The sequence below is a fragment of the Triplophysa rosa genome, linkage group LG1 (assembly GCF_024868665.1).
Source record: "Triplophysa rosa linkage group LG1, Trosa_1v2, whole genome shotgun sequence".
Lineage (NCBI taxonomy): Eukaryota > Metazoa > Chordata > Actinopteri > Cypriniformes > Nemacheilidae > Triplophysa > Triplophysa rosa.
In genome coordinates, this window is record NC_079890.1 from 26784952 (window position 1) to 26924059 (window position 139108).

The window sequence follows — 139108 nt, forward strand, 5'->3', positions numbered from 1 at the left end:
AGAAAATGGCTGATTATCACCCATGCCTAAATCGCATATGCATCATAAAAGCATGAACGTGGTAAGCGTGTAACATCAAGCTTGACTAGGAATCATAAACTACAAATGATTTGGGTCTGTAATCTAGTTAGTTAAAGGGATAGTTTACCCAAAAATGAAAATTCTATCATCATTTACTCACCATCAAGTTGTTCCAATCCTGTATAAATTTCTTTGTTCGGTTGAACACAAAGAATGATAATTGGAAGAACGTTAGTAATTTTCAGTTCTGGGACATCATTGACTACACTGTAAACCCGGATTTTTTGTTAATTAAACAATTTAAGTGGTCATTGCTTATTCATTATAGTTTTTTCAAAAGACGTGTTCATTATTAAGACAAATTAGCTGTTTGCACTATTCAGAAAAAAATGTGAGTCTAATGATCATGTTAAGATGATACAACTCGTTATGTTATGTTTTTGAAAGGGAGGGGAGGGGCCTATTGAAACAGGTTGACGGTGAGCATGCGGTGTATTTGGGAAGAGTGAACCTGTCTGATTGCGCGTGCTTAACGTGGGTTTTCAAAAAAAGCAAATCGGTAAGTGTACAAAGTTTTTCTGTAGATATATTTCTGACAAATGTGATAACCCAAAATCCGGACTGATGTTCAGCTTTAAAAATTTAGAGTGTTAATGTGCCTGTCGATGCTATTTTGTTTGCCTTTTAACAGTGTAGTTATAACGTTAAATTTTGCTATTTCTGTCAGGTCACCGTTTATAACGTTATCCAGACTGTTTCAGTATGTTCATATTTTAGCTACAACGTGTGTATTTGGTTGGCAAACGTTTTTCTTTTGGTTCTTATCTGCACATGTCCATGAACGTTAAGTTACACGTGTTTGTTGCTAACGTAATGTTATCTCTGATGTATTAAGGTAATACGTTACTAAAAATTCTACTTAAAGTTATAAATAAAGTGATTTTTCTCTCTTTATCTATAACGTTAGTGGTAACTTAAACTGTTTAGAAGGCGAGGTCATTAGCAGATGCTAATTGATGTTAACAATGGCATTGTATCGACTCATTTTCTATGACTTTCTAAAAGTTCTTATACTCTGTTTTCACAGGTTTTTGCAAAGATGCAGTGGAAATGTAGGTTTTGTGAATATATATGTGACAAACGGGGTTACCTATTAAAACATTATAGGTTAAAACATGGAAGCTACAGCAGAACTGTTCCATTTCCTTGCCTACATCGAGCTTGTTTGTGCACATTTAACTCCATTAATGCACTTAAGGTCCAATTGTCTAAGATTCATACGAAAGCCCACGATGCTCAACTATGTGAATCTCAACAAGTAACTGTTCATTGTTGTCAACAATAAAAAAACTGTTTTTGTGAAACATTGTTATTGTTTTATTTTACATTTTAGTATACAAAACGTATAGTAAAATTAATAAGTAAAATAAATAATAAAAAACTAGTAAAATTAAATAATGTGAATTAATGATTTTTAGCGAAGAGAGCTGATGCAAAATTGATTTGTCTACTGCACCCACCAAAGGTTTTATGTTAATTCAATTTATTATGTTTAGTTTCATCCCGTGCAAAAACTAAAAAAGTTTAGTGCAACGGGTTTCCACGCAAATTTCTAGTAAAGTCAACTAATTCGGGTTAAGAGTGTACCATAGTAGAAAAAATGTAAATGATAGTCAAAGGTGCCCCAGAACTGTTTGTTTTCCTAAATTCTTCAAAATATCTCACTTTGTGTTCAACAGAACAAAAAAATATACGATAATGTTTCCTACTATGATGTCCCAGAACTATCAGTTGCTTACATTCTTCCAAATATCTATCCTTGTGCTCAACACAACAAAGACATTTCTACAAGTTTTGAAAACAAGGCAACAAATAGTCTTGAAATTGAAGCAGATTAATTTATGAATCAAACTGAAAGCTTACCTTTGAGGGCAAAAATAGAGAAAGCAATAGCATGCATTGACAATAGCATCTAAACAGTAATTGCTCAGACATTTCACAGAACTCTTTGCAATTATCAGGTCATTTTGAAGGAAGGAATCTTTCCGGTTATGGCAACGTAACATTGGGATGATTCCTATACAGCGCTACAAAATGACAGGACAATGTGCATCATTAAAATTCAAGCATGGGCATGTCTATTTATACTAATCATTTACTAAACGGAGTTGAAAAATCCCTAATGTGGTCATTAGAGTGGGTCATTTGCATTAAACTAAATGTAACAGCTTATTGCTATCCGTAGCTTGACATAAAAGAGGCAGTGGCCCTGTAATGAAGTCAAGTCAAAACCTGCAGTCCAAGGAACCATAAAGAAGCGATCATGCCACATTATCTCATAAATTATATCTTGCAGCATTCATCAGGCGCTCTGGGCCACCATAGCACCACACATATCTCAGGGGTTGCTAATTAAAGTGACCTGTATTGTGCATGAGGTAATTACGCAGTTCACCAATCCATTACTCTCTCTGGGTGAATGATCGCCTGATGTGAAGCACGTCACCAACTGAAATAGAGAATTTGGAATGATCTGTCTAAACCACAGACTAGGTGCTCAGGGTATAACCGATAGAGGCACTGAAAAAGAGGTCAGGGAGAGAAAACATTTTCTTTAGAAACTCAAAGATTTAAATTGTTCAATTTTAGCATTGCCTTTCCGATCAGTTTCCCTCACAGCTCTTAGTGAACTCTTTTAAAATTGTACATTGAGTAGAAACGCAGATCGCGCTTGTTTTTATTTACAAAATCAAATTCATGAGAAGGCCATTATGTAGGTGCTCTGGTTGCGAAGTAGTGAGTAGATCACCTCTGACGACAATTGGGCATGACTTCTCACTTCAAGTGAGTCAATGTGTACCATAAATGCACCATAGGGTACATCAATTTAATCCTGCTCTTCATATCCAGGCTGATACTATGTACTCAACAACTGAGAGGCCATCCACATGGAGACGTGTTTAGCTGTATACGTATAAAGATTTTGTATCATATATATTTCTTGAGACGACACCATGAAAAGGGAAAAAAAGATTGGATAGGGAAACTGCCGTGGCAGTCCTATCTGGCTTCATGTGGAGTCTATAGCTACACACCTGCCCCCTCCATCCAAAAACTTAAAGAGATAGTTCACCCAAAAATATAAATTCTGTCATCATTTATTCACCCTCATCTTGTTCAAAACTTGTACATGATTCTTTCTTCTGTGGAAAACAAAATATGCTATTTCGAGAAATGTCTGGTTTTGTGTCGAAGTCAATGGAGTCCAGTGTTTGGTTGCCAACGTTCTTCAAAATGTCTTCTTTTGCATTCTGCAGAAGAAAGAAAGTCATACAAGTCATACAGTGTTGAAGGTGAGAGAATGATGAATTTTTTTCATTTTTGGGTGAACCATCCATTTAATTCTCAGCAGGATGAATTGCATGTATTGCATCAGCTTGGTTATCTCATACTCATTACTGCAGTACAGATGCGGCTAAACTAAAACCAATGCACATGAACAGCACGATGGAATGTCTACATGTGCTTTTAAACCTCTTGTACTCTATCTACTCTCTACTTAGCATCCCAGACTCTACACTCCAGTGGAGGAGAGACTGATGAGGCAGTCCAGAGAATGGCTGTAAACATATGGTGGTAGGATGTTCACGCGGGCTTTATAAACGTTTGAATAATAAGACCTAGCCTGAATTAAAATCTTCATTTGAAGAAAAAAACATTTTTCTAACACGAAAAGGATGACAAATAACATTGTTTTATACACTAGATTCATCTATTATTTTGGCTCTATATATGTCTACAATTACCCACAACCCATCTGGATTGGTATTGCATGCTTTGCAAGTTCACATAACCTCAGACATACAGAAAAAATCGGCTAAGCCTGATAAAAATATAAAGTGTGCCTTTGAGTTCAGCAAGGGTAGACATGGGGTTTATGGGAAGCAGGGCTCTTAATCATGAAAGGTAATTCTTTAAGTCAAGACTGCTATTTCAAGGCATTCAAATTATTACACCTCATGCTGCTTCCCTCAGCAAATGGGTCACCGATGCACATTAAAGTGCACACTTGGAACAACAAACTCCAAAATTTGGGGAGCCTCTAAGTTTCATTTCAATATGTAAGCACTATGCAGAAAAAGATCATTAATAACAGTAAGCAACGGTGGGGGAAAAGGCAAGCAGGTGAGGAAGAAAATGTAACTTTAGTAAAACTGATGAAATGTAAGAGCGCAGAGAAGCTCTGGGTCTTTTAAATTAACTTTGGAAGCAAATGATTTATATTAACCAGGGAATTATATTTATATTAACAAGGGAACTTTGTCCAGTGTAATCCTATTGATGAACTTGTGTAATGCCTGCCTTTGAAAAAGTGCTTTATAATTGGCTTAAAAGTGATTCACCTCTTCTGAGAATAGGCGGTTGGGGGTAATGTGCTAACATGTGTAGTAATGAGCTGTCAAAAATAATTGAGTTAATTCTGACAAGCAGTCATTTGCATTGGAAGCAAGTTATCATTGGTGAGTGATGAAATATGGAGGTGTGGCAAGGCTTTGGCCCAGAAACAATGTCATGATGCCACGGTTGATGAGATCAGGCATTAGGGCATAAGTGTGTTTCAAATGGCTAAGCACATTTCAGATTCACATTACTGATAGAAACTGCCCTCTTCCTCATCTGACGCCAACTTTTCTTACAATGGTAAAACAGGCAGAGGAAGCTATATACTGTAGTAGCTTTATGTTCATCACATAAAGCTACTGTATGGCTCCAGAATGGTTTGTAATATATTATGAATCGCTTATGGAATTTTATCATGCTGATATTTATCAAGCTTTTGCATCATTTTGACTCGAGGCTTGACAGCTTCAGTTTCCATAAACGTAGATAGAGTTATTCAGAACATCATTCAGGATTTCATCTTTTGTGTACAAAAGGGTTTGGAACAACGTGAGGGTAACATGAGGGTAAACAAATGACAGAATGTTCACTTGGCAAAATTCTCAAAACACTGAATCTTCAAACTGAGAGAGGCAAATACAAAATGCCTGCCATGTAGGTACAATGGATTCTCACAATATATACTGTACATACATTTTTATGAACGTTAATTGATTATATTTCATTTTTATTTCCTAAAATGTTCAGTCTCAGAAATTTCAGTCTAGAATATATCCAAGGCTGTGCCAAATTAAGATCCACATTTATGGATTCAGATTAACTGCCTCTTCTTTTTCATTATCTAAATGGACAGCTCGGAATTTATTGCAAAGCAGACAATATTTTTATGGTGAATGTTTTAAAGTCAATAAACATAGTTCATTGAAACCAAACTCTGTAAAAGCTCACCAGACAGCCTTCTTAATAAGACAATGAAAGTTAATAAACCCTTTGGACATTATTTTTTCCTCTTGCCTTGTCACTTTTAATTAGATGGAAACATTTATAATTCTTTAGAGGAGAAACCCGTCTCTAACAAGCACACGTGCCACTATAGTCTCCACGCAAACGATTCCGCTTGTGAAAGCATTTAAAAAGTGCATCATACATTATGAGTCAAGTACATACATGCGAAATGGAAAAAACACTTGCTTGATGAAGTCAAGGTGAATAGCGCATTAAGATTCAGTCCTAATTAGCCAAAAGCAATCGGCGTTATAAAAATAATCATTGTGACATTTAAACCGTTCATAAAGAAGGAACCTCAGAAGATAATGATGTCCTTGACAGCAATGTGAAGTGAATAACCATCACGATGTCCTCACACCAGGCTTTTTTCTCTGCACAGACACCTGAGCTCTTTAGTTAGAGCGCTTCGCTATCATTTCTCTCTGTAAGACCCTGCTGAATGAATGACAGGAGATGAGAGCGGGTGGGATGTCGGTAAAGCTTAATCCATTTCCTTGCTCCAGGGTCATACACGTTATCACTGGGTGACAACTTAATGGGCCCTCATTATAAAAACAGCAGTGTAGCAATTAAAGGAAATCTGATGGATTAACTCAACCCATCACGCTGTTCGCTGCTGTAGGTTAGCAATTTCTGATTACTCACACCTCACACGCTCCACAAACTTTTTACCTCTTTTGCCTCACCTGCTGTCACTTAAAGCAACATAGTGCCGGAAAAATGGATTTCCTGTGTTTATCTCACTCAGCAGTTTAATTTGGTTGAACAAATGTTCATATTAGAAAAGAGAAACCTAAGAAAACAAAAAGCATATTCAACTTCATTTGGTTTTAAAAGATCACATGAAAAATTCAAAGTTCTACAGCGTCTCTTAGAACAAAATAAAAAAAATTTCCTTTGTGCAAAATTAAATTTAGCTTGAAAAATCACAACAAATTAAATTTTGCAATGAGGCCATTATAGAGAGCATCACCAAATGCTTCTCACAGAAACTGTACATTGTAACCTAGACAGAGATAAGTATATGCCAGCGCTTTTTCCCTCCTAAAATTTTACGCTGCCAATAAACGGCGCCAACGTTTTTATGATCGCTTGTCAAAGTTTTCATATCTTTTATCTGCTGGCTTGTAATTGGAGATGTCTAAATGGATTTGTGGATGGAAATCGGTGCATTAGACTAAGCAGCTGTTCAGTACATAAACTATTTTACAGCCAACACCAAAACAAAAGGGTATAATTGAAACATGTCTGTGGCATTTGCTGATGCAATCCGACAGACAATGTATTATTCAACAGTTCTCTGTTTCCTGCTTAAATTACATATAAGCCATAACATGTGATGCATGTTGACCTAGAGAACTTCGTATAATAGCTGAGAAAAATAAGTGTGCAGATATGTCCCGCCTGTATTGATTAGATGTTGGCGTTCTAAACGGCGGAGGATTCTACTTGCAGTATGCAAAGGTGACCTTGTCACTTTGTAATTTAAAAAATGAATGCAAAATAATAAGTGGTCTCTTGGATGGCCGGTCAGTGATTCAATTCTTTGGAGAGCGACTCAAATTCATTTCTTCCTCTGACAGTGAAAGGAGAGCAAGCCCATTATTCATTTAGCCAATTAAGCCATGTTGAAAGCAATATCCCCCATGTTGCAGAACCTGTCCCCTGCGTGGCTCCGTTCATTTAATTTCAAACTCTTGTATGCACCCGAGAAAGACGAAAGGTTATATCTGAGGATTGACCTATACAGTACCAGACACTCCTGTACTCTTCTAATTGCAATTATGCAATCTGTTTGTAAATGTAAGTGCTTTGTCCCCGTCTAGCCAGACTGCATTTCTAGTGTTATAAGAAAAAATATGAAAGTATTTCTTATTTTAATGTATATGTTTAAAGGTGCAGTGAACTAGGACCACAATTTTAACCCGAGGTTTTGTTATATAAGAGGCAATCGTATTCAAGCGAACATCCTGTAAGTGTCAGACCTGAAAATGCCCTTGTTACTGAAATAACAAAAGTTATTGACACGAGTCTCAGCCAACAGCAGGTCCTGGAGTGCACCTATCTATGACATAGACAGGTTGAACACCGCCTCCACAGAAGAATATCAACGCCTACTTCTCGAGCCCTGCCCACTGTTTCGCACATGACAGTACTGAACACAAGCTGCACGGAACCAGATAGAGCGAGTGTAACCATCATTTGTAATAATTGTAATCGGCATCTCTGTGATTTGGCGGGCTCATATATCATTTTTCAAGGTTTTATCCACCGTTTGCGAATAATGGAGGCTGCTTTGAAGTGTTTTGATATTATTTCTGGTGCTGGGTCATTTTGGCCGGGAGTCTACCGTTTGTTTATTTATCATGAAAACTATAACATTTCAGACCCGCGATCGCGGTGATCTTCTGTCCGGTTCACGGGTCTTAAATGCTGACATGTACGGTCATATATCACTAAACACCATACAACTATAGGCTATACAAACTATACGCAAAGCCTTGCCATCACATCCGGGAAATAAGTCCGTAAATTTGAGTAAAATCACGTTACGTAACGTTACGTGTCTAACCAAATCCACAGAAGGCTCCAACTAAGTCAACTACGCAAGCTGCTATCCAATCATAGCAGTGGGCGTTTACTTCCAAGTCTTCTATGCGGCCCGCCCTTAAAAACCGAGCGTTTCTCCAGCCGGCCTCAAAACCAGGGTAGAAAACAGCCTATTACTTATTGATTTTGATGTTTTCGAATGTAAAAACCACGCGAACGTCATAAGTAGACATCAGACAATAGTATAAAGCAATAAAAACGGCCAGTTCACTGCACATTTAAAGAGCATCCAACAATATAGAAACATGTTTACCGTGCGCTGGACATGCACACCAGCCCTCAACTAGACCAAGTGAGACTTTGGCACTTCAATAAATTATGTCTTTAGTTTAGATTTTTTGTAAGCTTCACATAACTTACAAATAATATAAATAATATATTTTTAAAAATTATTAACCTGCAAATTCTCATTGTTGGCCTTGATAAGTTTATTTGTGGTGATGTCTATCAGACATCTCAATCTTTTACGGCAGTAGCTGTTTTTCTTCCTTTTATGCTGATCTTTTGTGATGATCTTGGTATTCTTTTTGAAGATCTCTTCATCTTTAGTGGAAACAGTGGAAACGTAAAGTCATGTGTAAAGTACATTTTGTGCGCTTGTTCACCCATCACGCTTTCATCATGTTGGTTGATTTTGTGTAACCGAGTTTGTGTAACTTTCTTCTTGAGTCAGGCCTCGAAGCTGTTTCTTGTTTTTCTTTTTTGTGTGTATTTCTCTGTTTGTTGTGCTTGCTGTTGGAGGTCCATTTGTTTCTGCTCTGTAGCATGGAAGCTGTGGATCACTGTGGTTTGTTTTATAGATCCAGCAGAGACTGCATGTTTGTTTGAACATTATTTTTACCAGGACACTCATTCTGTTTGGATTGATGGCATGTTTATGCATAATACTTTTGTTTTTATACCCCAACAACACGTGTAAATATGGAATGTGAATTCAGTATGATAGACAGTCTGTTCGAAAGTTTAGGGTCAAGTTACGTCAAATGTTTCTCTTTTGGATTTGTTGGTGTATGCTTAAATATCTCAAATTAGTTTTATAGACAAAAATATGAATTGTGTAAATGTGTCGGCTATTAATTTGTCAGGAAACTGAAATTGTGTTTTAATAAAAAATATGACCCAGTCTATGAAAGTCAGGCTAAAGTCTCAATCTAATTATGAGATAATGAGCATCAAAGTTTGATTTTAATCATTAATTGCACAATTATTTCAGTCTTTGACATGACATTACTCAATCAATATTAAATATTTCAATAAGATATTTTCACATAATGTTCTTTAGGTTATGTAGAATTATTATATGTAGAAATTTGCTTTATTGACCATTTTTTAGTCACCACAAAATTCCATTTGTGTTATTCAATAGTTGTATCACTTCACTAAAGTATTCCAAAACTATTAATCAGTAAGTAAGTGACCCTTAACTTTTGAGTGGTAGTGCATACAAAGTATAAATTTATAACAGGTCATGATTTCACAGGTAACTATTTGTGTACGGATCTTTAATTAGACAGGTTTAAAATGAATTAATAAACAGGAGGCAGAGCATGACTGGAGTCCAGTGGGACTGGCAAATATGTGTGAGCAATAAGGAGGCAGAGCAAGAAATCAGAATCACAGCACAAGGTGCAGGCCGCAGATACAGACAGGAGAAGAAGGCAGAAATGAGGACACTGAAGACTTAATTACAAGCCTGTTTAAGCAGGGCATTATGCCTCAACAAACAGAGCTGTGGTGTCCCGAGAGAGAGAATGTGACATAATTCAGAGAAAGCTGAGAGCCACTTTGATAAGCATGAACCAACACCGAGGCTTCCACTTATGGAATTCATGTTTTCTTATCTTTTGTTTTGAATTAATTATGACTGTCAATTGTCAATTATTAAAATGAAATGATATACCAAATAATGAACCAACGTTGGCCTCAAAGTCTTAAATAGGTTCCAGTGTACTTCTTGTGACTATACTGTACATAGGATAAGCGGTATATAGAATGGATGATTATGATTGCATGTATCAACTGAACAAATCCCACCGAAATCAGAGGTTTATAAGTCAATACATTGTTTATTTCCACATCAGTAAACATAAGCCTATCGCTGGCCTGCAGTCCCGAGCGATCCAATTTCCAACTTAGTTTGTCAGTCTGAGGTAAGGACCATTTCAACAAGAAGTGTTTTTGTAATATGTCACATTAACTGTGCTTTTTAAATCACTTTTTTTCAAATAATCACACCAAATACATTTGTTAAAATTACATCCTTAATCCATTTTTGTCTTAACAGTGGTTAATAAAAAGTTAATAAAAATCAACCAAGATCTGATTTGTCGAACAAGACACACTTTACACACTATGTTATTGTGTGAAGAATGATTACAAAAAAGATTAAAAAATGGGGTATGTGATTGCACGTATATGTTTAATTCATGGCACACAGTCGCAAAGTGACACAGTCTCATCTGCAAGACTTTGATGCTCTGACAGCCCCAATACATCTTCTGGATATTCTTAAATTATTCTTGACATGGTTGTCAACCTTAGCAGCCAGTGTCATTTCTTAAATAGTGGTCATGTTTTGTATGCCTTATGTCAAACTCAAAAAGCGATTTTGCAACATTCCATTAATCTTTCTCTCAACATTGACGTTGAGATTTCTGCGAGTCTGAGTATCGTATGGCACTGTAAATGTGGACCACTACTGTAGTGATGCTAACTGCAAGTCCATCAAAAGCCATTATAATGCTGTTTTGGTTGTAGATCTAAAAGAGACATTTTAGACACTTTTTGTTCAATAAGATGATTGAATAGATGATACAGACAGTCATGCAGGTGCTGTGTAAGCTGCTATTGGACAATAATTGTATTCCTTAGATAGATCATTGTTACCAGTTAAGTTTAAAAAAAAATCAAACAGACACAGACCAATGGAGAATCAGTATTTATTGACCTACAACTGGCTGACAGCTTTTACATTTGGCAAATGCTTTTGCCTAAAGCATCTAACAGACCTTTCAAGCATTATGTATATGTATAAAAGCATGCATTCCCTGGAAATCAAGCCCATCACCTTGATATATAGTATCATGAAAAACAATTGCATTACAGAATTTGCAAATATCTCCCAAATATTTGCTATCAATTTTAATAATTGCATTTTTAATAAGCATTAACGAAACAATGCAGACCATCTATCAAGGATAAACCCTGCTTGTGTATAGGCACCAGGTAGGTTTAGGGAATGGATGGAACCAGTGCGGGATTTCTTAAATGGCCCAAAGTATATCCATACATACACGGTGAACAATATCACCCAGAACAGAACAGCCCCAGATGTGGTGGAAAAACATGTTCCATAAAAAATTTATTGCAACACCGTCACCCTATTCTATATTACACAGGACCTTCGGCACCCCCTCCCTCTTGTTGTACAGACTAACATGTTGAGCTTAAGGGCCAGATAGGCCTTGGCAGGTGAATTAATTGCTGCCACTTTCCTGCCCTCTGTGCTGACTCTTGCCCACCCCTCTGCCATCACATTAGAGATAACACATGATTTCATCACCCCGCCGGTGCTCCCTTTACCTCAAGCTATCAGCTCCTAAACATTTAACCAGAGCCACATCGACATCTGGCCTCTGCTCCACAGCCATCACCTGCCTGCTGGAAGAGAATCACAGTGTCAAACAGAGAGCTCATTAAACTCACAGACATTGTTTCCTTAGCACTGTTCTGTATTTCACCTTTAGTCTTCTGATTTGTTAATACATTCAGCTCTTCAGCAGCTATGCGTGTATATACTGTATATACACTATCATTCAATATTCAGTAGAATATTGTAAGCTGAAAGCATACTGTGTGCTTAAATGTTGTAAATTAGTTTTAATATTAGTTTTATAAATTTTATATTTAATAATTAGTTACAACTGTCAACACAGGTTTCCTTACATTGAATTCCCCATTGTTGTTTCTACAGTAGCCCTAAACGGACAAACTGCTCTACAGAATGTGTTTCGTAAATACTTTATCTCCTTCGGCAAAGAAGTGAAAACGTGACGACATCTTAGTCCTGTGTCAGCCACCGTAGTGCTTCGAAAGGGTGGGATGGAGTGAGCCGTTGGTTGCAATTCGCAAGCCCATAGATGCCGCTAAATTCCATACACTGGACCTTTAACAAAACATTAACAAAAATATTAACAACATTATGAAACAAATATAGTTTTAAAGGAGACCAAGTAATGATGAAAAGACAGCTAATAAGAGCCCAGCATAGATGGAAATTCCTTCAGTACTGTTTCAAAAAGTTTAGGGTGAAACCTCGAAAATTTTGCTGATAAAATGGCAAAATTCTGAAAAATAAATACTAGGCTAAGAGAAAGTAGAAGATGCTAAGTGCTATATATTTAAATTAATTTCTATAAAATCATTTACATTTATTTTACTTTTTTATTATTACATCATACAGTAATTCCCATAGTTCCATTTGTGTTTTCCAAAGTTTTGATGAGTTTACTATTATTCTAACATTCTAAAATGGCCTAAGTAGAATTATTACATATAACTCTGTATAGATACTGTAAAGGTCAATTAATATGTCTTTAACAAACAAAAGTCAATGTGTGACGCTGTGTGCGCTCAGATTACTGCAAAAACAAATGTTCTTTTTATACGATGACTTTTTATATGATGTCTCTCTTAGATCAGAGGCCTGTTAAGCACACTCTATACTCATTTAATTCACACTCAATGCTGATGGCTAGAGACAGAGAGAGATCCTGGTCACTAATGGCCGAAAGCAGAAGAAAGCGTCTGCTGAAGTAGTGACATTGTGAGAGCGCAAATGCTCCGAGGTGCATTGATCTCTCCTTCAGGGCACATTACTGTCAGTTGGCCAGATGCTGATACGTAGAGCCAGGGTTGTTTAGACTCAATGGCCACGAAAGCTCCCAAAGAGCCCTGTGAGCTGCCTCTCGCCTTTCTCTCTGAGCTACAGAACAATGAGAGCAGCCAGGGAATCGCCTCATTCAACTTCCTTCAGTTATCAGCACGTCGCTTTTGATATTGAGATCTGTCTTTAGATCTCTCCTCTTATTCTCCAAAGACACATCCTCAAACATCCCTATTAGAATAAAGCACATCCTACGGCATAAAAGTTATTGATCGATGTCTGTCAGCAAAAGACACGATGCATATGAGGAAAAGTTATAGTAAACTTAAAGCACTCTCACCTGATCTAGTTGACGCAGAAATAAATATCATATACTCGCAGTCGTGTTGTTCCTGTACGACTTTCTTCTGTGGAGCACAAAAGGTGAATAAAAGGTAAAAGTACAGACATGCCTGAAGCTTTCAAATGAATAATGAAATTGTGAATAATCCAATAATTTTGCATACACACAATACAAAGATAGACAATAGTATTCATGAATTTCTAAAACAAAGCTTTTCGGCAAAAAAAAAGAAAGTCATTTGCAGATTCAGACCTAATGCCGTGTGTTGCCTAAACATGTGACATGAGCCTTTTTGGGGGGGGGGGTTGTGTGTACAGTACAGTACAGTAGGCTATGTGTGTGTAAGTGTATCTGTACACAAATACACCCTGAACATTATGTCTCAGTAATGTGTTTCAACATCAACCCACACTCCTGGGTAATCAAACCCAAGCAATGCCGAGACTAAATGGCTGTAGCATAGTTCTCAACCACTTACTCCAAAGCGGCAAGCTGTGAAATTCCTCTGTTTAGCTGCCCTAAACAAATAGGTCATTGCTCCTCACAATCTGTGCTAGGACTGAAAGCCATTTCTGAAAGCCATTTCCTGAGCTGCTGATAAACACTTATGATTAGAATCTGGATGGAAAAAAGAAAGAGTTCAGAATGATAAAATCACTCTACTTTAGCCATTGAGCTGGAAAAAGTTTTAGAGAATAATGCAACTGTAACAGTTTTCTCTTGTATTTTCAACATTACCATAGTCTTTAGTTAAATTACATGAAACTATGAAACGTTTTCTGTTCTTTTTCAAAATTACAGGATACATTTTAGACATTTTTAAATATTTTTAGGAAAGCTCGCATGAGAATTGTTGCTTTATATGAAAGAGAGAAAATCTATCAAAAATAATGATTTTATTTCCTTATAGACTCGTTTGTAAAACAACAAAAAACATTGTCTGTTTAATATGCAGCGGAGATCAGAAAAACAGAGATACAGCACATTAAGAACAGCATGAGAACAGAGGCATCCAACTGTTCGACTGAAATATACTCGCTGAAAACCGGATTCACCTTGAGGTCTGCAAGATGCAGAAGACATTAGGCTCATTTCAAAAGCAATGGAAACATGTGCATTAGGGATGGACCATGTAATAATGCCTTATATCTGTAAATGTAAGTGTTCGATTTGGACGAATGTGCATTTGACATCTAACGTTATTTTTTCATGGGATGCGAAATACATCAGAAAATGAACAAGAATAAAATGTTGTTTGGCCAGATTTGATGAAATGGCATCATATTTATAGTGACATTGTTTTGAGCATGAATTTAGTCAGAGCCTGATGAGCAAATAATGCATGGATAACCGATGCACTGACAGACTCAAACCAAAGACTTCAAAACAAACGCTGCTGCATGATGAATTGCTCAGATGTATCGGCTGTTACGTTTTTCTTGCATAATTGGCAATGAGTTAAACTGGTGTTTGGTTTTCTGGGACAGTGTGTTCCTTTTTGTGTTGATAAGACAAGCATCATTAATGCTGTTGCTTATTCTTCAGGTTAGTTTTTTAAACAATTGTGCTACAAACAAGAATGATACCATACTTGCTGTGAGTTTTAAATCTCATTTTATGGATCAGATTTTAGATTTGTCACAAAATCAAGCTATTCATTCTGACGTCTCAAAATAATTGCATCAGTGTCAAATTACTTCTAAAAATATCTCATTTTATTATTTTGCCAATTTTAATATATTGGCGCAGTGATAAAAACTATAATAAATCATTTGGGCATCGTTTTATTGGAACTCACTCTGTCTAATGAGAAAGCTGAAGGTGTGTGTTATGCTGCAGCTTGTCAAAGGGGCTGTCTAATTTCAACCAGAATATAAAGAAAAGCTTTATGGTTTTGAAAAATTTGCATATAACAGCAGAGTGCACTATGAACTATAATCGCAAACGCTGGTTAAACATCTAATTATTTCAACATTGCGCTAATTAAAAATAAAAGAGATAAATGGCAAAGGGACACACAGACTTTGTTGTCCAAGCCCACATTTCATCAATCCCCACGTTCCAGCGAGATCATGTGAGCGACCGTCAGAGTTGAGCCCCTGCAGTGACACTATCTTCCTGTAGGCAGAAACCAATTTCTGTTCAGGGCTCAGCAAACCCAGATGCAATTTGATGATGGGAGAGCGGGCACGACCAAATACTTTCCATCTCTCAAATTACTTGTTTGACATTTGAGAGATTTACTAACACCGTGTGTTCTATCAGATTTCCTCACCTTTTTTATCTGACACTTTTTTGACATGCTTAATGGATGCCGGCAATTCCCAACAAGAGAAAAAACAGTACTCGTCAAAATATCCTAACCTCTGGCTTTTCCTACTCAGCCATTCGCCCTCTGAGGACATGCATTCAGAAATCTAATGTGTGAAAACATCTCTGAAGGTGATCAATGTGAATACATAAGCTGGCGGTATCAAAAAGAGGCGTTAGGTTCTCATATAGGCAAAAAATGGGCTGGCTCTTCATGATGCAGTGGCATTTTAAAAAACACATTGAAATATGCCCGGCCAAAGGCTCCTTTTTCAACTTTTGATGTATGATAAATGGATTCCACTCAGGAATGCTTGTCTGTTTTCACATTACAGCCCATCCTCTCTCCAAGAGTCTCATTTCATCGTCTTTGCAGCCACTAGTGTAAAATACAGTTGGAAACCACAGAGGACAGAACGTTTGTCTCATTCCCATATGCAGAGGGCAGAACATGGTTTGCCCTGAACTCTTATGTTCTGCATGTACAGCATGACCCCATGTGACTACAAATGTAGAGAACTGGCGCTGGCAGATCAGTGACTTTATGTGGTTGCTGTCCTATTGTACTGTAATCTACAGTATTATTGTCCAGCTGTTTAAAATACTAATACTAACTTTATTGTTTGTTTTGTCTTTCTTCCTGTAAAGATGCTTTGAAAGAACGCATTGTAAAAAGCACTATATAGATCAAATTGAATTGAATCGAATTAAACTGTGCAGAGGAGCTTTATAAAACCCAGAGTTCTCAGGTGACCACCAACAATGACCAATACCCTTTTTCTTTATCATTACTGCACACCCCAATGCTGAACCAAGACGCAAGGTTTTGTTGATGGGAGAAAAGAAGAACAAAAGGTAAAACGCAGCACAATAAATTATCGTGATACCACTCAATCCTATTGAAATCGAGCTCGCTGCGATATGCAGTGTGTCGATATTTTTTTAATGCGTAGCTTGTCCCTTAAGCACGGCTCTGGGATCAGTAGGAAATGCTGCTCGATCTAAAAGCAGTGCGAGTTTGAGTCGCTTATAATGTGCATTTGAAAAAGCAACACCCGTCAAACATGATCATTATAAATATACTTTATTATCATAAAAATACCTGACGAGGCTTGAGTAACAGTGATAAAAAGACGTCCATATGCATTTCCTAGATCAGGGATGGGCAACTTTCATAATGATGAGGGCCAGCATTTTTTCTCCTTCATACCAGGGGGCCAGATTACTGTATTAATCTAGAGACACGTTTTACAATTTACTTTTTATTGAGGGAACTCAATATACAATTAATGCCACGAGTTTAAATATAAAACTTGTGCAATTATGCTCATTCAAACAGCCAACTTTTTAAATAAAAACAAATGTATGCATTTCAACCAAGGTACAAAAACACTGTTTTTGATTAGTAGCCAAGAGAACATTTTTAAACTACCCTCTGAGAACAGTTAAAAGTGCTATATAAAACAGTTATTAACTGGGAAAAAATTAGTTATTAAATCCCTATAAAAATAAATTAAAATAGTAATAAAATACTGAATATAAAAACAATTCAGTGCATACATTTCTCCAAACACATTAATTTATAGATCATTTCATGACAACATTCCTAATGCCAAATAGTCTTAATGAGATACCTGTGGCTTCTCCTGCTGGTGCACAATTGAATCAATGTCAATCTGAAAGTTTGTACAGCCAACCTGCAGTAGCTGAAAGAGATGGTCATCTGTCAGTCTGTTTCTGTCTTTTGATTTAATGTGCTTCATTGTTGAGAAACTACTTTCACAGATGTAAGTGCTGCCAAACATACTGAGCATAAACAGTGCAAAATCTCTGAGGAGGGGGAAACGGGACTCAGGTAGCAGTTTCCAAAATTCAAGTCCTCTTTCATTGCGCCTTGCCTGGAAGAAGGGGTCGGACTGAAGTTCGCAGAGTTCTAGCTGCATCTCACCAGGCTGCTCACTGACAGCTGCGTTCAGAGGGTCTGCGAAGAGGTCTATGCGATGCTGCATGGCGTGAAAGTCCTGGAAGCGAATTCTGAATTGCTCTTGTAGACTTTCGATGTCTTTTTTGTACTTTGCAAAAAACATCTCGCATTCGGGAGTATCTTTGCGCATCTCCTCGCAGGCAGAAAAGTGTGTCAAATTTACCGGATCAGACGAAAATCCGTCGTGAAAAAGGATGAGTTTACGCTTGAAAGCAGTCAAATGACCGTAGAGATCTGAAACAGCCTGAGACCGTCCTTGTAACTGTGTGTTCAGATTATTCAGATGCGCAGTCATATCTGTGAGGAACGCGAGATCGCAAAGAAATTCTGGATCCCGTAGATTGCTGCAGTAAGCGCTAGTGTCCGATTTGATACTGTCCTCCAGAAACACAGGGACTTCGGTCCGCAGCGCAAAGAATCTTTCCAGACACTTTCCACGACTCATCCATCTGATGTCTGTGTGCATCAGTAAATCCCCATAAGTAGCACTGACTTCATCCAAAAAGGCCGTAAACTTCCTGTGATTGAGTGCCCTGTTTCCACCTCGAATAAGATTAGTGACTTTTGTCACTACATTCATGACGTGACTGAAGTCAAGAATCTTCGCACACAGGGCCTCCTATAAAAGAAAATTAGTTACTGACCATGACACAACGTTTCATTTTATTTAATGTACTATGAAAGAAAACTCTACTAACCTGGTGTATTATGCAGTGCAGTACAGGACAGTTAACACCATTTTTCTTAAGTAACCCAGCGAATCCGGACTTTTTTCCTTGCATTGCTGGTGCTCCATCAGTAACAACAGCAGATAGTTTAGCAAAGCCTCCATGCTCATTCACCGCAATTTCAACAGATTTAAAAATATCCTCTCCCTTTGTAGTGCCATGTAATGATACCAACTTTAACAGCTCCTCGTGTACATCAAATTTTTCGGTGATCGTTCTTGCAAAGATTAGGAGCTGACTGACATCCGTCACATCCGTGCTTTCATCCAGCGCGAGGGAAAAGTATTTGCAATTTTCTATTTCCTGTTTTAGCTTTTCTTGGATTTGACACTGTATGTCAGAAATTCGTCGTGTTACCGTTCGGCGGGACAAAGACACCGATTCAAAGTTCTTGGCCATTTTCTCGTCTCCAAATGCTTTGGCCATCTCAATCGCGCACTGTTTTACAGTTTCGCACTCTGATAACGGCTTTTTCGCTTTCGCAAGCACGAGTGAAACCGCATAAGATGCCTTCAATGATGATTCTTGAACCGTCATGCATTTAGTGAAAAGGTTTTGCTGACGATGTATTTTACCTTTTAAATCTGAAATGAGAGCAGTTCTTGCATCACCGGTGTATCTTTCGTATTTTTCTTTGTGAGCAGTTGCGTAATGCCGATTTAAATTGAAATCCTTCATAACCGATTTCGTTTCCAAGCACACCAAACACATGGGTGCCCCCTTAAACTCGGTAAAAAGATAATCTGTTTCCCATCTTGCCTGGAAAACACGGTTTTCACTGTCAATTTTTCTTTTCTTTTTACTCATTTTGGTGAACGTTCTCAATAGCGCACATCTCCTACTACGGTTAATTAGTGACCGGCAGAAACAAGCGCCCTCTCCTGGTTGGAGAATTAACAGCAGTCTTTTCATTTTTCAGCGATCATACTGATATGGTCCTGCGGGCCGTATTTAAAGATAATGCGGGCCGTGTGCGGCCCGCGGGCCGCCAGTTGCCCACCCCTGTCCTAGATTCTAGACCGCGTGGTCTTCTTCTGCAGCGCGTATTTGGAGTTTCCGCACGAGAGCGCCCTCTGGCTTTCGGATGCATTAACCATTTTCCCGTACTTCGCTCAAAAACTGTGCTTAAATCACGTGTTATTTGTCGTCGGTTTATCGCGACAGCCCTAGAACACACACAGTAAAGACCATTTTAAAAGCTAGATTTTTGCTGTAGGGCAAACCTACTGATGACAACATTGTTAATGACAGCTGAATTAGAATTTTGCTGCTTATTTACAATTAGATAAGAAAAAGATATTTGCATATTTTTTGGGAAGAACAGCATACTCAAAAAATAATGTTTCCTGGTCTGCAGTAGTATCTAACGTACAGTGGTTTAATGAATTTGGCAGCCATTTTCATAAGTGATTACTGCTTAATTTTGTGAGTTCTAACAATTTACATACCCAGATGAGCAAGGATTTACATAAAATATAAAATGCAAAGTCTGCTGCTTATCCCTTTCTAATAATTGAACGTTTAATTGAACAAGATTACATTTTTCATTCTTCCAAATGGAAAGAGACACTGTTTTTGTATTATCAGACTGTTTAATAACCCTTGCATTGTGCCCTATGTAATGGTGGAAATAATGATTGCATAATTAAATTTTTATTATTCGAAGAAGGTTCTTTAGGAGCAAAGGATGAGATACTGGGGTTCATTAAACGTTAAAGTAATTTGTGACCCTGGACAACAAATCCATTTCACTAAATGTTTGATAAAGCTTTCAATTGATATATGGTTGTTAGGATATGACAATATTTGGCCGAGATAAAACTATTTAAACTCTGGAATCTGAGGGTGCAAAAATCAAAATATTGAGAAAATCGCCTTTGAAGTTGTTAATCAGAAGCGCTGTAGCTAAGAAGAAACATGTTTGTTTTAACGCTCTCTATTGGCCTATTGCTGTAATGTCGTTGTGGAGAGTAGATGAACCCGAAAGCAGAAATTCTAAGCTTTACAAAGATAACAAACTTAAGTGGGTAATTCCCAAAGGGCGGGCAGCAGTGAGTGACGTTTGTAGCCGTGTTTCCAGCCATTTTTAGTTAGCGATTTTGCAGCATCCACTTACAAAAATAAAGTTTTTAGGTAACACTTTACAATAAGGTGCTATTTGTTAACAATTAGTTTATGCATTAGCTAATAAACTAACACCGAACAATACCTCTAAAGCATTTATTAATATTAATTCATGTTAATTTCAACATTTACTAATACATTATTAAAATCAAATGTTGTCACTAACATTAACAAGGATTAATAAATGCTGAAAAACTAAATTGTTCATTGTTAGCTAATGTTAGCAAATGCATTTAATAATGTTAATTAATATCACCTTATTGTAAAGTGTTACCAGTTTGAATATATGTATAGTAGGAAATTTACAAAATATCTTCATGATCTTTACTTAATATCCTAATGATTTTTGGCATGAAAGAAAAATCGATAATTTTGACCCATACAATGTATTTTTGGCTATTACTACAAACGTTCTCGTGGTTTTGTGATCCAGGGTCACATATTATATGTTCCACTACGAAGATATTTACGTTTTAACCCTTAAATTGTTTTGTTTCCCCAATTGTTATTACATATTCGGGTCTTAATCACCCGGGTTGTTTATCTAAAACATTTGGATCTCTAAACTGCCCAAATAGTACAAAACTGTCCTAATACAATTAAACAATGATAAATGTAAGCGTTCTTTGTTCTACCCTGAATTTTGGTTGTCATCAAAAGATGTTAGGGTTTTCACATACTGTACAGTTCCCTTTCTGTCGGTCTCTCGACGTTGTGTCGAGCCGACAGATGGGTTCGCTCTTGAGAACCTATCAACTTCTGACTAGTTTAGAAAAGGCCAATGAAATTGTCGAATGAAATTTGCATGCTGGACTCCGCCCCCGGATATCCGGGTATAAAAGGGAGACGGCGTGCTGCATTCATTCACCTTTTGTTCTTCGGAGCCTTCACACTGATCGACCTCGAGACTTCAAACTCTACGCCGAATTACTGCTGGAATCTTACGACGTGGTGCAGCGGACGGTCCCTTCCTGCAGCGACTTCCCCTGGGCGTCTCGGCAGTGCCAGAAGTGTTCGATGTTTTTTTCTCTAAAAGAGCAAATTTCTCCAGCGTGGCATGTCCCGCTGTTCTCATGGGTGCAACACACTCATCGAGGAGGGGGACGGACAAGATGTCTGCTTCCAGTATGCTGGGGCAGAAGTTGTGGATACGTCCTGCCCGCACTGCGGGCGGTTGACGATACAGACGTTACATCATGGGTGGCTGTGTTCCCACGGGACTCAGCCACCACCTCGTCTGCTCCCTGTTCCGTGACGGCAGGACTACGGCCCTGCTGTCCGCTACGGCAAGCAGCGAGGGTGATATGAGGGTTACTGTGAGCGTTAATCCACCTGCCACTGGCTCATGGACCATTCGCACCTCGTCTCGCTCGTCTGACCGTTCCCCAGGAGACGGTCCCACCGTCTTGTTCCTCAACCACGTATTCGGACACGATGCGTGATGATGAGATGTCTCTTGCAGCATCAGGGGGGTGACGTACTGCCATCCGACTCCGACGATTCCTCGGGCTCCCTCCCTCTGGGGGTCGAGCCCAGGAAGAAGCAGACGTCGAAATGTCAGCCATGCTTTCCCGGGCCGCCGTGAGCGTTGGGTTGCAGTGCCCGCACTGCCTCTCCCAGCGCTCGCGGCTGGCTACATGGCGCCTCGGGTTTGGGTTTGAGTAAGACCTGGAACGCCCCCTTTCCGGCACGTTTCACGTCAAACAAAGTTCTGTCACCCTCTCTTCCCTCGAGGGTGAGACAGCTAGAGGATACGTTGATGTCCCCCAGGTGGAGTATGAAACACTTCAGGCAGTCAGCAGCCCCCCTGAAACTTTCAGAGGCTCCTGGGCACATGGTATCCTCGGTGGGGGTGGTCCCCCTCGGATCGATTCACATGCAACCGCTCCAACACTGGCTACAGAGTCGGGTTCCCTGGAGAGCGTGGCACACCGGCAGCAGGCGTATGGCCATCATGCCTTCCTGCCATCGCACCTTGACCCCCTGGTCTTCCATGACCTTTTTGCGGACAGGAGTCCCCCTAGGGCAGGTGTCAAGGCACGTCGTGGTAATGACGGATGCCTCCCTTCAGGGTTGGGGTGCCGTGTGCAACGGGCACGCAGTGTCGGGGCGGTGGACGGGCCCCTGCCTGCCCTGGCATATCAACTGCCTAAAGTTGTTGGCTGTGCTACCTGCACTGAAGAGGTTGCAACCTCTCGTGCAGGGCAAGCACGTGCTGGTCCGGTCAGGACAGCACAGCTGCCGTGGCGTATATCAATCGTCAGGTTGGCATTCGCTCACGGCAGCTAACACGACTCGCCCGACGCCTCCTCCTCTGGAGTCAGCAGGTGATCAGCTCCCTGCGAGCCACACATATCCCAGGCGACCTGAACCAGACAGCCAATGCGCTCTCTCGTCAGTCGACGCCTCGCGGAGAGTGGCGACTCCATCGCCACGCAGTCCAGCTCATATGGGAGCAGTTCGGCCAGGCGCAGGTGGACCTGTTTGCCTCCCCGGACTCCTCCCATTGCCCGCTTTGGTGCTCCCTGACCGAAGGACCACTCGGCATGGATACCCTAGCGCACAGCTGGCCGCGGGGTAAGCGGAAGTACGCCTTCCCCCCAGTGAGCCTCATTGCACACGTCTTGTGCAAGGCCAGGGAAGAGGAGCATCAAGTGATACTAGTTGCGCCCTATTGACCCAACCGGACTTGGTTCTCGGAGCTAAGGCTCTTGACAACAACTCCCCTCTGGCCGATCCCCCTGGTGAAGGATCTGCTTTCCCAGGGGAAGGGGCACGTTAAGGCATCCCAGGCAGACCCCTGGAACTTCCATGTCTGGACGGGACAAGGAGATCTTGAGTGGCCCACCCCCGGTGGTTGGGACATCACTCAGGCTAGGGCCGCGGCCACTAGGTGGCTATACGCCCATAAGTGTTGCCTCTTCTCGTCCTGGTGATCTTCTCGAAGAGAAGACCCGTGGAGTTGCTCGATTGGGAACGTGCTGTCCCTTCCTCAAGAGAGACTGGAGAGTAACCTCTCCCCCCTCCACACTGGGAGTGTATGTAGCCGCTACGGCCGCTCATCACGACCCAGTTGCTTTGAAGCCTCTGGGACAGCCCGACCTGGTCTTTAGGTTCCTAAGGGAAGCGAGAAGGCTACCGCCTCATCCGCGCTCCATACCCTCTTGTGACCTAGGTGGCGGGCCTCAAGAGGCCCCCCCCTTCGAGCCCCTCAGAGCTGCCGCTCTTTCTCACCTCACGATAAAGACGGCTCTCCTAATGGCGCTCACCTCCAAGAGGGTAGGGGACCTACAAGCACCATCCATGTCCACAGATTGCCTAGAACTCGGGCCCGGTGATTCTCACGCTATCCTGAGACCCCGGCCCGACTACGTGCCCAAAGTTCCCACCACTCCCCCTAGAGACTAGGTGGTGAACCTGCAGGCGCTCCCCACCGGGGAGGAAGACCCAACCCCATCTGTGTTGTGTCCAGTACGCGCACTGCGCCTCTACTTGGACCGCACGCAGAGCTTCAGAAGCTCTGAGCAGCTCTTTGTCTGTTTTGGAGGTCAGCAGAAGTGGAGGGCTGTCTCCAAACAGAGGCTGGCGCACTGGATCGTGGATGCCGTCGCTACGGCATACCGATCTCAAGATCGCCCCTGCCCGTTAGGAGTGAGGCACACTCCTCATGGGCACTGGCTCAGGGCGCCTCTCTGGCAGACATCTGCAGAGCTGCGGGTTGGGCTACGCCAAACCCCCACCTTTTCTTCAAAAGCTCTGGGACCCCCTACGTCTCCACTGGACGGTTACAATTTTGCGCTAGCAATCACGTCTGACTTGCCCAGGCCAGTCAGCGTCGCTCCGCTAGAGATTGTGACGCGGCACAGCACTGTGGCGTTTTCCATAGGAACCCCATCTGTCGGCTCGACACAACGTCGAGAGACCGACAGAAAGGGAACGTCTTGGTTACGGATGTAACCTCAGTTTCCTGATGGAGGGAACGAGAAGTTGTGTCCTTCTTGCCACAACGCTGGCCGCCCGCCGCAGCGGTCGAGGGATGCTTAGGCTCCTCAGACCAAAAGGTGAATGAATGCAGCACGCCGTCTCCCTTTTATACCCGGATATCCGGGGGTGGAGTCCGGCATGCAAATTTCATTCGCCAATTTCATTGGCCTTTTCTAAACTAGTCAGAAGTTGATAGGTTCTCAAGAGCGAACCCCATCTGTCGGCTCGACACAACGTCTCATTCCCTCCATCAGGAAACTGAGGTTACATCCGGTAACCAAGACGTTATACATGCTGTAATGAAAATGACTTTGTTTTCCAATGCTGCATTGCAAACCGTCACATTATGAAACACAATTGCCCTTCTCTTATCGAAATGAGTATATGCATTTTATTGTACAAAGCATTTGCAAGTATTTTTTAAATCACTTGCAGAACTGAACTGTACTTACATATACATATACAAAAAACATTAACAAGGCTTTATAGACCTGTTTGTGCCCATTTTAAAGAGTTTATAAAGTGAAATGTTTTTCATTTTGTTTGTATACAAAAGTTTTTTTCAAGCGCTTAGGAGTAAAAGGTTACATTTTATCATTATTACAAACATTGTCACAAAGCAGTTTCTGTAAATACATCCAAAACTCATTTTTTATTAAATTAAGCAAGTGTTCAGAACAAAAATGCATAAAGTTAATTGTTTCTGTCTATAGTCCTGTTGATAGATTATTGGTAAATGGTGAGTACAATTGTGTACAACAAGGCCATTAGGTCACAAATAATTGAGAACACCATGAAATCCATTTGACATAGGCAAAGAATAACACAACCAGACAGTTTTTAGTTCTATGATGATTAGAGCAGACATCTGCTTGAGGGACCTAAAACAAGAAAACAAAGACACACTTTATTTTCTTCGATTCTCTTCTAGAGGTTTACAGTACCTTCTGCTCATGGACTAGAGGTGATCTGCGAATTACAGTTTTTATCTGTCATAAAGCAGCTTACGGTTTAATGCTATACATATCTCATCGTGCTCTCCTCTAGCAGACAGCAAAGAAAAAGCTATCCCCAGCAATTGCCTATGAAGTCTCAAGGTTGTGTCAAAGTTATTCAATCTTAGCATTTGACCGTGGAGACTGTGATACTGCTGGCAGGTTGATTCAATCAACCAGGGAATAACAGAAACTCAATTTGCTGTGGTGCTATTAAACTGCTGATGTGAGACAGGGGATACGTTCTATCTGCTTTTTACAGAATAAGTTGTTTAACAGTAGGTTCAGGTTCTCCAACTTTCTCCAGTAAACATGACTGAGCAAAACAAGTGATAAAGTATAAAAACCATCCGGGTGTTGTTAAACAATAGGGTAAAATGAATGATTCTTGTTCTCTTGAAGGAAACACACATACGTTCTCTCACAGAGTGAGTATGAAGCAAAAATTGATGATAATAAAAGGTGCACAAATATGAATATATTTGTTTACGTTAGCCTGGTTGTTATTTTGTTGCACTGAAGTACGGTTACAGCTCACAATTACACCTGCCAACGTACCACATTAGTGTCTGTGTCTCTGCGTCAGTCTTTATCAATGCCATCCATCCTGAATAAACAACAACAATTAGTGTGTCTCTCTTTGTCACAGATAAATCAAGAGAAGCAGCATGCACCAAGGATTCATCTCACTTGTTTCGTAAAATGTACAGTAAGTTGCAAGACACATCAGGTCATGTGAACTCATACATGTGAGATTTCGGGTTAATAGCACAGTTTTTAAAAGTAAAAGTTGCCAAAACACTTAATTCATCTTACATATATTTTTATTTTAATATTTTCAAATCTGGTATTCAAACAGGTAAGTCTACTTCTACACCGTACTCCACAAGCAATTTCTATATGGATCGTGATTGTTTCGAGATGTCTTAAAATGCTTTTTTGTAAGTATGTTCTTAGAAATTCAAATTTAACTAAGGCCTGGTCCTGGCTTAAGCTAAACCCTGTATGGGAAACCATACAACAAAGTGAAAGCCTGAGAAAAAAGCAAGGACACATTAAAGTTGTGAAAAAATCTGGTTTAGTCCATCATATATTCATTTGAACTGATCTTAATATACTAACATTAGTATTGTGCTGGTCAAACATGAATCAGTATTCAAGATCTGCAAACTCCAGTTTGTCCAGTTTCAATTTCTGCTAATAAATACATATAGGCCCGGATTCACAGACATAGTTTAGCTTAAGCCAGGACCATGCCTTAGTTGAATTAAGATATTTATGTCGCTTTAATAAAAATGCCTTAGAAGAATGCATTACTGGTGTGCATCTTGAGACAAAACAATGGCACTGATATATTTTAAGATATTTCTGGGCAAGTCATATTCAGTTAAGACAGGTCACACATTCATTTTAGTCTGGGACTAGCCTTAAGCCTTGTCTGTGAAACCGGGCCATAAATGTGCAAATCAATTTTGATTTGGAATTTGGGAGAAATTTTGTGAAGCAAAACAATCATTTTACATTTTAACACTTAAATAGTAAATTCAGAAAAATGAAAATAATTTTGGAGTGATATCTTAATTTTTGAAATGGCTATGTTGAAGCATGAATGCCATTGTATTAAGATTTTCCCACAAAAATCACTAGAGTAGACAAAATCTGTTACAGTACAAAGAAGGGAAGGTCTACATTCATTTGCAAATACGTATTTAGATGTGTAGCTGTATTTTTCCCTCAATAATTTAATTAGGCAACAACTAGCTTCTTTGCCTCATCGCATGCTTGTCCTAGTTAAAATAATTTTATATGGAGCCAAATGACCTGATAATGGCAATACGAATTTATACTGTATATCTGCTCTTCTGTGGATCCTGATTGTCAGGGCTTTCCATTGCTAATAACATTCCTGCCATCAGTCTGATTACAGATACTTTCTGTGTTACAGAGCAATTTTGAAAACATTTTATGGTGGATTTTGTGAATTTTTGTCATTTGCTTCAAGTTTAACTGTATTATGTATGAATTTCCTGCTAGGTGGAAATGTTTTTCTTGCCAAATAAAAAATAAGAGCTATAAACAGTGCTGATTTATTGACGTAGTAAAGAAATCTGATATCACATTTAGAATGGTTGTTTGTATAATAACACTTTATTGTCAAAAAAGTTTGTACAAAAAATTTAGATATGACCTTTATGCTACAGTATGGGCTGAGTGTCAGAATTTCTGACTGTAAATGAAACTAGAGAAATGGAAGCATGGGCACTAGCAGTATCCAAAGAGTTTCGGCCTGGACTTGGAGTTCACGCTGGACATGAGAGAACAAAGATTACAGCTGTTATTAGAACCTCCTCTTTTATCTCATCAGGAACGTGGCAGGGGGACGCTCATCTCTCAGTGTCCAGGCTGTGACTCCTATGTAGTGTGCACAGTAGTGTTAAATGTGTTAAACTCACTATGTCAATGTAATCCTATAACCACAGCGGTTCTCGTTTTTGTCAGGCCTCCCTTTGAAACTAGAAAAAATTGTGGTCTGTAAAATCCAATTGCCTAGAACTAATAATATTTATTTCCAATTGTTGGCCTGCTTTACGCAATAATGCATAATTTTCACAGAATTTTAGGGCCAGTGTTAGAACCACTGTTCACCTGTGGTTATTAAATCATTAGTTTTGTATGTATAGCCATCACATTTTCTTTTGTTTCCATGTTACATGGTTTAGTGGTTTTTGTGGTGTGCAATTAATTGATAGATAAAAACCTTTCGGTATCTCTTGTATCTCAAAAGCATCTGGATGGGTATTTACACGTTATCTTCATGAATGGAAAGCTATTTGGTCAATAAAAATTAGGTGACCATGTGTAAATACAGTACCTCCACGGAAAAAAAACTTGAGGTCATGTAGATGGCAAGGTAAAGAAAAAGGAAGTCAAAGTTACCGACTGAACAAATCAGTCTGTCAAGAAAGCTTTCTTTTCTCAGATAGCATTTTCTACTGAAGGATTTGGCAAAATCTGCAGGAACATCAAAATCCTAAAGATTTTAATCCCTTTGGATTTTCCAACAATGGTTATGCAGAATTAGAATATCCTGTCTATCCTGCTCCTGTCCTGATGGAATCCTGCAGGCACATCTGGGATTTCTGCAGCAGTGTTGACTCAAATCTAAAGGATTTATTTGCTACACCTGTAGCATTTTATGTTAGACTATATATACTGCACATTTTCCATTATGGTGCACATATGTTATTTAATAAAACAGTTTCTAATGCTGATTCTAATGCTATCAAGTATAGCATCAGATAAAGGTAACATGTCACTCCTAGTCCTGCTTGACCTTAGTGCTGCGTTCGATACTGTAGACCATAAAATACTTATAGATCGCTTACACAATTATATCGGTATTCAGGGACAGGCACTACAATGGTTCAGATCTTACTTATCAGACAGACATCAATTTGTCCACTTAAATGGGAATCATCAAATCTAACGCAGGTAAATTATGGATTGCCTCAGGGATCGGTTTTAGGACCCTTGCTATTCTCCATAGACATGCTGCCCCTTGGAAACATTATTAGAAAACATGGAATTAGCTTCCACTGTTATGCAGATGATACTCAGCTATATATCTCATCTAGACCAGATGATACCTTCCAGCTATCCAAATTGGCAGATTGCATCGAAGATATAAAACATTGGATGACTTGTAATTTCCTTCTATTAAATTCTAATAAAACAGAAATATTACTTATCGGACCAAAGACACGTGAGCAGAATATTTCGGATTATAACCTGCAAATTGAAGGCTGCACTGTTACTCCAACAAATACAGTTAAAGACCTAGGTGTTATATTAGACAGCAACCTGTCATTTAAAAATCACATCTCAAATGTCACAAAAACAGCCTTCTTCCACCTTAGAAATGTTGCCAAATTACAAAATATTTTACGTGTTGCTGACGCAGAGAAGCTTATTCATGCATTTGTGACCTCAAGACTTGACTACTGTAATGCACTACTTGGTGGTTGTCCTGCATCATCAATAAACAAACTACGGTTAGTTCAGAATACAGCTACCAGAGTTCTAACCAGGTCCAGAAAATACGATCACATAACCCCAATGTTATCATCCCTTCACTGGTTACCCATTAAGTATCGTATTGACTTTAAAGTTCTTTTAATCACTTATAAAGCCTTAAACGGTTTAGCCCCTACCTACATAACAGAGCTTCTATCACATTACAACCCATCACGCTCTCTACGATCACAAAACTCCAGACTTTTGATAACACCTAGAATAACTAAATGGGGGTAGAGTTTTCTCATACGTAGCACCTAAACTCTGGAATAGCCTTCCCGATACTATTCGAGGGTCAGACACACTCCCAATTTAAATCTAGATTAAAGACACATCTTTTCAGACAAGCATTCACTTAATGCAAAATATGCTAAATAAACCACCGGGTGACTGCATTTATTAGATATTATTTACTAGAATCATCTTGCTTGTTCTATAAACACCATGCACTGTGCTGTTTTTTACCTTTTTTGTGTTTTTCAGTTTTTCTTATTTTCTCCTGTAAAGCTGCTTTGGGCTGCTTTTTTGATTGTGAAAAGCGCTATATAAATAAAATTGAATTGAATTGAATTGATCCAAACAACTTGTTTAAAATGTTTCTGTCGTGTTTCATTTGAGAATATTAATGATCTGTCATAGGTCTGATGTATGATCAAACATGCAAACACGCAGCCAGTGTATCGATGTATACCCAGAAATAATGTTTTCTAACACCCCCTCCCCTTTTATATTCCATATTTTCCAATTGTACATACAACTCCGTAAATGTGAACAGACACAAACCATTTTAGTTATTCATTGACTTTGTAAAAAATAGTTCAACTGTCACCATTATTACAGGAATTACAAAAAAAATCTGCTGCTGGAATTCAGCATTTCAGGAGAATTGTTTGGGCTAGCAAGCCTAATCCAGAATCACTGAACGCTCTAACCATCAATCGTTTATTTAAAATATCATTGGTTTCAATGGTTTTCATCAGTTTATTGCCTTTTAAGTCTTGGCTCTGCATGTCTTAACAGTTTCTATACTGTCTAAATTTTTTCAAATTTAGAAAGAAGTTTATCATCCCTGTATTGATTAGTTTCCTGGTTTTATAAACACAAGGGCGTAGTTAATTCAAGCTCGCTGAAAATGAAAAGTTGCGATTTCTAGGCCGATATGATTAGGAACTATACTCCCATTCCGGCGTAATAATCATGGAAGTTTACTGCCGTAACATGGCCGCAGCAGGCGCAGTGATATCACGCAGCGCATTTCCACATGCTTCAAACTTTCATTTTCCGCTGGTCTTAGCACATGATATAACTAGTCCAGTTTTAAATAGGAAAAATATCGAAACTCTTTGGTCATTTTTGAACGCGATGCTACTGGTCTAATTGGATTCAATGATCTATGCTAAGCTATGCTAAAAGTGCTATCGCCAGACACGGAGATCGGTTGAATAGATTCCAAAATGGTAAAACTCAACTTATTAACTCTATGGGAATTGGAGAATGAGCCTATTTCCAAAAAAAGTGGAGTGTTCCTTTAACTTCTCCCGCACCTCGTCTTCCATCTTCACTTTTATTTCTCCGTTTGTTTTGTTGTGGCTGGCGGCGGGAGCTGCTTGGCGCTATCGTGACGTATTCGGTTTGGGGACATCACGCAAGTTACGTTGCTACGTAGGCCTACGTATTGTAACCTTGTCAAAGAACCTAATAAAATATGAAAATATATATTCCCAAATATTTAATATAGGCTATAAGGAATTGCACGCAACATATACGTTTTTTATTGAGAGACTATCTTTCCCATTTTCTTTTTATCTGTATGGTGGGTAAGCTCTTCATTACTTCCCAGACCATGGAGACAGAGTGCTCACTTTTTAACAAGCCCCTGTAAATGTCAAGCTTCAGTTTGAGAGGAACACTCTTCTGAGGGTGTGAATCTGCAAGGCCCTGGCAAGATCTGTCCTTTAATGCTGTCAAATTTGAGATGAAAAAAGCCCATGAGCATTTCAAATTATAACGCCGTTCATTTGATCATATCTGATGGTGGTAGAAACCCTATCAATTGACCTTCTGCAGTGACTGCTCTTCAAAGAGAACATTGATCCAGAGGGAGCGTGTTATACATGTCCACAGTGAGCCATTGGAGATGCTGAATGATTGAAACAGCTGCCGCAGATGTGTGACACTTGTTAATGTAGCTCAGAGAGATTTCCAGAGGAGATTAGCATGCCTTTTATAGATAAACTGCTTTTTAGATCAATAGAAGGCAATACAGATCATATGTGCCATTTTTGTGTTCAACATTAGAGGACATACTGACCGTGTCTACCCCCAAGTTTTGTTAATGCACTTGGCTCATGTCATCACTTCTCAAAACACACAATGGCAACGATACGATTGGCTCTTAAATAGTCACTTTTATTTACATACGTCACATCTCATAGCACACATCTCAAGAAGGTGTGTGTTTCTGCATATATATAAACAGTATGTATATGTTTGGAATGACTTGACAGTTGAGTAGTGTGTGATCTTCAGTTAGTTAGTGTATTACTCATATTTTATCCATGTATAAAAAGTGTCTGATGCATAGTGTCCTAAAATATGTTCACCACTATGACTGTGTACAGTATTTAGTGTTGGTTACGATGGATGAAATAAGGAGACGGTTGCCTCAGCAACTGCCAAATGCTAGCTGCAGGATATTCAAAAGATTGTCAAATTTAATCCAACCCATTTAACCTTTACCTTCTGACTCTGCTATCAAGCCTCACAGGATGAATACTGAAGATGGAAATGCTAAACTATTTCGCTTGCGCACCCCTCCAACTATCACATCAAGAGACATAAAAAATAATGTGTGTAATAATTCATCCATGCTGAATTGGTGTGTGGACAATGAGATGTAGCTTCATAATTTAACTAGTTATGGAGAGAATAAGAGAAAGCATGTATATAAATGTACATAAATTATAAAGTTAAAGTCACTATAACTGCAACTGTAAAACACCCCATTGTTTATTCCCTGTTGGCAGATCCAGATGGGCCTTTCACACACTTCTGGGTCAATTATCCTCTCATGTCCAGGCCAGCTCTCACTCCTCTTCACTACAGTGTATGTAAAATGATAGCCTTTAATTATAAATCGGCATGCTTGAGAAGTGCAACAAAAAAGAGGTTTAGTCATACAGTATGTCTATCTGCGGTGTTAACATAACATGTGTTCTGATCATATTTTGTATTTTAATATTTTCCTTGTGTGTGTACAAATTACAAAGTGTTTTCAAAAAGACTTGAGGTTCTCATTTATAGAAAAGTAAATGTCATATAATCGTATATCATAATCGTTTACAAATAAAATCCAAAATTACATTGCTAATTTTATACTTTTTAAGCAATACTAATTTAACTAGATAAAGGAGAGATGTTCTTTTTTTGGACAGATCTATAGCTAGGTATATAATTGAAAAGTTAGGCAATATGTGTGGTGCCCCTCAGTTCTAATACTGTACATCAATCTATAAATAATCCATAGCTGTATATTTAGGCTGTACAAGTGCTTGACAAAAAATCCCCAAAACGTAATTGGGCAGAGAGGCACTATTGGTTTTCCAGTAGCAACACAACAGTATCAGTACACTGCTGACTAGCCGAAAGTAACTGTAATGTATGTAAACAAATGAGATGGAAGTAAACAATTACACTATCGTGGTAAAATTCCTATCAAAATGACAAGATAAACTAGATGGCTGCAGTCATGCAAAATAAGCAGATCTCAACCGAAATACCTTCAAAATCATTGGTTTTCATATACATTGTGCACTTGAATAACCTGATGACTTGAATAGTTGAAATCTGTACATTAACAGAAAAAGACTGACACGGAAAGGAACAGATTCGCCCAAAATATAAAGCAGAAGGGTTTGCTTAGTCAAAAAATAGAGCCACACATTTTAAGGTGTGTGGTAGTGATTATTTCTCATCACCTAATCCAGTAATACCCGTTTTAAGATTTCTGCACTTCAAATTATTTATAATAAAAGTCAAACGGGTTATAGTTATTTATAAGTAGAACATTAATCAGTAGTCAACCCTTTTATACTTTACACACTCTGGTTAATTTCTATAGTGCCATGCCAGGAGAATTTAACGGGTGTGATAAATCACTAAACATGGTCATTTCTTCTGTTTGGCAGTTGAAGAGTAATTTAGTCATATAATGAAATGTCTTTTAATTGGAGGCCTTTTGAGAGTTGGAGGACATCATTCTCTACCATGCTGATTTAGGATTTAGGTGTCTTTGAAATTATATATGAAACTGATAAGAGAATTAGGAATTTGCATGCTTTGTTTTAACAATTTACTTGTTGTGATGTATTAAATCACTTTGCAAGAATACAATACTGTAACTACAATATCAATGTACACCTTTATATGTTCCTTAAACCTGTGTTTAATTGCATCATAAATTAACTTTCTAAATCTCACAACTGATCTGGGGTGCGTGTCCCTAACAACGACATAACTCCCTGGTTGACCACCATAGTACGATGGATCATTGGGGAAATTAACGATGTAGTTACGACTGTTTCCCGAAACCGTCCCGAAAGTAACTCTGTCGGAGATCAATCGTTTGAACCAAGGTGGTTCAGCAATCTAACAGTTGATGACGCCATACAGGTGGTGGAGTAATGACGTCTACTAATAAATACGTTCAGATCGAATTAATGTCAAATTCTTGCTGCTGTAGATAACACACATTGCATTTAACGGCGACTTTAGTTATCCTATTTTGTTATCTGTTGTTTCATTTCACGATATTTCATTAATTAATAAGTTTCCTCCTACGGCACTCCGCCCAGGAATTCCCCAGGGTCCTAGTGCACGTAAATTTGTGCGCATGAGCACTTTTATAAAAACAGCGCTTATATTTTCTTAACAAACTAAAAGATGTCAAATTAAATATGTTTGTATTTCGAATTATGGATATAGAATGCACTGCATGTTGCTTGCTTAGTTTGCTCAAAGGCATGATGCATGTAAGTCTACATGTCATAATAAAAAGGAACTTCTAACCACAGCTCTAGACCTGTAGTTCCAACCACGCAACTTTGCGATGGTGCTTGCGATTGATCGTTGGAACGATGGTTTCGGGAAACACTTAAATCGTTGAACTATGCTGGAACGACGGAACTTGCGACCATAGTTGGCTAACGATGCTTTTGGGAAACGCACCCCTGCCTGCTGTTTTAACGCTGATCCACCAAACTCCATTAAACACCATCATTCTAATTCTCTGTTACACTAAACCTAAACTACAACAAATGTTTTGCAAAACAAATTCAGGTAACATTCGGGTAACACAGTTTCTGACGTCGGTCACAGTGCCAGCATCATGCTTTGGGCATTTATTTCAGAAAGAGGATCTGAAAAGTTTGTTGCTATGATGAAAACCACAAACAAGAAAGGGTGTTATACAATATCAAACATTAAACAAAGTTATACTTTTTGATACAAGCTTGAGCATCGAAATTCTACGTACATTATATACACTCTAAAAAATAATTCATGTGGTGTAGTAAATATCACAAAAATAGTTATATTAACTTAATAAAATCTTTTAAAATCAATTAACTGATTTTTTCAGCTGGAAATATTAAAACTTTGATTAAAAATAATTAAGTTAAGACAGTTCATTTCTCGCAAATTTACATATAGGCATATTATTTAAGTTTATTTAATGAAAAAAATAGTATTTAATTAGCAAATTATATATATATATATTTTTTTTTTTATATAATATATTTTAATATATACTTAATATTTTTGGTGAATTCTAATAGAAATATTTGAGTTACTCAGATTTACTACATTTTTTTACTTACATTTACACAACTTAAACGGTACAAACTTTTTTGAGTATAAATTATTTCACGTAAAATAACTTCAGTTTTTTAGCTGGACACTAAACAAGCGCATGTTTACTTTAAAAAACAATGGAAAGTGCCGCAGTGCAATGGGAATAATGCATTCTTGGTGTGTGTCCTTTTAAAGTCTCTCTTTTTCATTCACACACATGCCCGCCTCGTTATTTCTCACTAATAACTTCACTGAAGCAGAAAATGGCAAATTTAAAAGACGTGACTGTTTGGAATTAGTAGCAAAGGTTTGTTTAACTGTCATGCTGGGCTGGAATTTGTGGCGGAAGAAGGTAGTCCCATTTCCTTTTAAAAGACACTCCGATGTTGTTTCTGATTTATCTACACACTTGTTCCATCGTGCCTCTGGCCCAATAACAGCCATGCTGATATAGAGCCCTATAACACAACTACGAGAGCGATATTACATTAATAATGGCTTGTTGAAGGGCCTTTGTCTTTAAACTCACATCTGTAGTGTTAAAAGAAAGAATGAGAAGTGGTAACAATCAGGTTTTTATGTTTCAAAAAGGTTTTATCTTTATTATCCAAAAGGTTAATTTAAGTATTTTCCACCTCTAACCAAAGCCTACAGCCACATTCTTAAGCAGACTCTTGTCAGTATACGCCGAGCTGTTGTTTACAGAAAAGATTTCATTTGGTTTTGTTATCTGTTGTTTATCTTGTTTATCTCTATACCTTTCCCTGTTTGTTTTTAGGCATGAATGTGGCTATGAATTACCTTGAGCAGCAACAGGGAGAAATGAAGAGCATTTTTATGTTATGACATGAAATGTATTATGTGCGCGCTAGAAACACTGGCGCCACTCCAAATCCTCACACACCGCCAAACGCGTACACAAATCATCCTCCCTTGAGGATATTCTGGGTGCTGTTTTTGTGTTGAGACAAAGCAAAATATTGGCTCGCAGGCCGCACAGCTGCACTGCAGTTACATGTGTAAGGCATACGGTAATAAAATGTGGGTATCTTGTGCATGCATAAGCTGTGCCCTTCGACTGGCACGTATATTATAATTCCCAGAATGGTTCTGAGGTTATTTTTAAGATTGATGCGATTGGTAAAATGATTCAACTGGAGTTGTAAACCACACACCATCTGTTGGGCCATATTCAAAAGCAAGATTGACATCTGTCAATCACTTTTTCAAATTTCAGTCTTATAAATTGCTTTGTTTATGTTTAATGTATTACCTAACCCAGCTGTCCTTGTTAGCAAAGCTTTTTTGAGGACGAGTCGGTCAAATGTTCAGTTTTGAGGGCCGTTCCCGCTGTCATATTTCAGTAAGGATTTAAGTATTCTGATTTGTCTGGAACGCACTATTGGATGTTTTACCCTTTTTGGAAAATGTACCTTAGAGAGATAGTTCACCCAAAAATAAACATTCTGAAAAATATTCACATGACTTGACTTCCATTCAAAACTTGACTTTTTTTTCAGAACACACAAGATATTTTGAGAAATGCCTCAGTGGTTTTGTGTCCATACAATAAAAGTAAATTGGGGTCAGTGTTGTTTGGTTACCAGTGTTCTTCAAAATATCTTCTTTCGTGTTCTGCAGAAGAAAGAAAGTCATACAGGTTTGGAATGACATGAGGGTTAGTAAATGATGCAAAGATTTTCATTTTTGGGGGAAGCGTGGTCGAGAGCAGCATCGTACAGCATCATGTTAGTTTTAATCTCTGCAATGGCTCTTTAAGAGCAGGGTGCTAAAGCCTCCTTTCAAAGGAACACGCCTCCTCATATACTTTCCCACAAATACAGATGTGATTACAGTCTTCTGTGTCTTCCTCAGTCATATGCCTCCCCTTGAAGGCAGTAGTTGTGGGATACAGTATATCACCCTCTGAACCCCTGCCTACATCATGCAATGACATTTTAATGAATATCTTTGCATCCCTTCACCAATATAGAGAACAGTGTAGCGTCATGTCACTGCACCCCACTCAACCCCACACAGAGATGGCAAAAGTACACACATCCTTTACTTAAGTAGAAGTACAGATACTCATGTTTAAAAGTACTCAAGTAAAAGTTGAAGTACTGACTAAACTTGTTTACTCAAGTAAAAGTATAAAGTATGGGCTCTAAAATGTACTTAAGTAAAAAGTAGCCAATACTACTACCTGTTTTAGAGTCACGCTCGTACCTCACAACTGAACTACCATTATGTAGAACACGAGCATAAAAAAGACTGATGGAAAAAATCTATTTGCCACTACCTAGGTAGTGGAAAAAAACACAAATATATAATACAATAATGATGTAAGATAAGAGTGTAAAGGACAAGCGTATTGATAATAATTGTGACAGAATTCCCTTTGTCTCAAGTTCTCAACTCAAGCTATTCTTTGTGTGGCCTTCCGCCTTGGTCCGTGGCAGCTTCTTAGACTACTAGCCTATGTCTGTGATGCGTAATAGCCAGGAAATGACTGTTTGGTACTGTGATTGTCAAAACATTTTATAACAGAATTTCACAGCTTTCAATTTTAGATTAACTGTCCCTTTAAATTTTAAGCACAGACCATTCATGGACATATCATTATACAAAGGTTGTAGACACTTGGGAGATCTTGTCAAAAAGAGAAAACTGAGAAATAAAGAGATAATTAATTAGGCAAGTCAATTTACTTGGTAACCATTACTGTTTTTCTCGATTGGTTAAACACATTTCTTGAAATTATGCCTCGCTTTAAAATATTATATGTTTAGCCTCTTACATTGTACGTTACACTCGTTCAACATTAAAACTGATGTCAGTGTTGCTAGATTAGGTGGATGATTTCCAGCCCAAAGGCTCACTAAAACCTACTCACTCCAACAAAAACCAGCCCAAAATTTTAACTTCCAAAATAATGTGATATTTTATATTTATTATTTTATTGCAATGTAAATCAACGTTGATAAGGATCGTTTTTTATTTCCTTATAATTTTAATCATGACAAGATGAAAAAATATAATAAAAATCAGGAAAATAGATCAAACAGATCAAACAAGGCAAATGCATTAAGAAAATTAGAAAATAAGACTAATAGGATATGTCAAGAAACCACTTCAAATAGCAATCAGGAAATTAGCGCATTTTTGTGCAAAAGTGCCCACTATAATTAGTTCATGGAAAGCAACGCAATGAGCAGGTATTTTTCACTCGTTCATGAACTTAACGCACACACCACGATAGCAAAAAACATGCAATTCATACATACTAATAAACAACAGCAACAATAATGCGCTTAACTTAACGAGCTGCCTTAACTTCTGAAAGAACTACAGTACATCTTTTGTGAAGTATATGTTTGTAGAACATGCGAATAGCTAAATAGCTAAATTACATATTTAAAATCTGGTCCTTTCGCGCTAAAAAACCCTACCATTCACGAGTCACCACATGATGCAGAATATCACGCTCGAGATCTGAGAACAGTTACTCTGTCTTCTTTGATTTGAATTGGTCACCGCTTTGCTCTGTAAACAGTAACTCCCGCCTTCTTACATTTGATTGGCTAGTGGCCACCTCACACAGTGCTTCGGCTTTTAGGCAGACCTATCATTAGGTTGAAAAAGTCACGCAATGACAAGAAATAATATTGATTGTGCATCAAATACAGATTAAAACTAAAGTAACGAGCCTGGTTTGAAAATGTAAGAAGTAGAAAGTACAGGTATTTGCGTAAAAATGTAAGAAGTGAAAGTAAAAAGTCGTCAGAAAAATAAATAGTGGAATAAAGTACTGATACCAGAAAAATCTAACAGTAACAAAGTATTTGTACTTCGTTACTTCCCATCTCTGACCCCACAACAGTGAATTTTCACTTCAAGCGTTGTAAACAAGGTATAACATTAAGCAATACACACACCTGTCTGATATTTGGTTCTGACGCCTGCTAATAATAACTGTTCTTTGTGTTCTGGCTGTGATAAGAAGTGTGAGAAGCTAAATGTCCATGAGGGCAATATATTGAGGTCTTGGCAGTAGAATTTTCCACTGTCAGTGAAGCAGACACCTCTGGAGTATGCTGTCTGTGTCACCTCTCGGGTCAATGGCCCGGGGCACATTTACACAGACAGAAACACTCGAAGAAAGGTCATCGATTTCCAGGTGATGTTTCAGGACATTGATCCAGGCAGAGTGGACTGCACTATGGGTCCCTGCAGGTGGAGGGGGTGGTGGGGTGTGAAGACAAAAATACCAGCTGTTGAAGTTATGATAAGATGATTAAATGTCTTATTTAATAAAGAACCAAAAAACCTAGACACTATTCAAATAAATTCCTCACAGCCATGTCTTAGAAGAACCAGTTTGGGTTCCCCAAAGAACCAAAAGTTTTTATAAGAATCAATTTTTGATAGTCTAAAAAAACCTTTTTTATACCATATAGGAAAAATGACAATTAGGGATGTAACGATTCACCGTGAGCCGGTTGAAAATCGGACGATTCAAATCGGTTGAGGCTTGAACTGAATCGCAATACATTTTTTGAACAGCAGGGGCCGCTATTTTCACTGCAAACCTAAACGTGGACATGCTGATATTTCTTAAATGCAAAAAAATCCAAGAAAAGCACAGACAGTATTAGTTTGTTTATATTAAAGAGACTTTTTCTATTATTAATTTGTTATAAAATTGCAGTTTAGTTTTGTTATTTGAAATAAAACATTATTTTATCATACAAAGAAACGTGAAGCATTTAAGAAATAATGCAAGGGACGTTGTTCATTTCTAATTTGTTTCAACTCATTTTTTCAAAATAAATCGTGAGTAAATCGTGAATAAATCGCATCGTGAGATCAGAATCGTGAACCGCATCGCATCGTGAGCTAAGTGAATCGTTACATCCCTAATGACAATGGTAGTCAAAAGAGCCCCAGAACGGTTAGCTTTCCTACATTCTTCAAAATATCTTCTTTTGTGTTCATCGTGAACATAGAAATTTATACAGATTTAGAACAACTTGAAGGTGAGTAAATGATGACTATGAGAGCAACATTTGAATGGTCCATCGGATTCTCCACCTTTCACCATTCTTGTACACTTACCCTTTTGCAATAGCTGAAACAGATTTTGGATTTTTTTTATCACTGAACGTTACGTTATTTTTAGGAGCCTCTACCAGAAAGCAACATCGTCTAACATGCAGTTTGGCCTTCATATTTCTTATTCGCTGGAATGATGGTGTATCCAACTGCACACAATGACATTCTCAGAGGGACACTGGCAAGAAGAAAAATGTGAAATTTTTTCCACGAAACTGACACACCCCATACCATTAAAGTGTCTCTCAGGAAGAACAAAACTTACTATAGGCCTATTCAATCCTCAAAGTGCTGAGCTGGGAATATTTGTGTAATGATCCTTGTCACCTCATCTGAACTCAGATTTAATGCCGTGGACATTGAAACTTAGACATCTAAAACATGGGGACAAAAGTTAAAGTCAAGATCACATTGTATATCGATCTAGGGGATGGTATGACTAGTCATCTGTATATACTGTATAACACCCTGTGGATTATAAGCAAATCCACCTTCCCCAACTTTATTTTGATGAGACCTCATGACCGGGCCGTGAACCTAAAAATGAATCAATTTGAAAGACTTAATAGCATCAAGCCGTCTGATTTTTTAAAGAAAATGACACCAATACCAGTGCGCTCATAATTCCATTATTTAGCGAGGCAGAAAACAAGATGAAAGAGATAACACATTTCATAAAAACAAAATAAATTGATATTGAGAATTAACGCAAGTTAATGTATTTTCCAGGTCAATCTTTTCATTTTCAGTCATTCAAATCCACCTTAGGATATACCGAGCAACAATGGTGAGGTAGTGCATGCTTTGCATTGCTGATGTCACATTTTATATTATGTCTAAATCACATGGAGCAGATGAATCACAACAAAGAAAAATGCATATGATTAGATTTTTGCAGGGTATACACAGGAATCATGGAGCTAAATGTACTTATTAAGACCCTTTTCTATGACTCTTTTCATACATTTTAAGACCTCATCACCACTTCAAGTTTTCGAAAAAAAATGGAGCTATATAGCACTAAAACCCCTTTTAGTGCCATATACTGTTATTACCAGAGACGGCCCTCAGCCATGGTTCCAACTCTTTATCCTTCAACCATTTCCACAAAAACTTTAATTTCCCCATTAGTCATTGTTGTATAACAACCGGGTATAAATGGACCTCCCACTATTCGCCTATGATTAAATTCATGCAAATTTTAGAATATGACCTCTTTGGACCAATATGAAAAGATGATACACAATTTAATACCTTGGAAATTTTTCTCTAAAAATCCTGTAGCTCAGTGGTAAGAGCATTGCATTAACAACGCAAGGTTGTGGGTTCGACCCCAGGGATTGCACATGCCTATGTATAAATGTATAGGATAAAGCAATGCAAGTCGCTTTGGATAAAAGCGTCTGCCAAATGCATAAATGTAAATACTTTTTAAGACGCCGCGGACACCCCGTTTTGTGTTTGTAGTGTTTGCTTTACAGCATTGTGGGTAGGTACTATACTTAGTACAAAAGCACAAGGGCACTTTATTGTTTGCATCACTTGTCTGTGTACACAGACAGGCTACAGGCCGGACATCTCATTGATTTTGCTTGGGTTTTGTTTGGAACTTCATTACCAGAGCACAAACAAACAAAACTGGCCTTATTGTGTCTAAACATGAGTCTATACAGCCAAATATTAGCCATGATGATATTCAATATTCACTCTTCTTGCATGTGCCATTTTAAGGGTTAATTAATGGTGGTGTAAATTGAGTTTGCACCATATTTTTAAAGGTATTGGCACAGTTTCAAAGAGAAGGTAGCTTAAGCCAAGACAAGTTTAATTAGGATATTTAAGTGATGTGTTTCTGTAACAAAGAAATAACAGAAAAAACAAATCAGTGATGGACTTGTGTATCATGTAGCTGCCAGCATCACATTCAACAGTTTCTAGCTTCAGATAGACCCAAAGCCCCCTGCTACTTATGGTTTTATCATGTCTTATGTGCCGCACAACCAGAGCAATAGATACAATACAATTTACACTTACATTTCTATACCACATACCTGATTTGTTTCAATTACTGCCAAAAAGAAAAATAACTCTTTACCCATTCTATTACTATACTCAATAATATTCACAACAAATGCAGTTTTTGTCTTAAGAAGGTGTTTGCATAACGCACAAATACTGTATGCAAATTCAAACTACTTTTGTCCTGCCAAAGCAGAACATACAAACCTGTCTTTTAGGATTTGATAAATATGTCTCGCGGAGCTGTATTTATTCCACAAGCACAACAGGCAGAGGCAATTTAGTAAGCTTAGCCCTGAGGAGCATATGAACTCTCCCAGCGCAGTCACACGCCGTGTCAGATCCCTCATCCTAATGATGAGCAGTCCATTGAGGAGCGCTGTGAGCACAAGCTCGAAATATCCCCGTCTCACCCTGCCAGAGCTCAATATGTCACTATGGAAAGGAGGAGAGAGAGCGCGACGTGGGCGTAAAGCCGACCGTTCCTCTGCAAGAGAAGTGGACTGTTGCTCTGCTCCATGTCCCCTAAACGCACGCTGATTAACGCTCGGACAACGGGAGGCCGTGCGCAGCTTAGCGAGACATGTCGGCCGGCGACTCTGTGACTTATGGCGTTATATTTTTAAATTGCCCTCTCCACAGCGTCTGATAAATCAACACACAGGTCATTAAATGGTTCATTATCCTCCTAATGTGATTCATTGGTGGCAGCAGGGAGGAACGTGTTGATGGACCAGCGAGCAGCGCAGACAGCAGCTTTGAGCTGAGCAGGAAACCAAGAAGACAGTCCGCTCATGCTGATTTATGATGTTCAGAGGCAGAGTCGCAGTGGAACGGTAGGTCAGATGGTGCACAGGTCAGTGGATGAGTGAACGGCTTACAATCAAGCTTTTATCTGCTGAAGGTGCATAGTTTTACACATGAGTAGTTTTGTAAAAAATAAATGTGAAGAATGTGAAGCTGACGTCACTCCCTATAGGCCTATTGCATGTTGCAGTGGTGCCGCCATCTTGGGAGGAAAATACTCCACTGCTACTATTGTTTTGATGTGTACAGTTACTTGTTTTTTTTATATATGGATAAATCGAAAGTGAAAGAACCATGGGCTTTTCCTGAAAGACTTCGTAATGCTATTGCAGTTTTTAACACAGCAAGACCGACCTACCATAGTTATATTTCCTAATCAAACAAGAAAAAATATTGAATTGAACGCAATAGCAGCCATCCTCCCAAGACGGGGCAACATTCAACACGGCGTGACGTCAATTAACAACCTCTATAGCAGACATGTTAGCTTTTTACTTCTTGCGACTGTATTCAAAAAAAGCAAATACTGTGTTCATTTGTAAAGATTATCTTCATAGACAAAGCCTGTAAGTATCATGCACCTCTGTTAATCACAGAGCAGATTATTTTTTGTGATCTTCCAAGTCTATGGGAAAAATTCATAGGCTTTCGATTGAGGCAACCAGTGCAGAGCTAACTTCCGGGCTGGCCTACAAATATATGTTATCCCTGCACCAGTCTATTACAGTAAACCTTATAATAATGGACACATTTGCTTGCTAAATAAATACTCATGCCTGACTGGCAACAATTGCGGATCTGTATCTACAATAGATGTGTTCAAAACAACAAGTCCAACACAACATAAAAAATGCTAAGGGCACATTTAAAGGTGATGTTAGGAATATGTAGCGAAATATATTGTAGCTATATAAATATATACAATAACCAACACACCTTTCCTGTCCTAAAGATATGACCCAGGCCTGTTATCTCAACTGAACACTGTGGGACTGCACCTAATTACTTGGGCTGTTATACTGTTATATGACAGAAAATGGTGACAGCTTCCCTCCATTTTAAATGACCCATGTCATGTGGTCATGGTCGCTATGCTGTCTTCTGTTTGTGCTCCAATTCATACAGCCTGCCACACTGCATTCACTCAGAAGAGAGACTTAATATTTCGCTATTAGAGAAAAAACACTTTCAGGTTATCAAATGTACTGGTGTCTAGATCATTTGGCACACGCCAAAAGAACAATTAGAGAGTGTTTTAATTCGGTATCACACAGCGATATTGCCAGATTTCATGAAAGCTCAATGACACAAAAGATTAGGAAAAGGATGAATTTAACTTGGCAGCTGTGAATAAACTGGTTATTCTGATAAATGTGTCAATGTGCTTTTATTTGACAGATACTGCTGAATCAAAACATGAATAGAAAAGTGCTCAATGGTTTAACAAAAACTTGGATTATGTAGAACATAAAATGTAATATGTTAAAAAGTGCAACTAATCTAAAGTAAGACATCCATGTCCCTCGAGCAAAACAGAATATGTCCAATACAACAAAGCCAAGTCCTAAGAAAAACAGAATCATGTAATGTTTGTCCAGATAATACAAATACAACAACACCAATGCAGGTACAGCAGTGCTTCTCGAGTGTCCTGCATTAGACAGTGGACCTCTAAAGTAGTCAAGCTCCAAAATCATATGGCCTCTCCTGTTTAGAGAGGCTTTGATGGAAGGTGGTCACTGATGCCACTCTGGATTTTAAAGTGAGAAGTGGGGGTGGAATAATATGAAGAAGACCAGATAAAGTGGAAATAAAGGGTTGAGTAAAAATGTGACCTGGCAGCCGTCGAAAGCACATTGGCAATTTCACCTAGAGAAATATTACCTATTAGCTTTAGGAATCTTTAGAATTGGCTTCTGAATACAAATTTCGGAGTGCTTATAGGATATGGACACTTTTAATCGATCTGTCTCTTAAACTTCTTGCTGAAGTAATCGTTGCTATACGTACTATATGGAATTCGATCTGTAGGGATAACATCTGCCAACGAGGCTGTTCAACATGCTACACCGGGTATTGCACTTTTAATAAAACGAAGCTAAAGCTTTTTTAAATGAAGAAAATCAAGACTTTAAAGGAGTTTTTACTGTCAAGGGATCAACATTAATATATTATGCACATCATGTGCTGTGAATCATCTAATTTTTCGAAGCATTTTTAGATTGTGAGACTGAAAATTTGGGGAAAAAATATGAATGGTAATCAGTAATTGAGTAGTTGACAAATAAACAGTACGTGTTCTGTTTTATGACAGATATGTGCAAAATGTAGAAAAAATATCAATGAAGATAAATCTCTCGTATGCTATTTTATACGATCAATTTGAATACGAATAATATAAATATATAATTAAGAGTTTGTTTTCTAAATTTTTGCTGTCACATCATAGGACACATGTACAGTTTATTTGTCAACTACCAAATGATATACATGTTATGATGTTGATAATGTATAGACTATACAGACAATCTCAGTTACTATAGCAACAGTGTAATTTACTGTTAGTTTAGTATTAAGTGTTGAAGCTGGTTAACTGGCAATGGCCACCTCAATGTGCATAATGTGTAATAGCACACAGCCCACATCAAACATTCAGCTCTGATTAGGGCAACTAACCCAACTTCCAGAGGTCAGTTATGTGACAGTGTCCTGTATTCCTACATGATGTTCCCACAAAGCAGATTTGAGGCCAATTCTCATTGGTGCACTGGTAAATGTTCTGTGTGAGAAACAGCGAAGCACTCATTCCATGCATATTTAAGAAGTTATATATTGCTTCTGTCACCTTGATTAGATGAGCGCCTTATATCAAAATGTCATGCAAATTCCTTTTATCCAATTTTCCCTTATGGAGTCAAATGAGAAGAGAGCTTTCCTATTGCTGTCACAATTTTCTTCCATCCATGAGTGGGACAGTTATTCAAAGCATGCCACACATTTTCTCTCTCGCTCTCAATTTTCATTATTTGCTCTATTTCAGATTGTGACTCAGAATATCATCCTGCATATTAACAGGCTGCAAGTGCTTGCATGGTATAACAGTAAATTCCAATCAGCCAACAGCCCTTATCTACAAGCCAACAACCTGAGGGACAATACCGACTTTCACCCTTCTCGACTCACTTTTTCTCATTTTCCTTTATTTATTTTACTCGCTGAAAGTATTTTCTTGTTGAAGCTATTTGCATCTAAACAACGTGTAAATGCATTCTGAGTTTCAACATTGCCTCCTACTGGTGGCACTTTCACCTTTCAATTTAAAAAAGCATCATAACAATGTCTACTAGCGGCTAACTGCTTAACTAGCTTAACTTTATTGAGTTCATTAGTTCTGTCTCTGCCCCAAAGTCAATACAATTAACATTTCTAACAGGAATCATCGATTCCCCCAAGTCTGTGTAGTGGCTAATACAATGTTTTAAAAGGTGACGGGGATTCAATTAAAACCCGCTGCCTGCACCTCAGTGAGAACTAACAGAGTTATTAAGCAAACCATCATGGGCGTCACAGGTCTTGCTGTGTTTAATCTTGAAAAAAATTATCAATGAGAACTTGCATCTCCTACTAAGGACATAAAAAGAATTGCAAATACAGGTGGAAATGGATCATTGTTTTGTAAGAAATTGTGACCACAATCCTCTAAGTATTTAGCCCACAGTAAACTATTCTTCAACATCATCTGTATGACGTTTAGCCACATTGTGGCAAAGGGGTGGTGGCAGCTAGGTGCTTCGGTTACGTTTGAGCAGAGACAGCTGAGGTGTTGTGACAGAAGTGTATCGCTCGCTTGCTTGGTCCTCCTCTGAGTCAACTATGACCAACCAGAGCAATGAGAAACGATGTGCCTAATGGTCTATTAGGTACAAAAGAGTCACATGAAGAAGAGCAGACAAAAAGAGGGAAGAACAGCCACCGGGGCTGACGTAAATTAGGAAACCTTTATTCATGTCCCCTTTAAGGATACATTTTTATTTTTCCCTACATGCTCAAACATGTGGCTAGAGTAATGAACATCACACAGCACTCCAAAAACGTCTTAAAGTGATAGTCCATCCAAAAATGAATCCGGTCATCATTTATTCACTCTCTTGTCATTTCAAACCGGTATGACTTACTTCTTCTGCAGAACACAAATTCACTTGCATTGGTTTTGTGTCCATACCATACAATAGAAGTGAATGGGTGCCAGCACTGTTCGGTAACCAACTTTCTTCAAAATATCTTCTTCTGTGTTGTGCGGAAGAAAGCAAGTCATACAGGTTTGAAATGAAAAGAGGATAAGTAAATGATGACCGAATTATCATTTTTGGGTGAAGTAACCCCTTTAACATTTAATACACAGACTTTTTTTCCCATTAAGCTCTGAGGCACAAGACAGCTGTGTGAGTTGATTTGAAAAACTTGAAAATGGTGGCCGGTGTCAGTGGAGCTTAGAAACATTTTTTATTTTTCATGTTGTTTTCTATTCAGACATCGGCAGCTTCAAGCCACTCTTTTGGAGGCGGTGTTACTCTCGGGAGACTGAGAGAAATTACAAAACTTATAGCTATTGAGAGATCAGCTCTCTTGTGGTAGTGAGGAGAGCCGTTCCTCCGCAGGGACTACTTAAAGCAGAGACGAACCCTGATCTTTCTCACCACATATCTCAGCCCTCATCAATAACGCCACAAGCTGCAATTTCCTTTACAAACAGTGCTGGAACGCTCCATCATTTTATGTTTCAGATAGGCACATCAGTTTACTCTCAACTAAAGTGCACCTTGATCTTAATTTAGACACCTGTCCTTTTTAGCTGTTAAATATGAATTTATTTAAAGTGTAAATGTGTGTGCATATGTTTACAAGTGCAAGTACAACTCAAGCAGAGATCAGATGCGTTGTCTGCTTGCTCTATCATAACCTTCGGTTCGCCCCAGGCAGTGCGAAGATCCGAAATCAACCCCAAGTCATTTGGATGTACCAATTAAGAACCAAAGCAAAGTGATCCAGGGACTCATTAAATAGCCACACAGTGCCTTTGAAGGGTCTGCTGTGAGGCCGCATGCCTCTCTGAAGACAAGCCAGGCAAGCCCCATTACAGCACACAGACACCAAACCAATAGCAAAGATAAATGATGTGAGACCCCTCGCACCAGGCGCACTGACTCTGATAAATAAACATGGGGAGATCGCTGCCATTGTTTAGTGTGGCAGGAGCGTGGTTGGCTCTGAACCCACACAGCTAACCACCGGCACAACATTGGCTCATGAATAAACCATGAGGGATGCAGCAGGGTAAGCCAAACATGTCTCGCTCGGAGAAGAAACACCCAGTGAAAAGCAAGAGGGTGACAAAATATACAGCACATAACATAATGCATTATGGAGATTGTCTGTGACGAATGATCCAAAATGTTTAGTGCTAACGGTGTCTGCTGTACTTTTTGGCTATTTCACAAAAGAGTGATGTTGTATTGAATATAAGCATGGCTGAGGGTATCAGATACTGGTTTGGAACGGTCAGTAAAGGAGTGAAGTGGGCAGCAGTTTTCTCTCCTGCTCAGTGTAAACTCAGCCTGTTCCAGATCCATTCCAGTTTCAATCTTGAGGTCTGAAATGCCACAAACATAGACAAATCGAGCTATACAAACAGTAACCCCTCCCCGGAATAGCGATAACTGTAGATTGTATGTATAACATTGTTTATTTAGCTTGTGCATTACAGTTTCACAGTTTAAATGCATGACTTTTAAAAAAAAATGCTCTGAAAGTCATCCCAACAATAATGTCCCTCTTAATCATTATAATCGTGGTTTGGACATCAGTATTGTTATAAAAATTGTAAAGTATATATATTAGATATTTACTTTACATTACATTTTGTTTTCGCTGTTCGGCTACCAACTTTCTTCAAAATGTCTTTTTTTGTGTTCTGCAGAAGAAAGAAAGTCACACAGGTTTGAAATGACAAGAGGGTGAGTAAATGATGAGAGAATTTTCATTTTGGGGTAAACTATCACTTCAATACTAAAACACAACTGGAATACTGCTTGGCCAACCAAACAGTTCTTTAAAATATAATGATGTGTCTGTTTGTACACATTAGTTCACCTTTCACTTTTACACTTTTTTTTCCATTCGTCCTTGAGATACAGCCTCTATGCTGCAATACTAAGGGATTTGAGGAAAGCAAGTGCTGTACTGCCCCTGGTGGCAGTGAGTGGAAATGCACGCCCTGTTGTTCTCACACATCAGTGACTGTCCTTGAGCTCTTACACCATGCTTCTCGCCTGCACAGACAATAATGCCAATGGCCATTTATTGAGAATTGATTCAATTTGAGGCTCGACGCTCAATAGAGGAGGCAAGAGGTTAAAAGCTGCCGTGCAAACCATCAGGAAATAAAAGAAGAATATTTGAGCGTGTGTCATCACGTTTAGCGGTACTTAAAAGCACTTTAAGAAAAGAAGTGAAGAACGGACACAGAGTTACTGCAAGGAACCTTAAGTACACTATAGGGTAGTAAGCATGGGCTCAGTGAGGTGGAACTGAGGCAGAAACGGGTCAACATTGTAGGGCTCAAATGTGCACGAGGATCTTCTGTGCTCATGACATGGTGACCGGGAGAGAAAGTGCTAACACAAGAGAGAGAAAGTGAGAGCCAACCGGCAGGAAAGAGAGAGAGAGAGAGTATTGAAAGACAGCAAGAGCAAAAACGATTGCATCCTCATTGCATTAGCTTCAATTTGGTACGGGCAAAAGCTGGCACTGCAGTGTCTCAGACAGCGAGCTCTCTTCTTTATTCACAGTTTAATTCTGGTGTGCCTGATAGAAATATCTCGTAAAAAATAAGTCGTAAAAGCAAACATTAGTCATTTTGCTTACTGTAATAGTTATTAGAATAATCATGGAAAATATCTGCCATTAAAGCAGCGTATGCATTTACAGCGACATCAGTTGAGAAGAGTGTGTGTTTTTCAGTTTCACCGCCATAATGGTATTAAAAGTGTCCTTGTAATGTACTGTAGGAAAAACTAACATTTGCTACATTGTGAGCAGCACACACCAACTGTAACCGCAAATAAGATGTAAAATGTTACAATAGGGTTCACAGGAAAGAACATATTATCTTAGCATAAATTCAATAGAAATCAACGGAAAGTCTTGATAATGACAGGAAAAGAGGCTAAAAGACTAAGATTTTAACATGATCAATTCACTTAATCTAGGACCTCGATCAGTAGCATCAGACCAACTTTAGTTAAAGGTATTCGGTCCCACTTTCTCTTCTTGCACTGCCAGAGTGAGATTGGTGTCTGATCGGTGCTCATTGATCAAGCCTGAAACAGGGCCATTAGTATGCAGGTCCTGCCCCCAGACACGAACCAGAGGGAGAGAGCATCTGCGTTCAGCCACTGTGGCTGTTACCACTGGCTCTATCATGTACGCTTTCTCCGAGCACAATGAGTCCATGCTAATGAAAGCTGACTGCACTTTCATACACACCAGCATGCTCGACAGCTTTATGCCTGTACAGACACACGCCGTAGCAGACAGTCACACACGCCCCGAGACGTAAATAAATTGCTCTCCTCTCGATCTCTGTGACAGATTTGCATACACACATTAATCCATCGAAAGAAGGGTGAAAGAGACAGTTTGCCAAGGATAAGTGGAGGAAGCTATTCTACAGTGCTCGAGAAATGGTTAAATTTCCTTCCATTTAATCTATAACCCAAATATAGAAAAGGGAGATACTTTATCACCTTACCTCTTTATTGCAATCAGATCAGCGCACTTAATGCTTATCGCTCTCTGATGAAGACGTTTTTTTATGCCACGGCTCCCTCTTTCTCCTCCACTTTGAGTGCAGCAGAATTCTTTCATTATGCAAAACTTTCACAATTCTCAAAGCTTTAATCTTAAAGCGTTTTTGTCTTTTCTCTACATTCGTTTCAAATGCAAAACAGATGGCTGGAAATCAATGACACGGGTCCCAAAGACAATGTCGCCTCCCTGTGCCTGCGATTCATCCCCAAAAACAAGGAGGCAATCAAAGAGGCAATCAACTAGAAATACATAAGTAAAAAACCCAAGCACAGAGAACAAGTGGCTTATCTAAGAACATATTTGCATGGAAATTACATTAGCTCTACCTTTATGACACTGCAATTGTGGCATTTCAAAGAAGCGTGCCCAGCTTGCTTTCCTTAATATGTAGCTTTTTCTTGTTTTTAAGCTGTTGATTTACCCAACTCATTCATCATAACAAGGAAAAAGAATAAATAGGATAGCCAATTCCTTTAGTTCAATAGGAAACATTGTGTATGAAGAAGCCATAGGAGAAAAATAAAATAAATGAGATCTTTTTGAGCTATACTACAAGAAACTGCTTTAAGCATTGATATTGGTAAGATATGGACCAACCCATGGTGGTATTAACAACAAATTCATATACAAAACAAATAGATTCAATGCATACATGTGAAGTTTGAAACTACAAAAGTGAGCAATCAACCAATCAGCCGCAAGGCTTTAAAGGTGCTCTCTGTTAGGTGTTCCCTGCCATTAAGGTTTCAATAAACACGCCGGCATAGCCAGATATTCATCCTACATCTCACAATCCCCGTCACCCTGGCATAATGGTTCGTACAACCGCAAAATTGCCAAACATGACCCACACATCATTGCATCTGACCTGCCTAACAGTGCAATTAAAGCGATTTTAAAACACAAATGCACTCATACGAACGGCTGAAAAAATCCATGCCTAATATCGCCGATTCGCTTTGCTTTGCCTGTTGCATGACAGAGAAATAATTACCTGCCCTTTCCTCACCTACAGGCATTTAAAAGGCTCCGCTATTACTGTTCACATGGATCGTACAGCGTATGTTGGGGCTTTCATTAAAGTGCCGAGGCTTTTTTTAACACCACTACGGAGACAGATTAGCACTTGTTAAATGAACAAAGCTGATGATACCCCCCACTGCAGAAAAGCTGATGATACCCCCCACTGTTTAAATGCGTCTAATTTCACCTCTTTAACTGCTTACTTTACATGATGCTTCTGCTCATTGAGTTTAATTTATGAGTCTTGAAGTTTATTGCTACCTGCTTTGATTAATACGACCCCATGCCTCTGAAAATGGATTTAAGTGAACACACATTATATGGTGATGAAACAGATCATTCGTAATAAAATGAATCATAATGCTTAATATGGGCGCTGTACGAATAAAATCCCGCCCAACAGTTCAAAACGGACAGTTTTTTATGTGATTTGAGCTAAATACTGTAGTACAATTTATGATATCATTGCTCTGAGTTTATTTCAATTATTGGAATGTAACCAAAGTGTTTTGGAGATTGGGTTCTCTACTCATTCAGGAAGATAGGAGCTATGATGACAAATAGCTGCAGTATGGCCGCAAAGTAAACTGACTTGCTTTATAGGGACTTTGATTCTTTTATTTTTAAAAGAAATAAAAAAATACTTTTTACATTTCAGGAAATGGAAAAAAACACTGTACTTTTTAACTGATTACATACTGTTTTGTCAAAGTTGACAGGCACTGCTTAATACTTTTTATTGGTTAGATATTTGCAAAACCCAGTGACAAACATAAAGAGTGACTAATGATTTATTGAGATATGGAGATACAAGGTTTCAGAAGAACAGCAGCGATATGTGGAATTTGAAATATCACCTCTTAACTCAAATATTTTCTGTAGTGAAGTTTTTTCCCAAAAGCTCTTTTAAATAACTTTGTTGATGGCAAAAAACATCATTACATGTGTTGGACAAAAGTCTCTGGTTGGGCCTACTGCTATAAGAGTGAAAAATCTGATGACATTCTTGTTGTCATGATCAGTGAGGGAACAAGGACAGAGGACCCAGGTGCAGACAGCGGGTAAGGGTTAACAAGACTTTAATAATAAAATAAAACAAAGACAAAACAAAAACCCAAGAGGGGGTAAAACAAGAATAAGGATATAACAGGACACAGGAACAAGGACTAACTACACCTGACGATAACATTTACCATTCAATACAAATAACTAGACTAACAGAGACAGGCACTAACCCACATGAAACGAATGACAATGAACCAGCACAGAAAACACAAGGGCATTATAAGGGACCAAAATCAAGAGGGGACAGGTGTGGGGCATGAAATCATAATGAGCACTAACGAAGAAACAAGAGGGCAGGAACAATGACGAGACCGGAGAGTATAGAAGGCTATCAGTGCCAAAATGCCCCTCTCCACATGAAACAAGAGGTTCTGTCATGATTCTGCCACTAGATCAAGAAAAGCAAGACAAGATTGGGCAGAACCATGACACTTGTATAACCTGCTTTGGTTTAAAAACAAAAATGAATAGCTGACCTATGACCGAATACACGACTCAGTTGTTCAAGTTTCTATATAATACTTGCATAACTTCTGCATAGAAAAAATAAACAAAAAAATTGGACAGAATAAAAGTGAGATGTAGAATTTTAGACCTTCGAGTATGTACTGCCAAGTCATGCCCTGGAGTGATTTTAAGGTGACGGTCATACTCTTACATAGTGGACAGCATCTCTAACTTTTATTTCTTTGAATACCACTACAGAATCAAACTGCAAAAATGCTTCTGTTTGCAAGGTTCGCTCTAATAAAAAAAGGGTATCAGCAAGAGGTTAGCTGGGGGATTATACTGTATGAGAAATATATTTGAATTTATTTTTCTTGTCTCTGGAGGAACACTGTTTACAACTGCAAGATACAAAAAAATGTCAAATACAAGCCAGTGCAATTAGTTTGTTTTCTGTAAGAATACTCTGACAAACTGTAACAATACTGAATTTGACGGGTATGTTGACAGAATAAGACACCACGGCTGCAGATGTAGAGAAGACGATGTTTTTGTTTTTGCAGCATCTTAAAGAGTCCCTGGGTTTAAATACCTCACTGCGTTGTCTAAGATCAGATAAGGTTTTATCTATAATTCAAAACATGAAGCAATCTTCACCAACTGAGCACTTGTTTGTATGTAGTCACAATTTCTGTTACAATTAAATGAGAGGCACACTGTCTGTATTTTGTTACCCAAATGTTCTTGTCACATTCCTTTTGATGCAGATTGATACACACTATACACAAATCAGTCTACCCACAGAGTCGCCCAAACAAGCTTTCCAAAGACGGCCGTCTGACTTTTATGTCCCACTTTCTCTCTGAAAGGATGAATGCAAGATGTTCTTCACAAAATATAGAAAAAGCATCTTCACTTTGTCAATTTGACACACAAAACCAAGAGGTAGATCTGTGCAGCACATCACAGCGCTGATATGACAACTCTTCATAACACCATGTTTAGCACATTGTCTGCGTTTGCATTCGTCCCTTCAGTTCCTCATCGAGCAGACAGTGGCACAATGAAAACATCGCATTAGAAAGCACCCAGCAGAATATTCCCACTTCTCTTTCAAAATCTCCAAAATGTTATCTCTCCAGCAATGGGGCCAGGTGGACAGGTGACTTATCCATTTTAATGGATGGGTGAGAGTACCCTCGCAGTGTCTGAGTGTCTGTTTTTTATGATAACATCAGTGATGTGGACATGTCTTTTGCTGCTTGTTTCGTTGGATAAGGTACAGCGACCGTTTCATATGCCAGAGAGAGCATTATTAAGGATATGGTCACTGCTGTGTACAAACACTTGCGTGCAGAAATAAGTCAACGTCGTCTCCAAAATAAACAAATTCCAAGTTTTTAAGCTGCATTTAAAATAACTATTCAAGAGTGTCAGCATTATGAGGGTTCATTAATCTTCTATTGTCACACTCATAGCAAGTATTCGTCCTCAAAACAGCAATCTTGTAATACATTAAGAACAAAAGAACCAGAGGACCAACTTTAAATGTTATTATGAATTCTGTTGTGAGCTCACATTGAGACAATTAGATGAGAATGTCACTGGTGATTTTTCGTTCACAGGGCTGGGTTGGTGCTTTTCTGTTCTTTTTTTTCTATATTATATTTATTCTTTTTCAAAAGGCTATTTGAAGGAGGCCGATACACAAATGCTCTTACCCACTGCGTGAAAGGTCTGAACACATTACATAACCACACTCCTCTGCATACAGCCAAGCATTAACTTCTGAGTTATATTCCCTAGTGTTGGTTGAATTTCCAATGGGAAAATGTGTTTGACAGGGTTGTTCAAATGCTTTATTACATGCCAATGCAGTAAGCATCCATCTGAAAAGCCTGGTATACCGGAGACATACCAGGAAGGTAATTGATATGAATGGGCATTGGAGGAGCATTGGTGGAAAACAAACCCAATATGCCTGATGACAACAGGAATTAATCTGTACTAAAAGAAGCTGGAGAACCGCAGAGGCTGCAGACACTAAGTGGCTTGATTGACTGGCTAACCAGCTGCACCTCACAATCATTAACATACAAGGTCATCATGAGCCTTAGGGGCTTCTGCTGTGCAAATACAACCTGGACAACAGGTGTCGATCTAGAACACGCTTCTCCCTGTGAAAGAAGTCATGTTGTCGCCTGTCTATGAGCTGTACAGTACTGTCACACAGATAACTGAGTGTGTCATATTACTATGAGAGAGAGAGAGAGAGAGAGAGAGAGAGCGCAAATGGAAGCTGGGTCTAGCAAAATATTGAAGACTGGTTACTGGGACACGTTCACGCTAAGACCCCTCTCTCGTCTTGCCAAAATAAATTCAGACATCCCCAGGAGCTAGTTTCCTTGAATGTGATTCAAAAATTCTTTATATGTTGCCTAATATTCAACCAGTTTGAATTTGTATTTCATATCCAGAAGAATAATTTGGTCACTTTATCTACTCAAGTACTCAACTTTTTTCAATTGCATTCTTAATCAATTACATGAAAAAGCAATGCCCAAAAATAACCATTTTTTTAACCACCTCTCTATAGCATCTGCACTATTCACCAACATAAGTAGATTACTTATAAACATGCAAAACGCTTCAGTGGCACCCGTTGCCATCACAGCAATCTTGAGTGAAAAACCGTTTGTTACGATATATTCAAATGTCCTTGACAATCTAAGAATGTCAAAATGATGGTTGGGAGCCTGTGGGGGACAAAAAAACAGCGATTCCAAACGTGGCTCTCGGTCATCTTGCTGACTCAAGTGTCGCTCATCCATGTTCAAACGCTGCCGCGGGCCTACGGAGACATACAGAGTGATAGGTGAAGTGATGCCGAGTGACACGTAATGCGTATGGCATATTCATCATGCCAGAATCTCATCCATCTTTGACCATATCCCCCCGTCCAGTGCGAATAAGTGACTTTGCTAAAAATAGACTTGCTTGAGAAATAACAATCCTAAACTACAATGAAGCAACAGCCACCTCAGTCACTGTCTATTCACCGGGACCATTTGTCTCACTTCCAGCTCTCAGGCCTCAAACATATGAGAAGCAGCCAATGTCGTTTTTCTGCTGACTCAGAAATATGTCTCATTATTTACTCGCTTTAGGTTACGATGTGGACTGAAATATTCTCAGTGTTGGTGCTGGTTTCAGGGGCGCAAGATGACACGAGCATTCTTAAACGTATTGTATTATGCTTGGCTTTTGAGCTAACAGCAGACGGCATGATATAGCCGCAGAAAAAATTAAGAGAGCGGTTCAAAGCACATTTTCTTTTTTTTTCTGTGAACTACTAACAATATTTATCCCAAATTTCAAATAAAATATTGTTTCTATTCGTTTCTACTTTTATTTGCAGAAAATGAAGAACAGGTACTCTGTAATTTTTTAGACCTCAAATACTGCCAAGAAAACAAGTTCATATTCACTTTTTTTAGCAATACAATAGTAATATTTGTCTAGGCAGAATCTAGAAATGATGATTAAATGAAAATATGTATGCTTTAAATCACACACAGCAAAATCGCCAGTGTTAAAAATGTCAAATTAACACTCACAGTGTATATATAATCCACACTCTTTAAGTGATTTTGCTGTGCAAGTGGACAGTGCCAAAAAAATTTCATTCAGGGATAGTCAAGACTACGTGAACACATTGCATTTCTATGGAAAATAACAACGAGATTGAAAAAGGAGCAGTTTAAGCTGATGGCAATCTGTTCCAGGCAAATACTCAAGTCTAAAACTGCATGCACATACAAAAACATGTACGCATGCACGCACATACGCACGCACCACACACACATACACACCACTCCAGATTTACACTCACCATGCAGCGGCTGATCTTTGAAGTCCCCCGCCTGCTTTTGCTTCTTGCCTGTAATTCCCATTAACATTGCAGTGAGTAATGAGTCTTAGAAGATTAAACATCTTTATCCCCCCTCAAACTCACAGAAGAGTAATTATCTGCGGTACAGTGATACGTTATCTTCAGCAGTGACAAGAAAACAAATAAGCCCACTCACAGCCACGCAGTCACACACACAGACTCGTGAAGTCAGGTATCGGAGGCGAATGATCTCTCGCAACGGCCTTCCGCTGGAATCATGAGGGGCCTGGAGACTGGACAGCATAGTCTTCTGATGGATCACCAAAGCCAGAGCTATCTAATGAACTAATAAAAGAAATCGGACTCTGTGCTGAAGTCAAATGTTATGCAGAATGGGATCCATGAAAGTTTGCCATCAACAGAAAAAAGGCATGGAGAGAGGAAACACTGTTAATGACAGTATTCTGCAGATATGAACATTTCTCACCAATCCTTCTCGACAAAAGAATCTCTCACCATTTCAGTTTTCTCTGTGTTATTCCATTTATTTTGCATTTTATCGTAATTTGAGAAGCTGATCTTAATTCTGGCCTTTTCACATCCTGTCGCCACCGAAAGAGGCCATACAATCTATTTTAGTTGCGTCTCGGTAAACAAGAAAATAGATTGCAGCTTCCATTAAATATCAGCTTCCTCTTAGCCTTGTGCTGTGTTTTATACTTATATATGTGGGACATATGGATAATGGATTTCCCATGTATGCCTTCACTATCCCTCTCTTTAAAGCACCATTTCTGGTCATTTCAAAATATATTTCATCCATTTTCCTGTTCTCGTTCCTGCAACAGATTTTCTCCCATTCTGACTAGAAAGAGACCTTTCCTGCTTCCATTCAAAAAGGGTTTTTAAAGTCATCTCGCCTTTCTCCAACCCTAATACCCCTGCTGAATTTGCATCTCTCTCTGCAACTTACCCCTCGCTTTCTTCCCGCACGCAGCATTTGCTTCTTCCCCAGCTTTCTTCACAAAGACCTGGAATCTCAGCTGGAGCTTTCCTTCACGCATACAGAGTCTGATGCTCCTGCAGGGAAGGAGAAATCTCCACTCTGCTGCCACAACAGAGGAACCACATCAAATGGCAAACACCACCACAGGCTGCCTGGGCTTCAGAGAGAGGCCGACAGAGGGAGAGAAAAATGGAAGGATGTTGTTGTGATAAACTGTGCCCTGGCACAAACTTGTTTGTGCTAACTTTTCTCTCTGCCCTACTGAGAGATGTGAAATGGATGCACATGCTTTAGCACTATGAGAATATTTGAGGAAATTTGAACATAGACTGTTCCCTGCATCTGTAAGGCAAAAGTGCCCCTAAAAAGTCATTTGTGTATCCTCCTAGCCCTACCATTTTTGGGATGGTGACCAAAATTGTCACGTGCATGCTGGTGAAATTACTTCTGGAACCATCTGCCCGATCTCTAGTCTTAGACCTGTCAAAAGAAGTTTGTCAAACACAGTGGTTGGCACGTAACCTTGTGGGTTTTTCAGTTTTGACCTGAAAAGGACACTGGAACACTTAGCCAACAGCATCGAAACATTGAGAACAAGCAGACATGTCTTGAGCAGAAGGAGCAACATAATGTTGCCTAACATGAATGACTTGAGGTGTGAACTCTTGCCAAACACCAGTGTTGGGAAACTATTCTGAAACCAAGTGGTTAGTGTGTTTGCTAGTGTTGGGAAGTAGCTACAACTAGCGACACTATAAACGTTTAATTTTTTGTAATTTGACAGCTAGCTCACTTTTTAAACAGTGTAGCTTTTCCCAGTAGCTAAATACTTTTCCCAAGTAAATAGCTTGAAGCGCAACCAAAGCTACATTCTGTTTTGCATTTAAAGAACCTGCATTAGTGTTGCTATTGGGCTGGTTTTGTTAGTAAACTACTGTACATTTTAGTATAGTGTACTATATTATATTAATAACTCTTTGTTAACATATACTACACTATTATGTAGTACTTACAAATACTGTAATAATAAATACTGTAGTAATAGTATAGTGTAATATTAAGGAATTTTACTACAAGCTACTATTGTAAATAGGAAAGTATAGTACAGTGTTTCATGTGGGATGGCAAGAGTGGTCTTCGATGAACCGAAGCGAGCACACATCACTCCTCTCATAATTAAGTTACATTGGCACCCTATAGTCGCTCGCATCAAATTCAAAGCTCTGCTCTTGGCCTACAAGACCACCACTGGTTCGGCACCCCCATATCTTCACTCGCTAATACAGACTTATGTACCCGCCAGATCCCTACGCTCTGCAAAAGAACAACATCTTGTAGTGTCATCCCAAAAAGGGAAAAATCACTCTCACGTACCTTCTCTGGATCTGTTCCACATTTGTGGAATGATCAGCAGATTCTGTAGGCATCTTTAAGAATCGGCTGAAAACACATCTCTTCCGACAGCACCTGACCGATTAGTTCTGACTTCCATCTCTTTTCTACTCTTTCTATCCTTAAAAAAAAACATAGCTTTGTATACTGTGGTAGGCTATATGAGACCAGTTTTAATGCGCTTAAATGCTTTTTGTTGTCCTTATGTTGTTCCAAGTGCCATTGTTTACCTCATTTGTAAGTCGGTTTGGATAAAAGCATCTGCTAAATGACTAAATGTAAACGGATACAGTGTCATTGTAAAAACAAAAAGTAGTTTCAATGTGAGACTGTGTTGCTCAATCAGCTCCCTATAGCTGCCGATATCGTGAATCAGTAAATCATGTACACGTGTTCGGGCACTTTTAAGGACCCTGGCTCACTTCACATTGGGACACTGTTCTTTTATTTTCCCTGTGACGGTACTGCGCAAGCACGTTGTGATCATTTACAGCTTCAACAACAGGCAAAACCAACATCTCTATGAATTTATTTTTAAACCCTGGTTAAAGTACATTATGAAAAACACTTTCATTATTCTGTTAGATATCCATGCGTAAATTTTAGCAATATTAGATTTAAATGTTAAGTAGACTGTATTCCCTGCCTGTCTAGCATTGTGTTTTTATATTTAAACTAAAATAAACATTTGTCTTTTCAAAAGTTCTGTCGCGCTTATTGAGTTGGCTCTTGCGATTTCGGTTAAACGGATAAAAACGTGTCACATGATTTCGGGTAAGGGAGCATCGATGCACCTTGGTTAGTATATTAGATAGTAAATTGTAGAGTAGCTAAGTACTTTTTTAGATGTTTCTAACTATCTTATCTACTTTAAAGGTGTTGTGTGTAATTTTTTAATGTGTGTAATATGTATAAAGGCATAATGACATATTGAAGCATTATGTTTTTATTACCTTAGAATTAGTTATTTCTATCTAGGAATTCGCCATGTTTCTACAGTGGCCCTAAACGGACAAACTGCTCTACAGAGCATGTTTAGTAAATACGATATGTACTTCGGGAAAGAAGAGAAAACACGACTAAGCAAGGCCGTTTATTGTTCCAAATATCTTCTTTTGTGTTCTGCAAAAGAAAAAAGTCATACAGGTTTGAAATGACAAGGTGAATAAATGATAAAAGAATTTTCATTTTGGGTGAACTTTAAGACACTGACTTTAATGTTGCGTCTGAGAGCAGCCCTAAGTGCAATCATGTCCAAGCAGAAGGTGATTCCCACTGTCCCCTTTGGAGGTCAGAGACTCATGGCAGCCATCCGCAATAGGCCCTCGAGTCTGGCCCCAACAGATGGTGAAGGACTCAGGATGTTGACACCTTAATGAGGGCAAAAACAGGCAAACATTACTGGGAACCTGTCTGGAGACAACAAGAACTGAAACAGTCGCAACCCTGCCTGTGGGCAAATTGGAGAAAAAAATCTATAAGGTTTGCAAGAACAATATATTCAACAATATATATTCAATAAGTAAAGTCACTATAGCAATAATAAAATCAAGTGTGTACATACGTATATGTGTCTAGCTACTTTAAAAATAATACTAATACAGTTATGCAGCAACTGAATAAATGAAAAAAATAGCAAATTAAATATAGGAACACACTGCCGACTATTCAACACAAATTATAACTGGGAGAACAACCGGAGCTACAAGCAAAGAGGCAAACATAAAGTATAACGTAATAAGAATCTCACAGCATAAAACCTCACTGCCATTAAATTCAATGCAAACAAACAACAGTGCAGTGCTATAGCGAAACAAGAAAAACACACATACAAATACATGACATGAAAAATTTGGTGCTCCTGTACCAGTCGAAGATGGAAACCGTTAGTCTCAGAGAATACATCAAGAGAACACATAAAATACAGGACAGGATCTAGTAACTTTACAAAATGAAATTGAAATGTGCAGTGTTTTATAGCTCCAGTATTCTATCTAAAAACAAACATGACAGCAGAGACCAAAACCTACTATGAAATGCTGCAACAGAGTGAGAGATGAGATCTTCAAAGAGCATGAGACAACACATTGATTTCTGCTATCTGATGTTTGTCAAGAGACATATTTGGATACTGCGGACGGATAGCAAGGGAGGGATGAGATTGACAGAATTTTGAGTTTTGTAAAGCAATAAGGTTATTGAACATAAAGGGCGATTCGGTTTGGTTAAGCTTACAAAGAAAAAAATCATTCCATCATTCTTGTAAGGTAGGCAATATAATTCTGTTAGTCCAATGAAGAATTGATTCATTATTTGACATTTCCATCAAAGACCGCTTTGACAGACATGAGTGCGCCGATCTGCGTTTCCAGGTGTTCTAAATCACAGATTCATCAAAGATGAAAGTCTATTGTCAGAAGGTAAGGAAACATACAGACGGGTACAATCAACATAGCATCTGAAATCTGAAAGTTTCTAAAACAGATCTCTATTGTAACACACAGTGAAAATAAGATGGGGGCTCAGATTGCCTTGTGGCAAGCAAAAGGCGCAGGAGTATAAGAATGGATACAATTCCAATGTCAGAGACCTGTATGAAAGCCAGTGAAGGTCAGTGTCATTTTTACCAACCTTCTGCTTTAGGCTATGTAAAAGAACAGTACAATTGACTGTATTAAAAGCGAAGTGGAATCTAGCAGAATTAACAGGGCAGAACCACATGAATCCAAAGTGAGCCACAATATGTCATTTTAAGGAGGGCAGTTTCAGAGATTAGATTGTAAAAATTCAAAGACAATTGTTCAATAATTGTAGATAAAAAATGTATAAATATGTATAAAATGGTTTAAAGGAACAATACTGGGTTTTTAGGAGGATCTATTGACAGAAATGCAATATAATATACAAAACTATTTCTTCAGAGGTGTATAAAGACCTTACGTGATGAACCATTATGTTTGTAATACCTTAGAATAAGCTGTTTATATCTACATACAGAGCGGCCCCTACATTGAATACCTCGCCATGTTTTGTACAGCAGCCCTAAACGGACAAACAACTCTACAACGCGCGTTTCCTCTTCCTCTCCGCTGCGGTGGTGAAACGGATCGCGGATGATCCGTGATCTGTACGGATCGTACTCTACGGTTCGGAACGCATGTGACCCACGGATTAAATGTAAGTTTATTCATCATTGAGTAAGAGAGTAAAACGCGCTCTCTCTACACAGTTTTAGCGCCAACGCACTCTCACTATCCAGTATCTGGACGAGTACAATATTAGGGACTTTAAACAACAGCTGCGGATGGAACGGCAACAGCGTTCTGTCATTGTACTGCACATGCGTGACAGCGCTACTCAATGGCGTTGTACTGTAAGTTAACAGTCTCCAACGGGAGAATAGAAGGTGTCAGTACACGATCCGGGATGCCTGCACGATCCGTTCTGCGCGCATGCACGTAACTACGTAGTAGAAAACGTCGCGGTTTCCCTACACTATTGGTATCACGCATGCGATGAAACACTTGACGGCCAGGCGGCACAACTGGCGGCATATTTTTGTAGGCTACATTGTGTTTTTCATTTAACAGTTCACGGCGGGTCTATTTTGATGTTTTTAAATGTAGCTTACGCTATGCATTACGATGTGTTTACGTGGTTGCCAATCCAAAATAATAAAGGAGTTGTTACATGAACATACACGATTTTGGTTACATGTGGAATAAAGTCTGAGTCTTTCTGTCACTGCAAACCTTCAGTTTCCTCCATACTCCCCTTTGCGATTCATTGCTGTATGGCATTAGGCCTACTTAACTTGCCGTGTTTCGATCTGAGGTCAGTAGTATTGTCAAAGACAGTTTGTGTCGTTTTTTTATTAAAAGCTGCTAATATTAGTTAACTTTAAATTGAGTAATTTTGTATTAGTATGGGTCTATATAGGCCCATAATATATCTATCTATATAATCTAAATGAGGAAAATAATCCCTTCAATGGTGTTTACAGAAGACAATAAGGAACATAATATGCATTTCTGCCTAGACTATCTGCACTTACATGAAGAAAGAACTACAAACAAGTCTGGGGAAATGTTACAGAGTATTTCAAACTGACAATGGAAATGACTTGAAAGAACGCATAGTTTGCACACACACGTGACATGAGACCAGAGGTTGACAGTAGTGAAAGTCGCGGTACAAAGGAGCGCAAGCGTGGAACAGATCGTGCAGTGTCGTAAATCGTCGCAAAACAGAATTATCATTTGCGCATGCGCGTTTTCTACTACGTCATTATGTGCATGCGCGGACGGATCGTGCAACGGGTTTGCCGTAGTGGTTACTACGTGACAAATTAGGCAAATAAAGGTTATGTTTAATGGCATGTGACGCTGTATTTTTTAACAGTATATCATTCTATCATTAGTATTTTAATGTAATCTGTGTTGATATGTATTAAACGCAAGCTAATAATAACTATTTTCCGTTTGTTAAAAGGTATGTCTACTGTCTACTTAAGGAGAGCTGACCTAGACATTCGTTTTGCGCGTTCGTGGCTATGGCGTTTTAACCGCCTACTTCCGGTCGCCGTAGCCGTTCCATCCGCAGCTGTTGCTTAAAGTCCCTATTAAAGCGGTTCCAGATAAACAATGACGCTCAAAACTGCTCCGTCACACAGCTAATATTAGAACAAAAACAACAACATATCTTGGTTCTAACAAACAGAAAAAACAATGTTACTCACATACGTATACCAATCAAAGCAACCTCCTCGGGGGTGATTTTAAGATGATCTTTCTTTCCAACGACTCTCTGCTGGAAAGCATCTCCATAGATATCTAAGAGTATCTCTGCAAAAAGCCTTAGTACCGCGGGTCCTAAAGCGTCTCTGCTGGAAAGTCTTTATCATATTAATATGATATGTCCTAGCTCCTGCCTGAATTGTATCCTTTTTATACTTAAAATCCACACACCTTTTATTTTATGTAATAAATAAGAAATAGCTCTTTCTACAGTCTATCTAATGCCCGCATGATCTCTTCCCTGCGTCAACATGAGAACGACATCTTTTTGTACTGTGGTGACCACCGTCGTGTTTGGACTGAGCGATTCGTTGCAAATCTAAAATACAACGCTAGTGGCCGCTGTAAATCAAAAACTGCGCATTTAAATAGCAAAAGTCGAGATTTGGCTTCTTAAAGGCCTCATCGGATAAGCACTTTCAACAAGTTGGTATGATTTATTAGGGTCTTCATGAAATGTCCGCAACATGTTTTGCTTAAAAACACTCAATGGCTGTGTAAACAAAACCCTTTTGCCTTGTCGAAAACAGCTACCAGTTTTGGTGCATGTCTCTTTAAATGAAAATGAGTTACTGCGCACACCAATCCCCCACCTCCCAACCCCTGCCCCCCTCCGTGTCAACACAACACACGTGTAGTACTGCCATCGCAATCGTTTAGCTCAATTATATTTCCAGAAGTTTCGTTTTAAACGTCTCAAATCATTCGTCCTGAGACAAAAATAAATTCACACGTCAAGCTGTGCGTGTATACTTGCCTAAAATCCCCGGAATGCGCACCTGCAGATCTCCACAAGAATTGTCATTGACAAGTAAGTTATACACACACAATGTGAGACCATAACTAGTATGCTGTTTGCTGTGACGGATTTTTTATAGCCAAAGGGCGAATTATTTGAGACGTTTAAAACGAAACTAACCACAGTGTTCGCTCTGGTTCGTTAGCAAAACAATAGTGACAGCTTGCCACAGCTAAACATATTAACACACATAATGTATGAACATACATACAGCTAAACTCCAAGTACCCCTTTGCCAAATAACATATAAATATAGAGTAAGTTTAACACTGGCTTTACATGTTCTATTTTGCCCGTGACTGACTTAGCTCCCTTTGCTGTCATATACTAACGTTATACTTCTATATATACGGTACATTTACGTCAATTCAAGACTGTTGATAAATATTACTTACTCCTCCGAGGCTGGGACTCTAAATAAGGATTTTTGTTCGTCTGTGCACTGCAGCCAAAGTACATTTAGCATATTTTCTGCAAACTTTTGCCTTGACGTCAGAACAAGTTCACCACTGTCGCTTGTGAAAACAACAATGGCGGCAGCGCTGTGGGTGGTTATAAGAGCCTCTTCCTACGTCAGAAGAGGAGCGAAATCTGATCGGCTCGATTTCTCACACGTTTGCAGAGGAAGCCTGTAGTGCCTGAGACAGATCAATAACTAGTTATAATTTTTTAAATATAACAACAACACCCCTCACCCAACCAGCAAGCTAGTCACCAGGAGGTCTACCCCAAATCTGCAACTAACACCTAATCGCAGGACCAGATCTCTGGTGACCATAGCAACCCACACCAAACCATCAAGATATTTTACGACCGAATGGAATGTAGGGAGATGTAGTCTCTTTACTCACTTTGGGGACAGAGATACAATCCTTAATTCATCTATATAGAAATATACATATATTCATTTATAACCTTTCCATGTAATGATGTTCTTGTTGTTATGTCTGTCTTAAACATTAATCCAAAGTAGTTTGACTGAATGTGTGTATAACTACTAGAATTATTAGATTTGTAGTAACTTATTTAACCAAGATGATATGTACATGTAGATCATGTTTGGTGTCTATGAGCTGCATTTGTGATTTCCTTAATGTTTGTTGGGTTTTGGTAACTCTTTTCATATTAGTTTTCTTAAACTCTGAACTCTAAGTTTTCTTAGTGAACATCCAATCAGCTTCCACATGCAAAACACCATGTTGGAAGACAAAGACAATTAACTTTCCCTCCGAAGGTGCCATCTCCTGATTGGGTCAGTCACGTCTGTAGGATGTGACATCCTTACAGCTTAAAAGAGACCACCGTCTCTTCCATTTGGCATATTTGGGATATTTGTTTCCCTTACAAAGGGTGGTGGAGAATATATTACTTATAATTGTGATCAAAGCTCATGATAATTCTTACATATTTGATGGAGAATAGTGTTTAAATAATACTGTTCCTCATTGAATCCCCTACAAGCCTTACCAAAACAAAGTTAATGTGTTGTAATTTTTCACATTTTCTGAGTTGGTAGATGCACCAGGGACGAGATTACAGCACTAAAACACAGAAAAAGTCTTATTTTTATTCGATGACTCCTTTAAGAATCCGCTGATCAGTTCATATCCAAAATAAGTGAACCAGTCCTGCATAGCACATCATTAAAAAAAGACAGGACAGCATAATTTCAAATAGAGAAGTGGTGGATATTTAAAACCATATCCATTAGCTTGAAAAGACAAACAGGACTAAAATGAGTGAGATGGACAGGATAGTAGACAGCTCAAAGATGTCAGACGTGCCCTCTTAAAATGAGGTCTGCATCTAAAGGTTCCTTCAAAATACTAAATTATGACATCATTTTTGCAAATGGCTTTTAAAGTTATTAAAATGTGCAACCGTACATGCATTGAACCTGCAGGTGCACTTTAATTTCCCAGTCAAAATCACAGCCGGTAAGCTGATACTGACATGATAGAATGTCTGAAAAATATATTATACAAGGGCTCTTCATTTAAAATATGAGGGTGTTGAATTCGACGGATTGACAAAGCCATCTAATCCAAAAGCCTTCGAAAGGGGTCAGCATGTAACTGCCACACAAGACACCTGAAACGGGGAAAACGGTTATTCAAACGTGAATGGGTACTGTAAGTTCTGGAGCGCAGCTCGTTGAACTCACAGCTTGAGCACTAATGGAAGTATGCATGCTCTTTCCCTGGTTACCATCTCTCCTCTGAGATGAAGAGAGGGCTGGTGGAGGGAATGGTCAGGGAGGTGGCGTTATAGGAAGGTGTTGAGGGGGTGTGCATCTATAGATAGCATCCAAAACACGCTGGCAATGACTATGAACTGACAATTACAAGCTTTAATCCTGAAGAACAGAGCCAGACCTCCTGCCTCGCTCCACACAGTGACAGATGGTGTGAGATATTGCAGTCATTAAAGCTCGGAAGCTCTGTCGAAGTGATCCTCAAAGTGCATGCAGACTTCATTGATCCGAGGCGTGCGTCGGTCTATTTCGGCCTCTTCACCTTACACCTGACCTCCAGAAGCAATAGAAAAGAAGCGCTGACGTATATACCAAGAAAGGGCAGGAGAGAAGGGCAGCTTCTCGTGAAGGCGTCAATTCAGCATTTCTTGTCATTCACTATTCCTAACTGAAAATGGTTTTGTACTGGACGTCTAATTTGTTTTGGTAATGAGTGGATAATTAGGTTAAGTAACAGAGAAATCTGTCAATTTACTCATTTTCTGTTTTAAAAAATGTCCATGGTGTTATTGCCTTTTACTTCAGCCCAAAATATTCAGACTCATAATAGAACGCAGTCACTTATCCTGATGATCCTTCACTTTGGCAATAGCTTTTGGTTAGCCTGCTGACTGGACACTTGTGCCAATAAAGAGATTTAAATGAAGGATTTTGGGGAGGACTCGTTCATCCACTTTGGCCTGGAGATAATGGGCCACCATCTGCGACAGGTTTTTTTGAATGTTCAAACAAAGCTGCTCGCAAACTCCACCACACATTGCTTGAGGAATATTGGTTATTATGCTAATACACCAAATTCTCAAACAGTGAGACTGGAATTTGTACTTTCAAGGCTCTTTCATTGATGCATCTTTATTGAATTTAATTTTTAGGTACAGTTCACCCAAAAATAAAAATTCTGTCATCATTTATTTACCCTCGAGTTGTTCCTCCTTTTAAATTTCTTTGTTCTGTTCTGGAAGAATGCTTGTAACCAAACAGTTCTTGGCAACCATTAACTACCAGAGTAGAAAAAATTACAATGGTAGTCCAAAGTGCCTCCGAACTGTTTGCTTTCGAACATTCTTCAAAATACATTATTTTGTGTTCAACAGAACAAAGAAATTTATAAAGCAACTTTTCCTACTATGGTAGTCAATGGTGGCCAATAACTGGTTGGTAACAAGCATTCTTCCAAATATCTTTCTCTGTGTTCATTAGAACAAAGAAATCTATACAGATTTGGAACAACTCGAGGGTGAGTAAATAAAGACAGAATTTTCATTTTTGGGTGAACTGTTCCTTTAATAAAGGTTTTACATTTCTAAGAAGTACATCATTTAGAGTTAATCATACAAGAGAGTTAAAGCATAAAATATGTAGTCACTGTTGTTGACTACTGAAGGTAGTGCGACAAAAAATGTTTTCGTTTAATTTCAGACTTATCTTTTCTAAACACATCTTTAGATTGCATTTGCTCCAATGCCGCCGTCTAAACTCAAGGGAAATGACCAGGATGAGCCCACAAACCCTTATTTCTGTCAAAAAGATATGCCTTCCTTACCTCCCTAAAAAGACAGTTTAATAATGATGTCCTAGGAAACTACTTTTAAACACACAGCAGAGATTCAACCTCAAGAGGACAATGCACCCTGACATTTAATTAACACACAGCACTGCTAATTAATCAACCTTATTCACTGCTTTCTTCTATTTGACATCTGTATAGAAGCAATGGAAACTGAAGCATTCACGTGCAACATGACAAATTAGCATTGGAAGGTGAAATAGTCATTGTCAAAATTAATGAGCAAATAGTAGACATGAATGAGAAAAGATGAAGGTCATCAGAGCATTGAGGAAAATGGGGGATGTTTACTCTAGTGGGAACGCTCTCAAACTGCACCAAGGGGATGCTGTGAAAGCCTTCAATCACAAAACAGGGGTGAAACAGTGACTTTGACAGACGTCCTTACCCGGAACAATGCACACCGCCACTTTTTCACAGACCACTCGCTGGTCTGAAGGACGTGGCTTCAAAATGGAACACTTTTTAGAATCTTCCATGGCCGTGAGCTCTCGCTTTGGTCTGTCCAGCATGTGACACCTCCTTTGAAGATAAAACAATTGCCACAAAAGAATCCTGTCACATCTTTTCCCCTCTAATGCCGTTGCATCTAAAATATGCCGGTGAAGAATCATTGGAAGAACAAAAAGAAAAAGAAAATCAATAATCCCTCGGCCCTTTTCCCTCCTCAAAAAGAAAAGTGTGTATTTTTATCATAGATTCCTTTCAAAGACTTTCACCTACACAACAAACACAGACATCTTGTGAAATGAAAGAAAAACCTATGGCTGGGTAACAAACAGTAAAAGATTTCTTTTCCATAAGTGACCCGTATAAAGATAATGTACTGTATAAATAATTCTACGCTGGGTACTGACAAGAGACTTTCCATATACGGGCCTGCTAAATGTTTTATACTTTTGGGTAGCAAAATCTGAGAGTGCAAAACCTGAAAAAGAAAGTTAGTCCATAAATATATTTGGTACAATGCTGAATTTGACAATATGGAAAACAGAATAAACCATTACTATTGTTTTGGTCCTTTATCTCATTTCCTCCAATGAATTTGTACTGCTGTTTTGTACATTAATCTCCTTTGAAGATCTCCTATTGTGCTTTTTGTGCCTATTCTATTTTGCTCATCCAAAACGAATGAGCTTCAAAGCTTTTGGAGAATACGTTTGGCTAATGCAGGTCACACTTTAGTTTACTGTAGCAGACCAATCTCATATGTAGTTTTGACAGAACATGCTGTATTATGTAATTAATCAAACTGCCTCCACTGTAATAAGGTTGTACAAGATCTTTAAATCTGCTTTTTGTGCATCTCAGAAGGTTTCTCTATCTAACACATGATGTGTCTCTACTAGTTGGGAAGTAAAGAAAACTACAAGAAGAGGTTTATGAGGATTCTCGGTTTCACCCGAAAAAAAAAACATTTATTTGTACACAACAGAAAAAAATAAGCCAAAACAAAAACAGCTTTTGCTTAAATATTCAGTGAGCATTAAACTACAGTGAGTATTAAACTAGAGTGTGGACAAAATAAACACGGAATGGTGAGAACACAAAAAAAAAGAACATTGACTAAATTATTTTGTATTGAATGTTGTGTTAAATGTGACTGCCAGGTAAGTGCCAAATCATTGCTCAAAAAACGTGGCTGTATGGACAGAAAACTAATACGATACAGCTTTTTAGTATTTTAGTGTTTACACAAAACTATTTCAGATCAATATAAATTTGATCCAATGGTAAAAATCATTAAAAAAATTAAAAGGTACAAATTCTCATCATGATTTTAATGAATTTCACATTTCACTCACCTACAGCATTTGGTGAAATCTCACAAATTAGATTGAAAGAATAAATAGAAATGAACTGTAAAGTGTGTCTGTGCGTGCTTGCCGTATAGATGGCATCAGTACAGGAAGGTTCCAAAGCTTCCCTTGCCATTGTGCTTGAACTGATTTCCATGAATGGAAATGAACATTTCCTGAGACAGTAGATTCTCATCAGCCTGCATACCCCCAAGTGCCTTAATCCTACTCCTCTGAAGGCTTTGCTTCTTGGCCGATGTGGCAACCAACTCTTGCTTGATGGCATCATTGCCCTCTGTAAAATCTGAAGGGACGGGGCGGCTATATGTGATGGCTGGGCACTCTTCCTCCACAACGCCAGGCACATCATCATCTTCCATATCCCCGTCTCTTTTGACCCCAGTGTCCTCAGCCTCTTTCCGTTCTCTCTCCGGCTCATCTGCCAGATCAGACAAAAAAAGCTTGAGAACAGATTTGGTTCTGAATTTGTACAGTTTGTTGGTAGCATCTAAAACCTTAAAGGGATAGTTCACCCAAAAATGAAAATTCGGTCATCAAATACTCACCCGTTTTCATATTTGGGAGAACTATCACTGAAAGGGAAACCTCAATGCAAGTCTAACAAAGGTTCACACAGTATAAACATAGAAAACAAAGCATACAGACTGAACACAAACATTAGAGCTATGAATGGTTATATTCAGCATGAAGTGCTCTTAAACCCTGCTGTTTCTGGCAAACAAAGTCATTAAATGATGCAAACTACATTGTAAAACAACCGTTTTTCTGAAAGTCAGCTGTTGTTATCGAGCAAGCAACAATTTTTCTTCAATCTCTGCTATGAGACAGTTGCTGGCTTAACAGAGGCACGGAACAATACCAATACATGGCCTATTCTTTTCTGATTTGCTTTATATTTAATTCAGCTCACTTAGTTTTTATCTAAATCTATCTTCTTACTGTGGAACTCATCTGACTAGCACAAAAGCAAATGCAATACTTTTACATTTATGGGTATAACAAGAGGTGGTTCTGGAAAAAAGCAGCACATCCACGTAAAATAAAACCATTCGAATGGCACTCCTCCTCACCCTGTTTTCACCCATGCACAAAGTGGGAGTTTAGTCCGAGAGAGAAAGAGAGAGATTATGAAAATGTATCCATTAGACAAAAGCAGGCATGAGAGCTGGAAACATAAAGGAAGCAGAAGGAAGTGGTGTACTTTTAAGATGAGACACTGTCTACTAAGCATAATTCAGAAATTAAGCACACTCCTGCAGCACACGTTCACAGCTGCCCTTCATTGAATGTCAAGCCAATTTCCATTCTTCCTCTTCTCCAAAACGGAGCTGGCGGAGGAAAAGCGGCAATCCTGACGAAAAAACATACCTTCGGCAGTCATTACGAACGGGCCTTCCGACAGCCCCAGGGGGGGATTTTTAAGGGAAAATTTTATGCAAACGAATATATTTTCACAGATATTACAACAGGAGAAAGTGGAACCAGTTTCACACATTGAAGTCCTGCGGGCTCCTCCATAAGCCTGTAGTGGATGCAGGCATGCATGGAGCCATTTACAGTAATGAGGAGTTTCGTTGTGGCCTATTTAATTTGTGCCAAAGATGATGAGATATGTATAAGCAATGAACAGCAAGGTTAAAGTATTGCTAATACAAGAAACCAACGACAGGAAAGTGTAAAATTATTCAGAACTCTAAGATTGTGGACTTAGCCAGTGTGAATTACATGATACTGTACATTTTCCAGGAAATTACACGTTAGAGGTTACATAAGAATAAAAATGTATTAAAGAGAAATAGTCGGATTAAAATGACTTTAAGGGACAGTTCACCCAAAAATAAAAATTCTGTCATCAATTACTCACCCTCAAGTTGTGCCAAATCTGTATAAATGTCTTTGTTCTGATGGCATGGTAGGAAAATTTACAATTGTCGTCAAAAGTGCCACAGAAGTGTTTGCTTTCCTACATTTTTCAAAATATCTTCTTTTGGTTCAACAGAACAAAGAAATTGATAAAGTCATTTTTCCTGTTATGTTAGTCAATGGTGGCCAAAAACTGTTTGGTTCAAAGCATAATTCTTCCAGATATCTTTCTCTCATTAGAACATAGATTTATACAGATTTAGAACAACTTGTGAGTAAATGAAGACTTCATTTTTGGGTGAACTGCCCCTTTAAGACTTTTCATGCCAGGTACACAATGGACATGTTTTAAATTGTCGGATCACTTTTCTTCTAACACAGCACGACTGGAGATCTGGAGATAGCATTTAGGCCTAGTTGCTGTTGCACATATTACTGGTATTTAGAGACTCTTTTCTACACAAACAGCAAAGCAGGTGTTAGGCCATGAAGACACTTGACGTCTTTTTTGACAAGAAAAAGTTGACAAGCACTTTTTTAGTAAAAGAAAAGCTGGCAGCGTTTGTGCATGAAGGCAGCTCAGCACACAGGATTCATATCAGGCAGAGTAACGGAAGTCTATTTGAATTATAAACAGAGACCGTCTTTGCAAAAACCAACCACAAATTTTAAAACTACATTACTAATTTCTCGCTAGAAATGCAATCGAAGGTTATTAAAGGTGAAAAATAAACTTTAAATCATATAAAAATATGTTCAAAGCAGCGCTATTTTTTAGCGAAGGATCCTGCTCGACCAATCACCTTCCTCGCATGTTGTTATGGAAACGACAGGTCTCACTACTCGCTTGTCATTGGTCAGCTGTCAAAAAAGATGCTTGAGGTAGGGCGTTTTCTTCAGAAAAGTTGAACTTTTTTCAACTTAAAAAGGCGCTCGGAGCTGCAGAAAAAGACACCGGCAGTGGCGTTTAAAAAAGCGCTCAAGACTTTGTTTGAAAACACGGTTTACTTTTAATAGGATTATAATGTAAAACAAACGCTGGCAGCTTCAAAAAAGAAATCAAGTGTGAACACGGCCTTACCATTTCTTTTTTATTAGTTCAATGCATGTCCTCCACAGACTGGTACTTCTTAATAACTGGCCTTATTGAACAGGCTGCTGCTATTGTTAATTTGAGCATATGCCCCACTGCTGGGTGAAGTGAGGTGACAGTAACAGAAGGACCGAGACAAACATACCTGCAGCGTTGGGTTCGGCGGGCGGTTCCTCCACGGCAGCATCACCTGGTTTGACCAAGATAACGCCATAGCCCTGATTGTTGTGGATCACATTATTCACCATGGTGATTTTAGGCATGACATCCAGCTCGTCTGCAAAATCCTGCCAAAGGGAAAAGCAGCGGGGAGGTAAACATGAAGCGTGCCTACACAAATGAACCAGGGTGATTCCGCATACACTCCAATACAAAGGTTTGGGAAGGCAGATAAAATCCATTTATTCCGCTAGAGGTAATTAGAAAGAAATCTTCTCAGAAAGCTTCTACCTGTATGCGCATTTGTCTGCATGTCAAATTTAATTTGGCTTGAAGTGAGATAATAACTGAGTATATAAATATAATCCAATTCAACAAAAGATTAATCAACGGGTGCGTGATTGCGCTGGCCTCTGAACCTTGAGAAGCATCCCATAAAAGCGCAAACCACAGAAAATGGTGATTTTTTCCTCCCAAATGAATCGGCCAGACTTTCCGAAAAGATTTGTGTCTACCGCTCAGTGTTCATTGGCTTTTCTGAGATGTTCTCTGAACTGCATAAGTGTACCGACCTCTGGTGACACGGCTTAGAGCTATTACCATCAAAGAGGTCCCACGGTGGCCGGTGACTTCCCATTCCACTAACACGCTAACAGGCTAGACTTCCCTGGGGGGCTTCTAAACCCTTCTTTAACCCACTAGATCATTTGTACAATACTAAGACATTTCTACAGCATGACCATGATGGGTCTGGCAAGACACTTACCGTTGCCTTGGAAACCATTAGCGGTAACCGCGAGGTAGGCGGGCTAATCTATAGGCGTTTAGAAGAGCCAAAGCTCATCCATCTTCCTCACCTTAATCAGGATCCCCTCCTTGCAGTGATGGATGCCGTTGCCCACCAGACTGCACACGCTCCCCGGGTAGATCTCCACACCAGCCCCCTGAAGGAAGCACACGGCAACAATCAAAACGATAATGACGTCAGTCATTGATAAAGAGGCTCTTTAGTAAATGGCTGGTGGTAATTCATTCATAGCATGTACTCCCGCTGAGCCGTGCATTTAAGACGTTTCCAACCTGTATCGTGTGCCGCGTGTCCTGTACTCATTACCGTAAAGGCCAGATCACAGCAAAATATATTACACTGACGACACCAATTGGGAAACGAATTCTTCAGGAATGTATTAATGTGCAGGAAAAACACGCTTACCTTCGAGCCATAAAGGTCACATATGTTCATGGTCAGCTGGGCTGCAGATCGCACTATCACACCTGTGGTCTCGCACTGCAACACACAATTTTCCATTTCCAGCTTCCCTTGGCGAACACCTGACGACAAAGGGCGAAGAAAGACAAGGAGAGAAAGCAATGACAAAGCGACTAAGACAGCCAGAATTTCATTCACATATAATAACAGGCAGAGAGGAAACGTGGGGCGGCTACCAAGAAATGGACTAGAAAATCCCACAGGAGGTCAATTTTAGCATAGATGCAAACTGGGATACAGATTTACATATCTCAAGACTGACCCACAGAAATGCTCGATCTCAAAACCTAGTGTGCTGCTACAGAGGGATCTCTTCAAGTGCAGAACACTATACATATGACACACATGCAAATTGCAAACGTTTCTGCCTATATGACGCATTCAAAAGTAGGCTTTAATATGAGGTTTCTTTCTTAGTAAGGATGCTGGTTACATAGGCAACAAAGCAGCTTACTACGTTTTCGAAAAGCAACAAGAAATAATAACTCAGTGTCTGAATGTCTGAACAAAAGTGCCAGTCAGGCCTCTGGGGGATATATTGCTTGCCAAGCCATTCAAGAGGCGCAGTCCCTCAAGATTTATTAACTGAAGACGTTCTCAGAGGCAACTGTTGGTAGAGAGAAAATGGGATAGAGCGATTCGTCTGAAGCTCACATAAGATGCCTTCGATGGCGTCGCGCTGGATGAACTTCAGATTCGAGAGCTTGACGTTCGCTCCCGTCGACTCCACAAAAGCGTCACCCTTGTTACGCTTCTCGATCACCACCTCGTCCGGCAGCCCGTATCCTAAGAAGAGAGAGAAATAGCTCAAGAGAAAGTGTTTTTTGAACAACCCTTTTCTTTAAGTGTGCATTGGTGCCTTATTCAGCGTTTCGCATATGTGGAACACATGAGAAGAAATTATGAAACCTTTCACATCTCTGTTTGAAGCATAACACTGCAGGTTACTTGATGTATTTTTCTTTATGCAAGTTTAAAGGTGCTGTGTGTATTTTTTTGGAGGATCTATTGACAGTAATGCAATATAATATACATAACTATGTCTTCAGAGATGTATAAAGACCTTACATAATGAAAGGTTATGTTTTATTACATTACAATGAGCTATTTCTATCTACATACACCGCGGGTCCCCTTACATGGAATTCCTCATGTTGTTTCTACACTAGCCCTAAATAGACAAACTGTTCTACACGACAACATCTTTGTCCTGTGAGAACCTCCGTAGTGCTTCGGAAGGGAGGGGCGGAGTGTGTCGTTGGTTGCAATTCGCAACCTCACCACTAGATGCCGCTAAAATCTTCACATTGCTCCTTTAAGCCTACTGATGGCAAACCAACAGTAAAGATATTTTATGTACTTGTTTAAAAATTTATTTATTTTTTGCAGCTTTAAATACAACAAAAGTGAATGGTGACTCTTTCGGTCAGTAACTACTTGTACAAAGAACACAAAGGGAGATGCTCGAGTCACCATTTACTGTATTTACATTTACATTTATGCATTTGGCAGACGCTTTTATCCAAAGCGACTTACATTGCTTTATCCTATACATTTATACATAGGCATGTGCAATCCCTGGGATCGAACCCACAACCTTGCGGTGTTAACGCAATGCTCTTACCAATTTTTAAAAAAATTCTATTTAAAACTAATCACTTATTACTTCAAATTTTCTCTTTCCTTTCATGTCAACTTATGAAAGGAAATTCTACATGTTTGGAACAACACGGTGTCAAGTAAATGATGATGGAAGTTTCATTTCTGGCCGAACTATCACTTGAAGGGGAAACTGACAGGCCCTTAACCCTGATGGATCGCTGCCATTCATCACTAGGCATAACACTCATCTAAGGACATCTCATTACAGCAAAACCTCTCCATAAAGAACCTAATTTTCTATGGAAATGAGACAAGTCTCTTGATCTAGACACATGATTTCCAAATAACAATGTGCTTAAATGACCATCAACAAGCGTGTTGAGTCTACAGCAGCCAGAAGAACTAATGACTGAGGTCAGCACAGCCCCATCTCAGTTTCACATAATAGTGACAGGTCAGAGAGAGCATCAGTTCAAAGTGTCGGAGTTTGACAGCCCAGCTTCATTACACAGCGCACTTTGAGCGATGATCCTCGAGCAGTTTTTTTTTTTTTAAGAGTTTTCTAACAATGCCCAGGTGAACCTCAGCACACTGGTCAGCTCTCACAAACTCCTTCCAAATGCCACGGGCTGAATATAGACCAGTAAGGTCACGCCGCCATCCCAAGTTCTACATCTGCAGGTAACGGCTGTGGATTCGCTCAAAGATCTCATCGTAATTGACAGCAGTGGGATGCTCTGGATGGGTTTGAATTGCAAGAGAGCTTCTTGCTCTACAATACACACTCTGGAACGTCTCAATGAGCCTCTTCACTAAAAAAAACAAATAATTTACAGCTAAAGTTGAAGCCTGAGCCACGCGCGACATTCTTGCTAAATATCAAAGACCTTTAGCAAGGGATCGGAGTCGGTTTATTGTAATTTGGCAGTGGTCTAATTGAGTTGCACTTTTCTGTAGTAAAGCCAGCAGCCGCCTGTGCCGTTATCTCAATTTTCAGGGCTTCCCAGACGCTGCAGGAGGGACCGACAAAGCACACAAAACCTCCATATTTAAACAGTGTCCTCAAGGCCTCTTTTCCTCTTCCTCATTTGACTTCATCGCTATCTGACTTTGCAGGTCGACCATTTGCATAAAGAGACTCGACCCTGACCCCGTGTTCTCACCGCTCCCATGCCCGCGCGTTCCTATCGCATTAATTTCTGGCCCTCATCATTGGGTGGCTGTTATTGCGCCATCCAGCTCAATTACCCCGGCATGCTTCCCGATATCACGCGCGGTTGCAGCGTTCTCTTTATACACATCCAGGGAGCCATTGTGACAAACAAGGCCCGGTGCCAGACTATTGACTTACTGTTATGAAGCATGCTGTATTGCACAGCTTTATTAAAGAGAAAGGAATCATACATAATAATATCCTCCGAGTTTTAGACAGGAGAGTACTTTGCGATCAATCAGGTGAGAAGGTCAATACCACTGCATCACTGCAGCACGAATACAACACAATACAAATGTATCAAACCAATGGAAAGAGTTTTCGGATCAAAGTTTATTTAGTCTGTTTGGGCAAATCTAAATCATGTGATTACCTTCCACCTCCATGGAGTCGACGATACTGATGGAGCTGGTGATGCTGTAGAGGCCGGGGCACACAATCACCACATCCCCTTCGTAGCACGCATTGACCGCAAGCACAGGGTCACTGTGAAACTAGGATGAAAGCACACACAACATATTAGTCCAACTCAAATGCACTCTGTCCTAACAAAAATACAATGAAAACGGTCAATAGAAAATGGTTCTAATACATATTTAACAAACAATGTCTGACACGCACACAAATTTAAGCAGATGCCTCCCTGTAGGTGTGATCAGAGCACAAGCGTCTGCACAATTGTAACAAGTTCTTGAGGGATAAACTAGCCCGCAGAACAAGAGAGATCAAACAGGAGCCAGCGCATGAATAAAATGTTTTAACAAACCTCAAATCCCGCATTACAACACCGTGACACATAAGCCATCGCATCCTTCTAACAACTGCTTCCTGCACAAACCACTCATTTCAGCTTCCGTCTAACCGACCAAACAATTAAAAAGATCCTGGATAGTACCCTGTCTTTACTCTTTGAGCAAAAAAAAAAAACGGAGATGCAAGAAATCCTCAGCACACTTCAGATTGTACGGGTTAAATTATTCACTCAGTCCTACTGGTCATAAAATTATACTAGCGCAAGTAAAATCGATAATTTGATTTTTTCTAAGAGCTCTGAGGCGGCCAGCGCTGTCAAGCAGATATTAACCTTTAAGAGGTAAAGCCCAGGAAATTAAAAGACAGTGATGAGACGCAGAGAGAGGCGTTTAATTCAGCTTTTCTACCTGCCTTTTAAACCACTTTTGTTTCCTAATGTTCCCATTGTATCCATCACAATTTAATTTGTGACATTTTCCATCTCAATGTTCATATTTTCCACCCAATCCTCATTACTACAAAACTGAGATGCTCTTAAATTCCATCAGAGCGCAGACGTCATGACCCCCTCCCAAAACCCTCCAATTACTATCGTAGTACATCTGAAAACACACCATTATCATGCAAAGGTTACTGTAAGGTCCTCCGACCAACTGGGCAATAAAAAGGGGAATGGATTAGACACATACCTGCACTTCAAACTCTTCACTGGAGTAGTGGGGCATCAGTTTGTCAGTTATTAAGCTTTGAAGCTGGTGAACTGTGGCCGAGGCGGATACCAAGTGGATCACACGGCCTCCGGCAGGACGCAGGCCCTTCGCCCTGCATGACTGCTGACCGGAGTTCACCTTGTAGCCCAGAACATACCTGCAATGAACACGCAAGTGCCGCGGGTCAGCAAACCATTGAACTGACAGATAACCCTTACCCCACACAACAGATGTTCAAGTGAGGAAAAAAATCCCAAACAATCAAGAAAGTGGCACACTAGGAAAATCGGTCTGTTCAAGCCTGATAATGAATTATGGAATAGTGCATATTGATCCCAAGGTTTGGACTCAATATTTCAATAATCCCAAGTACCAAAATGAATCGCATTTCTATTGATCGCGTTACTCTCCTGATTAAATCGGAGCTGAAGAACTAAGCAATGCTGTTGCCATACGTGTGCATGACAGTTATCCATCACAAAAAGCAGTACTAACCTGAGCAGCGGGTTCTCAATGATACGCAGCTTGCGCCTAAGCGATTCCAGCTGCTCGTACATGCGCAGCCCCTCCACCATGGACACGTTGTCTTGTTCTGATTCGGAGTCGCTGTTCAGGTCACTTCTCAGGCTGGAGAACTCCTGAAACTTCTCCGCGCACAGCGCAAGCAGAGAGTGATACTCGGCTACAAGACCGGCTGGAACGCGGTCCTCCAGAATATCATAATAACTGTTGTAAAGACATGGAGGGAGAGACATAAATGTGCGAGAAGATAGGACATAGTTTTGTCTTGTGTCATTTTTCCAACAATAGCAGCACCAGACATAACTGGAATATGTTTGTTGCGAGACTGGGCTGGCATAACAATTGGTTTGGCAAAGGAATTAAGCACTACCTTTAACAACAGTACACTGTTCAAAAAAAGATCAAACTTGTCACATTGAGGGCATTCAATTCTTTATTAAATATGTCTGACATCACTGTGACTGTTAAACCCAGACAAATTAAGCAAATTAAAACAAGTACAAATGGCTTATTTAATAAAGACAATATACATTATTAGCAAAGTACTTTGCATTACTCATAAAGTCATTTATAGTGTTTTCATGCAATGGCATCTGTTTATTTGTTTGTACACACTGCCACCTTGTGGTGGAAAATATTTATGATCAACAGTTGCTGGATATTACAGACTACATGCAGAGGACACTTACAGCCTGAGACGAGGCTCCACACACCGAACAAAGTAATCAAAGTCATCATCCTCGTCTTCTTCATCCCACTTCCTCCAGATATGCTTATAGAAAAACCTGTTGGAATAAGACAGATATTACATGTGCAACAGAGAACACAAAGAGAGTGACTTGCTTCTCTCTGGTCCTACATGTAAACATAACCTTGTCAACTGTGATTATTGTTGCCTCATTGGATAAAAGCTTCTACTAAATGGATCAACTGAATGTAAATGCATAAGTTGAGAGAGGTGGATAATGAGAAGTTGGAAGAGTGAGAAATTGAGAATGGCAGAAAAAAACCTGCAAAACCAGTCAGTTTAATATAGGCAACACCCCCCCATCCCCCCCGGAGAGTCACAAACCAGGTTTCAGCTGAGCATAATATTAAGGTGTAGATCCTCAAAATGGTATCAATGCTTTTGGGGGTTATTGCAGTATTAAAGGGATAGTTCACACAAAAATGAAAATTCTGTCATCATTTACTCACCCTTATGTAATTTCATACCTGTATAAATCACTTTGTTCCGATGAACACAGAGAAAGATATTTGGAAGAATGTTAGTAATTTTCAGTTCCGGGACATCATTGACTACCATGATGACAGATTTTTCAGTTTTGGATGAACTATCCCTTTAAGTGTAAGAGGCGAACCCTTACATTAAAATAATAACATTTCCCTTTTACATTTACATTTAGTCATTTATAGCAGACGCTTTTATCCAAAGCGACGTACAAAGTAGGGGAAAACAATAGAAGCAATTTGTGCAACAAAACAACAACAATGCATAGGTGCAGTAAAAACTGGTCTCAATCAGCCTATCACAGTATACGAAGATAAGATCTTTTTTTGGGGGGGGTAGGAAAATATAAGTAGAAGACTGTACTAATGGGTCAGATGTTGACAGGAGAGATGTGTTTTTAGCCGATTCTTAAAGACGGCTACAAAATCCGCTGATCTTGTGGCAAGAGGGAGATCGTTCCAGAGATTTTTTCCTTTTGTGGGACGGGACCACAAGATGTTGTTCGATTGCACAGCGCAGGGATCGGGCGGGTACATAAATCTGAATTAGCGAGTAAAGATACGGGGGTGCCGAACCAGTGGTGGTTTTGTAGGCCAAGAGCAGAGATTTGAATCGGATGCGAGCGACTAGGGAGCCAGTCCAACCTAACGAAGAGAGGAGTGACGTGCGCTCTCTTCAGCTTTTAAGTGATTGCATCAACTTATTCAATGCACATCATTCATAACACAACAAGTTTCTTACGTCATGACTAACTAGCGGATAGGTAAACCAACCTGAGGTGTTCCAAGGCCAAAGCAGTCTGATCAAAGTCACCAGACTCATAGACCACAGCGAGTTCCAGTAGAGGAGCTTTATGAAGTGTGGCCTCCAGCAGGGCCTTCATGGACTCTTCGGTAAGCTCACAGCCTCTGGTTTCACACTGCATCGGTACCACCAACTCCACCTTTGCCTTCAGCTCTTTACAGTCCACGTCAACAACCTACAAACAGCAAACATCAGCCCTCAAAAAATCTATTTATGTAAATGTTTCATTAGTGTTTGCCATTACCAAGATTTAATCCACTTACTTCAATCAGCACATCAAATACATCAGTGTGCCATATAGCCTGCCAATCACACGGCTCCACAATCTTCTCAACGTACTCAGCGGTGAAAGCCTCCACTTCAGATGTTTTACAGTCACCTATTAAACATTTGAGTGGGTTCCTTATACATGTCTTTATAACCCACAATGTCATTCACGAATGTTGTAGGAAATGTTACCGAGCATGTAGTCTTGATATGCTTTGAATCTCTCGTAGTACAGAAGGTGATCGGTCTGGAAGGTGTCTGGCAGTCCTCCATTTCCTGGCCTCTCTGCTCGCCGTAGATGAGTATAAGGTCCCTCGTCGATGTAGTAATGGGTACCGCTGTCGTCATCATCATCATCATCATCGTCGTCGTCGTCTTCTGGCTTAAATAACTCTGAAAACAATTCATTACATCCTTCTTACCATAGTCTAACGTGACACATTTCATTTTTAGATGATCACAAATCAACCTTGATCCAAATGAAAATAACTAATGTTTCATGAACCGACGGGACAGGAAGGCGCTTAACAATGTAACGTTAACAGATTAAAAACACTAACGTTAGGCATCGTGACGTGTGTTTCAGTCATCCGTATATTGTACAAACCTTTAGAAACCCGTGAGTGGTTTGGTCTGATGTGATCACAGTTGGACTCTGTCTCTTCATCTAACGTTATCTGCTGTTCGACGTTATGATCTGGGTTATTTACTGAATCTTCACTAGTCAGTTGGATGATTATTTCTACGCTGTTCTCGGCTTCTCTTATTTCCGTCTCTGGCGTTGAACTTGCAACTTCCTCAGACATCACTGAAGTTTACAACTTACAAAAATCGATGAATAAAGTTAAGTTAAACGTTTTGTTTAAGCTAACTGACGCTGTCGGTCACCACCCTTCACTTGTATTTTCAAACGTTGCCCGGTGGAGCAGAAGAGCCCAATAAACTGAGGGGGCGGAGCAAACCGACACCACCTTAAAGGGCCAGTTCACCCAAAGTAAAAAAATATTGTTTCATCTTCAGCCACTCTCACTCTTTACATTTTCTTTCATCCGTGGAGCACAAAGCTAGGTCTGAGGTAGAATGGGCACTGATGGTCACTCTCACTATTTACTTTCACTGTATGTAAAAATGCGAAGGTAAATGGGGTCTAAATTAAGTAACGTTACTGCGATCTAACATAATTCTTAAAAACGACTCTAGTAAGTAAATTCGTATTGTGTTTTCACATTTTTGCTCAAATTCAGTTCTTCACAAGGGTCTGGTGATAACGCTATGCTCGATTACTCCGGTCTGATCTATGAATCGGTGATCACACAGTCCAGTCAGCACTGAAGCACGTGTAAAGCAGCAGTGGATTCTGGGTCTTGTCTGTGTGTTTTGAACTATGGAGCGTAAGTATTATATAGTTTAATTAATAACATTTCTTGTACCATTTTATCGTTCCTGACTTATGGTGCAAATCGGGGGGTTTGTCCATATGTCCATTACGCGGATTTATGTAACTCTTTGCACAATGATAACTTCTTTCGCTATTTTGACTGTTTGCATTGGATAGGTCTTGTCAAATCACGACTGCCTCTAGTACAAGGTGAAATTTTGGGAGTTCAGGTGATTCATGATGTTTCATTAATCCTATTTCTTGGTTTAAACGTGTCTTTGCATACAGCATGATATCATTAAATGATCATTCGTGTAACGTTATTGATCGCTGTATGTTTGTTTTACTAAATGACATTTTTCAGTCTCATCATGGAAAGGCAGCAGAGGATTTCACCAAAGCTTTCCTGAAGAAAAGCATTCCCAAGATGACTTCTGCTGCAATCGAGGATATGATGCTGCGCAAGGCAGTGGTACTCGAATATGCAAGACCGAAGAAAAAGGCAAAGAAAAAAAAGGCCAAGGGACTGAATGCTAAAGAGAGACGACGACTGAAAATATTCCAGCTCAAACCTGAACATCAAAAGTGGGTGTTATAATTAATCTCTAACATTTATTTTTGTTACCATTGTGGTTTTCATAAATTAAGACAATTCCCATAATTACGACAATTAAGCCTGATAGAATTTCTTTAATGTTTTTATTGTCATATATCATTGTTAATTAAGTGTTGTATAAACAATTGAACACAACTCTCAACATCTGATCATTGGTTCTGCTTGTAGGTATGAGCTCTTCTTACCTCTGCATGAGCTTTGGAAACAGTACATTGTGGATCTATGCAATGGATTGAAACCAGCAAGGTAAATACACTTTGTAAAATCATTAAGACGCTGTCTTTTCAGATTTGGATATAGTTTTATTTTTTGCCTGGCCTATGCTACATTCATGTCTTGTTTCTGTCTGAATGCAGCAACCCACAGATGATCCAGCAGAAGCTCCTGAAAGCGGATTTCCATGGTGCTGTTTTAACAGGTATGAGTCATGACATAATGCAAATGAAACATGTCCGTGCACAAAGGCATGTTACATTGTACGGTACAGCTAGATGTTTTGAGTATAAAGTATAGCCTCATGATATCTCTTGTGTGTCTGTTACAGTGGTCAGATCAAAATGTCCCTCATATGTAGGTCTTACTGGCATTCTAGTACAAGAACTGAAGCACATCTTTAAAATCATCACAAAAGAAGACAAACTGAAAGGTATATTTGTAAAGTTATTCATATACTACATTTAAGAACCAGATTCTACTGCGTTTGAAGTAAATACATTTTTTTATTATTTATAAAAATTCAAACATTTATTAAATTAATTCAGCTTTTGTGCAAAGTAGTTTGACTCACAGAATTAGTTATGGTCAAGTCAAGCTGTGCGCCACTAGAGGGAGCCGAAGCCTGTGAGCAAACAACAATACTTGAAATGCAAAATATTAGCATTTCACTAAACAGTTTCTCAGTGGTTTATGCTGTGTAGTAAAATAAAGGATTCTTCTATCATGTTAAACATTTCATAATAAACATTATACATGTCACAGTCTTATCAGATGTTGCACATTGTTACGTGGTCACATTCAAGTCATGTTCTGGTCACGGCCACACTTTTAATAACTTTCTCCAGAATACAGTTACGTGCATTCTACCAAATGAAAATGAAAAATAAAGCCTTGTCAACAGATGATGTGTAAATAATTCTATTTTGCGTGATAGTTGTTCCATAGGGATAAGTTACTTATTGTAAAAAAAATCTGCAATCTTATATACTTCTGGATACTGACTTATTTTTTCTCTCTCTAGTCATCCCTAAAAGGAATAGTGTGTTCAGTGTGGAAATAGGTGATTTCGTAACGCACATCTATGGCAGCAAGTTTGAACTGCGCTCCAGTGAACGGTCAGCAAAGAAATTTAAAGTTAAAGGAACTATTGACTTGTAATGGTAAACTGTTGCCACGTTACCCTGTAACTGTGGGCTGATCCTAGAAGCTATGAAGATAAGAAATTTCTTCTTAATGGACACTTTAGAAGATTTTCTTTGTACAAAGCTTTTACCTGAAACTGGGGTGCTTGTTTTCTCATTTGATGCTTTGAAAATCTTTTATTTATTTGGATATGAATCTGCATTTTTTATATAGACGTTCAGAAAAATGTTTCATTTGGAGATGTCCACTGGACCATAATACTTTTTACTTGTGATGTGTATCAAATGACTGTACACCTCTTAGTTATAAAAGAACGAATATGTTTGACTTCTCAGTTATACAGTAAATGAATGAATGAGTAGACCTCTGTTGTTTATTTTCTTACACAGTTTTTTGGTGTAAATCTCTGGTCCGGTATGCTGTCATGTAATGTTGTTATAAGCAAATGATTCTGCATAATTATTTTGTTTTTGTAAATACCATGTTTCCCGTACACATAAAGACCATACACAGAAAGTGACGGGGTCAGCACTGAAAACCAAATACCATCTCGTATCTTTAAAGGAGTTGTTCACCTTCAAAACGAAAATTCTATCAACATATACATGCCCTCTTGTCATTTCAAGCCTGTTGACTTTCGTTCTTCTGCGGAACACAAAATAAGATATTTTGAAAAATGTTGGTAACAGAACAGCATGACCCCCCCCATTCACTTCTATTGTAACCAATGCAAGTTGATGGGGGGCTGTTAACAACGTTCTTCATAATATCTTCTTTTGTGTTCTGCAGATGAAAGAAAGTCATACAGGTTTGAAATGACAAGAGGGTGAGTAAATGATGACAGAATTTGAATTTTGAAGGTGAACTACTCCAAGAACTGCTTCAAACTATTTACCCCTACTAATGGCAGATTACATGACAGTAAATCCAATGTGCATGTTTACACAGCAAAAAGTATATGACATACGATGAGATTTTTTTTTAGTAGGTCAACTTTATATAAATTCAGTATGAAGTACAATCTGGTGCTGTATTTTCTGACAAATTAGACCCACAGTTGACACTATGTGAAGGCGAAATAATGTATCATCCATTACACATGATTTTCATCCACATACGCCTTTCTACAAAACAAGGAACTTTGCTTTTTCCTCTGTGAAAGTCGGCATGATTCTTAGTTGACTTGTTTTTGTTGTGAACTCCTCTTTTGGTATTCCGCGCCTCTTCTGGTAATCCTCCTCTTCCTAAAAAGGGGCAAAACAGGTTTTACCATTAAATACATAACAGTTTGTCAAAACAGTAGCCAATTATAAAGATTCTTCATATTTAGTGTTGCGATTAAAGTTCAGCAATGGTGTTAATGGAAGTTCTGTGAGTAAATAAACGGATGAATTAAATAGACTGATTGTTAGATGCTGAAATGAGATGTCATCATTCTTGCGAATAAAGTCTGTTCATGATTCTGGTGTGATATGCTTTTCAAAGAAAAGAGGTCCTTTACATTCAGTGCCGCCTCCTCTGAAGTAACCGTTTAAACATTGTTGCATCAAGAGTGTGTATTTCCCCCTAAACCACATTTTCCTAGATAAAACAACAGGTTTTAATGCTAATACATACAATTTCAACCAATGCTGTATGTTATATATTAGACCTTGCATGTTAAACAATACAAGCCGGTTGTTTGCCTTGAAGTTGTTTGTGAGTGAACTTGTTAGACTGGCTATGCCACTGTTTTACTTTCAGTGATATAAATCAGTTTCTGTCTGTTTCCGTGAGTTTAAAGGTCAAAGTTCTGCTGTTGCATTGTAAATCTATTTATAGATTTCTTCTTTACTGTCTGCTGTCGACAGATGCATTCTGCAGGTTAACTGTACGTTTATGTTCATACATGTCATTTGTTTACATGTCATCTTTAGGAATAGTAATAATTGCTATAGAAGTGTCTCTACATTGATCATTTTAAATGCAATAAATACAAACTCCAGTACTGTGTATTTTAAAGGAATTTTAGAAAGTACACTTTTAGTTGTTTCATATTTCATACATGGTTCTAAAAATACTCTTCCAGAATTTGTGCTACAGATTTTGTTTGTGGACTACAGAATGATGGGAATAAGGAAATGTGTCAGGCTGTTGGCAGGTATCCAATGCTGTTTATTTTTCGGTGTTTTTTTAAAGGAATTTTCCCCGCTCAAGGTAATTTTTTTACTCCGTATGTAAACACCCCATGGGTGTATCATTTCTCGCTTAATAAAGTTATGAGGAAGATAGGCATGACTCTTTTCCTACAATTTAGTAAAACTTTATATCGTAAAGATTTAACATTTTAAAATGGAACAATTTGGAAAAAACAAAGGGGCAACTAATGGTATAAGGACACGATGCGAGATAGATCCAACCTGCTGTCAGAAGTTCAGACAACCTACAAGATAAGAGGGCAGATGTAACTACAACAGCTGGTGTTCTCAGTATGCTTTGAAAAACATTTTATGCACATAGACCTTTATTATAGCATATATTGTTTATGTGACCATATACAGTATACCAAATGCCACTATAATGAACTGATGAAATTAAGTGTAAATAATTGATTGTTTTCATACATTCTAGACCTAGACACATACAAGGAAGATAACACTTCTTAAACAATTGCGTATTTTCTCAGAGCTCTGGCACTTCTACATAGTGCTAGAATTTCCCCGCTTCAAACAGGAAAGACTAGTTTATGAGAGTGGTATAAAGGCAGATTTGGCTAGTGACTTGCAACACTACTCAGCCAAACAGTCAGAGAAACAGGAGGAATCAAATAATTCTTTTCTAGCTTTAAGGACAAAGAAACTTTAACAACGAAAATTGTTCCAATTCAGGAACTTGTCAAATTTGTCCACATTCAGGTTTGTGTTATTCCTTCTTGAATTAAAATGTGAAGTGATTTATTTGTGTTCCTATAAAAATTATTTTTATTTATTAAGGTGTTTGAAGTGATTAAACCATTTAAAGATTTACGACAATTCTCATTTTTTGCCTTTTCATTGGAAAACACACTTTTTAGACACATCCATTGAAATAAACATGTTCTTACAATTCACAGAAAATTTTCAGCAATGGCAGAACAGCTGACATTTTTTAATAAGAACCGTGAGCGCATCCAGGCAGTGGAGAACACTTTTGGCCACACTGGAAAATCACTTCTTCGCCCAGAACGTGTCCTAGTGGGAGAGGGTCGCTTGTTAAAGCTTTGCAGACGTGGACCCAAACCCAAAGTGTTCTTCCTCTTCAATGACATCCTGGTCTACGGCAGTATCATGGTGCCTGGCCGCTGGAACAATAAAAAGCAAACAATTCCTTTGGATGAGGTCGAGGTGGAAGATATGCAAGACGAAACCACCATGGCCAACCAGTTTCTCATCCGCACACCGCGCAAATCCTTCTACGTGGCGGCGGCCTCGCCTGACGAGAAGCAAGCGTGGATGGAGCACATTGAGCAGTACAAAGCCCTGCTACTACAACACAAAGGCCGTCCTACTGATAGCACTGCCAGGAGTTTTGCTGCTACCTGGATCCCTGACACGGCCTCAGCCATTTGCATGCGCTGCTCAGATCGCTTTACCGTTGCTAACAGGAGGCACCACTGCCGGATGTGTGGCTATATAGTGTGTGGAGCTTGCTCGAAGGACCGGGCCTTGCTACTTAACATCTCGTCGAGTCCGGTGAGAGTCTGCCGGCATTGTGTGGTCCACCTGCAAGCACAAGATCACAGAGAGATAAGATACAAGAAACAGAGAAGAGTCAAGGGAAAGAACTGGAAGAAGAGTTCAGTGGAGGACTCACCGACCCAACCCGAATATGAGAGTTCCAGTGAAGAGGAGGAGGACAGGGGGTATCAAGTCCCCAGCAAGTGGTTTAGTGGGGTTCAGCAGGAAAATCATTCTAAATACTGCTATCTAAAACCAGAGCACAGGACGCCTCCTCTTAGGGCACTGTGAAACTATCAGACATGAGAAAGAAAGAGAACAAATACTGTTACTTTGAACTATACTACCAATCATGTGTGGCACCAGCCCAAACAGCAGGTGCAATAGGAAGATTACAGTTATGATATATTTTGCACTAGTCTACATGTATTTTGCTATTATGTTTTGTTTTGTAAATATGTGTTTGTATTACACTTTTTTGTTGTTTGACAACACATTTGTATTTTTTTATTTATCTTGCAATGTTAACATGTACATAAATGTAAATATGCACTTTACAATCAAGACAATAAAAATAATTTTAATAAATATTTTAGTTTTTATTACATACACCTTGTCACTAAACACACACACTTAACAATTAATTATAATGTTGCTGCCTTAATTTCAGTAAAATCAAATTGAATGCAACAATAATTCAGAAATGTGCAGAGAGTGTTTCCTGGGTTTCTCTCTGTTTATCAAACTATTGCCCGGTTTCACAGACAAGGATTAAGGCTAGTCCCACACTAAAATGAATGTTTGAGCTGTCTTAACTGAAAATACCTCACCCTAAAACATCTTAAAATATGTCAGTGCCATTGTTTTGTATCAAGATGCACACCAGTAATTTTTTACTAGGGCATTTTTATAAAAGTAACTCCTGATTTAACTAAGGGTTAGTCCTGGCTTAAGCTAAACCCTGTCTGTGAAACCGGGCCTAAATTGTCAATACCCTGGTGTTGACGGGGCAAAATTAATAAATCAGAATGGGCCTTAGTTCAGTTGCTGATCTGAAGCAGAATTAAACTGGCCACACCCCTTAGGATGGGAACTTTACTGAATTTCAATGTAAAGAAATTCAACACAATCACAAAACTGAACATTTTTGTTGTTAATCCAACTCAGGTTTTACAAAAAACATTAATGGATACATAACGCATTTTCACTAAACCAGCGTATTGTTATTCTTATATTTATATTAGAAACCAGCATCCTGTTTGCTACCGCACTTTAATTTGAAATATAAAATAATCTCTTGTAGTGTAGTGACGAGTTCAAATCATGTATTATGTAATTGTGCTTACATTTCATAATAGCATTTGTAACCTGTTTGTACCAAATTTAATTACATCACCTGCGGTATGAAACACTACCTCTAAACTATTTAACAATAAATACATTTTACTGGCCATTTTGTTAAGTTTTAAATTTTAAATTAATTTTTTATATAAATGTATAAATGGTCTTAACATTGAATGCCAGCATGAATGTGGAGTTGCCTAGATGAACGGTAATGCTTATGCAACTTAACATGAGGAAATAGCTGCCATTTTCTTTGAAAAATATATATTATTCAACCGCCATGACAACCTCACTTTCACTAAAAGTGCATTAAAAAATGCTGATAGAAAACCATCAGTCATTGCTGAATTGTATAAAATTTTACTTCTAGTTACATGGTTTGTTATAGAATACAGTACATGCACTTGTATTTTTTTGCACCATTTAAATATGTTTCCTCTGTTTTAGTTCTGCATAGCTTATGTTCTCTCACTTTTCAAAGAAATTGTGGGTCTGCTTTCTACCAAGCCATATGAACTGCACCTTACCACAGAACAGAATTGCCTCATAACTTCAAGGAAATCTTGTTGTGGGTAAGAAAAATATTTAATTACATACTTTTAATTACCCATTCGATTTTTTAAATACATAAATCTAAACAAGTATATTTTAAATACATTACAAAACCAAGTACGACATATTTGTGAGATTTGTATGATGCGTTGTTTACAGTCCTCCTTTTTTGCGTCACAGGAGAATGTTGTGAAGCAGGAAATGTTCACTGCCCTTTGGTATAATAACACCTTTTGAATGTGTTTAGTCGGACAAGGTCTGAGAGCATTAAGCAACTGAGATTGTTAAAAAAAACGGCTCATTTTGGCCTATAGTCAACAGGAGCTAAAATTTTGGCCTTACTCTATTGCACATCACTGTTGGCCATAACTGATAATCAGATACATAATGTAAAAAATGTCTGTCTTCTGAGACATATCTTCAAATATGCAATGCAAATGGAAAAAATTAGTTTGACAACTTTCTGGAAAATTAAATTAGATTTTATTTAAAAATAAATAGAGGTCTGTCTTTGAAATTAACTAGGTCAATGGAGATTTTTAGATGACCAGATCTATTTGGTTACAGAAATATATTTAAATGCAAAAACATTTTATCATACATTTCATTTAATTAAAATATTTAGACTATTTTATTATAATGCACACTAAATGGGGTAGCTCTAAAAACGTCTTAATATTCATGACTCAAAATATATCAATGTATTATTTATTATTTGGACTTAACAAATACTTGCAACAAAAGTTAAGTATGCTAAAACGAATGCATAAATTTAGATGAATTTACACAAGTTTTGGACTGTGGAAGATTATTTCTCCATTACTCTTGAACAATAAATGTACTTTTCATTGTACGTGTTTCTATAAAATGCAGCCTGATTATTTAACTATGTCTCTGAAATAAACAGTAAAACTAACATTTACTCTCCAATATCCTAATCTTCATACTGTACTTTGGCTCCGAGCTCTTTTGTGGCAAAAGTGAGTATGGTACTGACTACACGCATTTGCAGCGAGGAATTCCCCATTACAAGAAGAAGTAGTTGAGCAAGATCAATCCAGTCCAGTTTGCCTAATACTGCCATGACATCATCATAGAGTTTCTTCTTCTGTTGAGGAGGAAGCTCAATTATGATCTGATGAAGAGGTTGGAATTTACCACTGGTCATCCACCATCCCAGTGCACCTCCTATAGTCGCACCTAAATATGATAATAAGAGAATAATTGGGACATAGTGCGGGACAATAAATTTAAGATGATTCAAATCAAAACCTTTTAGTGACAGCTTTTTTTCTTCACATTCATTTACATTAGTACATTCAGCAGAATGTACAGAAAAACACTTAAGACATTTAACTAATTATAAGTAACTTGGCAACTACTAGTCATTAGAGTAGACATCTGCTCATTTATGATGTATATATAGGTCCTTCTAGAAGGTGTGGTTTTGCCTTTTAATGTCCAATATTTCTCGTGTGTGTATACAACTTCTAAATGGACCCACAGAATTACTGTGCTAAAATACATGGAAAATGTTTCTCAATTTTACTCAGCAAATTGACAACCCATGTCTTGCACACAGCCACATAAACACAGATAGAGGCAGATTATTTATACTTTTTTGGTCTTTAAGTTTATTAAAATAATTCATCTTGTTGTAGGGTGTTAACGTCATACAATGCATTTCGTTCCTGTATTTTTGTCAGTATTCAGAGTCTGCTAGTGACTTTCTGATTATCAGTTTTATCAGTAATATACTTTTAGGGAAAATATAGGCCTATGCTCTTCTTAATGTATTGCATTTCCAAATTTTGTCCCATGATATCACCTGAAAATGTCAGGTGCAGTACACTTAGACATAGTTTGTATCAAAATATACGAATATTTATAGAGCATCTAAAGTAAAAGTTATACTGATTACTTTACCAGTACTGTTAGGGTTAAACCCTAAACCCTAACCTGTACTGTTGTTACTAGCACTAAATGCGATTTTATAGCTCCACTGTGTGGTTAGAACGTGTAGTGCATAATATAAAAAATCTGGATTGCAAGAAATTAAATCATGAACATCCTACCCGGTCTCATGAATTGTGTATAAATAACACGCTGTTGCATTATCGTGAAATACGTACGCCAAAGTTCAACATACCAAGGAAAATACCGGGTGGCCCTCCAAGAAGTCCCCCTATAAAAGCCCCTCCTCCAGCTGTTACACCTCCTTTCGCGGAGTTATGTACTGTTGCTTTTATTTTCCTGTTTTCTGATATCTTACAGCAAAGTCCCATTACATCATCTATTCGACAGTTCATAGCCATGTTGTGAAACAATCTGTAAAAAGCAGTAATGCAAATAATTCGGATGAATGCAAAACATAAAAAGAAAACACAACAGAAATACAGCTGATTCTCTCACCCATATAAAACGAAAACATACAATGCAGTTTGTTAATCGTCATTACTGTCTTACTATTTGATACTTTAACTGATCAAATAAACGGCAACATAACAAAAAACTTACCTCAATTTATTTTGTTTCTTCTGTTAGGCCTACTGTTCTTTCAGTTTCACTGTCAGAGTGAAGAGTAGGCTAGGGATCTGCAGTGACATCACTTCCGCACTTTTCTCCTACTCTTTTATGACACATGACAGGTCACACAAAGAGCAAGCAAAACTTTCAAAACTTGCAGTTGTGATACGCACTTCTGAATGGATGAACCGCGTTTAGTGCTTTAATATAGAATGAAACTTTGCAACCACCGCTTTGAACATTAGCATTAGGCTAAAAAACAACCGATTACAGCTTTAAGTTATGGACGGAATTGATTTCGTTATTATTTATTTTCTTTATATAGCCTATCTTAAACTATAAAGACTACAGCGCATATAAGTACAATAATGAAGGGTAACGTCATACGATTAATAAAAACTGATCTTTTAAAAAAAGTTTAAAAAGTGTAGTTTTTAGAAGTGATCATATAACGTTAGCGGTAGATTAGGGCGCAGGTGTCCATTTGTAGCCTATATTATGTGTTTTACGTTTTATCAACTTGAGAAATTTTAATCTGTTGATCTTGTAACATTTTGCCTGTTAATGTTTTGTGTTGACATGGAGCATTTAAAATTAACAACGTGTTTACTGTTTAAGTTAGATTACACTGCTGTCTGCATGTAACAACAAAAGACAAAGAGAAAACTCTATTTATTGTTACATTAGCACGAGTTGACATTGGCCCACTGCAGGCATATTGAATAGTAATTCAATATAATTTAATATTGAAATATAATTGTTAAAAACATTGTAAAGAGTGTAAACAGTTCGCTTGTAAACGTATTCTAGTTATTCCCTGAGGTCTTGAACTATTGTCACACCAATCTCATTGTTTCAACCATCACCCCTACCAAATGATGTAGCATTTTGACATAGCCTATTCATTATTAACCAACAGATAATCAGACTCCAGACACATCTGAACGCTAAATAATATCAAAACACAGCTCATACACTGAATTTATAATTAATTACATTTTAGTGAATAATAAAACCACAGCAATATGAGTAAATGATTGTTTGTAAGAAGTATGCTCATTTAAAAACTACTACTTGGATAGAATACACTGGTGACATTCACCATCTAGTGGTCAATCATACTTCACATCAGCTTTGAGCTCTTTTGTGGCGTAAGATACTATAGCAGCAAACACTTGATCTTTCAGAACGCCATTTCCCATAACTTGACTAATTAGCTGAGCAGGGTTGGTCCATTTCAGTGTGCCCAATACTGCCATCACGTCAGAGTAGAGTTTCTCCTTCTGTGCAGGAGCAAGCTCCATGAGGATCTCAGGAAGAGGTTTGAACTGACCACTTGTCATCCATGCCCCCAGGGCACCTCCCAGAGCACTACCTAAAAGATAATACATAATAATTGACATACACAAACATAAAAGGCCAAGGACGGAACACATTCGTTTGTAAAGCTGAGCTCATTTAAACCTAGACAATACAAGCATTATTATAACCCTAACCCTATTCAACATGTTGGTTTCAGATAACAAACCAAATAGAGCATGGTTGTTTGATCCTACGGTGTCATATAGTTATCGAATAACTATTAATGATTATAATATATTTACTGTTACGGTATTATATAGGCTACATGCATAGCATGTAGAAAACCTACCAACAGCTATTCCGACTGGGCCTCCAAGAAGCCCCCCTACAAAAGCACCACCACCCGCTGCTGCGGCTCCTTTCGCACAGCTCTTACATGCTGCTTTTATCTTTTTCTCCGCTGAGATTTCACAGCAAAGCTTCACAACATCCTCCATGTAGCTGTTCATTGTGACAAGGAAACCTGTTCATACACATAATAAATATTTTTTTACGGTGTATATAAGATGAAAAAGCAAATGGGTTGCCACAAAACAAAATAGGCCTACAACTTTAAAGTGAATCGCTTATTTGCGTTCGGCTCTAAAAGACAAATGTAGCTTTTGTAATGTAGATTTCATTATTTGCGTATACATTGACGACGTGTAACACAGTCCTTACTTATACAATCACTCTACTTAGACCTGTATCTACTGTTAAATAAAGGCTAGGCCTATATTATATTGTAGAATATTTGACACTTGCGGGTTGATATAATAAACTTCAGCATTGCCATAATGTTTTCCAAAACTTTTTAAAGAACATACCTTAGCTTATTGTGCAGACGCCGTGATGCCAAGTTACTATAATTGGCTTCACTTTCATTTTCAGCATTTTGTTGAACTGACTTCACTTCCGCATCTGTCCAGCTGATGACACCTGTTTGTCAACGTTTGTGTTTACGGGGCTGAAGGTTGGGACAATGTAAGCCCGCCCGCATCAATTTAACACCAGTTTAGTTCATGTTGTTCGCATTGTACACTACACAGTACACTATAATTCGCAAATGTTTTAGCACCTTGCAAACTTTCTGAGATTGGGATCATCCTCTGTCAATAAATGGAAACACCATGTTACGAGGAAATGGGTAAAATACTTTGCATAGTTATTTAACCGTCTATAAAACTTTCGTCTTGAGCAACACCCAGCTTATTGAGAGGCACATTTTAATGCTTTATTGTGTTTTATACATTTTCCAACAACACACACACATATTTCTAAATGAACATTTAAAACGGAGGTTGAACTTTCAAGCTCGACCGTCAAATGGTTAACATCTTAAATGCGATGCCTAATAAAAAAAGCATGAATTCAACCCCGCCCCCAACCCGTAGTTAAGCCAGATATTTAACCAGTTATTGATAATTGAAAATAAGAAAACATAAGTAGAGAAAATAGCTTAAAAGACTACACCTATTGTTGGACAAAACGTTAAATGCTCTCTCGTTTGTAAGGGATTTCGGCTAAAAGCGTCTGTTAAATGAATAAATGTAAATGTAAGATGCGCCCCAATAGAAAAAAACTCTAGCGGCAAAGCAGCTCAAAACATACAAGTCGACAGTAAATGAGTTGCTAACTCCCTCTTGTGTTCAAACCCCATACTGCACTTCAGCCTTAAGCTCTTTTGTGGCATAAGTGACTATAGCACCAAGCACTCTCTCTTGAAGAGTGGCATTCCCTATAACCAGAGCAGTGAGGCTCGCAACATCAATCCAGTCCACTGTCCCCAACGCTGCCATCACATCAGAGTAGAGTTTCTCCTGCTGTATAGAAGGCAGTGACATGATAATCTCTGGAAGAGGTTTAAATAGGCCACTTGTCATCCAACTTCCCAGAGCACCTCCCAAAGCACCACCTAAAACAGATTAATATAGAAATATAAACATAGAACATGTTTAACTAACAAAGTATTGTTATTTTGTTAACACGGAATAGTCAAATAACTAAGCAATGACAGATGATATTAAAACTCCACCCTGTGGAATGAAACTGGTTGAAAGTTCGAAGATTGCAAGAATGCAGAATCATAAACTTACCAACAGCTATACCAGCTGGTCCTCCAACCAGTCCCCCAACAAAAGCACCACCACCGGCCGCTGCAGCTCCTTTCCCAGAGTTCTTAACTGCTGCTTTTATCTTTTTATTTGCTGAAATCTCACAACATAGTTGAATAATATCATCCTTTCGACTGCTCATTGTGCTGTGTTGAGAAACCTGAGAACAAATTGATAAATTGACCTTTCACACACACACATAAAAAGATGATAAAGGCTTGTTGAAACATTTTATAAACTATAAGCAATTTAACCAACGTGTGGTAACAGTCAAATAGAAACAAAAGGCCTAATCTTTTATTTAATGCAGAGCCTAATCCCACAGCATCTACTTCACTTAACATTAAAACAAATAATATTCTCTTTGACATTTATGATACACCTTAAAATAAAAAAAGTCTACATTTATCTAAAATATTGTACATACCTCGTCTTGAACAACTGCAGATGCCTGTTAAAGATACTTTTGAAGAAATCAGTGTATGTAATGCCTCCGCCCTTCTTTGAAAGGGGCCGAATCATTCTCTCTCTCTCTCTCTCTCTCTCTCTCTCTCTCTCTCTCTCTCTCTCTCTCTCTCTCTCTCTTCATTTTGTGTAATGGCAGTGTTAATATGAACAAACGACTTAACAGTTTACACTTAAGAAAAGCCATATAGTCACATTAATTTGGATCTAGTAACAAACGACCCTGACAGTTCCAAGACCGACACCCATGTTTTTATAATCATAAAGGCTTAACACTAATGATGCTATTTTCGTATATAGTCGGTGTGTAAAAGTTATTTGTTTTTATTTTTTAACTTGTGTATATTTGAAACAGATATGGAATTAGCTTTTTAGAGATATTAGTTTTTTAGAAGTTTGTCCCAATATTCTCCTTTAGAGGGCGACCATTTCTCGATGAGGTGACTGTCTAGGCCTATATCCTGTGTAGGCCTATATTATGCGTAATCCATGTGTATCTTTTTAACAGTCTATGATCAGTTTAAAATTGGCATATGTTGTCATATCTGTAATCACACTCCCTACCTCCAAATACCAATAACTTTCATGTATAATGACATAAGGTTCAGTACGACTCAGTTTAAAGCTGTTTTTTCTGCAGCAGCACATATAAAGTTAAAATGTAAATCTAGTGTAAAATACTCCGGTGTTTTTCTCCTATCAGTTGACCAAAAATCGATATATCCGTTGTAAATGATTTCTCTGGCAACACCTGTGAGGATGTTTATAAACAAGACCATCCGCGTGTGGGAACACCACATGTCCCGCCTTGTGGGTGGGGTTTGATGACGCAATGTCAAGTACAGTCAAGAACAAAGAGGAGGAACTTCGAGTACATAAACAAGTCGAGACTGTACACTGAGGGTGCAACTTTGACACAATTTATACAGAGTAAAGGTGTTTCATAAAAGGCAACTTCGTAGATTTAGCTATTAAGGTAAGAGTTCTTTACATCTTCTACGCATATCTTCACGACATTTACATTTTCTTGTCAGTTTAAAGTAACTTGCCCATACTTTGTCGCGTCCGTGTAGCCTACCTTACTTGTGTGTCTAAACAATTGTAGCCTAATTAAAACACTTGTTATGAAGTGTTTGTGTATCCAAACAAATGTGATTAAACACCGTTTAGTAAATTAAAAATGAGGCCGCAAAAGAAAAAACGACTCGATGATAATAGCAGTTCGCCTACAATATCCTGTTGTTCCTTTGTATCATAAAAGTATTGTTCTTTTTGTCATATAGTTTGTCTAATTGTCCGTTATTATGGCCGTCTTCGCCTTAATGAGCTACTGTATGCAAAGAAATATAACTTATCACTTGTAAACAAGAGCACATATGCTTTAAAAGGTCAGGACTACAGCTGATCGCTCCTTCCTGTCACACTTCACCATTTCACTGACGTGCTGGGGATAGTATTAGAATCGAGTAAAATAAATATAATAGGCCTAGTGATTTATTTGGGCTTAATATATTAAAAGACGTATCAAGCAACATCGCAACTTTTCCAAAACTTTAAAAGGTTGATAACAGACAGACAAGCTTGGATTCCATATTGTCAGACATGTCCACTACTCTGTTAAGTTTAATGTAGACTATGTAATGCGTTGTGTAATGATGAACAATAATTAACTTGCACTAAAAATTGACTCGTAGTTCTGATGTATGCATTTTGTTAAAAAAATACATCTAAATTTAGAACGGCATTCCAGACAATGTTAAAAATACACCTTGTATGGACGAGAACACCATGTCTCAGTCCGACCAGCTGACGTGCCATGTAGTTGCAGCTTGAACCAGAGCAGCAGACACGACCTTAAGGTTATGCAAGGCTCCAGCGTCTAATATGACATGTTTAACATTCTGCACGTTACTTTCCATCAACAACATTTATTTAACAGCGAAATAAAGAGAGACCAGTGCATGATATGCTTATTGAGCTTGATTCCTCTAGAGGGCATCATAATCCATTTTTTCTTTATTTTTAGAATCTGGCATATCAAGAACAGAGAATGATCGGTAAAATCCTCGCACTGGTTGGCAGCGTAGAGAACAACAGTGATGCTGCAGTTGAAACTGATGACTGTGCGAACCTCCTTGAGTTTGAGGATGGAGAATGGGTTATTATAAATATACATGGTGAGTGGTTTTGATAAATGTAATGGCTACTAATTTGTATTTTTCTGTAATGTTTTCGGTTTTGTAATAAAACTGGTATCACAATAAGTCTAGGGAGGTCAAGAACTAGGAACAAGCATTTTTGTTATAAAATCATGTGCGTAGGAGAGACTGAGACCGGTCTCAGATTATATTTTTTAAACTGAATTCTGCTTCCTATGCAGAGAATCAGTCACTTGGCTCATGTGAAGCTGACATACTGGAAAACCTACTGATCGAGCACCCCAGCATGTCTGTGTACCAGATGAAGCCTAATGAGGAGGACCTTGGTTCAGAGGAAGAAGCGGAGGACATTGCTAGGTAAGTTTTAAGACGGATTTAACAGTTTTATAAGGTAATATTTCTATGCAACTAAGTATCATTTGAAAAAAAAATTGTAGAAAATGACCATGTAAATTTCAATACCAAAAAAAGGTATTTCTACGTGAAGTAGGTCACATTCTATATGGGTCAGGTTTATGTTTTTTTAGACATAAGAATGACAGTCATACCTATAAAATGAGAGCGAAAAACAACTCTTGTGATGTCACTGTGACATTCAACCTATATGTTTGTGTTTTAATTTTGTATCGGTCTGTCAATCTTCTGCTTTAGGCCTGTGCCAATCAGACGTCACATTTCTTGGCAGCTTGCTGCATGGGGCAGCCCCTTGCCCTCCAGCAACATACTGCTCTCAGTGCAACGTGCCAGAGTTTATAATGAGCAAAGGAAGCTGACCCGTGGCGCCCTCAACAGGCGAAATCTCACAAAGGCATGCTTTTCATCTTCTGAGCGCCGCTATGGCTACTTCAAACAGCCTACTCAACGCCTGTACAACTTTTGAGCGTTAATCTTTTTGTACATTAAAAAAAAAGAAATAATGGCTTTATTATATACATAATTGTAGCCTAGTTTGCAAATCATGAAAACATTCTCCTGGCTGTGAGACTGTTACTGGATTAAAGTTTTATTAAGTGCAGTGTGGTTTTATTAGGATGGAAGTCTCACTGACATTAAGGATACAAAATATGACCTCAAGGAATTGGAAATGTCACTGCATTAGCAGTTTTTCAGAATTTTAATTAGTTCATTAGTACTTTAAAGTGTAGTAATGTATGTGTTTCTGCTTTTGGTTACTTATGACTGGTGAAAATATTTCAGTGTTGAAACTTTCAAAAATTGAAGACTTTACTGTTCAAGTTGAAGCCACGGCACCTGTCCCTTTAAAGTCAATTACCAAGCTATTTGTTGGATATTATGTTGTGATTCAGAGTTACAAATATTGTTATTAGTTGACTTTGTAAATATAAATGCATTGTGATGTTTTATTTTCTATCTTCAAAAAACATGTTTGTAAAAATCTTTGTAAAAAAAATATATTTTTTCAGCACAATCTCTTTTTATTATGTAGAGATTACTTTAAGTAATGCTTCATGCTGCTTTTTTCTGTATTGCAACACAGTATATATTTTGTCTTAACTGCTATGCCTTTAGTCACTCCCGAAGTTTGTACACCTTCTCCATGAACTTCTTCACTCTCTCTTCATCCACATCATTTGCCCAATGTCCGTCTTTCTTAAAGTGGGAGCCAATGATCATAGCACCTGCTGGAAGGAAGTGTTCCACATTGCTGTGCGTTACTCCAGAACCAATAAGGACCGGTATCTGTACAGACTGCGTTACATCTGGAGAAAGAAAAATCATTATTTGTGATCTCTAAAGGTATTTTGGATCTTAATAATTTACACACAAAATAACATTCAGCTTTTTTAGATAACAACCTAACAAATTTGTGTGTGCATAAAACGGGCATCTTTTTGCAACATGCATACATTAAAATACAAAACATGTTTATCCTTCATTGTAATGAGTATTTTGGCAGAATGTGCCCCATCCTCCATCTGACAGATTCCCCAGCCCAATGGATCAGAACTAAGGAAGGCAATAGGCAAAAGTCCAAAGTAGGCAGCAGGGCAATGGCAGACTAGGCTGGGCCTGGTTTTCATGTCTATGTTTACAGCCTTCAATGATCATCAGCCATCTGGAAGTGGGATTTAAAATAGCTAGCAGTGCTGTTGTCTATATTAGCCCATACAAGGCCATTGGTTGTGAGGCAGGGGTGAAGGCAGGTTGCCTGCTCACATGGGACAATCACCAGGGCCAGGAAACTTTACGGCATTCTTTCCTCCCCAAGGAGATTATTCTCTCTAAGGCCTTAAACCCAAATTATACATGGGTTTATTTGTGTGTAGTGACACAATAGGCTACATTGGATATTAGAAGAAGATTGACCACTAAAGTGTGAGGCCTTCAATGGGGCTAAGATGAGAGTTATTATTAAAAAAATGTTAATGTCCTGCTATCTCAGGCAGCACTATGGTCGCATGGAATGCTAGGAAAATTGTGCTCGTGTGACACCGTACACATGATGTTGAGAATTTGTCAAATGAACCAGAGAGCAGAATATAGTCCGATATATCTCATCTAAACCCAGCACAGCACACACAGACAAGGAGATAGAGACGGAGAGACAGTGAAATACTGACCTAAAGCATCCAAAATTACCTCTGTCTTGGCAGGCTACTATTAATTTTCTTTGTTTTGCCGTATGATAAACTGATGACTAAAAAATACCTGACAAATTATGTTTATATCAGTAGGCTCCTGTTTAGAAATGGGGCTGTTTGATTTGGTTTCACTGTTAGGGAGCAGCAGATAAATGTCAGGATGACATATGAGATAGGTTTGTTTGTACTGTAGCAATTCTGAGTTGAGTGATTCAAACATGCATAGCATACTAGGTCGCTGATCTGATTTAGGGAATCAATCACAGCGTGGCCTAATAAATCAAAGACAGATGCATACTGCAGTAAAGAACATACGGTTTTGTAAAATAAAGTGATAAATGTGAAATAAATGAAATTCTGTCTCAGCACAGAATGTTAGATGTTCACTGTGTAATTTCTGTGCTGCTATAAAAGGTGATTTACACTTTTATATTTTTCCAAACAGTCTTCACACCTGCCATTGTGTGAAAAAAAAAACTGGTAGTTGTGCGACAAATCCACGTCATTGGTTGAGATGTTTGAGATTTTATGGTTAACATCTTCTGGGAAAGTAACCTATAAATGGTTTCCTTATCTGGTAGAGCATGCTGTTAGGTCGTGGGTTTGACTGGGAATACAGGTACATTACTTATTAAATTAAATGCACTGCAAATCATTTTAGACAGCATATTCCGATGTGTAAATGTTTGGATAAACTGTGATAATTGTTACTTATTGAAGATATACTTTAACATCAACAAATAACACACAGTATCAAAAACAAAACGTGGGTCATTCTTACAATTCAAAAACTTTCAAGTCCCCAGTACAAGTTATGGTATTAATAATATTTGATATAAGAAATATCTGATTTTAGACAGATAAATGCCAATGGTTACATTTTCCGACCCATAATGTTATGGTACTGCCTCTTTCATTAAAATTGTTCCAATAGAATGTTTTATTGTTATTCAAAAATTATTTTTATATCCATCTAATATTTTATGATTTTTGTGTCATATTTTGAAGTGCAGTTAAATCCAGCAATTTCTACAAATACTGTGGGTATTATAATCATTATATCATAACGTTATATTAGATTTCACTAAGTTATCACAAAAATGTAATCGGACAAGATTAAAGGACACACCGTCTCTTGGTTAAAGCAAGGATTATACACAAGCATTTATTATTAAACTATTATGTGTTTGTCCATACCAGGGTGGACATTTTATGTCAGTAATCCATTTAAAAATGTTTATATAAATTTACATGCTTAAGCTTGACCTGTGTGAATTTCGAAGTCTCTAGCATACCCCTTTCATGAAAAAAAAGAAAATGTTTCATTTGTATGTTGTATGTATGTTTCGTTTTTCAAGAGTTTCAAAGTCCAAAATATAGCCTACTGAATCATAGGCATGACCCGCTTACGTGTTTTATGACCCTACTGCTGCATCACTCACCTCTTAATTCTTTTGGATCAGCTTGAGCTCCAGTGGCTGTTCCTGTGACGATGACTCCATCAGAGAGGAAGAACTTAGCTGCTTGGGCTGTCTCAGCTATACTAACATCTGAAGTGAGGGCATGAGCACTGAAACAACAGTCAATTCACTAACCTTATGTGATATTGAAGGATCTGCTAGTTGACTGAAGTCTAATATAACCATACCTGTGCTTTTTCTTGATGTCTGTAAAGATCTGAATGTGCTCTGCTCCGATGTGTCTACGGTAGCGCAGCAGCTCACCAGCACAAGCATTTAACAGGCCTTCATCAGCAACATGTGAAAAAACAAAGCCTTCTGCACGGATAAAATCCAGCCCTTTGGAGGAGGTGTTTAAGGTTAACATTTATAAAGCATCACGTTATGTTATGTTAATTACAGGAAGCCTTTGACAAAAGTCAGGCATTTGCGATTGCGCATTCATTCATGTGTGAACACCTGAGGCCAGGGCAACAGCCAGCGCTGACTGATTTGCAGCCGAGAGAATCTGCACACCAAGCGGCCAGGATGGACAAAGTCTTCTAACTGCAGAACACACAGCGGTCATAGATGAACACACCTCGGGACCCACCTCAAAGGTGTAGGGAATATCATGCATGTTTTCAATGATCACTCCATCCTGTCAGAGGGTAATATGAAATTATCAATCACACACTGAACACATTAAAAAGAAACACAAATGAGGATAAATAAGTACCATTTCAATCAGATTATATTAAAACAGGTTATCAAAAAGTCTAATTCAATGAATATGGTGCCCGGAAATGGCCCTTATGGGTATTCTGACACACTGATGCAATGAACTACAAATGATAGCTTTACATATAACTCAAGGTTTGATAGATTTACATATAACTCAAGGTTGCAAGAAAGCACGATATATAATCGATTACTGATGTGTACATTTCATTTAATCCGATCACGTACAAGCCCTGCCTGATGGTAAATTTCTGCCTCCTGACATGCCTTCTCTGTGATCTCCGACACGGTTGCTCTGTTCAAGGGGGTACCTGCAAACGACAAAAGTTCAACGCTGGCTCTTAACCCAGAAAACCTAGACAAACGAATACCTTACCCGGCAGTGCTTGGACATGAATCATGCCAATGACATTTGCCTTAAGGCGTCCGAAAAGTTTTAAAAACTTCATTTTCTATTCTGTCCTACCCAGATTTGGGAGTGCATTGATGGTCACGTGACTGGTCAAAGGTTATATGCCGACAGATGTGTGTACAACGATAACAACCAAGTTTATGCATTAAAAACTAAACGTAAACACGCGAAGGACACATTTTAATAACATAATAGAAAAATATTGTATGCTGAAACACACTATAAAGGGGCGCCAGTCATTGTAATGAAACCGATCTGCCTGCTTAATGCGAAACAGCAAAGTTGCAACAGAATAATGCGCTTCATCAACATTTCCAACACGTGACATCTCAAACGGTCAGTCGTGCATCATCAAAACTTCTCATTTGACATATCCCCAGCAATATATCATGATAAACCGCAACTATTTGACGCGATCGCCCGTATTGTTTACTTCTTGAGCGTGCTAGCCATGTGCTCTTCGCACTTCCTGAGTCTTAGTACCGCCCCGCACGTGACGTCATCAAACAACCCATCCTTTTGCCGGCAAAATGTTTCTTGTTTCTAAACTTTGTTTTGTTGGGGAATATATATAAGATATACAACGCGGGGATTTTCTACATTTTATGCGTACCGTTTTGGATCGAAAAGCGGCATTGGTTGCTGCCGTCTGCTGTTGTTATATTGCAGCTGTGATTTTAAATGACCCGCGTTGACGGCCCCTTTTAGCCACTACAGGCGGTTTATAAGACAAGGCGCAAAATTACTGGCGCCAGCTAAGAGCGAGCGGACTGCGGAACGCACCACAGCCATATGCTGCTTACACACAGCTCGTTGGTTCAGTTTTACTAAACAATGCCTTGTGTGATACTCTACTAACTCTTGCATCCGAAGAGATCTGTGGAGAGAAGTAATATTTTGAGAGCATCATAACAAAGTAAGTGCATTGCTGATCCGTATGGTCATTTGTTAGAAGTGTGTAAAAGTAACATGCTTGTAATGTGTGTTGGAAGGCTTTAAGGGGCACATTTTGGAAATGGGATTGCCGATATTTTTGTTTTAAACTATCAATATTGCAAGAGCGCGTTTAATCAAATGAGGAATAACTTGGCTCGGCCATTTTCTGGCTCCCTTGGGCAGCAACGAAAACCTATATTTTTAACCCAGCAAACGAAATAGCATTATACACTTACATTGTGCTTAAAATATAGACTCTTTAGTGCATACATCTGTGCTTTTAAACGAATATGTTGTGTTTTTCGTATAGTTTTGACCTGTTGAACATTGTTCCCAGTTCTACTTCCCCGCGCCCAAAGCGCTTTGTGAAAACTTGCGTGAGGGGGGTTGGGATTAACGCCATAAATCGGACATTTTTTATCAAATAACACTTATGTTTTTAGGCTCTCTCCACTCAAGAGACACACACGCGTGGATATCATGCCAAGCAAGAAAGTGTAAGTTTCGATTTCGTGTCTTTCTAAGTGGCTTTTGACAATCGGTGTGCATGGAAAAGTTGTAGCAGTGAGCTGGCCAGTTAGTGACTTGCACAGAGTTTTAGCCCAATTTGGATGTGTAACATTATCATTTTCCATCCAGGACACAAACAGAGCAGATTAGCACTACAGATGCAGCTTCTAAAGCCGTTTCAGCACGCTCCAGGAAGAGGAAAGCAGATGTGGCTATTGTAAGCAACATTTTTGCTAGTCTTCTCTTATGAACGGGGTCATAATGGAAGCTGAATTCTGACTGTTTCTTTCTATATCCACAGCACTTACAAGATCCAGATGAGGCGGTTGCAGAGATGACCAGAAAGAAACCATGTGCATCCCAGGTAGGAATGAAACATTGGTAATGTTGTAGCCTTACTGGACCTCCTACCAATATCAGCAATGCTAAACCAACTCACCCATTAGACTTATTTTAGTCTCTTGTGTGCAATCAAGTGGTGTATGTTGAGACTTATGGGCTACAATTCATTGTTCATTTATACATGCATGATGGTAAAACACTTGGTGATGGTAAATTTATTTTGTGTTGTCCATGTCACCGTGTATGGCATAAGTGGTAAGGGTTAATGTCATTGTTTGATTTTCATTAATAGGCTGTCTGCCGATCACAGAACCTTTTTCAAAATGCCTTTGTTTGAAACCTGTCCCAGTTGCAGAGGGCGGGCTAGTATATTTGTTTATATCCGTTAGAAGTCTTACCTTTTTTGTCCTTCCTTCTGTCTTACTCTTGCTCAGGCCTGCTGGAATCCTGACACGGGTTACACAAGCCCATGCAGGCGGATCCCCACACCTGATGAAGTCGAGGAACCGGTTGCTGTTGGCAGCGTGGGATTCGCACAGTACACCTCTGAAAAAATGTTTGTCACCCCCACACGCTCTACCCCCCTGCCTGCCCTCTGGTGAGTTGGTGACTTTTCCAACTGCATTTAGCTACCTATTCAATGGATTGACATAATTAAATATTTGCTCATCTTGTCCTACAAGACATCTTTAACATCCCTTATGACTCACTTTGGGGGTTAATGTCATCCGTTTAAATTGCATAAGTACAATGTCCTGATGTTTTGTTAAATGTTACCTCAAAGTAAAGGTGTGCTTTGTCCTATAAATTGTCCGTAGCTGGGCGAGCAAAGATGACGTGTGGAACAACCTGCTTAAAAAGGACAAAATCTACCTGCGAGATATGCGTGTTATGCAGAGGCATCCGAATCTCCAACCCAAAATGAGAGAAATTCTGTTGGATTGGCTGATGGAGGTTGGTAATCCTTGTTTAACCACTCGCACCTTTTAATCTTATCTCATTAAGAGGGGTGGGGACACTGCAATTTCCTTAATTAAAATTTTTATTCAAACCTTAAGGTATACAAAGGCTTTAGAATTACAACGTTTAATGAAGTTTTAAGTGATGTGTATGGAGGGGAATTGTTTTCCACTTTAAGAAGAAAATGCCAACATGGTCTGACATTCATTTACCATCTTTTCAGGTTTGTGAGGTGTATAAATTGCACAGAGAAACATTTCACTTGGGACAGGATTACTTTGATCGATTTATGTCCACACAAGAGAATGTTCTTAAAATGACACTACAGCTCATTGGCATCTCTTGCCTCTTCATTGCTGCCAAAATGGAGGTAAGATTCCCACTGAAATGTATTTTTTTCTAATACGTAAACCTGTGGAAAAGGTGAAACATGTACCACATGCTTGTACAATATTTGTAAACTTGAAATATAATTGGGCCTTTTGTGATGTTTCCAAAGGAAATTTACCCTCCTAAAGTGCACCAGTTTGCTTATGTTACTGATGGAGCCTGCTTGGAGGATGACATTCTTAATATGGAGATTATCATCATGAAGGTAGATTCGCATCATTTTCCATCAATAACTTGAGGGTTCTTGCCTAAGCCTGTAGCTTGACTGTTTAAATTTTATTGTCTGATCTTTGCTTGATTTCTACCCTAAGGAGTTGAATTGGAGTTTGAGTCCTTTAACTCCGGTGGCTTGGCTCAACATCTACATGCAGATGGCTTATCTGAAGGAGGATGCTGAAGTTCTCATGGCCCAGTATCCACAGGCCACGTTCGTACAGATCGCAGAGGTAGGGCTGCTAAAACTTTCAGCATCAGGAGGCTTAGATCTTCTCTTGTAATTGTTGTTATTTTTGTGCCTATGTAACATCCACCTGCTCAGATTTTGCGTTGTGCTTGTTTTCCACCGGTTCAAAAATGAAATGGAAGTTCTGCTTTTTCCTTTTTAGCTTTTGGATCTGTGTATACTAGATGTAAAGAGTCTGGAGTTTTCTTATGGCCTCCTTGCAGCTTCCGCACTCTTTCACTTCTCATCTCTGGAACTAGTGATAAAAGTTTCAGGTATTGTTACAAGTGATGTTCATTTTTTTAAATAAAGTGTTAATAATGTGGAATTGTGAACATTTAGAATTAGAACCAACCATTTAGAACCAACTTAAATTTGTAAATAAACAAACAAAAATTCTGACAAATTGAAGAAATGAAACACTGTTGTAAAACACGTGTAAGATTGTATTTTTTAGATCACCAATTCAAACGTATACATTTGTGACGCTAGCTAGCTAGTTTTCCTGATTTTCTTGCTTTCATTTGAAGCAAGTAGATTTTATTCTAGAAATATCAGTGCTTTTTTAAAGCCATGTTACAAAATTTGGTTCATGTTTATTCACGGTCATTGAATAACTTCCATATCAACATTAAAATGGATAATATGAATTAAAGGATGAAAAATTGCATACGGACAATATATGCAAAAAGGATGCGTTATCTGTGCCCGAACTTTTAGAACCCACAGTACCTCTGTGTTACTGGTCTGAAACCCAAATATACTTGAGCCAGTGTTGAAGTCTCCTGTGGTTGACCTTATTTTGTTTGTGGGGGTTCCAGGGCTGAAGTGGTGCGATTTGGGTGAGTGCGTAAAATGGATGGTCCCTTTCGCCATGTCAATCCGTGAAGCGGGCAGCTCAACTCTGAAGACATTCAAAGGAATAGAAGCAGATGACATGCACAATATCCAGACCCACGTATCTTATTTGGATTTGCTGGTTAGTTTGTTTTGTAGTCTCAACATGCTGCACCCCAATTTGCTAACTATCCACACTAAATGGTATTTGAAATTAGAATTGGCATTTCCAAAATTAAGTATGCTAAAATTAGTATGGTTTTAAGTGCCCGGAAGATCTACTCTTTCCAGGCGAATTGGGATGCAACAATTGACTTCAAATCAATGTCTTATACTTACCACAAGATTGACATTAGTATACAAGCACTTTAAATAATGAAGAAATTTAGCCCCAGCTAAGTCTAATTTATTTGAACAGTTGAAGACTGAAGTTTTCTTGTTTCAGCAAAGGGTTCACTCCTATCAACTAGTGGACATTGAGAGCAGTCAGAGGTCTCCAGTTCCATCTGGAGTTCTCACTCCACCACCCAGCAGTGAGAAGCCAGAGAGCACAGTCTCCTGACTTCCATTCATGTATGGAATAGGGGACAACCCTGACTGATGAATTTAAATAAGAAAAACGCAACAAAATGGTGGTATTGCAGGACACACCCGACATCAATTCTCATGGATCGGCATAGGATTCACAACCAAAAATATATTGCGATTCTTTTATGCGACATTGATTTTAATGATCCAAAGGTTTGGTGTTTTTATTTTTGTTAGTTTTACAAATGTATACTACCTGCCAAAATCTCAGAGCTGTTATTGGCTCTGATTGCTGCTAAAAGAGGGTGGGACTGGAGCAGATGGAAAGATGACCACTGAGATCCCCACACAAATATGAGCATGGGGTTTCTGTGGCTCAGGTTGCCATTTGGACCAGCAAAATCCTGACAGGTTGTCATGGGGACTGGAGTCTCCACTGCCAGAAAGGACCAGCGAAATCACCAGCTTCAGAAGCTAGGACTCAGATTTTTTATATTTAAGATTTTTCTCTGGTTGACTGTTTTAACCAAATCGGATCATTCCCTTTTAATAGGTTTGTTTTTAAACATGATGCTGCTACATTTCTCTATATCATATGTCTAAATAAAGCAACTGTCTCAGACAGTTTTTAATTTAACCAGTTTGTTTGTTGTGTAAATGATTTCAAAGATCATATTTTTATTCAGTAGGTTATTAGGAATCCTTCAGTAATATATTTCTATTGTATTGTTTTAATGCTTTGAGGGTTTTGACTAAGTGTATATTTGAAATTTTGGCCCAAATATTTGCAAAGATGATTTTAGACAACATACAGTGCTTAACAAATGGTTTTACGCCACCACTAAATGTAAGTTTTGTGCCACAACTGCCCTATAAACAGTATTGGTGATTACCAAAATCTTTTGGTTAATCCACCAGTATGTACAGTATCTCCTTAGTCACACTAGTTCTTCTGATGCTAAAATATAGTTATCCATGAATTTATAAATGTAGTCTTATGCAAGAAAAGCAGAAAACTAGTAAAGCACTTTAATTTTTTTATTCAGATGCTTAATTACAGTGATTTATTTGCAGTCCATACTAGAAAAATATGTTTTAAAGGTTGAATCGAATGATTTATTTCTCTGAGAGGTTAATGTGCCAAATAAAATTTGGTGGAAAAAAAGACTAGTTTCAGTTTATTTTTTGTTTTCTCTATGACAAGAGTTCTAATCAATTTGTTAAGCATTGTATCTTTGAGCTAGAATTTAAAGTGCACTGCTTTAAACTACATTAAAAACTTAAAATACGTCTAATATGATAAACATGCTCTGAAGCAACCAAATGTGATCATTAGCCAAATTTTATTACGGCATTTTTTACATTAACCTATCAAAAAGCAACCATTGCATGCTTTTTCAAGTATGAATAGATATGTGTGTTACAAAACGACCATTTGTGCATTATGTATAAGATCTATGAAACGTCACAAAATGGTGAACGGGGCCTGTAATGGCTGTCTCACTAACACATTTACATACACAGTGCCCTCTGCTTGCCATCTGAGAGCAAGTGTTTCTGTGAGACCTAGGATGTGATCCACTAGATGTCAGTGTGATGCTTTGTCTGTCAAAATCAGAGAGCTGGACTTGAGGTCTGTGAGCTCCTCAACAGATGCTGCTGAGACAAGGGTAATTCATTTCATTGCACACTGACAATCACTCTGCTGCTTTGGTCTGGCAATGTTTGGGTGCTATGCTGGTGACTGGAATCTGCTTAAGGCAATTTTTGTTTTGCCTTTTTTATTTCATTATTTAGAAATGGCAGACTCCAGACTGTTTGCTTTATGTCTAACAACAAATGAACAATATATACAGTATATATACTGTATATAGCAGGGTAATTCTCCTAATTCTCTCTAATTAAATCTCCACACATGTTGTAGGTTAGACAGCTGATGACAAAAAAGGGGTTTTGGATAGGGTTAAATTTCCAAAAAAGTTTATAAATATTTCCAATAAAGGGAGCTGTTTTCTTAATCTGCTGATATCAGCAGCTTAGTGTCTCACGTCACATGGAGTCCACATCAATGTTCTGTATTTAACAATGTGGCAGCAGGATGGCTGCAGTCTCTTAAAAGAGCTGTTTGGAGGTCAACAATGAGAAGGAGGAGGTGGTTTCCCCCAACAGACAGACCCTGGGGCAGGCAACAGCGCAACAGCTGTTATGTGCTCAATGGCCCCTTTTGTTCTTACTGCATAGACGCTGGTGGCAGCAGCAGCAGTCACCCAGATCTCCCAGTCACCCCCGCCAAAAGTCACACCTAGTCAGAGCTGTATGGTCCCTGTCTGCCACTAAATTTCATAAAGTCACAGCCTACTATAACATATTAAAGCGCAACAGTAGAACTTAAATGTTGATGTTGTTATTACATATACAAGCCAGTGTCCTCAGCAAGAGCGTTTATATAATATATGTGTGTTTGAAAGCTTAGTTAATTACGGACTAACGGCTTTTCTTTTCAAACTAAATAAGGGCCAGGTTTTCCAGCCCTTGAGTTTGTATTTGTTATTTGAGTAGTTCAGGTGCTGTCAGGGTTGAAATGTATAAGCTGCATGCATATATGCATGAGTTTGTTTGTCTCAATATGGGGTGGAAAGTAAATTGTGTTTTAGTTAATTCATTTACATGACTAATTTATATTAGGCAAATTTCACCTGCTTCTGATTAATAGCAGGCCATCTTCATCAAAGCCCCCTAGTGTTCTACGAAGGAACTGGCGCTATGCGGTTGTATCGTATCAGGGGTGCCTCACACCTTCTGAAAAGTGAAGCTGAGGGCTCTTTGATCATCCCCGGGTGGCTGGGTGCAGTACAGGTCATAAACCCCACCCTCTCCGTGTAAACAAATGGGACAGGAGCCAAACTATAAAAGCCAATTAGGCTACATTTAAAAAAAATCCTAAATTGTTTTCTGTTATTTTAGTCAGTTTTTATCACATTGTTGTATGTCCAAGTGTTCGTTTTTTGAAGTTTGGTTTTAGTTAGTTATAAAAAAAAGGGGTGCGGTAACACGATTTCTTCGTTTACGATTGATACCGCGCTGAACTTCGTGCTCACTACTGCGCAGACTCTCAGACTTCTGCGTATGCCCAGGCTCCAAACTGATGTTTTTGCGTAACATGCCAGCGCCCATCGTCGGACGTTTTATGATCAATTCATTACAATGGAAGGAAGCGCCGTCACTCTGTCCATCTTTTATACGGTCAATGGGTTGTATTTACACAAAACATTTCTTTAATTTAAAAGAATAACATTTATTTTTAGTTTCATTTTTTCACCTTAAATAAGTACACAAATGAGGCTGAAGTAAATGTGTTTTCCCAATACCACCTAATATCACACAAAGCCTACTTTTTTTTGTCTTTATTTAATATTGTGTGCACTGGTCACCCTTCCCTTCTAAAAAAGCTTAAAAAACCCTTAATTAAAAAAATCTGTAAATCTAAAATATCCTGCCACCATAACTGGGAAAACAATTCTGATAACATGTTAAAATAAGGTTTTATTAACATTATTAGTTAATGCAATAGCTAACATGAAATAGTAAAGAACAATTTAGATTTCCACACATACTAATACATTTATATACATTTCGGGTTAAATACATTTATAATAAAAAAATATATATTTATAAAAAATATATTTTAAAAAAGGCTACATTTATAATGTATAAACAAACATAAACCAAAAATATGTCATTTTAGGGTTAATAAATGCGTAAGAAATTATCTTTCATTTATTATGTCTTAGTTTATCAATAGACATTTTATAGTAAAAAGCCTAGTGAAAAGGCAGTAGCTAAAACATATAATGTAATTTTGGTGCTACTATTTTTTCTTTGAATAAAAGAAAATTATTTTTTCTTTACAATAAACTTTGAAATCAAATCATTTATATTATATTGATAATAATAAATATTCTTATTATGATCTCTCTCTCTCTCTCTCTCTCTCTCTCTCTCTCTCTCGCTCTCTCTCTCTCTCTCTCTCTCTCTCTTTGTTTCCAACTGTTTCCTCTCTGAGCTGTCAAACTCAACTGTCACGGAAGCTTTCCCGCCTCACCACGTGGCAGCAACTTTGTTTACTCACGTGACCTGCTGAACAACGCCTGTGTGAAAAGTTCACGAGCTGAGCGAGACGCTTTCAGCGCCCCGAGGCTGTTGGGATTTTACTCTGTTTAAACTAACTTTTTAACTAAAAAGTAATTCAAATCACAATCAGTCAATCACGTTTTTGTGATCAAGTCTGATACTTTCACAAGTTAACATTTCGTTATAACATTCAAATACGGTAGAACGCCACTTATTTATAACACTGCTGTGTGTCGCAATGTACAGCATCTGCGATAACAATTTTCTAATTCTTCCATTTGTCTCTGCTTTAAGTCTCCCCAACCGGAAACTGCATAGGGTTCTGACCGTGAAACGCGAAAGTCACGCATGCATATAGCCCATCAACCCAGAGTTCAGGGTTTAGTTGACGGTAAATTAACCCTGCTTTCTGGAATACACCCCTGTTGTGTGTTTTGTTCTTGTGCTTTCCGATTAACGTTAAGCCTTGCAACGCAATAAATGTTAAAACTTGCAAAAATATTTATGTAATCTACGTGTTCCGTAAATGTAGTGTATTTATACGACCTCCGAGCATGCACTGCACACTCCGATAGTAGGTGGCGGTATACACCTTGACGTTGTTTTGTACCCCACGTTTTACGTGTCGCGTTTTTTTTTAAAGTTCTCTAAACGTCGCGTGTTCGCCAGGTCATATCATTTTAAGTACCATGAAAGTAAAGCAACCTAGCCCATCAGCAATTCTTCAAATTTGGACTATCAGCTCCGAAAGACGCTGTTTTGTGAAATCTTGTACATGATTATATCATTTCATAGCGTTTAAATACAGGTATGGTGATGGATTTAATTAGGCAAACTTTGATAAATGAACCGTCATGGAAGTTAGATTATTCTACATTTATAATTATGTGTTATTTATTATTAAAATATAATAATAAAGAATAATAAAATAAATAAATTATTTTGTTATGGGACTGGTCTTGACTACACCCACGAAGTTGAAAGTTTTACAATGTGCATCTTTGCTTTACATTTTATTGACTAATGACCATAAAGTTAATACAGGAACACATGCATCTCAAAATATTGTATTAACAATGTGTTTTGTTAGGATAACCTTATTTATGTACACTTACATGTAATTATGTTCACTTACTGTAAGTGTCTTTCTTTATCATAATTGCAAAAAAAAGTCAATGATGTTGCTGCATATATGGATTTTCTGCATAGAAGTGTTCTGCTAAAAGTAGGTCTCTGTTAAAATAATCTATGTTAAATTAATGAACTTTAAGTAAATTGTCCGCAAAGGTTTTTCATCCACTTGGATAATTTAAAATCAAAATCCCACCTATTTTAGTGTAGTCTGTCTACTCACCATAAGGTCAGAAATGCATTTCTAATAATATGTCACACATAGTTTTTAAAAGAGGGCTCAGGCAAAAGAGAATCTGGCCCCAACCTTGTTAATAGTTTTGTTTTTGTGGCATGCTCTGAACGTTTAAGTTCTTCCTCACAGCTCTGGCTTGATGATGGAGCTGTTCACCTATGAATGGAACTCAGACAGAGGAGCGGTCATCGAAGCAGGGGGTCTCAGAGGGGTCTCAGAACAGAGGAGATGCAGGGAATTCAGACAGAGGGAAATCTGGCCGAAGTTTGTAAGTTCTTTGCTTTTCTGCCATGCTCTGGACATTTCAGTTCCTCAACACAGTAGCTTGATGATGAAGCGGTGGTCACCTACGGATGGAACTAGGGCGGAGAAGCAGTCGCCGAATCAGGGTACTCGGGAAGAGGAGCTCCAATGCAAGGAACACAGACAGAGGATCTGGCCCAAGTTTGTAAGTTATTTGCTTTTTCTGTCATGCTTTGGACATTTCAGTACTTCCCAAAGGGGCTTGGTCACCTACGTATGGGAATCATGCTGAGTAATGGTCATTGAAACAGGGCACTCGGACAGAAAAGAATCTGGCCCAAAGCTTGTAAATGGTTTGGTGTCCTGTCATGTTCTTGACATTTCAGTTCTCTTTCACTTAATAATGTTAAGATCTTTGCTACTGAGAACAAGTGAGGGACACATCCCAAAACATTTTGCAAGCAGTCTTTTATGTAAAAATCACATTATTTAGAACTAAGGGTGGGAAACATTTTATTATAGGGTGCCAACTTCCTAGTTTGTGCATGATTACTTTTTAAAACTATATCTGACGTTTTGTTTATGGCGTACATGTCTTTGCTTTTGTACAGGTATTAATTTCCAGTTTCTATACTTTGTCTAAATTAGGCTAAACTGCAGCTGTTGAAACTAATGATCAGACTTGGAACAACTGTTCAAGTGATAGGTTACCCAAAAATAAAAATGTCGTCGTCATTTCCTCACCCGCATGTCATATCAAATCTGTATGACTTTCTTCTGCAGAACACAGGAAGATATTTGAAGAATGTGGGTACACATTGACTTCTATTGTATGGACACAAAACCAATGAAAGTGGATGGATACCACTGTTGTTCGTTTATGAACATTCTTCAAACTATCATTTTTTTATTTGAATTTGTTGATGTTGTTGATGACATGAGCAGTTTGTCTGATACCCTCTGCATAATTTTGACACCAGTTATAAATTCTATACAGCTGAGGTTTATGTATGTAGTCTGTCTTGTTTCTTCATTAGCATGGTATTTATTTGTGAATGGATTGCATTTGTCTGAGTGAGTGTGAGTTTGCTGCCCTCTTATGGCTGAATAGGCAAACTACCTGGCTGATCCGGCATCAGCTGGGCTGAGTTTACCCCAGCTGTCTCTGGGCACTGCTCCCAGTCTATTTAAAACAAGAAGAGGAGGGTGAATATAATCAGAGCTCATCTTTGTTGTATATCAGATTAAGAGGAACCCTTCGTCTGTTATATGGGGGTGGACAGTAATTTTGCTATTTTGTTTGCTTGCTAGACAGGGTGATATTACAAAAGTATACAGAGAATTACAATTCTTTTTGCCACACAGTTTTGAGAATAAACAATTTGTGGTTTGGTGTTCATCCCTATGTAGATTTCGTTTTTGTTAAAGCATTCAGAGTAAAAAGAGGGGTCTGAAAATGAAAGATCTGAATGGCAATTAGGCTAAATTTAATAAGAATGCTGTGGCTCCCACCCTTACGCCCAGATTACCTGATAATAAGACTCATGGAATCATAAAGAACACCAGGAAAGATCTGTAATGTAATTACTTGTGTTTTACTGTAATTGTTGTGCTTGATGGACTTCGAAAGAAGCCCAGGGCTTTTAGATTTATTCGTGTTTAGATCATCAAGACCTCTGTTCCTTTTAGGTATTATGTCGCTTTGGCTGTGTATGTATGTGTGTGTGTCAAGTATGAGGGCCGTTTCCTGTCGACTTTGCGCATGTATTCTCTGTTCATTGTAATGCCTTTAATTAAAGTGATTTTATTCACAGGCACACAGCTGGCATCGGCGACTTTCCATTAGGCATGTGAGTGGCCGCCTCGCTGGTGGGAGGACCCGCACTGGGGCCGCTTCCTGGGGAACACAATACTAGTTTCATCTCCCCTCTGAGTTTGTTGTGTGTTTTGAATTTATTAATCATTGATTTTAATGCGTGCCTCTTGACAGTGGCAGCTACCCATGCATTAATTAATTCCTGAGATCCTCTTTTACAAAATGGCATTTAGAAACAATGCAGGGTCGGCCAGGGTTGCCTCTGACCTATAAAGAGATGTGCTGAATGCAAAATGTCAAAATTTGCTTTTATTTGTTCATCGTTGTGGCGCCTCCTCACAGGTTTCATTGGCTCTTTTTCATGTTGATGGCACTGCGATATAAAAGCCTATTTTTGTAGCCATTGAAACACCGGTAAATAAAGTTCTTTATGATTCCGCTGCACTTAGCGAGGTCTGAGGCTCAGGCGTTTCGCTGAAAGCGCTTCTTAAACGCTGCACCTGCTTTGCATGCGCTTGCCGTCATTTGCCAAGCAGTCAATCCTCAAGTGAATTGTTGGTCTTAAGTTGCAAAGAAAGGTGCTTTGCTCCTGACAATAGCTAGACTATGTTCATCCGTTCAGGTCTTAAAGCAGAATGTTAAAAAAATTGCCCTCAGTGAATTGTGTGGATTAAAAAGACAGATTAGATCTCAGAGGATGCATAGGGGAGCCGAATTTGAATTTGGAGCAGGATTTGAATGCATTCAAAGTCACTTAATTTTTTTATTTATCGAAGAGGGGGGAAACACTTATTCATCCATTTTAAATGAGTAAATAGTCTGTGTGGTTGAAAAGATAAAAGCCGTGCTCGTAATCCGTATTGACACTCAGAGATGCGTAAAGGAAGATTCCTAAGACCCAGGCCGCACCCTGCGCCGCTGAATGGGCCTGATCCACATCCTAATGCTAAAGATTTCCTGACAGAATTTTCCATTGATCGGAACATGTTGCTAGTAAGTGAGCGTTCCCAAAAAGGCCTTTTAGAAGTGTGTTGGGTAAGCAGGTGCCGATCGCTTGTCATGTATCTTCTACCAGCCAGAGCTTGATGTGGTTCGTTCCGCTTATGTGGGGAGCCCGATACAAAAGCCCTGCAGATGTCTTCACATTTTGCCAAGATTTGTTCATTCTGGATAATTTAACAGCATAAATGTGAAAAGGATTCTCGCTAAAACTTTTCAGCCAATCGATTTCGGTAGTACCGATATCTCGCCTATTTGTATAATCGCAGGCGACCATTTTCACAGTGCGCCTGTCCTCACCGCTTTTCCTCTTGTGTGTTTAAAGACCCCCTAAGGTCTGCTAGCCACAAAGCCTAAGTGATACTGCCCTTTCTTTTTCCCCTCCATCTCTAAAGAGAAAAGAACAGAAGCGTAGCGAGAGAGAGAAAGAGCGAACCATCGATCAGTACTGATCGTTACACGGCCCTGCACGCTGCCTCACATTGTTTTTTATCTTGTCTCTCAAGCAGGGTGAACCCTTGTTGCCATGGCATCCCCCACACATTGGCGATGACACTTCAACTGTTTAGCTTAATGATCTCTTGGCTAGCCTACTTGTCAGGCTGACTCGCTCCGTCAAGAAGCAAGGAGGATTTTTTGAATGTCTAGCATAACCATAACATAACAAAAGCGGAAAAGCGTGCGCGCGCACATGTAGGTCTACGTTGAATATTTGTTTCCGCATATTAGTACTTGTGTGCGAGTGCTTCGAGTAAAATGGTATTTTGACGTGGAGAGGAGCCAATTTCCATTCATTTGCCGTCTTTTTGTTTTTTAGTCATTACTTTAAACCATCGCTGTGTTGGCAGTTCAGAGAGGGGTGAAGGATTACCGTTCGTATAAATAGCTGGCATTGATTTGGCAAAAAGAGAGACTTCTCTGTGTCATTATGGAGACAGAAAATCCTAATTTAGAAATGTGAACAAAAACGCTGAGCGTTCAATTCAATTCAGTAATCCTCCATATTGCATGAAATCAGAGGTGTCGTGTTACAATACACAGTTTAAGTCAGTGTGGAGATGGAGACAAAAGGTAGCGCCTGGAGCCATATCATGATGTACTGAGCTCGAAAATGTGTTCTTAGTCAGTGTTTCATTTCATCTTATTCAATTTTTTTCATATTTGAAAGTACCCTCTGTACCTTTTTATTGCAATATATGTACAGATCTCATTTAAATGTATGTGGTTAAGGCCTTTAATATTGAATCAGAGAGACAGAAGCGTGGATAGGCTCTCATTAATGACTGCGTTTTCCTTTTCACTCTCCCTCTCTCTTTCTTTCTGTCTGTCTCTCTCTGTTTCTTTCTCATTGTGTCTCTCAGGCGTGCCTAATCGTACATGACTTTGTGGAGATGATGTGCGCTACAATCCTGGCACGTTGTATTTGAATATGGACAAAAACAGATCAGACATTAGCCAGTGCTATTGATCCTCAAATAGGGGCCGAGCTGTCTGTTTTGAACGCTGGCGCCCGGTCGATCCCATCTGACCTACTGTTCACAAGGTAAAAAAAGGGAAAACAAAATAGAGAAGATTCTGTTCGTAATTGGGTTGCGGCAGCAGTTGCTATTTTCATCGACGTGAAGGCTCATCATCTCCAATAACCAGGATCACAAGACTGAGAGTTCACATTCTGTTCAGCTGTTTTGTCCTAAGATGATATCATACAATACATGATTGTTCTTATTGTAGATATAGAATTAGATATAGAAGAGCAATTAATGTTGACAGAAATTTGTGACTCTTGCAGACACAGTTTAACAATCTCAATAAACAACCCTAAAAAATTGTGCAGAAATAATCAGGAATGGTGTTCGGTGGCATGTTAAATCTCAAAATACAAGGCAAACAAATGCACCCCCGATGTACAATCACTGATGGAAAAGCAATTTGGTTTATGAAGTATACGTGTGACTAAAGCAATGTTTATACTCTATCAAAACAGTCAAACATTTTGGTAATGTATATTGGTTAAATGTGTATTTATTTACCCATAGTTGTATTTTATTTAGGGTTATTCACATCCATCCATTTTTATACCGCACATTTTTTTGGATTCTCAGCATGATCTCTGTCAAAAGCAAGGCAACTCCTGGGAAAGGAAGCTAGTCGATCTCTCATTATATCCATTATTTTATCATATTATATAGTTATAGTACTTTTTAGCATACTGACGTTTAGCATGTAAAACAAAGCTCCCTTTGCAAAATGTTATAGATTTAGTTTGTAATATGTTTATGTTAAATGACATAAAATTAGGATTATTTACGTTGGTTTTCTATGTACTCTTTAGTACGTACAAAGGTCTGTGACATTCGTCCTGGATTTCACAGACTATAGCAAATATAGACAATCTTAAATTTTAGACGATCATGGATTAAATCTGTTGTTAAATTGCTCTGATTCATTACTGCTGTTCATTTTTCTTTTTATTGCTTTAGCACTTGTGCACATCCTGAATGAGTTGCACAACAGTTTGTCTTTGTGCATTAAACTTTTATGTGCAGTCCACTACATGTACATATTGCCTTGGAATTATGAGGTTCTATCTGAGCAGTTTTGAGAAAACGAACTCTTTGCATTCCATTTGAATTTGTAGATAACACCTTTTTGTTTTCTACAACAAATCCCAAAATGTACACAACGCAACGAAAGAAACATCACATAATTTAAATATGTTGTCCCAGAATAAGTTTATGTTAATAGCTTAATTTTGACCAAAATGTAAAAATGTCAGACCGAGCCTTCCAAGGCGATGATATTGCTGTGGTTTTAAGATGCTGTGAGTGAAATTGAAACCATCTCAACCAGGACATTTTGTTTTGGCCCATCCAGTTGTTTTGTTGTACTGCCTGCTCTCAGTATGTGTGGTTTGGTGAGGTGCGTTGCTGTTATTTTAAATTATTTTTAATGAATTGCACTTTAATGACAGCCCTTCTAAAAGCATGAAAGTATTTTACAAGTATAAGGCAGTGTCGATTCCTCCAACCTCCAAAACTCATGTGATGTCCAGAGCTGCTTTTTAAAAGTTATGAATAGTCTGTCAGCCAGTCGAGTCGAATAAAGTCAATAAGGAATAACTTCTCCCATTACTGTTTGAGGCGGTTAGATGATGGATACCCTGCATTTAGTGCTAAGCACTATCTAAAGCACTTATACCCATTTTCAACCCCCAGACAAGGCAAAAGTAAGCTTCACTTTTTATCTGCTTTTATCTCTGTGCATACTTGCCTCCTTTAAAAAATCCGTTTTACTATTTTATCCTCCCATAATGTGATATAGTGAGCCAAGCACTTCCTGCATATCATAAGGTATTGAAAGGTACAATTGAATTAGACTAAAGAGCTTTGAAGAATGGAGGGTACTTAGATTCGCTTTTTTTGCTGTAAATTGACACTGAAATGGTCTGTCTCACGCCATCTCAGATGGATAACTTGCATATTAACTGGCTTGCAGCAAATCGTGTCAAAATGGGGCAGAATGCAGTAAATGAGATATCTATCGTTACAGATCGCATTTCCTCTCATCAGTGGCCTTCTTTATTTCCTCACTCCTGTTAATGGGAGTTTATGACGTTTGCCGATGACCCGACCTTGACTCCCCCTCCACAGCAAATGTACTTTGTTCCACCGAACTAGAGCACAGTTAGTGTCCACCAAATGAGGCGTGTAATTTGTGTTGCAAAACATCTCGCTTCTGACACCTGTGAACTTGTTAAATCAAAAGCCAGAAGCTTACGACTCCTGTTCGTATGTTTCTTCCTTCTCCCGACTTTGATGTCTGTCAGTTTATATTTTTCAGAGTCTGACTTTGACTTAATCGGGCCCCTCTTTCAGATCGAGAATAACTCGCGCTCCCAAAAAAGAAAAGCTTTGAATATACATATGATTAATAATTAATTCCATACTTTATTCCCCTTTGAAAGTTATTATGCAGAATAAATATTTCATCCGAGAACATATCTTACATGACAAGCACGCTAAGACGAGGGATAGTAATGGCACGCGCTTTGACAAGTCTGTGAGGATTGCAGTTTGCGAGTTGGGGGTTGAAATCGCTGCTCTCCGTTTCTTATACTGTAAATATAGCATTCAAGAGACGCCTCTATTTTTGGTCATTTCCCATGAATGAATTCCCTTTTTTGATTTCTTAAACATCAGTTTGAGAAGAGCGTATCCGGGACCCATACAGAATTTGAAGGTTGTGTTTGCTAGCTAATGGCCTCCGTAAGATCTGCTCGATCTGCAACAGTGCACTTTTCACGGTTGCAAACGTGACATGGGCTCCGTCTGTTTGAACTAGCTCGTCGTGTGTTGATATCTGTCTCGCACCTTCTGATGCATCTGTCTTTCCTCCTCTGCCTCATCTTCTCTCTCTCTCTCCCCCATTTCCTGATGTGCCGCAGAGAGACACAATTATCCACTTCATTTGAGTCGCCGTGATAATGGTTGGCCCAGCCCTCTCGGGGAAATAGGTAGCAGTAATTGTGAATGGTGTAATGAGTGTGGAATTGTGAGCGTGCTGGGTGACACCATTAGAATCGACCCGCTCCTGACCTCAACCCCAACAACAAGTGAGACCCCCCCAGCCCTCGACGCACGTCGACTGCACCGCAGCCATTTCGCTTCTCGGACAATTAATCCGAGCCTTCCTTCCATTTGTATTCCCAATGTTCCTCTCCTTCTCACCTCCTCTCCACTATGAATTTTGACACACTTAACTGGGCTTTCATCAAGCGCCGTACGATAAATCAGGCACGGCGTGTGTTTTCACTTCAAGACCCAGGGTTTCCATGATCATAGAAAACATCAGGGGATTTGTTACATTCACATTTTTTTAATCCGGAAATTGAGTAATCGGTAATTGTGAAAGACTATAGAAATGGCATACCGACAGTTGACGGCACACCAGCTACAGGTTGTTACTAGTTGCAGTGCTGCAAGTGAGAGAAAGAGAACAGTGCCCCTCCCTCCAGCCTCCATTTAAACCTGCTGTTGGGTCTCGATTAGCTTTACCTTCCGAAAGTTCCTCCCGCTGCTCTCAGCTGCACGCAACGGCGTGTAAATGGAAACGTGTTAGATCTCACCGTTTGAATAGCTCGCGTGTTACACAGAGGTTCTGACACCCCTGCACCTGCAAGCAGACAGGTGAGCTCAGCGCAGGTACGTGCCCCAATTATCCAGCGAGGTAGTGCGTCAGTGAGCGATCTGGCTGGAGTGAGCAGCGGGGCGCTGTGAAGCGGCAGGGGTCCTCCTGACCTGAGGTGCTATTAATCTGGGTGCAGAACAGCTGAGAAACAGCTCAGCTCGTGTGTTTGATGAGCCGCTTATCACGGAGCCCCGCTGCTTCTGAGTGCCGATGTGTTGGGCTCTCTTTTAAAAATGCTTTGTATTAATTAACCCCCTACCCACGACTCCCCTGTTCCGGCTGTTCTCTGCTTGGCTTTTGTTCTTACTTTACCAACTTGAGGTAAGCAACACTTTGGTAACCGAACGGAGCGGTGGTTTCTGTGAGCGCGGAAGGCGATGCGAGCTTCGTCGTGCACCGCTCAAACCGACAGGCCTTTAACTAGTGAACGTGTCACCCGTTTGTCTTAGCCGTTCCAGTTTCATTTCAGGATTATTTCGCGCTCTTTCAGTGCATTTCACTTGAAAGATTTCTCAAATCCTCCAGTGCTTGTATTTTTTACATCCAATTAACATTAAATTGTCATTAAAAAAAATAGTGATTGGGGTTTGTCAGATGCCTGAGCCATTCACATAATTTCATATTCCTTTTGCTCAGCAAAACAGCATTTGCTTGGGTGGAATGCTTTTGTGAATCAGGACCATTTTCACAGCCTTAATTAAGGACAGAAAACAGGGCCTGTCTTGTAAAACTCAGCTGTGCACTTAAACCAGTTGTCACAAAGCTGACATCAGTGTCTTAAATCCCCGCAGAGCAGGCCGGCAGTGACAGTGCTGTGGAAGAAATGTCCTTTGGAGAAAAGCATGATGTAGTCTTAAAGTAAAGCCGTGGCATCTTCGTGGCAGCCACTAGCCTTTTCGGGTTTTAATGAGAAGTCCATATCTGATTACGAGGACACTGATATCCGGCGAACCCTCCATGTCATGAATAGAAATAGTATGAAACTGGAATTAATGTGTGACCTTTGTATAATAACATTTAATTTTGACTGTTTGAACGGAAGCTTAAAGGTGATCTGGACTGGCCTATGAGGGCTGAAAGAGGTTTTCGCTATAAAATTGGTTTGAAAGAAAGGTGATGGTGTCCACCCGTACAATTTTTTTCTATTATTTTTGGCCTTTCTACCAGTTTTATTTTAAATGAAATTAGGGAGGAGATAGAAGGGAACATAGAGTGGGAAATGTGAGCTGGACTCAAGGTTCTTTCGGGTGGAAGAGCATCACACTGAGACATGTGACAACTGTTAAATGACTAAAACATTTGTATTTCACTCCTTCTGACCTCCATGTGAAGACATTATCTGCTAAATTCTGTGAATGACAGATGTTTAGAAACAGGGAGTTTGGTGTAGGTTTGCACAAAGACTGTCATGGGATGAAGTGTGAAAAATTGAAAAGACTGAAGTGACTTTGTATAAAGGTGACTATAAAGAGACCGGGGCTAGTTGTTGAACTACTCCAGTGTATATTGTTCTTTGGTTTGTTTAAAAGTAAATACCTGTATAGTCTTGATTACAAAAAACTTTTAACATTTTTTAGTTATTGGATGAGGGAAGGATTTAGTAAGAAAGAAAATCACACACGAGGTCTCTTTGATATCTTTGTTCTTTCTCTTACAAGATTAAATGGAAACTTCTGCTTAAAAGGATACTTTACTACCAAATCAAAATTTCCCCATGTTTTACTCACCCTTAAGGTATCCTAACTGAATATGGGTTTCTTCTCGAAGAATAATGCAGACGGAGTTATAATACCACGTATCATTTTACTTCCAAGCGGTAGAATGGGAGTGAATGGGTGTTGATTTTTTGAAGCTCCAAAAAGTGCATCCATCGATCAAAGAAATTGCTTTTCTTTGATCGAAGAAAGAAAGGTCTTCTGAAGCGTATAGATGCGTTTGTCTAAGAGACATATCCATATTGACAGCTGCTTTTAATGTTGATGTCTAGCTTCCGTCTCTTGAATGCCTGTGAACCAGAGGCTTGTTTTTCCGGCAGATGACGCAGGCGTGTCGTAAGTTCCGGTGACGAACGCTGCATTTTTCGTTTTGTTCCAATAGGATAGCGTCTACTCTGGCGGGAGCTTTCGTTACCAAGCTTCTGGTTCCGCTTGGAAGTAAAATGATACATGGTATTATACCTCCGACTGCATTATTCCTCAAGAAGAAAACCATAATCAGTTAGGATGCCTTGAGGGTGAGTAAAACATGGGGATATTTTGATTTGCTACTAAAGTATCCCTTTAAGTCCCCTGTGTCTCAGATATTTCTCATGAGAAAAAATAAATTTCAGAAGTGATTGGGGGAAGGATGTTTGTGCAATATTTGCTTTTAATGCCCCCTCAGGTTAGATTAAACCATCAAAACATGAGATGTATGGTACAAAATGGACAAAACACTAAAATTTTAAAGTATTTATTGCACAAAATTATTTGGCCAAAAGCAAACTCCAGCATATTAGAGAAAATTGGTTTTAATCAAATGTACAAAAAATGCATGGATAAACAAAGAGCTTGCAGAAAATAAAGCATACACTGACTACAATTTTATCTGCTATTAATATTTGTTGATTCTTTTATGCACTAATATTTTGTAGCCATTCTCCCTGGCCTGTACTCTGTAAAGCACATATATATGCAACAAGAATACAACGTTTTTGTGCATTTTAATAATAATATTTAAATATTAAAATGTAAATATAAATGTTTCTATGTAATAATTAAAATAAAAAGCAAAGTCAATTTTTAAAATTTGGCCAGATTTGGTGTCTCTACTGCAATTAAGAAGAGATCTCAACAATGTCACAGACAATATAGTTAGGTTTGCGGAGTTCACTCTTGAAAAAAGATACAGCATAAAGTGCTTCACGGAGACATAGAAGAACCATTTTTGGTTCCCCAAAGAACTATTTCTTCTTTATAATCTAAAGAAGAGTTTTCCAATACAAAGAGCTTTCTGTGAAGCAAAACGTTTTTTTTAGATGGTTCTTCTGTGGCATTGTGAAGCACCTTTTTTTGTTTGAAATAAACAAGTCAACAGTTTTTTTTATTTCATAGGAATTTGAACATTTTGAACCCATCAGATTTATTCAAAACAACATTATCGTAGATAATCTACATTAAAGGGATAGTTCACTCAAAAACGAAAATTCTGTCATCATTTACTCACCCTCAAGTTGTTCCAAACCTGTATAAATTTATTTGGTCAGTTAAAAAGAAAGAAAGATATTTGGAAGTGAAATATATGGGACACCGTTGACTACCATAGTAAGAATATTATATTGTATATATATATATTTTTGTTCTGTTGAACACAAAAGAAGATATTTTGAAGAATTTATGGAAAACAAACAGTTCTGGGGCATCTTTCACAACCATTTTAATGGTAGTCAATGGTGCCCCAGAAATATCAGTTGCTAACGTTCTTCCAAATATCTTTCTTTGTGTTCAACAGAACAAAGAAATTTATACAGGTTTGGAACAAATTGAAGTTGAGGAATTTATGACAGAATTCTCATTTCATACTAGTGAATTCAACAATTGCCTCATTTGTATCTCTTTCTGTTTTTAATTTTAGGTAAAAACTTAAAACACAAACGAGTACTCAGACCTCCTGAGCTATGAAAAAACCAATAGCAATACAGTTCTTCTCTGGGTTGACCTTTTGAGACAATATGCCACAAAAATGTAAGAGGTAACATATAAAGATTATGTAAATGTTTTATATTTAAAATGTGTGTAAAAATCTGCCAGACGTTTATGACACGATGAACAAGGTTTTACACATTTTAGTAAAACGATTGCTTGCTTAGCCCTTGCAGAACTTGCCTGTGTGTTTTCTGCCCCAGTCTCCGCAGTATTTGTGCTCCCGCAAACCACAACCTTGGAATTGCCAGCACCATGATCTACCAGTTGAGAAGAAATAGAGGATAAAGGGTGAGAGATGGGGAGGAAAGAGTCAGAAGGAGGTGGAAACTAGGAGACAGAGATGGAGGGGTACCAAGAGGTAGACATCTGCTGTCCAGCTGAGCCACCCTCACATTAACTCACTCAAGTGCACACTTTCATTGTCACCTATTCCCAAGGGCCTCTGATATCTAGGTTCGGGGACAGCGAAAGTATATTTCAGTCATGCGCAAAGACGAGCAACACTCATGCACACACAAACGTAATCACACTCAGTCACAGCGTATTTTGTCCCCTACAACAGCGGCCAATCAACAGCGGCCAATATTCTCCATGTGTCCAGCAGATGGCGCTGTTGCCACTGCTTTTTCAGGCACCTGTGGGAAAGGCAACCAAAATGCCAGCAAAGCCTACAGGGGAGGGTTAAGGATTACTCCTAAAATCACACTCAAATGCCGTTAGCTGAGTAAAGAGAGCTTATTGTTCCCTCAAAGTTTACATGTCAAGGTCATTAGTGAGTCGAGCTCATAGATTTTAGTTTGATGCCATCTTACACTAAGCCGCCCCTCGCAATTCCCCAACCATATGCGTGTGTGATCGGGGGTGTGCGACATCATCTAAATAAATCATGCTAAATCATTGTATTCTCAACAGGCTGCCATCGCTCACCAGCAATTCTCTTCCCTTTGACTGCCTCGGTCGTGTTTTAAACACCTCGCCCTTAAAACGTCGGCGCTTTAAACTATCGTGAAATAAAACCCGTCCATTGATCACGGCGAAGGCTGCCGCCCGGCCCCAATTGAAACACGGCTGCGCGCACACAGACGCAAGGCGATTCTGTGGATTTAAATGCAGTCAGGCACATTATCAGGCTGTGTTCAGTCAAGCTCAAACATTCCATAACCTCAACCTTCTCTGTGACCCCTCCCTGCTTTTAACAACTGCCGACATAGTTTTGTGCTGTTATGTGATCATGCTCGGATGAAATCTGTCAAACAGCCCCCTGAGTTATTAGGCTGTCTACGTCTGACCTTTCCGCAATCAAAGATATATGACTTAAGGGCTCAGATTTGCCATGGCAACGGGTCCAATTTGCCGCCGTGAGAAAAGGTCTAATTGTTGCAGAAATTTAATGATCTAGCGCGACATCGGGGGCTGTGAGATTTTATGAACTGTTTACGCTATAATTTTCTTTTGTTAATGCATTCCCTGCTTAACCCTTTCACTGCCGCCCGCCTGGAGCGGGAGGGGGTGGCAGAAGGGGGGATTCGGGGTGGAAAAGAATGGATGCCGTGCGCTGATATTAGGAGGGGAGATCTGCGCCTGTTTGTGTATGTGTGCATAACAGCTACAACCTGTTTGCAACCGTTGTGCTGAGAAGGTGAAAATAGGGCTGCTATGTTTTCACGAAAAACCTCAGTATTATCGCCCTGCCAACGTAGACAGCTGTAATATATTCTACAAGGTCAAAGACAACTGAAATTAAAATGTCTAATCAGTTAATTTGTTTTATTGCGAGGGACTGGTGTGTGATTGGACACAGGCGAAGTGGGTGAGAAAGTGTAAGAGAGAAGGGTGATAGAGATAGAGGGTGTGAAGATGCTTCGATATGCACACTGATATTTTGACTGCTCTTGATGTGAGGAAGTATGGTTGTGTTATTCTGTCATTGAATGTTGATGAACCTCTGACTCTTTTTTTTTTTCTCGCTGTCTGTCTTGTTTTTTTGCCCTTTCCCTTTTCGTTCCTTCAATCTATGTTACAAGACTGGTTTTATTAGTTGCTGAAATAGACTTATATTTTATATCTCATTAAATATTCAAAATAAATTCAGCATATTTGATACGTTCATACATATTCAGATTCAGTAACAAGGATCAGAATATTTTGATTGAACCCATACAGAAAAGAATATGTTGAATTGTTCTTTTGTGTGCTCATGATTCCATTCAAGGGAAATGGGTTGAATTACAATTGACTTCATTGTTTTTTTATCAGCAGTCTTTGCATCATGTATGAAATATCATATTTTTGCAGGGCTGCATATACTTTGAATTCATATTTTAAGGTTTATGTACTTTGTATATTGATTTTGTGAATGCTTGACTTATATCTTTCCAGTGAGTTTCATCTGATATTAATGTGAAATCCTGATTGGGCAGGTAAGACTATAGATATTTATTAATCTTGGAAAGTAATACCCTATCCATTTTAGAAAATGGTATAAGAAAGAGAGCTTGTGTTCTTCCCTCGTGTCTTTGACTATTTAATTGTATGGGAATGTGTGTGGTAAATGAATGTCTGTGAATGTGACCTCCATTAGGTCCAGTACAGAGGAACGGTCCACCGCTGTTTGTTTTACTTTAAGTCACAGTAGAAGACGACTAGGCTTGATTTATTAGCGATGAGTGTCAAATGACCATGATGAAGTACATTTCCATTTTAAAAGACTTGAGCACTCAATCTGGAAAAGTTACGACGGAAACAAACCACATGATTAGTCAGTGAAGGAGAAAGGGGTGCTATATTGAGATCTTGTTAGGGACGAGAAAAGAGGACGCTATTTTAATGAAAGGGACTGTCACTTTTCATACTTAATCCATTTACTGTCAGTATACAATATGTAAATTTAATGATTTCTTTAGAATCAAGAGTTTTTAATGTATGAAAAGAGCAGGGCTTTAATTAAAAAATGTTTGTTGGGTAAACATTTGCTGTACAAGAAAATTGCAAAATGAGCTCTCATATCGCCTTTCAAGGCTTTGGGAACCATATATGCTTAAAAGACACATCATCAGTGATATATCCTCCTAAATCCTCCTAAATACCTTATTTTCTGCTCTGCTTAACTCCACTTTGCAGATTGTATTCAAACTGTATTTAAGATGTTCAAAAATGAATAGATGCTGATATACTGAAATTGAGCTGTAAAGTTGTGACGTGAGTGACATGCTGGTAAAAAATGACTGTAGTTTCTTCACTTTTGACAGGAATTCTTAGAAAAAATGCTGCGTCTTTTCTACAGAATTTTGGTGCTTTACATTAAGTAACACTAGGGGTCTTTGTAGTGTACCTTTCAAGTCTTCATCAGCCCCCGCAAACTTGTCATTGTGAATCTTGCAAGGTGAGGAGGTGTGTGTGTGTGCGTGCGTAAGCGTGCGTACCGGCTGCTCTCCAGCACAATGATAAAGTGATTTTTAAATGAAAATACACCTGTCTTTAGGACAAATACGGCACTAATTACTTGTCTAACCTAAATCTCCTACTGCCAGATGTTGCTAAAATACAGAGAGACAGAGACAAATTGTGCGCCACTCTTTTAGCCAGTGCACAAATATAGATGTTTAAATCATTTTTTCCTTGACCCTGTTAGAGAGGCATTCAATGTGAGCGCTAAGTCAAGGCTGAGACTAATTGTAACGGTATGGTAGGTATCTCCTAATCTTGTCTCTCTGCAGTCTGTTCTTGACATAAGAGGGATTATGCTCTTATCTGCCCCTCCTCCTTGTGTTCCTCGCCAATTCACATTTCTATTTCAGTGACGTCCTTTTCACCTCTTCTTACCCGTCCTACCCTCCTCTCCTGTCCTCCAACCTCCAACTTCCCCTCACAGTCATAGAAAAACTCAATGACTTATTTACAATGTTGAAGAATTTCAAGCCAAGTGTTAGATTCGCAGATGTCCTCGAAATGTCAGTTACAGTAACTCAGTGATAGCCGTCCAGAAAGGTGAAGACATCTCTTCACGAAGGATTTCTTTCTTGCTTGCTTCTTTCTTTCCTTCCTTCCTTCCTTCCTTCCTTCCTTCCCTACTTCTTTCTTTTCTTTTCTTTCCCTACTTCTTTCTTTCTTTCTTTCTTTCTTTCCTTCCTTCCTTCCTTCCTTCCTTCCTTCCTTCCTTCCTTCTTTATTTCCTTCCTTCCTTCCTTCCTTCCTTCCTTCCTTCTTTATTTCCTTCCTTCCTTCCTTCCTTCCTTCCTTCCTTCCTTCCCTACTCTTTTCTTTTCTTTCCCTACTTCTTTCTGTCTTTCTTTCTTTCATTCCTTCCTTCCGTCCTTCCTTCCCTACTTCTTTCTTTTCTTTCCCTGCTTCCTTCTTTCTTTCTTTTCTTTTCTTTCCTAGCTGTCTATATTTGAATTCCGTATGAGAGGGAAATTATGTGAGGCCACCACAAACAGCCTGCCTCTCTTTTACTTTAAAAGACAGGATAATGAGAGAGAATATCTATTTGCTCAGCGTAATGTGTGTGTTCACACTGATGTTAAGAGACTGGACTGTGCGTGCGTGCGTTTCTGCAGCAGGGAAGAGGAATAGGACGGGGCCTTATATGCATTCCGCATGACTTTTGGTAATGGGCTGTGTGGGATATTTAATTTCAATTTTTAAACCTATTCCCATTTACCACAAGAATGCAGAACACCGTGCCATATTGTTGTGCCCTCGGAGCAAGTTGGATTTTAAGTGCCGTGCTTCAGGCACAGCAACTTCTTTTAGAAGAATAGCAGGACATTAGAGCCTGGAGCCCTTCGTTCTAAATCAAAATATAAAATCAGAATTTAAAGCAAAATTACTCTTGTTCTACATGAGATGTTTTTACCTTGAGTCAAATGTTTGCTAGTTTGCATCTTGTCATAGCAAAGCTTTTTACATCCTCTGTTGCTTTTATGTTTTTTTAATTATATATGCTGTTTATTTACCAATTTTACCAATATTTTACCAATAAGAATCCTTATTATTATTATTTACTGTATTTAAATCCTTATAAAAAAAAAGAGTAAAAAGAAGACTTCTGAATTTCATAGAGAATTTGGAAGTACAGAGCTATAAATACATCATCTCTTTAAAACCTTACAATTACCCTAGATATTTTTTTAACAAGTTAAAGTGAAAGTAGAGTCATTTGAAGATGACCGTTTTTTCCCTGAGAACATTTTACAAAACCTACCTCTAGGGAGTTTTCTTTCCATGTCTATATCGTCATTTCGTTTCCTATTATCTGCATATGTCATACGCTCCAAATGATGGTTTCAGATGGACCACCACTAGTCTGTTCTGCCCTTAACCGCAGACCTCGGTCTTCATTTGACATGTCTCCCACGCCTCCCTGTGAAAAATCAATCAATCATTCTAATTATTTGTGCAAATGTACTAATTAGTTATCAGGTGCCCCCTCCACTTGCCTCCCCAGCATCCTCTGTATTCAAAATAAGCTTCAGCACATGGGATCGCTACAGACCATGGGCAAATATTTACTACTCCCATCTCATTACGTCCGGTCACACGTGCTAAAAAGCTGACCGTGAATATTTTAAAAGCCCCTCGCATGCTCTAAAATTTACCTTGACCTTTTCGGTCTGGTTTGGCCACACCAGAGCAACACCGGGGGTCCACTTTGTCCTCTGCAACCATGTTTGTACCTTCACGAGTGCTGGTGTTGAGCCCCGGGGTTTCGTTTGCAGACACACATGTGGTTTATTTTCACTCTGTCTCTGTGAGGTTTGCTTGTTAAAGTCAACTGATATATTTCAGCTTTAATGTGTCCCAGGGGAAATGCTGACCATTTTTATTTCTCGAGCTCAGTGATTAGCAAGTTGGGATTTGTCGATACAATAGTTATGAATGATTGGAACCAACCTGAATTGGGGCTATAATCTATTTTCCCTCTATGCTTTGATATTGCTATTCTGCATTTTTGCTTAAAAAGAAAGTGATTAATCAATAATTAATTTGAAGCCGTGGCATTGACAAAGGCAAAACGATGAAAATATTTTCCATAAATCTGCTGTTTATTGCAGGTGCGATTCAGCACTGTTCTGCTTATAGCCTCGGCGCTCGTGTAAACTATGGCGTGCGGCACGCTCTCCGTGCTTAGCAAAAACCTGCTGTCTTTGAAATGTGAGACACATTGTAGTTTATAGTTGAACATCAGGAAAGTCCTCCGAGTGCGGTTCTTAATTGCGCCCAGGAGTTCATCTCATTGTAAAGCAGACAGAGAAGAGAGGAGCTGCAGCGAGCTCTTGATGGTTAGAGGTCTCTCGGTCCTGGTTGTCTCTCTAGTGCTCTGATTAAGCGGCTGTTATCACTGCCTTTATCATACAGGTATATGAACGTATATGTTTGCTGAGCTTTTAATTACCGTGATGGGTAATTTTTTTAACATCTCTATTTTAATGTCTGTATTTATCATCTCATGGCAGGGGTTGTCAACCTTTTTCACTCCAAGGACCCCATTGTATTCAACAATATTCAATGGCCCCCCATACCACTCTCAAAGAAAACATTTATACACAATGAAATATTTTAGAGCTTGACATTAACTGGAAAAACTTTCATTTTCATTTAGTACAAAAATGTCCAAATTATAAGAAATATCTTGGTTTTTAGTTGTTTTATGTATTTCAATGCTTATTTTGTCTAATTTTAAAATGAATTTTCTTTAATTATAAAAATGTCCAAATTATAAAAAAATATCTTGGTTTTTAGTTTTTTTAAAGGTAATTTAATGCTCATTTTGTCTAATTTTAAAATGATTTTTTATTAATTATTAAATAGCCAAATGATAAAAAAAATCTTGGTTTTTAGTTTTTTAAAATGTATTTTAATGCTGATTTTGTCTAGTTTTAAAATTCATTTTCATCAATTATAAAAATGCCCAAATTATAAAAATAACTTTTTTTTTTAATGCATTTCAGTGCTCATTTTGTCTAATTTTAAAATACTAGTCAGCTTGAGACACCCTTGGAAGTCAGCAGGGGGCCTCCTACTTAAGGTAACCTTGTCTACAAGGAAAATAAAATCTTAGAGTAAGTTTTCAATTCATCCAAATACGTACAATAGAAAAAAAATCACACTAGAGGTCACATACTGTAGTCACGCTCTCTTAGTAAAGCAGAATAATGTCAAGACGGTTGTTATGAGCCTGTCATATATGGTCCCCAGACAGCACATTTCACCAGTGAGTGCTTTAGAAAGTATTGAAAAAGGTATTTTTATAACGTTTCTCATTTGATTTAGAGAAGTGGTGATTATTCAGGGTTTTCAGGTCATGATGGATTAGCCTGTGCAATAAAATAAATGTAGCAACATCAGCCACGTGGACAGAAATCGAGCTGATAACATGCCTCGTGCGCAGAGCACCCATTTGTTTTGTTTACAGTTTGGATCATTTAAAGACAATGCCGTGTCAAAGCCAAGCTTTGATGTTCGCGCCAGCTCTTCTTTTCCCAGCGGCATTAACTGCAGCCCTTCCTGCTGTATTGTTCAGGTGTACCTCCGAAGATATTTTTTAACTTCATTGTTAAGAAATAACCACTCGATGGACGTTTTTTTCCCTTTTCCTCAATAGACAGTTTGCTTTGTCCTTTCACCCGGAAATGTTGGAGTTGTTATTTTAAACCTGGAAGTCTTGCTATATGGTTAGACATGACTTGCAAAGACACAACATCCTCTTCCTTAAGAGAAAAAGGTGGTGACCGGCAATGTCTGGTAGTAGTCCCTCAAACAGCTGGGATTGTGTCCTGTTTAAGACAACGTGCACCCTTCTGCAGTCCAGGAGGCTTGACGGTAGCATTGACCGGTAAGAGGTGGAGAAAGACCAAACACGATTTAAGGGAGGGGAGAATATGCAAAGGGGATGGAATAAAGCAGCTGTGTTGTGGCCATATGCGGCCCCTTAGAAGAAGGTAAGGTCTGTCCCTTCACATATCCCTGGCTAAACATCAGAAGGTGGTCACTGGCCACGTCGCACACCGAACAGTCAGTTTGATTTAATGAGAGGAGCTTTGGATGCCACCGTCTGGCTAGAAGAAGAAAAAAGATCGAAGAAGAAAAAAGTAACATGGCCAAGTGATCTAGCAGAATGACAGATAAGTGTGTAAAGTCCTCAGAATAGGCCAGTGCAGAAAGAGAGGTATAGATTTCTCACCTTCTCACATTTGCACGTGTTTGTGGGATGTATGCGAAATGCGGAGGAGAAATGAAATAAAGAAAACCGCTAATGACGGAGAGAGTGAGAATGGCTGTGGTGCCTGGCACGGAAAACTGCGCGTGTGGCAGGGTTTTAATGATGCATCTGCTCATGTCAAATGATTCTGGACACATGGCAAACCCTTGACTGCTGGAAGCTTTGATGTCATCACACACACATATACACAAATGCGCGCTGGCATACTCTTTTTGTCTCACACATGCACACACACGACCGAAACTCACGCATGCTCAGCTATGTACCGGGCACCGGTTCACTTTGGCCCCCTATGGTGCTGCGGTGGCTGATTTTAATGTCCCTGCCTAATGATCTGGCAGCCCTCGAAAGGTAAATGATGATTTGCCTTAAGTGGAGCCTTTAGGCGGAAAAGCCTTGTAGTACTCTTTCCTTTTTCAAGACGAATTTGAACATTCTGTCCTTTTAAGAATGGATTATCAACATGTCATGCACAGATTTCATTTCAATTTCTAGTTCAGTCCAAGAAAGCATCCCACTCTGTCCACTCTGATTTCAGCAGGCTGACCAGATGATGATCTGTCGTACTAGAAGGCAGTGACTGAAGACGGTTCACTGATGGAGACCACAGTAGAAAAGGAGAAAATAAGCAGATCAGTCTCACTTTGCTCTGGCTTTGTGAAACACAGCTCACTGGAGGGTTTATACAGGGTCTCTGGCAGGAATTAACTGGTGATTCATCAGTCAAAAGAACTCCTGTTGCTACTTCGCTCTGTTCAGCTGTCTTCAGAAGCACAGAATAGTTTCCTGTATACCACTTCTTGCAATTTGTCTTTCTATACAAGAGTTCTGAAACATGAAATGGTCATGGGTCTGCACGTTTTTAAAGGGACAGTTCACCCAAAAATCGAAATTCTGTCATCATTTATTCATCCTCGTATTGTTCAAACCTGTATTGTCCTTTCTTCTGTGGAACACAAAAGAAGATTTGTTGAGAAATGTCTCGGTGGTGTCGTCCGTACAACGGAAAGGGGCCAGTGTTGTTCTTTAAAATATCTTCTTTTGTGTTCCACAGAAGAAAGGGTCATGCAGGTTTAAACAACATGAGGATAAATAAATGATAAAAGAATTTAGATTTTTAAGTGAACTATCCCTTTAAATGCTAGCCTAGATTAGCAGCAAATGGAGAAACTGACACAGTACTTTCAGTTTCCACAGCAGGTGCAATAGTTGCATCTGAAGTAGGCTCTGACCCGTTGCAACAGTACAGGGCAAAGATGAAAGAGAGAGGTTGGCTTGGAGCGGTCAGGGGCTTGTCTCCGGGGGCTGATAATTGCTTAGGGTGAAGGCAAGTGCTTTTGTCTTGCCAGTAATAGGAGATGAGAGCTAAGGAGCAGGGCCTTTGGCGACAGGGTAGTGCCACCGATCAGACGAAAGGTTGTAGGCACGTGGGCGCCCCCTCTTGCTTTCACAGGATCCTCTCTTTCCCCCTCTCCATCCTCTCGGAGGGTATTAGAAGCGGCCAGATGCTCCGGTATCTGTCCTGAGGGGATGGAGGTTAACCGCTGGCTCGAGTGTGTTTCGCCAAAGGCGAGAAAAAGAGAGCTATCCTTTCTCTGTTCATCCTACTCGCTTTTACGTCTCTTGTGCCTTTCTATCACTTTCCTCATCTTGACATGGGCAAACAGTAAGCAGTTAAAGATCTCTTACCCTTTCCCTGGGTAGTGACCAAATTCGCTACTTAATGCTAATGTTTTTCCCTTCTTTTCACATCTTTTTATTTCTCTTAAGGTTGGTGCTTTAAAGATAATGTGCCGTTTTAGGGTTGATGGTGTAAAGTGAGAGCGGAAATGTGATTCTGAAGCATTAGGTGTTAATGCGGTGGTTTCACTGCAGCAAAGAATATCAGGCATTAGATCTTTGAGTGATTCTTAGATGGGGAGCCCCAGGTGCTATGCCTTAGGAAACATGTGAAATGGTTAAGAGCACTTTCTCTCCTGTAATAGAGTAAAAAGACTGGATATCGTATGTGCATTTGGAATCGAAAATTCCTCCAGGAGCACAGAATAACTGGAATGTAACATTAACTCATCAGTTGCACTCAAGCAGGCTTGACTGGTAAAGGCATTTTCAGTTGGGAAAAGAGAATTTCTTCTAACCCAGGCGCCGTGGTGCGCGTCTGGAAGTGGTTTGGACTGTCCCACGGATTATCTGTTTTACTTTTAATTCCTGCTGAACTATTTCTGTCAGATCTCAGTGGGATCGCACCCATCTGCTAGCCCGCTAACTCATCCTGTCTTTCATCCGCGTCTCCTGATCAAAGCTCATTAACACTTCTGAATGAGAGGGAGTTGTCCTGCTAATGCTAACCCTGAATGGTCTCTCAACATCACGCGGACAGTAGGCTCTCACATGTCCTCTGATTCCGTCTCTTTGTTACGTACACCAATAAAGAAGCCACTTCTTTGATATGCTGTTTTTCTTTCTTCGGCGGCAATCTTTGATTCCTTGGGCAAGCCGTCCCTATAGTGCACAGCTGCTTACTTGTTGTTCTTGGCACGGCTCTAGCGTTAGCACGCCCGCTACCGGCTTTGCGTAGCACATTCTGAGGCCCTGGCACTTCAGAAAACGTCAACGAGCACCCGTCGAACCGCCATTTTGAAACCAGGACACTTGATAAGCAAGCGAGCAAGCGTGAGAGAGATAAAAGTACGCGTGTGATGTGTAGCACTGGGTGTCCTCTCTCTAAGAGCACAAAGACCCCAAGGTTACATGGAAACACTGATCCCGTTCCAGGATCTGAATTCCTGTTTCATGCCATTCCATTCCTCAACACATCATGCCTGCCAGGTGCGGTTTGCCTGACCTTGGCAGTTTATTGAGATTATATGTTTACCAGCTCCTCTTGATAAATGCTGTCTTGTCTTCTCTGCCATATCTCTCACATTCCCACAACAATGCTGCATTATTCCCCAGCCGTGCATCTCTCCTTCACTGGATTACTCTGAGGATGGATATGCCAGAAGTGTAGTAAGCTAATAGCTTTGAGTAACACACAGCCACGGGTGCGTGTGTGTTGTATGAGGGAGTGAGAGAACATGTTTGTACTCAACCCATGG

The 139108-nt window shown here is 38.9% G+C and overlaps 10 protein-coding genes and 1 long non-coding RNA gene across 12 annotated transcripts; 5 read left to right on the top strand and 6 right to left on the bottom strand.

The window, feature by feature from the left end:
- Nucleotides 1–16743: 16743 nt before the first annotated feature.
- On the bottom strand, nucleotides 16744–19297 carry LOC130562586 (general transcription factor II-I repeat domain-containing protein 2B-like). The gene is made up of 2 exons (XM_057351559.1): nucleotides 18261–19297; nucleotides 16744–18181 (listed from the first exon to the last, which is right to left on the bottom strand). Exons 1-2 carry the CDS (start codon nucleotides 19200–19202, stop codon nucleotides 17201–17203), a joined length of 1923 nt encoding a protein of 640 aa, XP_057207542.1. The 5' UTR covers nucleotides 19203–19297; the 3' UTR covers nucleotides 16744–17200.
- A 41711-nt stretch (nucleotides 19298–61008) lies between these two features.
- On the bottom strand, nucleotides 61009–83588 carry shcbp1 (SHC SH2-domain binding protein 1). Of its 2 annotated transcripts, XR_008963156.1 has the most exons (15): nucleotides 83283–83588; nucleotides 82868–83068; nucleotides 82672–82787; nucleotides 82378–82583; nucleotides 81063–81158; nucleotides 80347–80577; nucleotides 79831–80008; nucleotides 78762–78882; nucleotides 76228–76359; nucleotides 75517–75635; nucleotides 75161–75247; nucleotides 74290–74431; nucleotides 71376–71606; nucleotides 61166–61323; nucleotides 61009–61074 (listed from the first exon to the last, which is right to left on the bottom strand). XR_008963156.1 is itself a non-coding variant. In XM_057336472.1 (13 exons), the coding sequence occupies exons 1-13, from the start codon at nucleotides 83479–83481 to the stop codon at nucleotides 71269–71271; spliced, it is 2166 nt and encodes a 721-aa protein (XP_057192455.1). In that variant the 5' UTR covers nucleotides 83482–83588; the 3' UTR covers nucleotides 70757–71268. The 2 variants fall into 2 exon arrangements, 1 of the variants encoding a protein (XP_057192455.1); XM_057336472.1 differs by lacking the exons at nucleotides 61009–61074; nucleotides 61166–61323 and having other exon boundaries at nucleotides 70757–71606.
- A 358-nt stretch (nucleotides 83589–83946) lies between these two features.
- On the top strand, nucleotides 83947–87938 carry pop4 (POP4 homolog, ribonuclease P/MRP subunit). Its single transcript, XM_057342333.1, has 7 exons — nucleotides 83947–84066; nucleotides 84231–84283; nucleotides 84418–84638; nucleotides 84838–84915; nucleotides 85026–85087; nucleotides 85214–85315; nucleotides 85907–87938. Exons 1-7 carry the CDS (start codon nucleotides 84060–84062, stop codon nucleotides 86041–86043), a joined length of 660 nt encoding a protein of 219 aa, XP_057198316.1. The 5' UTR covers nucleotides 83947–84059; the 3' UTR covers nucleotides 86044–87938.
- An 854-nt stretch (nucleotides 87939–88792) lies between these two features.
- plekhf1 (pleckstrin homology domain containing, family F (with FYVE domain) member 1) lies at nucleotides 88793–90283 on the top strand. The gene is made up of 2 exons (XM_057342321.1): nucleotides 88793–88922; nucleotides 89120–90283. Exon 2 carries the CDS (start codon nucleotides 89133–89135, stop codon nucleotides 90012–90014), a length of 882 nt encoding a protein of 293 aa, XP_057198304.1. The 5' UTR covers nucleotides 88793–88922; nucleotides 89120–89132; the 3' UTR covers nucleotides 90015–90283.
- Nucleotides 90284–90402: 119 nt separating this feature from the next.
- On the bottom strand, nucleotides 90403–94260 carry si:ch211-260e23.7 (protein C19orf12 homolog). Its single transcript, XM_057342343.1, has 3 exons — nucleotides 94137–94260; nucleotides 93769–93947; nucleotides 90403–92819 (listed from the first exon to the last, which is right to left on the bottom strand). Exons 2-3 carry the CDS (start codon nucleotides 93932–93934, stop codon nucleotides 92554–92556), a joined length of 432 nt encoding a protein of 143 aa, XP_057198326.1. The 5' UTR covers nucleotides 93935–93947; nucleotides 94137–94260; the 3' UTR covers nucleotides 90403–92553.
- A 997-nt stretch (nucleotides 94261–95257) lies between these two features.
- On the bottom strand, nucleotides 95258–95956 carry zgc:101715 (Protein C19orf12 homolog-like). The gene is made up of 2 exons (XM_057325817.1): nucleotides 95797–95956; nucleotides 95258–95520 (listed from the first exon to the last, which is right to left on the bottom strand). The coding sequence occupies exons 1-2, from the start codon at nucleotides 95954–95956 to the stop codon at nucleotides 95258–95260; spliced, it is 423 nt and encodes a 140-aa protein (XP_057181800.1).
- Nucleotides 95957–96706: 750 nt separating this feature from the next.
- Nucleotides 96707–98098, bottom strand: LOC130556902 (protein C19orf12 homolog). Its single transcript, XM_057338253.1, has 3 exons — nucleotides 98028–98098; nucleotides 97583–97760; nucleotides 96707–97401 (listed from the first exon to the last, which is right to left on the bottom strand). The coding sequence occupies exons 2-3, from the start codon at nucleotides 97740–97742 to the stop codon at nucleotides 97136–97138; spliced, it is 426 nt and encodes a 141-aa protein (XP_057194236.1). The 5' UTR covers nucleotides 97743–97760; nucleotides 98028–98098; the 3' UTR covers nucleotides 96707–97135.
- Nucleotides 98099–98908: 810 nt separating this feature from the next.
- Nucleotides 98909–101612, top strand: si:ch211-260e23.9 (uncharacterized protein LOC555795 homolog). The gene is made up of 4 exons (XM_057344673.1): nucleotides 98909–99041; nucleotides 100092–100242; nucleotides 100446–100581; nucleotides 100876–101612. The coding sequence occupies exons 2-4, from the start codon at nucleotides 100116–100118 to the stop codon at nucleotides 101102–101104; spliced, it is 492 nt and encodes a 163-aa protein (XP_057200656.1). The 5' UTR covers nucleotides 98909–99041; nucleotides 100092–100115; the 3' UTR covers nucleotides 101105–101612.
- A 142-nt stretch (nucleotides 101613–101754) lies between these two features.
- zgc:162297 (uncharacterized protein LOC555865 homolog) lies at nucleotides 101755–105899 on the bottom strand. Its single transcript, XM_057344662.1, has 6 exons — nucleotides 105384–105899; nucleotides 105236–105318; nucleotides 104747–104927; nucleotides 104476–104626; nucleotides 104270–104397; nucleotides 101755–101945 (listed from the first exon to the last, which is right to left on the bottom strand). The coding sequence occupies exons 1-6, from the start codon at nucleotides 105454–105456 to the stop codon at nucleotides 101755–101757; spliced, it is 807 nt and encodes a 268-aa protein (XP_057200645.1). The 5' UTR covers nucleotides 105457–105899.
- Nucleotides 101828–105112, top strand: LOC130560703 (uncharacterized). Its single transcript, XR_008963735.1, has 3 exons — nucleotides 101828–101982; nucleotides 104291–104382; nucleotides 104503–105112. It is a non-coding gene; the product is annotated as an uncharacterized LOC130560703 (long non-coding RNA).
- Nucleotides 105900–106166: 267 nt separating the features above from the next.
- Nucleotides 106167–110993, top strand: ccne1 (cyclin E1). Its single transcript, XM_057344647.1, has 12 exons — nucleotides 106167–106335; nucleotides 106799–106852; nucleotides 106995–107082; nucleotides 107167–107229; nucleotides 107642–107805; nucleotides 108026–108161; nucleotides 108391–108537; nucleotides 108667–108762; nucleotides 108869–109003; nucleotides 109163–109274; nucleotides 109821–109978; nucleotides 110282–110993. The coding sequence occupies exons 2-12, from the start codon at nucleotides 106836–106838 to the stop codon at nucleotides 110396–110398; spliced, it is 1233 nt and encodes a 410-aa protein (XP_057200630.1). The 5' UTR covers nucleotides 106167–106335; nucleotides 106799–106835; the 3' UTR covers nucleotides 110399–110993.
- The last annotated feature ends 28115 nt before the right edge of the window (nucleotides 110994–139108 follow it).

Bases quoted from the DNA above. Each gene is read 5' to 3' on its own strand.
- LOC130562586 (XM_057351559.1), bottom strand. From the start codon at position 19,202: ATGAAAAGACTGCTGTTAATTCTCCAACCAGGAGAGGGCGCTTGTTTC. The intron at 18,182-18,260 runs GTTAGTAGAGTT...TTTCTTTTATAG, and splicing joins TGCACTGCATAATACACCAG to GAGGCCCTGTGTGCGAAGAT.
- shcbp1 (XM_057336472.1), bottom strand. From the start codon at position 83,481: ATGTCTGAGGAAGTTGCAAGTTCAACGCCAGAGACGGAAATAAGAGAA. The intron at 80,009-80,346 runs GTTAGTACTGCT...TGTTCATTGCAG, and splicing joins ATTGAGAACCCGCTGCTCAG to GTATGTTCTGGGCTACAAGG. The intron at 71,607-74,289 runs GTATGTTTGTCT...CTGATCTGGCAG, and splicing joins CGCCGAACCCAACGCTGCAG to ATGAGCCGGAGAGAGAACGG.
- pop4 (XM_057342333.1), top strand. The intron at 84,916-85,025 runs GTAAATACACTT...GTCTGAATGCAG, and splicing joins AATGGATTGAAACCAGCAAG to CAACCCACAGATGATCCAGC. The intron at 85,316-85,906 runs GTATATTTGTAA...TTCTCTCTCTAG, and splicing joins AAAAGAAGACAAACTGAAAG to TCATCCCTAAAAGGAATAGT.
- plekhf1 (XM_057342321.1), top strand. From the start codon at position 89,133: ATGGCAGAACAGCTGACATTTTTTAATAAGAACCGTGAGCGCATCCAG.
- si:ch211-260e23.7 (XM_057342343.1), bottom strand. From the start codon at position 93,934: ATGGCTATGAACTGTCGAATAGATGATGTAATGGGACTTTGCTGTAAG. The intron at 92,820-93,768 runs GTATGTTGAACT...TATCATATTTAG, and splicing joins GCCACCCGGTATTTTCCTTG to GTGCGACTATAGGAGGTGCA.
- zgc:101715 (XM_057325817.1), bottom strand. From the start codon at position 95,956: ATGAACAGCTACATGGAGGATGTTGTGAAGCTTTGCTGTGAAATCTCA. The intron at 95,521-95,796 runs GTAGGTTTTCTA...ATTATCTTTTAG, and splicing joins CCCAGTCGGAATAGCTGTTG to GTAGTGCTCTGGGAGGTGCC.
- LOC130556902 (XM_057338253.1), bottom strand. From the start codon at position 97,742: ATGAGCAGTCGAAAGGATGATATTATTCAACTATGTTGTGAGATTTCA. The intron at 97,402-97,582 runs GTAAGTTTATGA...AATCTGTTTTAG, and splicing joins ACCAGCTGGTATAGCTGTTG to GTGGTGCTTTGGGAGGTGCT.
- si:ch211-260e23.9 (XM_057344673.1), top strand. From the start codon at position 100,116: ATGATCGGTAAAATCCTCGCACTGGTTGGCAGCGTAGAGAACAACAGT. The intron at 100,243-100,445 runs GTGAGTGGTTTT...CTTCCTATGCAG, and splicing joins GGTTATTATAAATATACATG to AGAATCAGTCACTTGGCTCA. The intron at 100,582-100,875 runs GTAAGTTTTAAG...CTTCTGCTTTAG, and splicing joins GAAGCGGAGGACATTGCTAG to GCCTGTGCCAATCAGACGTC.
- zgc:162297 (XM_057344662.1), bottom strand. From the start codon at position 105,456: ATGAAGTTTTTAAAACTTTTCGGACGCCTTAAGGCAAATGTCATTGGC. The intron at 104,627-104,746 runs GTGTTCACACAT...CCTCCTCCAAAG, and splicing joins GGCTGTTGCCCTGGCCTCAG to GGCTGGATTTTATCCGTGCA. The intron at 104,398-104,475 runs GTATGGTTATAT...CTGTTGTTTCAG, and splicing joins GACATCAAGAAAAAGCACAG to TGCTCATGCCCTCACTTCAG.
- ccne1 (XM_057344647.1), top strand. The intron at 107,230-107,641 runs GTAGGAATGAAA...ACTCTTGCTCAG, and splicing joins AGAAACCATGTGCATCCCAG to GCCTGCTGGAATCCTGACAC. The intron at 108,763-108,868 runs GTAGATTCGCAT...TTCTACCCTAAG, and splicing joins TGGAGATTATCATCATGAAG to GAGTTGAATTGGAGTTTGAG.